General features: G+C 35.7%; 1 protein-coding gene and 1 pseudogene across 1 annotated transcript; one reads left to right on the top strand and one right to left on the bottom strand.

The window, feature by feature from the left end:
* Nucleotides 1-1,888: 1,888 nt before the first annotated feature.
* PIGK (phosphatidylinositol glycan anchor biosynthesis class K) lies at nt 1,889-116,147 on the bottom strand. Its single transcript, NM_001260944.1, has 11 exons — nt 116,038-116,147; nt 107,697-107,750; nt 103,931-104,022; nt 75,377-75,512; nt 72,487-72,598; nt 69,606-69,702; nt 67,378-67,495; nt 67,071-67,181; nt 60,266-60,438; nt 29,235-29,319; nt 1,889-2,622 (listed from the first exon to the last, which is right to left on the bottom strand). The coding sequence occupies exons 1-11, from the start codon at nt 116,128-116,130 to the stop codon at nt 2,506-2,508; spliced, it is 1,188 nt and encodes a 395-aa protein (NP_001247873.1). The 5' UTR covers nt 116,131-116,147; the 3' UTR covers nt 1,889-2,505.
* On the top strand, nt 93,813-94,363 carry LOC114671930 (alanyl-tRNA editing protein Aarsd1 pseudogene; annotated as a pseudogene).
* Nucleotides 116,148-117,158: the final 1,011 nt, after the last annotated feature.

Genomic DNA, 117,158 nt, shown 5'->3' with positions numbered 1-117,158 from the left:
CCCTGAAATGTCAGGACACATCTGCTGGGATTCATTTATCTACATTCCTTTTCTCTCTGAAGGACACCATGGGGAAGGAGAAAAAGAACAGCAAAGAGAACAAGAATCACATTGAGTAGCTTAGAAAGGTACATAAGTGCAACAGAAACAGGGACACTGTCACCATTAACTTCCCCTATGGTATCCTCCTGAGCTGACACAAGAACAATGCCACCATATATTTACAATTTCCAAAGTGTTTAGTCAAAATATTATCTCATCTGATTCTCACCACAACACTGTGAGAAAGGCAAAACCAAAACACCTTTCTGTTGTTCAGCTTTTGTGACTCAAGTAGAATATATTTAAAGATTTGTTTTTATGTTATCGTCTAAAGTGTAGGCCATTTAATTGCAATGACAATATTTCCTAAATATACTCATCTACCACATGCAGAGGATTTAGTTATTATGAAGGCAGAGTATGGTCTATGTAAAAAGATTATGGTTATAAGTGAAACATTTAACATATTTTAAGCTTTTGGCTTTAACTATATTCTGAAGATTCAACAATGAAACAGAGGAATAACTGCCCTTTGAAATTCTGCCGAGGCAAAATTTATCCTGAATATTTTATCCAGTATTACTTTTCCCAGTTTGGTTTTAACTAAGAAGGGCACCTTCTGTAACCTCTGAAGACGAATCCTTTTACTTTCTAGCAGTCTTTATCCATCAGAGTATGTTTCATTATATTCAAACTAAATTACTTTGGCTCAAGAACAATCATAGTTCCTTTACCACCCTAAATAGCTCCGCCTCCCCATGGTGTCCATGACCTTGGATGAGTGTCTGGAGGGTAACATGGTCAATCTGTGTGTGTCTCAGTGCTACTGTGATCAGTCTATTCAATTGCAAGTTTATTTTCCCTTCTTTTCACCTACAGAAAGATCCTTCACATAATCAGACAAAATTTTCCTTCCTCATTTATATAAGATACCAATAAAAAGATCAATTAAAATAAAGATTCAGAACTGGCAAAAAGCCTCAATATCATTTGTTCTAACTAGGGAGATAACACAGTCAATCCTTTGCCTGTGAAAAGTATGACAATCTTGCATGCAATTAAAAGGTAATATTTTAAGTGCAAAAGGAAAAACAAATCTTCAGGAATATTTTAGGAGGTTTTCTTGTGGAGGAAGAGTTGTCTTCTTAATGTTACCTACAATCATAAACAAAATTATAAAACAGATCTTTGCACTGAATAAAGATGGACACATAAGTTCTTGCATAAAACAGGTAAGACACTTGAAGGTATCCCCCCAGACATAAATGCTGAACTTTTAGGCTTTTCCTCTACTCATATGCAAAAGTTTGAAAAGAAAAAACAGTATCAGGGCTTGGTCACAGCACAGCCTCAATATTATTTCCAAGCTAAAATGTCAGTGATGGGGATATGAGCTCTTGCATCTTATCAGAGACCAGAAAAAGGCCTTACTGCCTTATAGGATACATCAGCCAGACATGAAGGCTAGGCCATAAGCATACATTTTCTTCGCAGGTCCATCCACTTTATGGGATTTTTCTCAGGGAAAGTATAGACACAGACAGTGGGCAAGGTTTACCTTAAACAGAATGAAATAAAGTCCTTGTTGGCTCTCTCTTTCAAGGTGGAAAATGAAGAGGAGGTGACCAATTCTAGAAGATCACAGAACGCTTACAAATGAAAAATAATGGGGTATGTTTCTCTTGAGCAGTCAATAAGTGAAATTATCAAAGATCTAAAATTTCCCAAATAAACTGACAACATATAAGGTCCTGGAGACTGTCAGTGCCATAGATCAAAAAACCAATTTTTCATCTTTGCTTTTAATTAAAGTTGCAGGATTCCATGAGTGAACAGCAGTAAAATATTAATACATTAAAGAATAAACCAAAGGAAAATGTTTGGTGCAATGTAAGTGGTCAAACAATAGAAGACTGTGAAATGAATTAAATATTCATACAGTGGATACTATGCAGTTATTCACAATGTATTTTTGAGAGGGAAAAGGTTGATAATATATTGTAAGATGAAAAAGGATATTACAAAATAGTATATTCCATATGATATCCATATTGGGAAAAAAATATGTGCGTAAGTCGAAAGATTGGGAGGATATACAGAAAATAATTAACCGAAGTTACCTCTGTTAGTGAGAATTTAACGTCTTCACAATTTTTTCTTTTCCAAATGAAAAGGGGATAAGGGGAAATTACTATTTTCAAAAACAATCAATGTACTCTGATCTCTTTGTTCCATTTGCTTTTATAAATACAAAATACAAAACCGGAATATATTTTGTGCCATCTCACAATTGCGTTAACAATTATTTTTCTTTAAGTTATAAAATTAATAGTTGATTCAAATTTAGTTTCCTTATACTTATTTCCAATTCACACAAGAGAAACACATTTTTAAAAATATATAATGACATAAATTATTATCCAAGGTTGCAGTCTTCCATGCTTTCTTCACTCATCATCAAATCTAAAAAATGAACTTCATATGCTTAATTCCGTAAGTTTTGAAGAAAACCATGATAATAAGTGCCCATAATCCCAGAATAAAGCCCCCAGGAGGATGCCAGTCTTTCAGCTTTGGTTTCTGCAAAACAAGAATAACATGATAAATTTTATAACAGGTAAATAATTCAGCAATCAATAAAGCAAATATTGATGAAAAAGAGAAATTTCACTGGCTGTGTTTGAAGGGGGACTAGTTTCGTCAAATTAAGTATATTGGGATATCAACAATGGTAAAGACTTCAGACAGGGTAAATATCCCACAGGGTAAACTGGCTCCTAAGAAAGATCAGTTTCAGCTTATATTTTGTTTCATCAAAGAGTCCTTCCCTGATTACCTAATCACACCATCTATCCTCACTCAAGTTATTCAGTAGCCTAACAGTCTTTCTCACTTTGGATTTATATATTCATTAATTTGTTGGTTTTATCCATCTCTGCTAGACTGTAGTTCCATGAGGGTCATCTTATTATATTCCCAGCACCAACCTGCCAAGGTGCTTGCTATTCAAGAGGCATTCACATATCATACTGAGTAAATCAGTGGAAGAACAAACACTACCCAACTCCATCAGATATTCAACACACACTTGTTTGAGGGCCAGTGCCTTGGGTCATGTTTTTCCCTTGAGGTAGAATGCTCCTTAACCTATTCATTGTGCCTATTCAAAACTCACTAAGTCAAATGCCTCCTCCAGACTCTACCATTATTCCCACCTGATATGTTATTTTCTTTGAGTTCCTATAGTACCTGAACTTTAACTCCTTCTACTGTTACTCCTATTCACTATTATATTTACCTTTATCATTTATCTCCCTGTTTACTCCCTAATATCAAAGTCCATCGAAGTCAATTTTTTATCCCCCTTCTCTATTCCCCACCCCCCAAGTGTCACATATGCTTTTCTGTCCAGCAAGAAAAGTCTTCCTCATTTAGTTGTCATTTCAACAGCTACATTACAGCCTTGTAATTGGAAGTTTGTGACAATGACTCTTTTCTACTTACTGAATTACCGGCCAAGACTGTAACAACAGTTATGATATTAGAAGCATATTTTAGACCATCGGGGAGAGAAATGGTAAGCTAAAATTGGCTTTAGTCATCATATAATGTCCATCAACTCAAAATTAACTTTTCAAACTAAAAGGAGAGAAAGCTACCTCAATATTTTAACTTGGATCATAATGCTAGAGTTTTCAGAGCTTTTAATCAGATGCTTAATATAAACTGACCTACCAGTGTTTAAAGTGGTTACCTTCCATCTTCATTCCTATGCTTACCCTCAACCTCTACCAGTCCATCCAGAAAACTCCCCCAAAATTTATCCCAAAATATTAAATCCAATTTTCCTCATGTTATTTTCCACTTAAGAGTCTGCAGTGGCTTCCACTCAACATGTGTGATGATAAACGCAAAAGGTCCTTGCCCTCTAGTATCTTACAAGATGGTAAGTTCGGGGGTTCTCAAACCATTTCTAATGGCAAAGCTCTTTGAAGTTATGGTGCTTTCTGTGCAATACCGTGACAAATCTTAATTCCAGTAGAAAATCTAGAATATTTAATAAAAAGCAAAGCTATATTAAACATAAGCTATATAAATATCACAAGCATGTGTCAATGAAAAAATAAGTGAGGGAACTAAACAAGATCACTGCTCAGTTTTTGTCCTGTTTATTTTCTACTAGTCAAACAATTTGTAATTCACACAAAAGGGTTGAAAGCATTTAAGATCTAAAACTACTTTTCCACATACCGGGAAAAGATTATTGATTATTAGTGGAAGCACACTTTTATACAATCTATAGATAGTCCCTGAAAGCCCAGTTTAAAAGCACTGACCTAGTTTGAGAGATAAGATACTGATTTTCCCTAACAACTAGGAGTCCCTGATTTATATGGCATTTAAAAACACTCACACTTAGGTTACTACTGTAGAAAAGTTAAATACATATTGTCAAAATCTGGCACCAATGTAAACTCTTAACTAAGGAGAACAGGCTATAGACAATTGTTCCATAAATCCAATTAATGAACTTCAGTGCTAAAAGAGTTAAGAAGGAATTTAAACCAACTCATGTTTTTCAAAAAATGGTGAACATCATTTAAGCTCTACATTCATTAGAGATTATAGAAATAATAATCAAGTAGTTAATAGCAAATCTTTTTTTTTTCTTAATTATACTTTAAGTTCTAGGGTGCACAACGTGCAGGTTTGTTATATATGTATACTTGTGCCATGTTGGTGTGCTGCACCCATCAACTCGTCAGCACCCATCAACTCGTCATTTACATCAGGTATAACTCCCAATGCAATCCCTCCCACCTCCCCCCTCCCCATAATAGGCCCTGGTGTGTAATGTTCACCTTCCCGAGTCCAAGTGATCTCATTGTTCAGTTCCCACCTATGACTGAGAACATGCGGTGTTTGGTTTTCTGTTCTTGTGATAGTTTGCTAAGAATGATGGTTTCCAGCTGCATCCATGTCCCTACAAAGGACACAAACTCATCCCTTTTTATGGCTGCATAGTATTCCATGGTGTATATGTGCCACATTTTCTTAATCCAGTCTGTTACTGATGGACATTTGGGTTGATTCCAAGTCTTTGCTATTGTGAGTAGTGCCGCAATGAACATACGTGTGCATGTGTCTTTATAGTAGCATGATTTATAATCCTTTGGGTATATACCCAGTAATAGGATGGCTAGGTCATATGGTACTTCTAGATCCTTGAGGAATCGCCATACTGTTTTCCATAATGGTTGAAATAGTTTACAGTCCCACCAACAGTGTAAAAGTGTTCCTATTTCTCCACATCCTCTCCAGCACCTGTTGTTTCCTGACTTTTTAATGATTGCCATTCTAACTGGTGTGAGATGGTATCTCATTGTGGTTCTGATTTGCATTTCTCTGATGGCCAGAGATGACAAGCATTTTTTCATGTGTCTGTTGGCTGTATGCATGTCTTCTTTTGAGAAATGTCTGTTCATATCCCTTGCCCACTTTTTGATGGGGTTGTTTGTTTTTTTCTTGTAAATTTGTTTGAGTTCTTTATAGGTTCTGCATATTAGCCCTCTGTCAGATGAGTAGACTGCAAAAATTTTCTCCCATTCTGTAGGTTGCCTGTTCACTCTGATGGTAGTTTCTTTTGCTGTGCAGAAGCTCTTTAGTTTAATTAGATCCCATTGGTCAATTTTGGTTTTAATTCTGCAGCTGTAATAACTCCAGTGACTTTCCAGTGAGATGGATTTCTTGAGGTTGTAATTTTACTATTAGATCTGAAACTTAGCAGCCAGAAACAGTTGCCAGAGATAAGACAACTATGGGAAAAATAGCATCTTTGAAAGTATCATTTTTCCAAAGATTCAACAACTAGCCCTGGCAGCTGTTTTGACCCATTATTCCACAGGCTGGCTTGGAGAATTCTGGAGGCACTTCATTCTGGTCTTTCAACCTCCTTGACAGGTATGTGTTTCACATCTAGACCACTGATGGCCAGGGTAGGAACAAAGAGAAAATCAAAGTGCTATTTCTCCAACAGCAAACTTTAAAAGTAATAATGGAGGACTAAGAATTATATGTAATTTCTCCAAAATTATAATGGAACGGTAAACTTATTCACATGATAACACTGCACCAGCTACCAAAAGCAGCAAATCTTGGCCTTTCAAAACTGCTCCTTACAGTTGCTATGTTTTTTTAATGTTTATTCAATACCTTTTTTTGATTAATAAAAATGGAAAATGCATTATGAACTAAATGCACTTTAGACTCAGCTTAAGATGGTATCTGAATAGAATCCCCTAGTGCAGTCTCTCCCACCTTCTCACAACAATCCATACAAAGGCACAGAAAAAGACAACAGCACATCCTACCAAAATTCAGTTAACCTCTGATGAGAAATCTCTAACAGTTTCACTATCTGAAAGTCCCAGAAACCAGCACTAGAAACAAATTAATGGTAGTCTCAGTTTTCTGTTTGGTAGATACCATGCAAAGGCTTGCTTTGCTCTGTGAAACACAATACTTCTGCCAGCTGAGTAAAGGACTTTAGCTCACTCCCTTTTTCCTCCTGCTGTTTAACAGACACAGTGTTTATGCAGTAGAAAGATGGCTTTATGAGGCAGCCAGAGTTGTGTAACTCATTCCCAGTTCCCAGTGGCACACCTCTTTATATGTCCATTTAAATATAATTCCCAGCAAACAATATGACAAAAGGATAGAGGGGCAGTGACAATGGTTCACTGCTTCTTGGAAGGCTTAGTATCACAGGAAAAGCTCTGCAGAGACCAGAAAATGCAGGGAAAACCCTGTTAGTAGTACACGTTTTAAAAATATGTTTTTTTCCATATACTTTAACGTTTTTTAAGTGCCCCCAAAAACAAGCTTAAGTGGCTGGGTAGCAGATGATCCTAGTTTAATTCAGCAAAGCCACATTTAGACTGGTCTAAGTAACGGTCACTTGGAACCATATAACAACCTATTCCTCAGATACAGATTTGAGAAGGCATCTAAACCTAAGTGGATAGTGAAAACCATCCACACACTCTGTTGGCAAATACCAACAGTGTCCAAATAAAAAGGAAAAACCGAGGGTAGGCTCTATGAGGAAAAATACTCCCAAACATGAGAAACAAATTATAACCTGAAGATGCATGCAGAGAAGATCTCTCTGAGGAAAATTTAATAATGAACCACAAATTAATTTTAGACAATTTTTGTCTGGCATAGATTTGAATAAAGATTCACAACCAACCAAAAATGAAAGAACAATATAAAGAGAAAAAGAATACACGACAGAAAGACAACAAGCTGAAATAAAGGGAGCTGGATGACATAATTTTGTAACAGCAAAATTAAAATCCACATTTACAAGGAACATGGTATTCTAAGCACATCTTCAAGTCCTTCATTCATCCAATTGTATGTTAGATTGATGGCAAACATGGCCCTAATTATTCATACTTGGATGTGTTCATACCCTCTGCAATGTGACTTTATAGAAGCTGTCATCAAGAGGTAGAATCTATATCCCTACCCTTTGAATCAGCAGGTCTTACGACTTCTTTTGGCCAACAAAATGCAAAACAAGTAACAGTGTCCCAACTCCGAGTTAGCCTCAAGAGTCTTGGCTTGCTTCTGCTCTCTCTCAGACCTCTTCCACCACCAGGAAAAAAGCCTAAGCTTCTAGAGGATGAAACATCAGCTACAGAAGAGCTGAGCTTCCCTCCAGCTAATAACCGGCCAACTATAAGGGCAAAACCATCTAACTAATCCAGAGTTGACCACACCACAGACTCACCATGGAGCCTGAGAACAGAACTGCCCAACTAAACTCATACTAAATTGCCAGCCTGCAGCATTGTGAGCTAAATAAATGACTGATGTTTTAAATTACTAAGTTTGGAGTGGTTCATAATACATCAAAAGTTATGAAATACATCCACAGTGGTGACAATTAATGTGAAGAAAAGAAAAACCCTGATCCTTTATCACCATAACAAAATAGAAAAAGTTCCCATCTCCATACTTGTAGCTTTAGGTTTTTCTAACAATGGCATAAGAACAGCATGACAGGCAGCAAATCAAGCCCTCAGTTTAGTGGAGATGCAGTGCTACTCTCCTCTAGCTCTCCTTTATAGTTTTCCTGGAAAGAAAGAAACTCCAACTGCCACCATGCCAGGAATTGCTTTCAAGGAAAGACGGTGACACAGGAGAATCTAGAAACTAACTCATCTAGCTTCCTTTTAGCCTTCTTCCAACTGAAGTCTAGATCTGAAGTTTGGTTCCTCTTCTTTTTAAAGTTACCAATTAGAGGTAATCACATATTACCCCCGTGCTGGGAAATGCACACTACCCAAGATCTTTATGTACCTTTTTCCATGATAAATGTGCAAGGCAGTTAATGTAATCTAGAAAATTAAGGATGATTTGTTTTCAACTATGATTTGGGTTTTAACTGAAAGATGACCACAGTTTTTCCTTAATCGTGATTTTTAACTTTCCTGTGATAAGAACACCCACTGTTAACATTATTAGTTAACATTACTCTGGAATTTCTAGCCAATCCAGGCATAACATGCAGGAAGGGAAAGTAAATGTTCATTACTCATAGATATTATCATAAGATATCAAAAAGCTCCATAAAATCAATTCTTACAATTATTGAGAATAAAGGGCTCAGATTTCATATAAATATTTTTAAAAAATATCTTTCAAGTATGTCAGCAAATATGAGTCAGAACATAGAAAAAAAATTCACTCACAATAACAATAAAAAACAAAATAACCATGAATACCCATAACATGAGATGTAAGGTAAACACTCTACACTACTCTACAGAGAGGGGTAAACAGTCAGAAATATTAAAAAAAAAAAAAAAAAAAACGCTAAACAATAATGTGATTCTGATGCAAAAGTAGAAAGATGAATAAAGCAGAATAGAAACTAGCAATCAGTCCAGTATCCCAGGATTTAGTATATAATAAAAGGGCTATCACAAATCAGTGGGAAAGGGAATAGTAGTCCTACTGGCGCTGTAACAATGGATTAGCATTTGGAAACAAAATCAGTTTTGTTCCTAACCCAACACTGTAAACAAAAACACACTTTACATGGTTCAGAATTAAATATAAAAATAGAGGAAAAAAAAAAAGATAAAATGTAGGAGCATCTGTATGATAAAGGTATTAGTAAGCCTAAAAGCAATGAGTGAAAATAAAGAGAAGGTGGAGGAATTTTTTTTTTTTTTTTTTTTTTTGAGACAGGGTTTTTGTCACACAGGCTGGTGTGCAGTGGCATGATCTCAGCTCACTGCAGACTCCTCAACCTCCCAGGTTCAAGTGATCCGCCAGCCTCAGCGCCCCCAAGTAGCTGGGACTACAGGTGTGTGCCACCATGCCTGGCTAATTTTTGTATTTTTGGCAGAGACAGGGTTTTGCCATGTTGACCTGGCTGGTCTCAAACTCCTGAGCTCAAGCAATCCTCCATCCACCTTGGCCTCCAAAAGTATTAGGATTACCGGGGTGAACTACCACGCCTGGTTGTAAAGGGATTTTTAGAAGAGTTTTTTGAAAGATCTGTATTTCAAAATATATAGAAACCAAATTAATAGGCACATAAATGGAAACTATGACAGAAAAGGGGATAAATCCAATACATGAGGGTCTCCCCCAAATCAGTAAGACACAAGGGTATATCAATAAATGGAACAGGGAAATATTTTCACAAAATTACAAATGGCTAACACTTGAAAAAAATCATTTTTCTTCATCATAAACACAATATATTAAGTATTTCCTCCTCTTCTTACAATTAAACTAGTAAATGTTAATAAGGACAGTCAACTTTTCTGGAAAATAACCCGTTAACATGTTTAGAGGTCTTTAAAATTCATTTATTCCAATTCCTAGGATTTATAACACTTCTAGGATCTATATTAAGGAATTCAGAAATGCTCACAAAGGTTTTGCACAAAGGCTTTCTTCTCAGTGGCTACATAATAAAAAACAGGAAGGAATCTATAGTCATATAATACAGGAAACATTGTACATCCACATATTAATCAATAAAAATATTTTCAAATAATTTTAATGATTTGGAGATGCTTATACTAAATTAATAAAATGGAAATGATGCAAATTGAATCTGAAATACGATGTTTTTCTATAACAATATGCAAAGAAGGGAAATATACTAAAGTCTTAGTGTTTTTCTGGGGGAAGCAGGGGTACAGTTGGTTTTAAATCTCTTCTCTATACTTACCTAAGCTTTTGAAAATGTTTTCTATAATGAGTATGTCTGTCTTTAGTTATTTTGGGGAGAAATCGGATTATGCAGCAAAAATTTGTATTGAAGGAATCCACCTAGAAGAATCTTCATATACTCTTTTCCAAATTAGGAGAAGCACTGCAGCAACACTGTTTATTACTGATATCTAACTTTATGAAAAAGTAACCTGAATAGCATAACAGCAACATAATGTAATAAAGTGCCTTTTCAGTATGTGTTTAATGATACTGCTGCCATATGACAACACTGCTATTTTTAAAACAACTATATGTAACCTTTTAGACATTTTATAATAATTTTACTTAAAATCAAGTGACAAAATTGGTATAATTATTGCATTTGGCAGTATAGTTGCATTTGAGGTAAGTTCATATTAAAGTATATCGTGTAATTTCATTTGTGTCCATTAGAGCTTCTTAAAAAAATGACTGATTTTATGTAGTTACTCTAGTGACTGCCATTAAATGCACTCCTCTTTTTTTAAACTTTCACAATAAGTTACAATACAAAGGTAAAAAGCGTACATAAAACACGGCAATATGTTATAAGCAAACACTTAAAAGCTTAAGGGCTACCCTCTTATTGAAACGCCTAATATTTCAAATTTAAAAGAGAGGTAGCTAAGCAACACTGTACTTCCAATTGCAAATAGTATTTTGTTTCCCCCTCCATGTTGCTAGGAGAACATTACCACATAACTTTCAAAATAGTTAAGAGAGCACAGATCTAAGTATTAAAATTATGTAAAAAGAAAAAAAACTTAGGATTTTGAAAACTGTACACACTTATTGGGAAGCAAATGGAAAATTTCCAAGGTTTCAATGAGATTCTTAAAGTATAATGAGCATATCAGTTCAGTTAAATTGTATTTTAAGGAAAGAAAGTATAAAACAATCTACTAAGGTTATAGTTATAATTATTTCAGAAAATAGCTGTGTTCAACTATTAGTGGTAGTTTATTAATATTTCCAGTCTATATCCTTTATATAAAATATAATTTGTATTTTTCAAATTATATTAATAGTATAAGTCAAACTGGTAGGCAGAATGTAAGACAGCTTCTAAGATACCCTCAACCTGGGATACCTGCCCTATATAATACCCGTCCTTTGAGTCTGGACAACACCTGTGAATATGATGGACTATCACTCCTATGATTAGGCTGAATTATATGGCATATGAGGAATTCTGAGGATATAATTAAGGTCCCTAATCAGTTGATTCTCAGTTAATAAAAAAGGAGATTATCCAGAGCATAAGGAGAGAGGTGGGAAATAAGGCACTGAAATAATCAGATGAGCCCTTTAAAAGGAGGTCTAGGTATCAGAGACTGAAGTTGGAAAGACAGATATATTCGAAGTAGCCAAGATGCTCTCCTGTTGGCCTCCCTGAATCAAGCGGCCAGGTTGTACAGTGCAGTACAGACACGGAATGGCAGACAGCCTTTACAACTGACTGACACCCTCAGTCCTACAAACACAAAGAACTGAATTATTTTAATTAGTAGGCTTGGAAGAGAACCCTCAGCCTCAAATAAGATGACAGTCCTGGTTGACACCTTGATTAAAACTTTGTGAGACCCTGAGCAGAGGAACTAGCTAAGCTATGCCTGGACTCCACTCATGGAAAGTGCGAGATAATAATGGTTTTAAATCACTAAGTTTGTTATATACCAATAAAACTAATTCACAAACAAATCTGCCAAACCTGGATGAATAAACAATACATGAACAAGACATGAAACTATTTATTACATCTGATACTAAAAAAGTATTCAAGGAATCTACTTGCATTGTTGGCAGAGTTCCTTGGGTGGAATAACACAGTTATGACATTATGTTTTAAAAAAATAGAAGTAAAGAAAAATAGCTGAATTCTTCCTAGTCTTCCATACCTATTTATTATTCTCTAAGACCTACCTCAAATTTCACCTCCAGATTAAGTCTATTCTCATACCCCAGTAAGAATTAATTTCTTCTTTTCACGGCACTGGTGATATTTGGTTTATTATCTCACACGACAGATTAATGACGGATTAAATTAAATGTTAATATATGGGTGTCAGTCTACTACATTTTGATCTGTTAGTGATACCTATTTTTGAACCTGATCAGGCCCTCACAAGCTCTGGATACAACAGGCCAATTTGTCTTAGTTATGTATTATTTTCCTCTTGAAGAGAAGAAATATAAAATATTCAAATATAAACATCATCTATTTAATGCCAATTCATTAATGTTCTTGATTTTAGGATTTAAGGAAAAATTAAGAATTGTAGTGATCACTTGTATAATCTACTTTAGGATTCCATAGTGAGAAGTCATAAGTTAAAAAATATTCTTTTGGCCAGGTGCGGTGGCTCACACCTGCAATCCCAGCACTTTGGGACACCAAGGCGGGTGAATCACGAGGTCAAGAGATCGAGACCATCCCGGTCAACATGGTAAACCCCATCTCTACTAAAAATACAAAAATTAGCTGGGCATGGTGGCGCACACCTGTAGTCCCAGCTACTCGGGAGGGTGAGTCAGGAGAATCACTTGAACCCAGGAGGCGGAGGCTGCAGTGAGCTGAGATGGTGCCACTGCACTCCAGCCTGGCGACAGAGTGAGAATCCATCTCAAGCACACACAAAAAAATTCTTTTAAAATCATGTAAAAAATAGAATTCCAATGGAGGAGGTTAAAAGACTTTCCAATTGGGCAAAGTAACTACAGTTGGTGAAAACATTCAAAGTTGGCAGCAAGACCTGTTGTGGTATTCCATTCAGTGGATCTCATTTCAATGTATTACTTCATTGTGCAATTAATGAAATCCAAGGATCTCCACAGGAGAGGCATCCACTGAAGAGGCATCCAGGCTTAGTTTCCTAGTAACCACTCCTAATTTTTTGGATTCTATTATATTTCTAGAGGCAACATCCTCCAATATTGTGAGTGGCATGCTTTAAAACTGAAGATTATGGATGAAATTAAATTTGCAAGTCCACTGACCTTAAAATAGTGATATTATACTGGATTATTTAGGTGAACCCAATAGTATCACAAATGTTCTTCAGTGTGGTAGAGGGAGGCAGAATAGGGAGAACAAGAGCAATGACAATATAGCTTTTACATTCAAATGTCCAAGAGCTCTTTCTTATACAAAGAAACTTTTTTGTTTGTTTGTTTTATACCATCCTAGTCTTCTTTAGTATATAAAATAAGGGTCAGATGGCAATGACATTCTACCTTTAATTTACTTTGGAGAAAGTAACTCTCATCCTAGGATTCAACATTGAGGGTGAAAGAGGGAAGGAAGCAAGAAACCAAAGTAAAGTCCAGGTGTTTGTGTAAATGCCCTTCAATTTGGATCTTTCTGATGTTTTCTCATAATTAGATTCAGGTTATGCATTTTGTTTGTTTATCAGAAATACTTTGTAAGTAATACTGAGTCCTAATTGTATCACATTATGATCAGTTTGTTCCATTATTGGTGATGTTGGCTATGGTGGCATCCTTCAAGTTATAATACAATAAAATTACTATTTTTACTCTTTATAATTGGTAAGTAATTTATGGGACAATAAAGATTTTCTTTTCTACTCAAAAAATGTAAAATAATTTGAAGTTCAAAGTAAATGAATATATTTTTTAGTTCTTAACCAAGAAAAATAACCCACAGTCCCCTCAAATAAATAATAAAGCTTCATTTATCAACAGTGTCTATCAGTGTCTGTTTAGGGGTAATCAGAGTTATGCTTCCACCTATGACGGATTAAATGCTAAGGAATTATCTGCCCATCTTGAACAATTAGAACGTCAGACAAAAGGTAATAAACAATGGTTTTCAGACATTGGACAATTTGTACCAGTTTTCTGATCCCTGAGAAAAAGGAAACAAATGAGTCCTTTAATTGCCCCATGCTCATTGCCTGTAGGCAGTTTCCAAACTACAGCACAAGGAAAGAGACCCAAACACAGCCTGGCAGTCTTGCTGAGTGGAAGAGACACAAATTAGAATTCAGGGAGGTTTAGGTGGTTGGAATTTGCAGGATAGAAGAGGAGGGAGCTGCACAGAAAGAAATACATGCAGGAGCTCCAGAGATCTGCAGAGGAATATACTTGAATTTTTGGCAGAGTTCTAATCTATGCATGCATGACAAGAAACTACCTATAGCTGGTAGAAGGGAAAAAATATCAAAAGGCCAAACAATTCCCAAAGCTCCTTCAGAGTTGGGAATTGTTCATGTACACACTTAAAGAAATGGACAGACCTTGTAAGATACAAAAGCATCAGGTCACAGCTTATAGTGAGGCTAAATCAGGATAGTGGGGCTATCTAAAAAAAAAAAAAAAAAAAAAAAAAAAAAAAAAAAAAAAAAAGACTGCTCTGGATCTGTTGGTAACAACTTAAAAGCAATTCTTAAAGTGATCAAACTTACCCTCAAACAAAATTCATCATTCACTATATAAATAAAGCAAAAATCTAAAGTCCAGCAGCTAATAGCAACAAAAAAACTAAAAATATCTAGCATCCAACTTAAAAATCCAGGCATGCAAAGAAGAGATATATGACATACAGCCAGGAGGAAAAACAATTACTAGAAAAAGACTCATAAATAAAAAATGAAAAAGATGATGATTTCAATGGACAGGGATCTGAAAGCAGATATTTTAAATCAAATGTAAAAAAAAAAACATGAACATATGGGGAATATTTAAATAAGACCCATATAAGATCTTGAGATAAAAAAATACAAAATTTCATTTCATATGAAATGAAAAATACATTGGATGGAATTAATATCAGATAATACACTGGAAAAGAAACATCAGAGAACAAATAAAATAGCAATAGAAATTATTCAAAATGAAGCACAGAAGAGAAAGGGCAGGGAAAAAAATAAACAGAGCCTAAATAAGCTATGGCAAATACCAAGCCGGGTAACATTTGCCTAATTGGAGTCCCAAGTAGGAAGGGAGAAAAATATCTAAAACAAATAATGACACAGGATTTTCTCGCCCCTTCACCAGACTCGCAACAGAGGCACCCTGTTTACTCGGCCACCATGCTCAACCCCTTGTGGGAGGGAGCATGTGAGCGAGCAAGTGTGGGATTTGACTGGCCATTCCGGGCACTGGCAGGAGAAAGCTCCATGCAAGGCCCACAGTAGCACCCAGGTGAGGGTGCCCATGACCCTGAAGCCCCAGAGTGGGTGTTATAGTGTTCTCTTAGTTCTCCCTCTGTAGACAGTGGTGTGTTAGCAGCTCAGCTGGCCCCTTGCCTCAGTGCATGGAGCAACGGGGCGACTGCTCTCTACCAGCAAGGGTAAAAGGCTGGTGTCAGAGCCTTTCTAGGCACCCACGCTTGGTGGGTCCTGAGCTCTTGTCTGGTGTCCAAGAAGAATGAGGTCGTGTAGACAACTGAAGGATGGTGAGGTGGAGAATTTTACTGAGCAATGAAAACGGCTCTCAGCGGAGAAGGGAGCTGGAGAGGGGACAGAAAGCGCACGTCACCTTCCCTAAAGTCAGGTTATCTCTTCCTGAAGTTCAGTCGTATCCCTCGAAGTCCAGCCATCTCCCTCCTTATCAACTGAGTCTGGGATCTTTATAAGCAGAGGATGGGGGTGGGACAGGCCGTAGGTAGTTTTGGAAAAGGCAACATTTGATTGGTAAAAGGGCATTATTCAGAAAGAACCAACTGGGAGAGAGTAGGCAAACCTTGGGCCATGGGTTTCAGGCTGTTTGCTTTTTTTGGCCTGAAGGTGGGGTTTCACTGGGCACCCATCCCTGTCTGCCTAGAATTTCTCTATCTCCTGCCTCTATCAATAATAGCTGAATTTTTTCCAAATTTCATGAAAACTAGAAACTATCAGATCCCTAAAGCTCAACACCAAGCAGAAGAAACACAGAGAAAACCACACAAAGGGATAGCATAATCAAAATACTGGCAATGACAGAGAATATCTTTAAAACAGTCAGAGAAAAAGGGATTTGTTCTTACAGAGCAGGGTTCAGTAAACTACAGTACACACGCTGGACATCTGTTTTCATTACTAAAGTTTCAATGGAACACAGTCATACCCTTTCATTTACACATTATCTATTGGGACTTTCACACTATACCAAAAATTGAGTAGCTGTAACAAACACCATTGTGACCGACAAGCCTAAAATATTTACTATTTGACACTTTAAGAAAAAGTTTGTAGTTCCTTGCTACGGAGAAACAAAAATAAGAATGACTGAAGGTCGGCTGTCAGAAACCATGGAGGGCAGAAAACAATAGAAAGACACCTTTAAAGTGCTGAAAGAAAAAACTAAAAATCTGAATCTTGAAGTACAGGGAAAATGTACCACGTTAAAAATCCAAAAAGTACATTAAAACTATATTTTACGTGATATCAAAAGAAAACCACCAACACACCAAAAATGAATAATGCTTGTTTCCAGTTATACAGATATTCCTAAACTGGCAAACAGTTAATGGGAAAAGTTTTAAAATTATTGTAACAGGATTTTGTTACTTTGCTACTTAAAAGGTAAATTCCAACTCCTTGTTTTTAGGCAGAATTTCTTTAACTTCTTTAATATGGATCTCTCAAGAGAATCATCACATTCTTTCAAGTGTAAAAGGAGGACTGGCATCCTCCTTCTGAGATACATAGGCTGAAGAACAAATCATTAAGCCTCCCACTGTGCTTAAATGAAATCACTCTTGGGATAAAATAGTTAATTTCAGTCAAATTAATTTTTTGGAACACTATTTGCTTGTATTAAAAAAGATCATAACATTCCTTATAAAATAAATTATCTAAAGTTTGAAAAAGTATTTTTAACAAAAGTAATCACTTTTAGTCATGGCAGTCATACAAATGTTTAACATATTTGTACAACAAAAGTGAATCTCATAATTACTTTTCCCGTACTCTACTTATAATGATCTTTCCCATGGATAAAGGCCCTCTATGTGGTTTAATCAATGACAATACCCTGAAACAGTCCTTTTCTGCTTCTATATACTAGTTGAAGACAGCATGCTAATGTTTATAGTTTATTATAATAATTACTTGGTAATTTTAGTTATTCTAGATACAGCTATTTAGCATGAGGAAAATGTTTAACTAGCATCTACATATCAATATATAATTTATACATCTCTCTCAGGCAATGTAACAGATTGAATAACACTACTCTTTAAAAGTAGACATTATTTCACAAGACTAAGATATCTATTGGCATATTTTCAACTAGAAACACCTTAATTAATCAAAACTAGGTCACATGGATACTATTCTGTCTTCACTAAGTATTAATAGCCTTGGATATAGAACTGGTAAATAAAAAAGATAAACAAAATCAAATAATTAAATACACTGATTAGGCACTGATAAATATATATGAATGTAGATTAAAGTAAAACAGTCTTTTAAAGGAAAATATGTGTTTAAGAATGATCAGAAATTATAATCTGAGATAACTGACATAATAATACACAAGTTACCCACCAAACATGACTGGTATGACAAAATGAAAGTTAACCCTGAATGTTAAAAATCTACAACTAAAGATATTGATTCTTCTAATATAAAATGTGACTTTTCTGACATGCATATACCAGTTTTAAAGTGAATGATAATCTTAACTCTTATCAGGAAGCACATTAAGGTGATTTCAGGTCAACTTAGATGGCAGATTAGGTAACTCCTAGTTACATTATTTCGATCAGTTGCAAGTCAGTATCTAAACTACTGCCAAGAATATAGCATGAGGCTGAAGGGAACTGTGTTTTAATTTGTCTCTATCCAGTCAGTTTCTGTATCTATATGAGAAGAGATCCCCCAGGGCTTTAATTTCTTTTTTTCCAGTGAGACTTCTGGTAATGTTTTTGGTGGATCCCTGGATTTCAGTGATGTTAAGATAGGCATATAATAACAAATTGATAAAAGTAACAATGTATTTTCCTGTTTTCTTTTATCAATTTGTTATTATATGTCTATCTTTTTCTTTCCTTTAACTAAGATGTTAACTTACCTTATTACATTGTAAGTCAAAACCATCCCACTAGAAAAACAGAATGCGTTGGGCATGAGTAATTTCATTTATTTTCCTCACTGTATAATGCACCATTTTTTCCTTGTATAGTTTCTCTACCTTAAAAGCAGGTACAAATATATAGCTAGCGAACCCACTTTTCCATTTCCTGGAGCTGAAAATGGCCCATTTTCTCACTTACAGTACTGCTTACCTCAACTTCTAGAAAGTCAGTATTTATTAAAAACCAACAATCCTCCAGCAAACCATTCATATGCCCCTAATACTATGGTTTACACTTCATCCTTAAAACAAATACAGTTAGAAAACCTAATAATATATCAGATGCTATGTGATACATTTTGGCATAACGGACAACAGGAAAAGAAGACATTCTTCATATTTGGCACATTTATAAAATTACAATGAATTTTAAAGGATCAAAACTCAATTTAGAATAGTCATTATGCTTCTATCATGTCTTATTAAAGTCAAAATCTATTATAAAGCATATTTAATGTCTTTAATATTTATAAACAAATTTTTAAAGAAAAAGAAAAATTTATTATATATTATTTGTGAAGAAGCACCAAAAACTTTTTTGAAAGCCTCTTTGTTAGTAACTAAGTTGATGAAGATGTAATAGAAAGGGAGTAAAGTTAATTACTACCAAGTATCTTAATATTCAAAGCAATACAAAGGGTCAAATGTCTAATATTCATTAGGGACGTTTGCGTTCTAAATGTGATGAACTCTGAATTACTTTGACTTGTGAAGATGTGTATCTGTCTAGTTGTTTTTAATTACTAATTGTTTTAGCTGTATGTAGCTGATTCTCAAGCATTCAAGGTCCACTCATAAGTTAATGCTTATCAAGGCTCTTTGACACTCACTTTTCTCACCACTTTGGACATTCCACTATGAGCTGCCCACAGTAGTGGGGAAGAGATTAAAAAAACGGTACAGGCAATCTTCAACCAGTGAATGAGTTATATTCTAAACATTCTCCTTATCATCAGTTTTTTGGAAATTAAAAATGATTTTATTGAAAATCATGTTATGAATGGTGGCTAGATTATCCAGATAGTTCACAAATGCCTATTAAATTCTGAAGGCCACTGTACCATTTAAACTACATGGAACCTCGGAATAGGTGACCACATAGCAGAAACTTTCTCTTTTCAAGTGAGCCATCCATAGGTAAAATTTTAAATAAGCAAAGCTAATCTTTAGCACTCTCCCCTATCATTTTTTGAACCCACATCTCTTCATATCTCTACATGTCTTAAACCCTCTTTGGGAAGTCAAGTGCAGCTGGGGTGAAGAAAGCAACTGCAAACAGAATTGAGAAGGTAACTCTCTTTAGGCCAGTATCTAAATAAATGATACTCATTTGCTGAAGAATTCTGAACTAAATCTGTTGATACTTATTCTTCCAAAATACATTTTCAATTAATCAGAACATGAATTACACCTGTTGATATCTCCTTCATCAAAATTTTCTGGAGACAAAGCCTTCGTGAAAAAATGCTCATAAGGAGGAAGTATACCACAGTAGTTAAGAAGATAAATTTTGGAGAAAAAAAGACCTAGAATCAAATTCTGGCTATCCCACTTATGAGATGGAAGACCTTAGGCAAATTATTTAAACTATTCTGAACCTCAGTTAATTCATGTATAAAATGGGAACAATTTCATCAACGGTACTAGTTATTTTCGGATGATCATTATCATTATCAATTGTAAAATAGGTTTTGCACCTATTTACAGTTGTACAACAAAAACAAAAAGAAACAGATGCTTCATCAACTATTCTCAGTTTAAAAATCTTTATAAATTTCGTGAAAACAGGTATCTGTTTCTGCTTGGGAATACTTACCACTAGTGACACAATTTCCATTTCCATCATAGAAATTTCACATATCAGAAAAGGGATGTAATGACAAATTTGTAGGTGGACCAAACATTTTCAAACTTAAAGTTGATGATAATTATTAAAATGTTGATTGTCATTCTCAAACGGCTTTACCCTTGCATTTATCCCTTGAGAAGTGACATTTTTGGAAGTGGCTGTAGTAAGTTATAATATGAAAGTTGATGTTAATTTATATTAATTTAAAAACATATCTGATATTAAGAGATTAGTCCATGACCTTCAAAAAGTTTAGTTTTCATTACTTGCCTCATCACTTGAATAAAAATAAATGAAAAATGTATTATTTTTCACTAGACATCAATTTTAAAGTTGCTATGGTTAGGGAAAGCTCTACATGATTTTAAAGCAATATAAGTCAGTCCTGAGGCAGACAGAGTGCCAGGGATTCAGCATCCTTTTGATGAGTTTCCAGATATTGATAATTCAATAGGCACATTTTTTAAAAGAAGGTGGCAGAGATTTCTACTTGATAGACATTTCAGTCAACCTTTAGTAAAGTTTAGCTGTAATGGGGTAGGTATTACTGTAACGGAAAAACACTAAAATGCCAAAATTGCAACAGTGGAACAACATGAAGAGTAATGACAAACAAAAACAGAAGAACTGAAAAATTACTGCAATCCATGTCACATAATGTAAGGAGCTAGAATTACACAGCCTGGGACAACATTTCAAAATGCAGAAAAGTGAAAAGAGATTCTCAACTATACATATTTTGAAATATCTCAATTACAAGAGTAAGAGGCTAATTATACAAATAAAATGTTTGTCTGTGGGCAGAGACTGCAAATAATTCAAATTACCTGTATTGGTCCTCAACCTGAGGTGGTACTATGTTCCAAAGGTGGGGAAGAGTTCAGAAAAGGTGTGGTCTTTTTTTTTTTTTTTTTTTTTTAAGCATCACAATGACTAAGCAGTGCTACTGGCAACCAGTAGTTAGAAGGACAAGGGATGCCAAACATCCCGCGATGCACAGATCAGTCCTGCACAGTGAAAGAACTGTCCCATCCAAATACCTAGAATACTCCCACAGAGCAACAATGGACACACCAGGATACTGTACGAACTGGTTACATTGGAAAAAATGATCTCTAGGACTAAAAAGGAGTAACAAAGAACAGATGAAACAAGACTCTGCAAGATAATCTATGTTTTAAGCAAGAGCCTGGCAGGAGACCCCAGTACTTCTCTCTAAGAAACTAAATCTGTAATGGATACATAGCTCTAATCTTTTGTGCAGCTTATCTTAAAAAAAGAGAATAGTAAGGTGATACTGTACCACCATCATGTGCAGTGTGCAGAGGGCCATTAAAAATAGAAATCTTGCAATCTACTAATCTTGTCAAAATATTAAAGGATTTGTAGGAGGCCTTATAACTGAAATAGGGGGAACCAGAGAAAGCCTAGAAGATAGTTAAGAACACAGTGGGGAAAACAACAGATATTTCTCCACAATGATAAGGTATTCACTGATATATAACATTTGATTAAGTTAAAGTTTTTTAAAGCGTACACGGGTTTATGGCTTTGTTTACATGGAGCCTCTGCCTTAGTGGAGGGACCTAAATTTATGAAGATAAAATTGACTCATAATGGTGACGCCCAGAATTGAATCTCTCACACATCTTAAACCCCAGGCAAGCATCTACCAAAAGGTTTCTAATCAAGCTGTTTAAATGTGTGTGTGTGCGTGCGTGCGCGCTTGCTTAATATAAGAAGCTGAGATAGTAAAGATAAATTTAGTGTCACAAATAGAAATAATAATCATCAGGACCAAGAACAGAGAGACTCCTGGGAGGTTTAAATTCAGTACTTAGTTTACTGAGTTCACACCATGCCTCTGATGCTTTCATGTAAATATGATTACAGTCGAGTAATCATATTTACAGTCGAGTCATCATACTTACCATCACACATTTTCATTAAATAATTGTTTCATAGTTATAACTATGTAACTTTTGAGACATAAAATATTGATAATATATCTTTTCTTGTATTAACATAACTTTTACCACTGAAACTAATAGTTGCTTCATTACCCTGTTCACTTAATTTTCTATGTCACTCTAACTAAATCTACTCAACTTTAAAACTTCTTTTAACATGGTCAGACACATTAGATAATTTGTCACCATTCCACCGGCTGCAGACACCCATCTTGGAGTCCTTCATTGTCTTGCTCCAATTTGTACTCTTTACTCTTCAAACTTCTACACAATTGTCACCTCAGAACGCACTTCACCATAAACGGGAATTTCACTAGCATCTCACCATGATGGCACAATCTCTTGTGCCTTGGATGATTTTCCCTCAGGATTTTTGGTTTGCTCTTTCATTTAATGGATCATATCTCAAGTAGCTTCTTCACAAAGGATGAATAAGAAAAATTATCTATTGAGACTTGGAATGTCTTTCCTATTTTATGATACTTACACCATAATTTGGAAATGAACAGAACCTTAAGTTGGAAATTATTTTCTCACATAATTTTGAAGACACCACTCCACTGCTTTCTGGTTTGACTGGTATCTTCCGGGAGGAATTCCTCAATCTTCTGCTAATAAAATATAAGCCTAAATTCCAGTGTTCTGAAAGCTAAACAGGAAGAAGACACTTGGGAGGAAGACAAGAGGGTGTTTCTTTTTGGACCCAACCTCTGAGGTGCCTGGTACCTATCTTCCCAGGGTTCTGCAGTACAAACCGCCTAGTTCTTACAGGACTCCAGCGTGATGGAAGTTACGGCTGAGCTTTTCCACTCTGCTAAATGTCAGAGGGTAAAGCATAGAAATGTCTTCAACCTGTCATGCTTACCTAGTTTATAAACATACTCGCAAATGTTGGTACCAATTACCACAGTGTCCTCAATTTATGCCTATTTATACACCCCTCCGTAGTATTACTGCCTCAGGCATCACTGAGTATTACTACTTTTCATATATTTGCTTGAAGTTAAAAAAAAATATGAAACTTTCTGATAAAAATAAACAATTCTAACATCATTAATGAACATCAACATGTTTTATCAGTTTATTATCCTCTACTATTTCAACTTTTGAGGCATGTCTGTGTGAGTTCTTTACGTAAGTTCATTAGACTGTTCAGTTTTTTTCTTGCCATTCTGTAAGAGTTCTTTATAATACAAAGATGTTAATTCCACGAGGAAAATATTTTTCCACTTTGATATCTGCCTTTTCTTTCTTTTTGAGATAGGATCTCACTCTGTTGCCCAGGCTGGAGTACAGTGGCGTGATCACAGCTCACTGTAACCTCGAACTCCTGGGCTCAGGGTAACCTCCTGCCTCATCCTCCTGAGTAGCTACGATTACAGGTGCCCATCACCATGCCTGGTTAGTTTATGTTTTTTTGTAGAGATGGGGTCTCACTCTGTTGCCCAGGCTGGTCTGCCTTTTCATTTCAATGTATAGACATTTTACATTTTTACATCACTTGAACCCAGGAGTTCAAGAACAGCCTCAGCAACATGGCAAAACTCCATCTCTACCAAAAATAAAAAAAAAATTACATGGGTGTGGTAGGATGCACCTGTAGTCCTAGCTACTTAGGAGGCTGAGGTGGGAGGATCACTTGAGCCCGGGAGGATCACTTGATCCCGGGAGGTCGAGGCTTCAGTGAGCCATGATTATGCCACCACACTCCAGCCTGGGCGACAGAGACCCTGCCTCAAAAAAATTTTTAAAAAGTAGATTTTTTTTTTCTACTGAAAAATCATACACACTATATCAACTACGCTGAGGGGCATTCACATTGTTTCCAGTTTGTTGTGGCCACATTAACGCTACTATAAATATTACTGTACTCAGATTCTTATACAGCAGTACTTTTCCTTATATATTAGAAGTACAAGCTAGATTCTCATGAGTGGAACGACTGTGTTAAAGAGTATGTATACAGATACTCCTGTAGGTCCTGATAAACCCATCATAAATTAAAAAATCATAAAGTTGAGAATGCATTTAATACACCTAATCTACCAAACATCATAGCTTAACCTAGCCTACCTTAAACATGTTCAGAACACACACATTAGCCTACAGTTGGGCAAAATAATCTAACACAAACCCTATTTTATAATAATGTCTCATGCAATTTACTGAATACTATATATGACATTAAACTTGTGACAGTTTTGCACCATAGTAAAGTTGAAAAATCCTAACTCAAACCATTCTAAGTCAGGGACTGTCTGTGTATTATATGTGAAGAGATGTTGTCAGTTGGTCATCTCAAGAGGTAGGAATAATCCATATTTCTAACAACAATGTACACAAGTACCTTTTTCCTAGCATCTCTGACAGAAATGGGTGATTTTGATTTTTAAAATATCTTTATTGAGATCCAATCACATACCACAAAATTTACCCTCTTAAAATGTATAATTCAGTGGTCTTAGAATATTCGCAGAGTCATGTAATGATCACCACCAAGTTAGGACATTTTCATCACTCCAAAAAAGAAACCCCGTATCATTAGTCAGTCCCCATCACCTCACCATGTCTCAGACCTAGGCACACATTTATCTGTTTTCTAGATTTGGCTATTCTTGACATTTTATATAAATGGAACCATATAATATGTTTTCTTGTGTGTGACTGGCTTCTTTCATTTAACATATGTTTTCAAGTTTCACTCACGTTTTAGCATGTATCTGTACTTTCTTTCCTTTTATTGCTGAATAATACTCTACTGTATAGATATGCTATATATGATTTATCTATCAGTTGAACATTTGTGTTATTTCTACTTTTTGGCTATTAAAAATAATGCTGCAATGAATATCTATGTAAGTTTTTGTGTAGCTGCATGATTTTATTTCTCTTGGGTATATAACTAGGTTGGAATATTGGGTCATATGGTAACTCTGTGTTTAACCTTTTGAGGAAATGTCAAACTGTTTATCAAAGTATTGTTTTAATTTTGCCAGTTTGATGAGCACTAAATAATTTCACTGAATTTGTAATGTGTACTTCCTCACTGAGTTTGAAGTTCCCTATTCTCATTCATTGGCCATGTCATTTATTTCTAAATAGATTTTCATCAATTTTTTAAATCTTTTTTCTACTGAGTTTTGCTTGCCTTTTATAAACATCCAAGAGTCCTTTGAATATTACAGATATTAAGGAATTTTCTGTTGTCTTCTTTGTAAACATATTTGTCTTGATTGTAACATTTGTCTTTTAACTTTGTGGAACCTGTGTCATATAAAATATTCCATTTTTGTGGAGCTAAATATATCTTCAGAGTTTCAGGGTTCATTAAGAAGTTCTTCTCTACTTCCAGATTATACAAGCGGTTGCCTATATGTTCTTATAAGATTTTTTATTTTTATTTTACATTGTCTTTATGAAAAAAATTTACATTGCATATAGTATGAAATAGAGGCTTACCTGCTTTTCTACTGAAATAAAAATATATTTATCATATATTAAATTATCAAATATAATAAAAAAATTTTCTGGATTCTCTAGGATTCTGGTGTGTTTCAAGCTACAGGTCAGGACTACCTGTTGCTTACAACATCAGTTTAGTAGGCTTTAGCATTTAAAAAAATACAAAATAGAATACGAAAATAGAGTATATCATACGTAATAAGGATACGTGTGTGATAAAACCTTTTATTTCTTTTAACATACACAAACATACACATCAAAAGTCATTATGTATATGAAATATTTCTTATCATGAATTAGAATCCATAAAGTTTGAAATTCACTCCTCCATGTGTTCCACTGATCCTCTTGTCTATTCCTTTGTCCATATAATATTTATCTGATTACAGATGCTTTAGGCTAATATTCTGATATCCAGTAAAACAAGTGCCTCTCTTACATACTGTCTTTGGTTATTCTTGGACATTTGTTCTTCCACATAAATCATGTGGTCATTTTTTCCTAACATTAAAAAAGAAACACTTGTTTCTATTCTAATTAGAATTGCTAAATTGGCAGAATTTACACTTACATATTGTTTATTTGGTATGTCTTTCTGTTTCTGAAACAGTACATTTCTATGATTCTTATTATACAGGTCTATGGTTTACTTGTTAAATCTAATTGTAATTATTTTATAGTTCTCTTCACTGCTGTGACAGAAAAATTTTCCCATTTTCATTTCTGTGTGTTTACTGCAAATACAGAGAAGCTATCAATTTTATTTAAGAAGCCAATTTTATTTGGCTATCTCATCACATTCTCTTATTAATTTTATTGTTCATAACTTGAGTCTCCTGGGTTTCCTAGGTATACAATCATATTTTCGAGGATGGCTAGAAAAATGGTAAATAATTTGACAGTATAAAATGGTAGTAGTGAGAATCCTATCTCCTGATTGTAAAAAGCAGTTTAAATATCACACACAAGAAATGAATTACTCAAATGACTGATACTCATTCCTCTCTCTTCTATTTCTTGTTTCTCCTTGTTTCAGCCTCTGTCCCTGCTTTGAAAGCTTCCATCTCTCCTGCAGCTTCTAAGTTGTGCTACTAGTGAGAGTCCTTGGCTTCTGGTGCCTGGGTAGTAGGGAAAAGAGGTGGTCCTGGCTTTCAGGGTACCATTAAAAATATGTTATCTATCCATTTAGAGATATGTATATGTAGTACAAGGCAAGATGCTAAAAGAAATATCAAGAAACTGAGACTGTCCAGAAAGATGATAAAATAGGATATATAAGACATAAAAATAAGTAATTCTATTTTAAATAGAAATGACATGTGCTCCAAAACAGGTATAGGTAAAGTATAAGATTATTTCTCATGAAAATAGTTATGGGGGAGATTATGCACTACAATAATGCTATAACTCAGATATAGATCAAAAAGCTTTTGTGAAACTAGCTGAACCTAATTATCACATGTATTACTATTAGGAAAAAAGTTGCAAGCATTCATTCATTTATCGAGACGGTCCCACTCTGTCACCCAGACTGGAGTGCAGTGCCACAATCTCAGCCCACTGCAGCCTCAATCTGGATCCCAGGCCCAGGAGATTTTCCCACCTAAGCCTCCCAAGTAGGTGAGACTACAGGCACGCACCACCAAGCCCGGCTAATTTTCTGTATTTCTTGTAGACATAGGGTTTTGTTATGTCACCCAGGCTGGTCTTGAACTCCTGGGCTCAAGTGATCCACCCACCCTGGCCTTCCAAGGGGCTGGGATTATAGGCATGAGCTACCATGTGCCCAGCGAAAATTTGCTTTTAAACAATGGACTTATCAGTTAATTTCTGACAACATAACTCATACGTTTCTAAAAGACCAGTTGGACCGGCTAATGGTAACAGTACTTAAGTTGTAGTACTGTCAAAAAAGGGAAATAACAAAAGGAATAAATGAAGAGTCTGCTATTAACAATGACCTGTCCTGACTACTCTTTTATTGAGAACAGGATTCATTTTATTCAATAAAAATAAAATACATAAATTCCTATCATGTAAAATTTCTTAAAGATAGGTATTAAGTAGAATCAAGTGCTACTGAACTTTAATATAATGTTTGTAATTCAGTGTTAAAATTAACACAGTCTCTTGTACTGCCAAAAAAATCACAATCTAAAATTTTCACCAGGGTCAAAAATTCTTTATCTTGGAATTCACACAGTGTATAATAGCAAAATGCAGCAGTTACATAAACCAGGTAGTTTATTGGTTCATTCATGCTATAAAAATATTACTGACATTTCATCTGGTCAACCATCTTAAAGGTTAATTCTTGTTTCCTCTTTCAGATTTTATTCTAGGTGAACTGTTCTGGGCAGATTCTATTTACCTATTCTGAGCAAACCACAAACTGTTTCATTGCTCACTCTTACTGTTAAGAACATATTGACTTGCTGCCTGCTCTGCTGTTTAATTCATTTATGCTGAGAGTCAGGCACGAAGACAGAATTTTAAATGTGACATTTGCAGACTGTTAGGTCATTTAAGCTCTGACAACACTGGGGAATTCCTGACATATAAACTGGATCTGATTACCAAGCACAGACGAGCTTCCCAAAGGAGCAAATTTCTGATCATTTTTTGTAATTTCTCACAGAATTGCAATACTAAATTTTAATGTCAATGAAAAATATATATAGCCAACATTTTAAAGTAAAAGCCTCTGTTTGTTTCAATAAAGTCCAAACTGGCACTTCTAATCAATACATATCAGCTAAATAAAAATTATTTTGACAGAAAAAGGCATATGGAAAAACTCACAATAACAATCAACATTCATAACAATTCTGAGAAAGTCTGCCATTTAAGGGCTTTTAATATTTACTGTAATATGTAAAGTTCTGAAAATTCTGCTAGGTCTAAAGGCTATAACTCTAGTCAACAGACCATTTAAAATTATTAGATTCTGGCCCAGCAGGGCAGAGGTTATATACTGTCAAATTATAGTACAAAGTCTAAGCTTACATACTTAAAACACTGCCTTCTCAACAATTATAGTTATGTAGAAAGGATGATGAAATCATTATAATTGGAAATGAACAAATTGCCCACATGACATGCAGAATTACACTTCACAAGGGTTGACAATGGGGCGGGGTAAAGGATGTAGGGCAAGACTGTTTTCTCTTTTTAGTGACTCCAAAAAATTACACTCAATGATATTTTTGCAGCTCTTTTTCCTTGTCACTAAGTACTAGACACAATGGGTCAAAATGAAAGTTTTCTGAAATTAAATTTCGTAGTCAAATAATGCACAAAAGATAATCCTTATTTTATCCTATATTTTATGTAAGTAAGAATTCTGGTGTTAAACAGCAAGTAGCCTTTTAATATTGTGCTTCGAATGGGACTTTCAACTGTAATAGGGGTAGTCTAAATAGGGATAGACAGCCCAGAATGCCTTTCAGCTACAACACATTGATTCTGAAAACCCTAACAAAAGCAATTACTTTTCAGAGATTAAAAATCTTGTTTCTTTCAAAAGAATAAAATGAAACGCAAACCTGGTGTATTATCTGAGCTACAGGAAGTTGTTCAGCATATTTCAGAGGTTCCATTAGTTCCTCATCCATCTGGTCTTCCTTATAGCTGGAAAAAGAGAATTTAAAAACACAAAGCTAAGGCAAATACTATTTTGAAATATGGCAAATATTTAAATATGTCAAATATGAAATATAGTAAAATGCATATATTTAAGTTTTTGAAATAATCGGTATTTATCAACAATCTTTGAAACGCTACCACTGAAAAATTTTAAATGACTATAAAGGTATTCAGACTACGTTAAGTAACTATGCAATAAAATTAGCTAACATCACTTAATGTTCTCAGATCCTGTCATTTTCTGAGACAAAAATATTTCAGTACACTCTGTTCAAAAGAGGGTGTTTCTTTCATAGCCCTTAAAGGTATTCAAAACCTGGCTCCAACCAAACTCAAGCCTCATCTCCAGCAACCCTTTCTCTACTTAACAGTCTACTGTTTTAGTTATATTTTACTGGCCAAATCCCACTGGGCCTTGCACCTCCAGGAGAGAGACCTTAGGAGAAATCAATCCTGCTGACATCATCTAGCCTCCAGACTGTGAGGAAATACATTTATGTTGTTTAAGCCATCCAGTCTCTAGTACTTTGGTATGGCAACCCTAGCAAATTAATACCTATTAGCATTAGGTATTTTTACCTCAATTAAAAAATAAACTAGGCCGGGCGCGGTGGCTCAAGCCTGTAATCCCAGCACTTTGGGAGGCCGAGGCGGGTGGATCACGAGGTCAGGAGATCGAGACTATCCTGGCTAACATCGTGAAACCCCGTCTCTACTAAAAATACAAAAAACTAGCCGGGCGTGGTGGCGGGCGCCTGTAGTCTCAGCTACTTGGGAGGCTGAGGCGGGAGAATGGCGTGAACCTGGGAGGCGGAGCTTGCAGTGAGCCGAGATCACGCCACTGCACTCCAGCCTGGGAGACACAGCGAGACTCCGTCTCAAAAAAAATAAAAATAAAAATAAAAAAAAATAAACTAAAGTAAATACTCATTGACCAAAAGAAAACACACACACATACACACACACACACACACACACACACACACACACACACCTTGCTTTAAAGCATTTCACAGTGTATCTTTTAAAAGTTTATTCACTTTATGTATAAAAACACATACAGGCTGGGTGCGGTGGCTAACAGCTGTAATCCCAACACTTTGGGAGGCCGAGGGGGGTGGATCACTTGAGGTCAAGAGTTTAAGACCAGCCTGGCCAACATGGTGAAACCTCGTCTCTACTAAAAATACAAAAATTAGCCAGGCGTGGTGGTACACGCCTGTAGTCCCAGCTGCTTGGGAGGCTGAGGCAGGAGAACTGCTTGAACCCGGGAGATGGAGGTTGCAGTGAGCCGAGATCACGCCACTGCACTCCAGCCTGGGAGACAGAGCAAGAGTCTGTCTCAAAAAACAAACCAACAAAAAAAACCCACAAAACACGCAAACACACACATACACGCACATAGCAACAAAAGAAAAAACAGACAAACTCTATAGACATCATCAAATTTTAAGACTTTTTTGTTTCAAAGGACACAATTAAGAATGTAAAAACAGTCTACAGAATGGGAGAAACTCTTTGCAAATCATATAACCAAAAAGGGACTTATATTAATAAGAATGCATAAACACAACTCAAGAATAAAAAAGCGAACAACTCAGTATTTTTCCTTCCTTATCGAGGACATTCTTAAGTGCAAATGATGTATTTTTGTTTGTTTCTTTTCTACTGTGGTCAGCAGTGGGAAAAATACAGTGACCACTTATGCACTTTGGTTCCATGCCTTGATTCCTGTTAAGGCACCAGCAGTTTTAATAAATATCTTCTGAAAAAATAAAAATTAAATCACCAACATTAATTTTAAGAGTATAAAAGAAATATGACAAAGTCACTCTTCATTGGTTATTCCAAAAATCTAAAATAACAATGTATAAGATGAAATACATTTTTTTTTCTCACAAAATGTCTCTTAGTCAATATAAAAGATATTCTTTGGGTATACAAAAATATTTGAAATCCGGCAATTTGTTTTGAATAACTTTTTATAATGCCATGTAGCTGTTATGAAAAATTCCAAACACATTTCTATATTTTTTATATTACTTTTGCAGGATCATTTAAAAGTGAGCTGCAGATACCATGACAGTTCACATCTAAATCTTTCAGCAAAATATTTATCAACCAAGGATATGTCTGAAATGTTTCTTAATAACTGCAGCACTTTTTCCAAATGCAATTCACAAGTAATCTTGAGTATCACTATGGATATATGAGTATTTTACTTATCCAATGTTTCACAATCAATTAAAATGATTACTCATTTCTATAATTTCTTGAAAACATATTTCCACTGCTTTCTTGCTTTATTTTGATATCAAGAAGTGTGATGCTAAGTTGGTTCGATGTTAATTATTTTCATTTTTAATTATTTTTAATTTTTAAATTACTAATTTTTTGGCTTAGAAGCTCAGACGGCCTTTATTTTCCCTTTTGTTTTAAGGTCTAATACTATAATATATCTTAAAAGTTGATTGTTATAGATCAAGTTTCCCAGGTACACGGGAAACAGGAGTCCTTTCAATATGGAAATTCAGATCTCATTTTATTTCAAAAAATGTTTTATTATAACTTTAAATACCATATCTGTTAATTTTCCACTTATTTCCTAGTTCAAGGTGTTGAACTAAATATATGGAAAATTCTCTCTTTCTGATCATTTTCATTTCTCTTATTTCAGTTTCATTTTCTTGGCTCTTTCTATTCTTTATGTCTTTTATTGAACTTCTGGAATATCTATCTTCCCTTGTCTACCTTGTAATTTACTTTTCATTTCTGAGATGATTTTTTTCTTTTTTCACCATTTACTTTCCTGAGTTCAGTCAACTGCTGTTTCACATATCTTTCTGTTTGTCCATTTCAATTGTGAATTTTTGAATGCCTGATTCATGGTATCCTTTCATAATGCAATTGCTTGTTTAATACAGGTTATTCATGTTCAGATGTTTCATTTCAGTTTTCCTGTTTTGTAATTTTTCTTTGATTTCTTTCCTTCCTTTTTATTTGTGCTTTCATTCTGTGTGTGTGTGTCTAAAATTTACTAAGAAGGTCTGATTTTAATTTTGTTTTATACTTATTGTAACTTTGTAAAGGTGCTGGCTTCTTTTTCTGTTGAGGATTATTTGTATTGGCTTTTTCAGAATCAGCAGTAACAAGTTATCCTGCCATGGAGGGTGAAGGGAGGTAAGCTGACTTACTAGGTTTCTCAGTTCAAGAGCACCCTCTTCTGTGGCTTCACTGAAGTGTAGTTGCTTTAATAAGTGGTGCTTTTTGTGGTGGGAGGGGCAGGATTTGTCTTAAAAAAAATTGTCTTGTTCCCGTAGTGCCCTTATCTTCAGCTGCTTTCTTTCCTTTCACCACCATGACTCCAAGGGACACCGCTGTCCCACACTGTCCTTTGCAAGTAGTCTTCCATTATCCCAGAATTCATGCTTTCCCAAGATTGTCACCTAAGGTCATTCATACATTCTAAGCCCCATCTTGTAAATCATTATTAGTCAGGTCTCTGATAAACCATATATAATTCAGATAGAGAAAACTACAAATATTAATTTCAATTTACATGTGGCAGCCATCCTAAAGTAACCTGGAACTTTTCTCCTGTGAAATGGTAAAGTTCTCTTTTCTTAAAGTCATCCAAGTGTTCCTTTTACTTAACATTTTAAGTCATTTCAGAAGCCCCCCTAAAAGAATGTTTTTTCCATGATCTCTTTCCAAGATCCTTTACTAAGAAAATCTATTTAAATAACTTAATAAGGGAGTAATTCCTACATGGAAAAAGCTGTATATTCCTTATTTTGCTTTACTATTTTTTAAAATAGAGTTTTTGTAGAAGATAACACAAGGTATTTACTTACTTTATAAAAGGATTTTGACTTCAATAGAGTCATACTACCATCTCAAATGAAAAGGCAATTAAAATACTGTCCAAATCCTCTGCATAAATAAAATTCTCCTGGCAAATTATGAAGCCTATGAAGTTAGTCTTTACAATCCCCTGTGCTTTCTAGTGTTTTCTATATCCTTTTTCTCTTTCATATCCAGTGCCCCAAAAATTTTTCTCTTCTGTGCTATTCAAGCACCCTAAAATAACACTGTAAAATTATTTACTGTGTCCATACAGAAGGTTATCTCTAACTCAGAAAGAGTAAAGTTTATATTCTAGAGTGTCACACTGAGATCAGACAATTAAGGTATAAAATAACATACAGCCAGGTATGATGGCATGTTCCTATAGTCCCAGGTACGTGGGAGATTGAGGAGGAAGGATCACTTGAGCCTAGGAATTAGAGACCAGCCCGGGTTATATAGTGAGACCCTATCACAAATAAATAAATAAACATAAAATTACATAGTTTATTTCAGGTTGAAGGCGAAAGCATCTTTCCAAACACTGGAAATAAAGCCAACAAACTGAACAAGAAAGCAGAGACACTGTGCTATGCTAGATACAAACTAAAAATTAAGAGTATCAATAATAATTAAAGACATCTCATCTAGAGTAATCCAAAATCATTAGGAAGAAATTCTCTACACATACCAAAAACAGGAAGGTAGACAAATAGTTAGTATAACCTGTTTTGAAAATATGGCTCAAAGAAGCACTTGAAATTAAAAGGAAATAATAGAGAAATGAAATTAATTTCTTCCTAGAATCTTTGGAAAAAAGGATTGAAAAATTCACACTCCTAAACTGCATTTTTAAATGTTCAAATAGTCATATAATAGATAACGCATATTGTACAAGATATAATTGACAAACCCGAAAATTTAAAGATACTCCAAGCGAAGAAAACTGAAGTTTATTGGTCAATGCAGACAAACACAAAATGCTACTACAAATTCAGACAGGTCCCAAGAGTCACTAAAGCTTATTTTTGTGAAAACAGGCTATACAGCAATGATAAAACAATCTAATACATTATTTCCCTCGAAATGAGGTCCCCTCCAAACTCCCTGCATCACTATTTTTCTAATTATCAAACTAAAAACTTGTGAGAGAAGATATGAAAATAGAACTTCAGTTAAAAGCTACTTTAAAGAAGCACAAGAAAGACGGTAAGCCAGGGAAAAAAGACTTAATATGAGGCAGAGAACAGCAAGTTAAGTCCAAAGAGAACTAAGGTTACACTAATTTATGGCCCAACTGTTGAAATGCATCTTATTTACTGTCAGTTTCCAATGTAGTATAAAAATGCACACACTAGTTAAATAAGAAGACCTGTCAAGCAACTCAGTAAAGCTAATATAATAAAATCCCAGAAAAGCAAACTCTTGTTCTCATTTGAGAGACTTTAAAAGTAACTTCCTGTTTGGTAAAAATTATAGGCAGGCTTTCCAGAAGTTCACACAACCAGCTAACTTGAATGCACAAGGAACTATCTGTGTAGAGTCAAAGGCAATTCTAAAATACTAGTGTAGAGTTCTGGGGGATATCAGAGAAAAAACTTGTCAAAATTATTGAGTACTTACTCTGAACTCTACTAAATCTATCAGGAGTTAATGTACATTGTTCTAGTCATTTTATTTTGCTTTTACCATACATATTTAAGTACGCATGAAAAATACATAGAATATCTACAAATCATTTCATTAATAAATTGTACAGTAAAATTCAGCAACTAGCTTTTTTCATTCAAATGTGAGGTCAAATGTGACCTGTCACCTGTTTCTGTATGTCCTGTGAGCTAAGAATGGCTTTTATGTTTTTGAATGGTTAGGAAAAATAAGTCTAAAGAAGAATAACATTTCGTGACTAGTGAAAATTACACAAAATTTGAATTTCAGTGTTGTACTATAACAGCAGAGTTGCATATTTACAACTGAGACCATGTGACCTATAACCTACAAATGCTTTAAATATTTACTATCTGGCCCTTTACAGAAAAAGTTGCGCAACCCATAAATTAGAATAATTATTAAGAAGTGGACTTGCTGGGTCATAAGTTATGTACATTTTAAATTTTGCTAGAAACAAGTAAATCGCTATCCAAAATGGCCGCATCAACGTATACTGCCACCAGAAATGTGTAAGTTCCCATTTCCTTTCAACATCACCACCTAAATTTCTGTAAGACATAGTATCTCATTGTTTTAATGTCCACTTCCCTTCTAAAATCACCTTTAGGTGATCACTAACATGAGTCTTTTTCTCTTCTTAAACTGTATTTCTTTTTTCTTCTATTTGGTTTGTCTTTTAAAAAATTAATATTTAGAGTTATTTTGATAATCTAGACAGAAATTCTTTGAAATAGATGTTACAAATAATGTCACCACACTTTTTCTTCTCTTTTAACTTTGTTTGCATTGTCTCTTTTTTTTTTTGCTATATATTTCTATTCCATTAGTCTTTGACAATCTTTTTTTATTAGCCGTAATTTGAGTAGTGTGACACCTTTCCCTACTCCTAAGCAAAAAAAAAAAAAAAGTTATTCTGCAATAATTCTGATGTTTCCTTTTTGCATTTTTATCTTTAATCCATTTGTATTTTGTACAGTGTAAAGGGGAAATCTAATTTTGTTTGTTTCTCCATGGCAAACCAATTGCTTCAACATAGAATTTTCTGACTTACCTATCCTCTCCTCCAAGTAAAACCATATCTATCATACATATATTGTTATGCATGGGTCTCTTTGGGGGCTTTATAATATGTTGTATATTTATTTACCTAATCTGAACCAATATCACATTATCTGAATCACCACAACTTTAAAACAGAAAATCCTGGTGTCAGATAGACTAAATGCCTCTCCCACTACTACTGTTCATACTCCGTAGTCATCCAAATGACTTTGGCTTTTTGTTCCTTTACTAGTCCACATGAATTTGATAGCCAGCTTATTAAGTTCCATGAAGAATCCTACAAAGGCAGAATGTAGTAATAGTTAAGAGAGCATACCTGGAGTCAGACAGCTAGCACTTCCACTTATGAGTTGTGTAACCAGATACAAACCTCTCCACATCTGTAGTCATATATAAAATGACTACATACTACACAGCTGTTTTGAGGATTAAACAAGTTAATAAATTCAAAGTGCTTAGAATAGTGCTGGCATTTATTAAATACTGGAAGTTTAAGAGAAATTGAATTGCATTTATTTACAGATAATTTAGATAAAATTATATGATAATTTATTCTCATCCCTAAACATGTTTCACCTCTCCATTTATAGGTGTTCCTTTATGATCTATAATTAATTTTATTTTGTCTCCATAAAGAAGATGTACATCTTTTAAGATGTATAATTGGGTGGCTTATAGCTTTTGTTGCTTATTTTGTATTAATATATCTATAGATACATGCATATATCTATTATATATAAATAATATAGGCATATATACTATTGATTTCCATGTAATGATCTTTTATCTGGCAATCTTACTAAACTCTCTCATTAAATTTAATATTGGTAGATTCACTTAGATTTTTCTATTATACAGCATCTGTGAAAAAAAGGAAGGAAGAGTTCCTGATCCTCACACCTCCTATTTCTTTTCCTTACTCCATTAGTTGAGACTTTTTGTGCAGTAACAAATAGATGGGATTATAGCATGTATTCTTATCTCATCCCTGATTTTCATCGAAATGCTTCTATAATTTCACACTATATAAAGTCTGCTGCTAGTTTAGACACATTCCCTTTATTATCTCCCGTTCATCTGGAGTGTCTAAGTTACATTGCCTTTTTAAAAAACATTATCATTTATGATTAATGATTTTATTCAAATGTTTTTTCTGTATCTACTGAAATAATTACAAACTATTTCTCATTTAATGTATTGATACGATGAAATACACTAATATATTTTCTAATTCTGAATCATTCCTCTCATTTTAAGATAATTTCTATTTGGTCATGAAATGTTTTTATTTATACACTACTGAATTTGAATTTTATTTAAGATTTGTACATCTGTGATAACAAGTGAGGCTGGCTCTCTATTTTTTTCATTCTCTCTTTGTCTAGTTTTGGTTTCAGAATTATATTCGTTCCACTGAACGAGGTAGGAAGCTTTTTTATTCTGTTCATATTATGTCAGCACCTCAAGTGGTTAATAAATGTCAAATGTAAAAACCATCTAAGCCTGCTGTCTTGTTTGCAGTTTGTTGGGAAAGGGAACATGTTTTTTACAGTTAAAAAAGGAGCAGTATCTTTCAGTTGAAGGCTTAATTTATTTCTTTTACTTACTTTTTTTCTAAATCTAAATATTACGTTAGCCACATCCAAAGTGATTTTTATATCCTTATATTGAAAATGTCTCATGTAAATAGCACATTTTTAGGTTATGTTTTTAATTCAGTATGACTACTTTTTTCTTTGAAATAGGGTACTTGGTCCAATTATAATTAATGTAATAATTGATATAGCTGGCTTTACAACTACTATTTTCTATTTCCCATCTGTTTGAATTTCCTTTTTCTTCTTTTGAAACAGCCAAATATTTTATTACATCTTTTTTTCTGCTATGAACTTGATAGGCGTATTTCTACCATTATCGTAGCAATTACATTAGGACATCCAACTTGGACTTGGTAGTCTAATCAAACTGTTCAACATTATCATTTCTTCAATAATAGTAGTACCTTACAACACTTTGATTCCATTTATCCTCCTGCCTTTGGTCTTATTATTGTCATATATTTTAATTCTATGAATACTTTAAACTCAACAAGATTGTGGGGGTTTTTGTCTAATTAAGTCAATTATTTTAATTGATATATTCACTGATTCTGGCTCTCTTCATTCTTTACTGAATTTTGCTGTTTCTCTTTGTAATCATTTCTGGCTGAAGAATTTCATTTAGTTTTATTTTATTTCAAGTGCACTGGCAACAAATTCTCTATCTGAAAAACATCTTGATTTCATCTTCATTTATGTAAGATATTTTTGCTGAGTAGAGAATGTTGGGTTAAAAGTTTTCTTCCTTTCACCACTTTAAACGTGTCTTTCTATTGTTTTATGGCTCTCATTATAATAATATGTCAGTATTAAAGATAATGTCAGCCTTTCCTTCTCTGTCAGGCTTTTAAATTTGTTCTCTATGTTTTTTCAGCATTTTGACTACGATGTGCCAAACTGTGGTTTTCTTTGCATTCATTTTGCTTACAATGAATTAACTGAATATGTGATCCGATGTATTTCATTAGTTTAGGAAAATGTTTATTATCACTTTAAATATTGTCTCTTCTTCCTTATTTTCAATCTGTCATCTAGTTTGGGACATTATTTACATATATGTTGGACCATTTTTCTGTATCTAACATGTCTCGTACTCTTTTCTGTTTGTTTCTTTCTGTACTTCAGTTTCAATATTTTCTATTGTACTGTCTTCAAGTTCACTAATTCTATCATCTTCTGTATCCAATTTGCAGTTAAGTCATCGATTGAGTTCTTAATTCCAGATGCTATATTTTTCAATACTAGAATGTTCATTATTTTAGTTATACTCATATTCTCTGGTGAAACTCCCCACCTCTTCATCTATTTGCCAAGAATATTTTTCCTATTTTCTTGAACATCTTAAACATAGTTATTTCAAAGTTTTTGTCTACTACCTCCAAGTTCTGGATCACTTCTGAGTTTGCTTCTATATTCTGTTTTTTTGTTTTTCTCTTGGTATATGATTACGGTGTACTAGAAATTTTTAATTGATGGGTGTAGGAAACTGCATACTTAAGAAAGGTTATATACAGTGTTATTTTCCACTTGAGAAGGTCCGTGTGTTCTTCTGCTGGGCAGTTAAGAGTGATACTCTGATCACTTTTACTCATTCAGGGACTGAGCTGAATTTAGACCACCTGGAAATTTTGATAAGACTAATTCATTACACCTTAATGTGGCCCTATTCTAATGGTGAGGCCCTTCAAGGTTTTCAGTTGAGAGCCTGGCAGGTTTTGTTTCAACACAGAGAGAGTAAGACTATAGAGATTTCTACTATACCGTTCAAAGGTTTCTGACTTAGATTTTTGGACTATTGTCCTGCACAGCTTAAGGATTTGGTATGCCAGCCTCACTGAACTGCCAAAAACTATACTCATCACTCTGTCCCCATTAGTAACCCTTTAACAGAGGCCAAGCCCAAATTCTCACCTGTAGCGCAGAGGTATGTGACTTTTCTATGCAACTAATCACCTCAATCATAGTATGAAAGCAACCATGATGATATGTAAATCAATGAATAAGGCTGTTTTCCAATAAAACTTTATTTTAAAAAATAGTCAATAACAAGATTTGGCCCATGGGCCATAGTCTGCTGACTTCTGCTTTTGCTACACTGGGAAAAAGCAAGTGTACCCAAGAGAAAAAAGTGGCTAGAAACTGTCAGCATTAGTTCACCACAATCTCCACAGCTGTCAACTCTTACCTGGTATGTTCTTAAGGGGCTCTCATCCTGAAGATGTTTATCTCTTCAGTAATACAAGACTAGTAAATTCATAGCTCTAGTTATCAGATGTTTTTTGCTTAGTAATTTAGCTTCCCTTTAGTTTTAGAATTTGGCAAGTATTTTGAAAGGAAAATTGGTAACATAATTGAGACAAATATCTTGAAAAGGAAAGTTATTTTTTGAGTGAATGACAATTTTGTCACTCTAGCTTAACACAGTCACCAAAAATGTTGCTGGTGAAATTTCTCTATACTCTAGCAGTGGCCCACTGCCAAGCCCAGATTCTCAACCTTTGGTCTACTCCCAGAATTGGCAAATGATCACAGAGAAAAATTGGCTACAGATTCTCAGCTCATCTCTGAGAATTTTCCCCAAATCTGGATTTTTAGATTCTCAGTCCTCATTGCTTCTGCAACTGATATTTTTAAAAATGCAATTTAATCTGTCTTTCCTAATTGTTCTTGGTGAGTCCATAAGCCTACTGCAAAGTATTTCATCCTATTCAGAAGTAGAAATTGTACACTACTACTTTTGATATTTTCATTATCACTTAGTACCAAGTATTTTTTTAAATTTTCATAGGTTTTTAAATATTATTCTAAGAATTATTCAAAGAGTGTTTTTAAATTCCCAAACATACGTGTTTTAAACAATTCTTTTTTACTACTGATTGTAACTATTACACTGTGATCAAAAAAAAAAAATGCTCCTTAAGATTCCAACACTTTACGTTATTAAGACTTACTCTTTTGGCCTAGTATTGGTTAACATTTGTAAATGTTACAGTTGGTCTTAAAGAGAATATTTATTCCCTAATTGTTCAATTTCTTGGCTCAAGTTTATTGATTATGTTGCTTACATTTTCAATTTTAAAACTTTTGGATGGATCTTTTATTGGTTTTGGTACTGTAATACTAAAATATTCCATTACAATGATAAACTTATCAACCTGTTTTTTAAATATGTAAATTTTTGCTTTAAACCTTTTGTGGTTATATTACTAAGTAATTAAGAGTTTAACATGCTTTTCTCTTCCTGATGAGATAAACTTTTACTTAGTTACCTTGCTTATGATTAATAATGTTATATGCTGTATACTCTATGTACTATGTGCATACACATATATGTATATGTACTATGTATATATTACACACTATAAGCTTTCTTTTGGTGAGCTGTTGCCTAGTAATCCTTTCAGTTTCAACTATTTAATATCATTATATTTTCCGTCTGTAGTTATGCCTCTTTTTATCCTAATACAGTATTCTGTTATAAACTATTACTATTCACTTACTTAAATTTATTGTGATTAAAAAATTATCACTATTTCTCTTCACTCCTTTACTGCCTTCTCATTGATTTTTTAATTTCATTTTTTTCTCCTGCAATGTTTCTGATCTTATCTCCTCTATTTCTATTCATTTATTAGTCACTCTAAAAATGTAAACTGCCTACTTTCCTCACTGTCTAAAGCTATTAAAATTTACAACCCTTTTCCCAAAAATTAAACCTTTTTCCCAAAGGAAAAAAAAAATCTGAAACTCCAGAATACTTCAACCAATCACTTCCTCTTCTCCTACATAATGTTGTTATTAAATACATTAATACTTTGTTTTATCTTACTCCCCCAAATAATTATTATCATTGTCATTATCATCATAATTATACAATATATTCAGTTTTTGCTTATATTTACTCACACTTCACCAATTTATTACAGCATGCCTATTTACACTCAGACCTCTCTTCTGTTTCATTTTCCTTTTTCAAAAAGCGCATCCCTTTAGGTATTAAGGTGTATTGATGTCAAATACTCTCAGCTTTTGCATGTTCGAAAATGTCCTTATTTTTCGTTCAGTCTTTAATGGTAGTTAAGCTAGCTTAAATTCTAAGCCAACAGTAATTTTCTCTCAGTAGTTTATTGGTCTTACTCTCTAGTATCTTTCGGTTTCCACTGTTGCTATTAAGATGTTTGCTGTCAACTTAGTTGTTACCCATTGTAGATACCATTTTTCTCTTTGACTGATTTTTAAATCTCTTACGTACTTAGGGGATTCTAAAATGTTCACATAAAGTATGAACTCTGTGTATTGTTCTTTGGATTTGTTGAACCACCTTCAAAATGCAAAAGTATAAGCCATTATCTCTTATACTGCCTTTCGCTCATTCTGTATTTTCTTCTCCCTGGAACTCTAATTAGACATAGCCAACAGTTTCCAATATTATCTTCATGTCTCATAGCCTGTCTTAACACTTTTCATCTCTGTCTATATTTCATACTGAGTTATTTCTTTAGATCTCTTATTTTACTATTTCTCCTTTCAAGTATGAGTTATCTTACAAAAATCATTAAAATCTTTTACTCCTTCCTGTATCTCTTCATACCGTTTTGAGATACGACTTTGTAGCTCCTTCCAAGAAAAGATATAGTCTGTTTTACCAGCCCTTGAATTTTACTTGGATTTGTGATTCCTTCTGCACAATAGGATGCAGCAAGAATAACAGGGCTCCAGTTTAAAATCTTGGCCACAAAAGGTCTTGCACACTTTTGGGACCCATGGATAACCTCCTGGAGGATAAAGGACCACATGGGAGCTGAATCAACATCAAAAGCCCCAGATATGTGAGACAGTATAGCCAAAAATTAGAAGTCACTCACTCAACCCAAAGATGACAAATTCTGAGAAAGCACAATATAAACTAGAAGAACCATGCAGGTTGAGCCCATCCTAAATTGTCAACCCTCAGAATCAAAAGCTAAATATGTGGTTGTTATTTAAAGACATTAAGTTTTGGAATGATTTTTGATACGTCAATACCTCAATAATATGTCTACTATTTAATCTGTTTACTACATTTTTAATTTGAATAACTGTGGTTTACAAACAGGAAAGTCTATCTGGCCTTTTTCAAATATGCCTCATCATTCTTTATCATGTTGTAACCCTTATGTAATCCTTCATTTCCTTCTTTTATTTTTATTTTCCTTTTTATTTGTATTTTATTTTATTTTTTTTGAGACGGAGTCTCACTCTTGTCACCCAGGCTGGAGTGCAATGGCACGATCTTGGCTCACTGCCACCTCTGCCTCCTGGATTCCAGCAATCCTCCTGCCTCAGCCTCCCGAGTAGCTGGGATTACAGGCGCACACCACCACACCCGGCTACTTTTTGTATTTTTGGTAGAGACGGGGTTTCACCATGTTGGCCAGGCTGGTTGGGAACTACTGACCTCAAGTGATTTGTCCACCTCGGCCTCCCAAAGCACTGGGATTACAGGAGTGAGCCACCACGCCCAACCTCTTTTATTTAAAAAAAATAATTTAAATGGTTATTTTGTATTTTGTAATTGATAATTCATATATCTAATGTTCTTGCAGGTCTAATTCTCCTGATTATTCTGTATTGTGTTAAGCAAAATTCTAAGATGACCCTCAAGATTCTGATCCCTTGGTGCTCATATGCCCTGTATTGTCCACTTTCCTGGAGCACAAGCAGGACTATGAATATGATAAACTTCACTCCTATGATAAGGTTATGTTATATGACAAAAGTGAGGGAATTTTGCAAATATAATTAAGGTCTGAAATCAGTTCACATTTAGTTAATCAGAAGAAGTCTGTCCTGAGTGGGCTTGACCTAACCAGGCAAACCATTAACAGAGACCATGCCTTTCCTAAAGTTAGACAGATTCAAAATAGGAGAGACTACTGCAGGCTTTGAAGACACAAACGGCCATACTGTGAACTGCCTTTGGAGGGGCCATGAGGCAAGGACCTAAGACAACTTATAGGAGCTACAGATACTGTTTGGTTAATACTCATAAGAAAATTAGGATTTCAGCCCTGCATATGCAAGGAACTGAATTTTGTCAACAATGAGTGAGCTTGGAAGAGGACGCTAAGCCTAAGATGAGACCATGATATCAGGTGGTCTTTTTCAGCCTGTGAGACTTCAGGCAAAGGACCCAGCTAACCTGTACCCACACTTGCAGCCTACAGATACTGTGAGATAATACATGGGTGTTGTCTTGCACTGCTGAGTTTGTGGTAGCTTCTTATACAGCAATAAAAAACTAATACTCTTATGGGATTAGTTTGCTTTCTCAAATTGTCTGCCATTTAAGTACATGAACACCTTAATCTGTGAGGATCCTGAGGAACCTCAATTGAGAATGATTCCCAAATCGAATTTGAGTTTGCTTCTGTCTTGCTTTGGGTTGCTATCAATCTGGTATCACTTCAACTGAATTGCTCCACTTTAAATTTCTTGGGCCAAGAAGGTTAACCATGTTAAATCACATTAGAGTACGACTGATTACATATTCCCAGGTAAACCTCTTTTACCCCCACATCTCTAGCCAAGGCAAGAGAAATGTCCTCATTTTCTTCCTCTCAGGCTGTTAGATTTTATTCCAGCCCACTCTCTGAGGGTAATGAGAAGTTAACGGTTTTATGCAGAGGTCTTAAGCTCAACTGTCAACAAATGGATCCACAGTGTTTTGTCCTAACCATCACACAAAGCTATTCTAATCAAAACTCTAGGTTTCTATATTAGTACACATCACTTAGGCAGTCCTGCCTTCCACATTCATTCAGCACTTGGGTTTTAGTGTCTATGTGTTTTTTCCCAAGAGATTTCCCTACTGTTGAGCAAAGTGGACCTTCGTCTGTTGCAAGCCACTGTTCAGCAATAGGCTCCTGCAAATACTTTCTGCTCCTAGATAAAAAGGCCAACAGAATAAGGCACACGGTCCCCTGTAAAGGCGTCTTTAGATGAAGGTGCAGCTGGAAACACATGGGTTGGACCAAGAAGGAAATTACAACCCTAAATCACATGAGAGCCCTAAAGCAAGAAAGAGCTCCCATTGATACTCCCTCTTTTAAAGTAAATCTATACCGTCCTTGCAAAAGGAGACAGAGTCTGAGCTTGCTGCCAACTGTTCAGGGAAGCTGCATGTTTAGAATACCAGCTGTTACTATCTAGAAACACTGTAGGAAGTGGAACCCATGTAGTCCTTACCACTGAATGAGGAGGTGCCACCAGCTCTGCTTCAATCTGGAAGAAGCCAGCAATACTATTCATCAAATGTTGTTTTTCTCTACACACTTACTTTCTTGGCAGCTCAGCTAAGTATTTAAAAAGATATTTTTTAAAATATAATTTATAGAGCATCTAGGTATTTTGTAACAGAATTTTCAGAAAAATCCAGTCAGCAACATTACAAAAGTGAATTCAATTGATTATTCTTTATTATTAACTTCAAATCATCTCTCTAAACTCATTTACATTAATTTCTTGTTCTGAGAAAGTGAAATGCTGTATCTCATTCTAATATTACAGGGTGTTCTTTTATTGAGAAATGTTTCCTTCAAATGAAATGTGAAACTATGAATGCCAAGGCTACGGAAGTCAAGCTGTATTTTTATATCTGATATAGTTTAGAAATTTGTCCTTGCTCAAATATCAGGTTGAGCTGTAATCCCCAATGCTGGAGGTAGGGCCTGATGGAAGGTGTTTGGGTCATGGGGGCAGATCCCTCATGGCGTGGTGCTGTCTTCACCACAGTGAGTGAGTTCTCGCAAGATCTGGTCATTTCAAAGTGTGTGGCACCTCCCCTAGTGTGTGCTCACACTCACTCTCTCGCTTTCTCTCTTGCACTCTCTCCCAAACCCTCCCCTTCCTTCCTCCCTCTATCTCTCTTAACTCTCACTCTCCTCCAACCCCCCTGCCCCTGCTCACTTAAATTTGCTCCTGTCCTCGCTCCTGTTCTCACCATATGATGTGCCTGTTCCCCATTTGCCTTCTACCATAATTGGAAGCTTCCTGATGCCTCCCCAAAAGCAGATACCCTTATGCTTCCTGTACAGACTGTAGAACAATAAGCCAATTACCCAGTCTCAGGTATTTCTTTATAGCAGTGCAAGAACGACCTAATACAATACCTAAGGTAAAAGTGGGTTTTTTCAGAGTCAGTGTTAACTCATGGGAACATCATGTATTCTTTTATTAGCAGAAGTTACCTAATTTTTGGATATTCAAGGTTTTACTATATCTAATTTTTAAAGAAACAACAAAAAAACAAAAAACAAACAAACAAAAAACCTATATTTGACACTAAAACCATACAAGATATATTTTAATCATATTCTATGATTTAGAAGATACATATCACAGTATTTTTACATGCAAAAGAGAAACCATTGTGAACATCACTTTTTTTAAAGCGTAAGTTAGATATGTTTTAAATATCTTGCTTATGCACAGCAATTACAGTAGTTACAACTTTATGTCGCACCATATAGTTCATTATCACCTGTTTCAGTACCTTAAAGGAAAAGTACCAAAGATTGCTATAAAACATGCAATCTTAAAATCACCTAAAAGAAATATAAAACACTATTTTCTTGCTCCATCTCTCAATGTACATGCTCTAAATATACATATCTTTGATATAAATAAACATTATAAAAATTAGATATATGAATTTTAATAAAACCCAGTTTAAACTGCTTACCAAGTATCTCTGAATCTCTGGCTGGCAATATAGTTCAGGCCAAACAAAGTCCATTACTACCTGCGGTGTAGTACAATATAATTCTCAGCCAGCATAGTCAGGTATTTTGAGATCATATCCTAAGAACTCTTGTATTTCATTATTTTGTCTGCTCTTTACTTCTTGGGAAATCATACTAGAATATATTAACATTAGAAGCTGATGCCATCAGATAAGGAACAGAGAATGGCTTTTAATATTGAAGTTAAAATGAAGGAACTGAAAAAGGCATTCCATACAATATAAGCTGCACGCTTCCCTTAGTGAAAGTACTTTCAGAATAATAAGTCACAATTTCATCAAATTAAAGAAAGCAACAAGTCTGGAATATCTCTGAGTATAACAAGAACTATGTATATAATGAATGCATTTAAAGCAGAGAAAGATGGAGCATAATACAGCTTGTCAATGTTGGTAAGTCCCCTGATTTTCCTTTATTTTTTGAGAAAAATAATTTCAAAATGAAAATGTTCAATTACTTGATAGTAATTTATCTATAACATCTGTAGAAAAACATGCTTTAAACAATATTTACTATATCAATTTAATAAAAACTCACATAAATAACCTTACTTTGACTTTTTAGGTCCACTTTGGCATTATTCAAAAAAAATTTTTTTTTTTTTTAATTTTTTTTCTTTTTGTGAGACAGAGTCTGGCTCTGTCGCCCAGGCTGGAGTGCAGTGGCCGGATCTCAGCTTACTGCAAGCTCCGCCTCCCGGGTTTGCGCCATTCTCCTGCCTCAGCCTCCCGCGTAGCTGGGACTACAGGCGCCCGCCACCTCGCCCGGCTATTTTTTTGTATTTTTTAGTAGAGACGGGGTTTCACGGTGTTCGCCAGGATGGTCTCGATCTCCTGACCTCGTGATCCGCCCGTCTCGGCCTCCCAAAGTGCTGGGATTACAGGCTTGAGCCACCGCGCTTGGCCTATTCAAAAAATTTTTATCATGAAATTTTGATTTTTCGATTAAGCCCTGAGAAATCAGTTTTCTAATAAAGTTAACAGCTGTGCCCCAAAATGGTATCCAACATAAAGGATATCATGAGCAAAGACCTGAGGTCTGTATCATTTACCAGGTCCATTTTTCCCCCACAATAAAACCCATAAATAGTTCAACACTAATATTGCAATGTCAGAATGAGTATTAAAAAAGACTAATAGGCTATAATACTGAATTAACACTAGTAAGATAAAAACATAAAGAAATAAGCATAAATCCTGAAATTCAGTTGTTTTCTGTTTTGTTTTTTTAAGTCAGCTACACAGGTAAGTATGGGAAAGCCAGGCTAATAATAATTCCTGTCAGAATGGGGTATAGATGGCATGGCTGATAAAAGCACAAATCAAGCTATAGAAACAGAACTATAATACACCAAATAAAGATGGTATTGTATTGCTCATTGTATCTCTTGCACTGGAGGAAGACATCAATATGACTGTGATGAGTTTTAGATGGCACACTTTTAAAAAGGCATTGACAAAGTATGTTCATTTTATATACACTACCCTCAATCTTCAAAATAACTCATAAGGTAGAGAGTAGATCACCCTATGACAGATAAAGTATCTGAGTCTTAGAGAGATTAAGGTATTGTATTAGTCCATTTTCACACTGCTGTAAAGAAATACCCAAGCTGGGTAATTTATAAAGAAAAGAGTTTTAATTGACTCACACTTCCACATGGCTGGGGAGGCCTTAGGAAACTTACGATCATGGCAGAAGGCAAAGGGGAAGCTAGGACCTTCTTCATATGGTGGCAGGAGAGAGAAGTGCAAGCAGAGGAAAGGCCAGACACTTATAAAACCATCAGATCTTATAAGAACCCACTCACTATCACAAGAATAGCATGGGGGAAATCACACTCATGACCCAATCACCTCCCTCCTTCTCTCAACACATGGGGATTACAATTCCAGATGAGATTTGAGTGGGGACACAGAGTTCAAACCATATCTGGTACCCAGAAAAAGCAAAATTTGAATGCAAGTGCATTCAGCTCCATGCTCTTTCTACTAGATCATGTTGCCTTAAAAGTTTCTTCTAGCACGAGGAGGGGGCAATTTGGCCATACTTCACTTGTAGAATATTTGAAACCCAGGTAGCAAGGCACACCATTATTTCAATAAAAATTGACATTTCTGAAATGGGATTACAGATTTATATATTAATATAAATGTCTTTTCCCTCTTGTTTTACCTAACAGCTACATTCCTAAAATGTTATTATATAAATCAGTTTTTAAAATGGAATCCACTTTCCCCAATGATAAGCTAGAAATAAAGATTGCCTTATTACTAATTAGTAATAAATAATCCTCACACACAAACACCCCTTAACTCTTTTTGACCCTTCAATTTCTTGGTCAAATATTTAATAACATGGAAATTAATATCTAAAAATATGTCATAAGTATCTGATAGATTTACCTATTTCATAGATAAAATTCCATATTGTTAGGTTTTTTAAAAGCAAAACAACTTACATATAGAGAGAAATTTTTACCATCCTTTACAAACTGACAATTCAATATCAAAATTATTTTTCTCTACCAGTTGCCTGAAGAAATAACTATCATAATTTATTTGAAGGCACAAGCTACCTTGATCTCCAGCATTTAAAAAAATTAAGACAGTTCCCTATGTACAAATACATGATACTACTGCCATCTTCTGGTACAACACAATTTCCCAATTCTGTATAGTATTTCTATAAATGAGAATCCTCCAAATATGAAATAACTAGTTTATATCACTGAAACCAGAATTGATAATCAGCTAAATGGCTAAAATGCAGTTTAAATAGAATTCTAGCAATCATTAATTTTTATCAGTGTGTGAGGTAAGTGCTCTCAATAATACTTAACACTTAGTGCTTCACTATTTTTGAGGCATAGAATTAAGTGCTTTCTAAGCAAAATAAAAATTACTTTATTAACTATATGAGGTAGAGTTATTATTCTCATTTTACAGATGCAGAAACTGAGAACAGAAGAAGTCCTATAGTTTGCCCAAGGTTGCACAGCTAATAAATGGCAGAGGATCTGAATTTAGGAGCTTATTGATTCCAATGACTTTGCTTTTATTATTATATTGTAATATCCCCTATAATGTCAGATAGCAGACAATAAGTAAGTCTGTTAACTCATTTAGAATGGTAAGATTTAATTTATGGAGTGGAACAATAATATTACAATTAGTGCAAAGATCGGAAGAGTCACATAAATCAAAAAGACATAAATCAAAGAACTAAAAGAAACCTTAAAGGTCACTTAATTTATTTTTCTATACAATACAGAACTTTATCCTCTAAAAATCCAAATGGATTTGCCTCTAATTGTTTTATAAATATCATACGATTTGTAGATTTTAGACAATTAAAAATTTTAGGTGCTATCATGCATTTAGTGTTTAAATTAAAATTAACTTTGCTTTGACATACTTAAAAATATTAATAAACATTAGTTGGAAACTACTACTCCTAGTAAACATATTTGCCAATTTATATTTAGAGATGTTGTATTAACACAAAGGGATACAGTACTATGTTGTGCTATACTATTTATATATACTGATTTGTTAAAAGTCATAAAGCAACTCAATTGATGTTTTTGTTAATTACAGATAGGACAGTGAAATAAACTGCTAAAAAACAAAAACAAAAAACTACCCATGATATGACCAATCTATTTTGAAACTATAACAATAAGAACTTCATATGTATGCAAAATGACAAAATGAGTAATTTAATTATGTTTTGGTCCCTTTATAAATCAAACGAATCACATCTAATTTCTGAAATTTCATTTTAATGAGCTTTTGAATAACTGAAGTGACAAACAGCTGTAAATAACAATATAAAATAAATGACAAAATAAAATGCTAAGATAATGCAGAATTATACTGATGAGCAAATTACTCACTTTGAAAAATATAGTAACGTAGAAAGGGAGAAATCCTGCCAACTGTTACTTGAGCCATTTTGGTGAATTTTTGGTTCATAAAGTTTTATAATCGTAACAATTTACTATGAGAAATTTTAAGCAAATCATGTGATCACAGTTTCATATTCTTCACAATCAATTTTACTCGAATCTCAAAGAGATGTTACTATTGAATATGGAAATTTAACTTTTAATTTCCTAGTAAATATTATAAATAGACTAGAATCCATATGTTCAATAATATAATATATACTATAGTAGGTCCTTTACATTTCCATATAAATTTTGGAATCAGCTTGTCAATCTCTACAGAAAAATAAAAAAATAAAAAGTCTGCTGGGGTTTTGATTGGAATTGGGTTGACCCCAAATCAATAAGATCTCAGAAAAACAGTCAATATAAAATCAACTGTAATATTTCTGCATTTAAGCAACAAACAAATGTAATTTTTTAAAAATAGCATACAAAATATTTAGGAATAAATTTAATAAAATGTGTAGGAAATATCTACAATAAAACAATATGGAGAAATTACATGAGATCTAAATAACTGTAGAGATATGCTCATGGGTGGTTGGGACTCAATATTGTTAAGCTGTGATACAGCCCAATATAAAGTTAATTCAATCCCAATCAAAATCCCAGTAGGCTTTTATTCTTTTTATTTTTTTACTTTAAGAAACCTACAAGCTGATTCATAAACTTATATGAAAATGCAAAGAACCTAGAACACTGAAAACAACCTTGAAAATGAAAAAATAAATCTGGAGGACTTACATAATTTCAGGAGTTTCTATAAAACTACAATCATCAAGAATGTAATACTGGTATAAAGATAGAAATATTTCAATGCAACAAAATAAAGTCTAGAAATAGACCCCAAAAACATGATTTTTTGACAAAGGGATCAACACAATTCAATGAGGAATAAATACAGATGCTGCTCAACTTATGGAGGAGTTATGTCCCAATAAACTCATTGTAAATATAAAATACTGTAAATTGAAAATGAATTTAATACCATGATAAATCCATTATGAAGTAAAAAATGATAAGTCAAACCATTGTAAGTAAGTTGGGGACCATCTGCAATTTTTTCAACAAATGTTACTGGAATATTTGGAAGTCCATATGGAAAAAACCTGAACCTTAACCCCTACCTCACACAATACTCAAAAATTAATTCAAAATGGATCACAGACCTACACATAAAAGCTAAAACTATAAAACTTCTAGAAGAAAACAAGAAAATCCTAATGACCCTGGTTAAGCAAAGACTACTTGCATAATAGGTACTAAGCATAAAGAAAAAATAAGTGAATTTCACCAACATTAAAATTTCTACCCTTCAAAAGACATCACTAAGAAAATGAGGCTTGGCACCATAGCTCATGCCTGTAATTCCAGTGCTTTGGGAGACCCAAGCAGGAGGACTGCCTGAGGCCAGGAGTTTTAGATCAGCCTGGGTAACAAAGCAAGACCCTGTCTCTACAAAAAAATGTAAAAGAGGCCTGGCGAGGTGGCTCACACCTGTAATCCCAGCACTTTGGGAGGTAGAGGCAGGTGGATTGCCTGAGCTCAGGAGTTTGAGGCCAGTCTGGGCAACAAGGTGAAACCCCGACTCTACTAAAATACAAAAAATTAGCCAGGCATGGTAGCATGCACCTGTAGTCCCAGCTACTCAGGAAGCTAAGGCAGGAGAATTGCTAGAACCCGGGAGGCAGAGGTTGCAGTGAGCCAAGATTATGCCACTGCACTCCAGCCTGGGCGACACAGCAAGACTCTGTCTTAAAAAAAAAAAAAAAAAAAGGAAAAGAAATATTAGCCAGGCATGGCAGCATGAGCTTGTAGTCCCAGCTACTTGTGAGGCTGAGGTAGGATGATCACCTAAGCCTGAAAGTTCAAGGGTACAGTGAGCTATGACTCTGCATAGGCAAGAGAGAAAGATCCTGTAAGAGAAGGTGAGGGAAAGAAGGGAAAGACAGGGAGGAAGGGAGGGGAGGTGTATTAGTCTGTTTTCACACTGCGAATAAAGACATACTCGAGACTGGGAAGAAAAATAGGTTTAATGGACTCACAGTTCCACATAGCTGGGGAGGCCTCACAATCATGGCAGAAGGCAAAAGGTGCTTCTTACATGGTGGCAGTAAGACAGAATGAGAGGGGAGTGAAAGCAGAGGCCCCTTATAAAACCATCAGATCTCGTGAGACTTATTCACTACCATGGGAACAGTATGGGGGAAACCACCCTCATGATTCAATTATCTCCCACCGGGTCCCTCCCACAACACATGGGAATTATGGAAGTAAAATTCGAGATTTGGGTGGGGACACAGAACCAAACCATATCAGGAGGGGAAGGGAGGGAAGGGAAGGGGAGGGGAGGGGAGAAAAATTCAGACTAACTAAGTTTCTTCTAACCCATTAAGATAAAAGGTGAGTGTTTAGAGTTCATAATGTCCTAGGTTCTGTTTTTCCTTAGGTAATTCTATAGAATTAAGACTTTTACAAATTTGGTAACACTAAAATGTGCAATATTTTACAGTCACAACCTGGAGGATATCTTCCTAATACAGAAAAGATACAAAACTGGTAACCTGAGTAAAAGGTTTGCTAACACAGAATTACCACCAGATTCTAAAAAACCCAACTCTTTGAATAGGAATACCGTTTATCTGTCTGCATAATTATCCAAAGTCAGCCTATGTATACTACAATGAAGCTGTTTAAAATCAAGTTACCTAAGCAAAGCTTATTACAATCAGTCCTTATTTTACCTCATCTGCTCTTGCAAATAAATTACAACACAATTAGTAAGACATAGGCAGAAACAAGGTGTTGTTACTATATAACTTTATCTTAACATGTCTAAGTTTCAGAAGACATATAAAAACAATTCTTATTGCATATAGGTACTCCCAATCAGTTTTATGTACTAAAGTTCTCCATCATATCTGATTTTAGTCTAGTGTACTATGCAAAATATAAAATATGAATAACTGAACCAATAGACTCCATTGTTTCCCTAATATGTGTAGAAAGTATTTCTGATTGTCAATTTTATTTTATTTTATTTTATTTATTTTTTTTTTTTTTGAGACGGAGTTTCACTCTGTCGCCCAGGCTGGAGTGCAGTGGCGTGATCTCGGCTCACTGCAAGCTCTGCCTTCCGGGTTGACGCCATTCTCCTGCCTCAGCCTCCCGAGTAGCTAGGACTACAGGTGCCCGCCACCACGCCCAGCTAATTTTTTGTATTTTTAGTAGATATGGGGTTTCACCGTGTTAGCCAGGATGGTCTCGATCTCCTGACCTCGTGATTCGCCCGTCTCGGCCTCCCACAGTGCTGGGATTACAGGTGTGAGCCACCGCGCCCAGCTCTAATTGTCAATTTTAATAACACGTATTGATAATTTAACCTAAGATTTTTAAAAATACATCTATACTCCAGACTATAATTTCCTTAATAAAACAGTTTTTTACGATATCTGATCTCTCATTATATACTTAACTCTAAATAAACTTCGGATTGCCATTCATATTTGTATGCAAATAGCACCTACATACAATGAGATAATATCTGTAGCATCTATGTAAAAATTCCTGAACCACTGGGAACCTGATTCTCATAAATTAACTGAATAAAGTACACCAGTAATTATGAAGCCATCTGGTAAATAGCAACATTGTAAATAAAATTTATTTATAAACACTAGAGGGTGCTCTAATTCAACAGTGCTTGGTATCTGGCTGTGATATTTAAAGTAATTTTCTCCTTGATTAAAAACAACAATCTTCAGCAATGACAATTTTTGCTACTGAGCTAATACATACAAATAATTTAAGAGCCAAAATTCCATTCTTCCAGAACATATAACAAAACAATTTGTCAAGATAGGCAGTATAAAAAAATGCACATTGTGACATGAAAAATTCAAAATGTGGGGGGAAAGGGAGTTAATATCTACAGGTTTCAGTTTGTTCCTTATCTCTTTTTTGGTGATTGAAGTCATGTTAGTATCAGTTTTTGGTTTTTTGGTTTTTTTTTTTTGAGATGGAGTCTCACTCTGTCACCAGGCTGGAGTGCAGTGGCGCGATCTTGGCTTACTGCAGCCCCTGCCTCCCGGGTTCAAGCAATTATCCTGCCTCACCCTCTTGAGTAGCTGGGACTCCAGGGGCGCACTGCCATGCCCGGCTAGTTTTTTGTATTTTTAGTAAGGACGGGTTTTACCATGTTGGACATAATGGTCTTCATCTCCTGACCTAGTGATCCGCCCACCTTGGCCTCCCAAAGTGCTGGGATTACAGGCATGTGCCACCACGCCCGGCCATATCAGTTTTAAATAACTTATTAGAACTACAGGATTTTTAATGAACCTAATGGTAACCACAAAGCAAAAACCTATAATAGACACACTAAAAGCAAAAAGCAATGAATTAAAACATACTATCAGGGAAAATCATTTAACCACAAACGAAAATGGAAAAAAAGGAAGAGAGGAGTTACAAAATAACTAGAAAACAAATAACAAAATGGCTACAGTAAGCCCTTACCTATCAATAATAATATCGAATACAAATTGACTAAATTCTATTAAAAGACATCATAATTAAAAGACATGACTAACTGGATTAAAAAACAAAGACCCACCTATATATTGCCTATAAGAAACTCACTTTGCCTATACAGATACAGACAAAAAAATGAACAAATGGAAAAAGATATTTATGTAAATGAAAACCAAAAACGAGCATGAGTAGCAATGCTTATATCAGATAAAACAGACTTTAAGTCAAAAACCATAAAAAGAAACAAAGAAGGTTATCATATAATGACAAAGGAGTCAATTTAGCAAGAGAACATAGTAATAGTAAATATGTATATACCCACTGCAGTATTACCCAAATATAAAGCAAATATGATTAGATCTAAAGGAAGAGGCAAACTGTAATACAATAATAGTATAGCACTTCAACACCCCACTTTCAACAACAGACAGATCATCCAAGCAGAAAATCTACAAAGAGGTATTGGAGTCTATACTCTAAACCAAATGGACCTAATAGACATTTACAGAACATTTCAGTCAACTGCTGCATATTATACATTTTCCTCATCAGCACATGAAACATTATCCTGGATAGACCATATGTTAGGTCACAAAACAAGTCTCAACAAATTCAAAAAAGCTGAAATAATTTCAAGTGTCTTTTTCTGACTATAAAAAAAAACCTGAAAGTCAGTAACAAGAGGACCTTTGGAAAAGTATACAAATACATGGAAATAACATTCTCCTGAATAACAAATGGGTCAATGGAGAAATTAAGAAGAAACTTTAAAAATTTCTGGAAACAAATGAAAATACAAACACAACATATCAGAATATGGGATACAGCAAAAGTAGTATTAAAAGGAAAGTTTATAGTAATAAACGCCTACAGAAGAGAGAAAGATTTCAAATAAACAACCTAACTATGCAACTTAAAGAACTCAAAAATCAAGAGCAAAACAAATCCAAAATTAGTAGAAGAAAGAAATAAGGATCAGACTGGGTGCAGTGGCACACACTTGTAACCCCAGCACTTTGGGAGGCCAAGGTGGGAGGATCGTTTGAGCCCAGGAGTTCGAGACCAGCCTAGGCAACATACGGAGACCCCCATCTCTACAAAAAATAAAAACAAATTAGCCTGGTGTGGTGGTGCATGTCTTCAGTCCCAGTTACGTGGGAGGCTGAGGCAAAATGATCGCTTGAGCCCAGGAGTTCCAGACTAGGCTGAGCAACAGAGCAAGATCCAATCTCAAAAAAAAAAAAAAAAAAAGAAAAGAAAAGAAAAGAAAAGAGAAAAGAAAAGAAAGAAAAAGAAATTGAGACTAAAAAATATATAAAAGATCAACAACGCAAACTGTTGGTTTTTTGAAAAGATAAAATTGACAAACCAGTAGTTAGACTAAGAAAAAAGATTAAGAGCCCAAATAAATAAAATCAGAGATAAAAAAGAAAACATTTCAACTGATACCACAGAAATACAAAATCTCATTTGACAATATTGTGAACAAGCACATGACAAAAAAATTGGAAAATCTAGAAGAAACATATGAAATCCTGGACACATACAACCTACCATCATTGAACCAGAAAGAAATAGAAAATCTAATCAGACCAATAATGAGTAACAAGATCAAAGCAGTAGTAAAGAATCTCCCATCAAAGAAAAGCTCAGGACCTGATGGATTTACTACTGAATTCTGCCAAACATTTAAAGAACTAATACCAAGTCTACTCAAACTATTTCAACAAATTGAAGGAGGGAATACTTCCAAACTCATCTATGAGGCTAGCATTACCCTGATAACAAAACCAGACAAGAACACAACACACACACATAAAAAATCTAAAGGCCAGTATCTCTGATGAACATACATGCAGAAATCCTCCACAAAATACTAGCAAACTGAATTCCACAGCACATTAAAAAAAAAAGACCATTCCATCATGATCAAGTGGGATTCATCCCAGATATGCAATAAGGGTTCAATACATGCAAATCAATAAACAAGATACATGATCAACAGAATCAAGGACAAAATCCATATGATAATTTCAATAGATGCTGAAAAAGCATTCAACAAAATTCAGCATCCCTTCATGATAAAAACTCTCAACAAACTGGATTAGAAGGAACATAAATCAACATGATAAACGCCATACATAACAAACCCACAGCTAATATCATACTTAATGGGGAACAACTGAAAGACTTTCCACTAAGATCTAGAACAAGGTATAAGAATGTGCACTCTCATCACTTCTATCCAACATAGTACTGGAAGTCCGAGCCAGAGCAATTAGGCAAGAGAGAGAAATGAAGGGTGTCCAAATTGGAAAGGAAGAAGTCAAATTATCTTTGTGTGTAGACAACATGATCTTACACTTTAAAAAACCTAGCGTCGGCCGGGCGCGGTGGCTCAAGCCTGTAATCCCAGCACTTTGGGAGGCCGAGGCGGGTGGATCACGAGGTCAGGAGATCGAGACTATCCTGGCTAACATGGTGAAACCCCGTCTCTACTAAAAATACAAAAAACTAGCCGGGCGTGGTGGCAGGCGCCTGTAGTCTCAGCTACTTGGGAGGCTGAGGCGGGAGAATGGCGTGAACCCGGGAGGCGGAGCTTGCAGTGAGCCGAGATCGCGCCACTGCACTCCAGCCTGGGAGACACAGCAAGACTCCGTCTCAAAAAAAAAAAAAAAAAAAAAAAAAAAAACCTAAAGAGTCCACCAAAAAATTCTTAGAACTGATAAACAAATTCAGTAAAGTTTCAGGATATAAAACCAACATACAGAAATCAGTCACATTTTTATCCAACAGTTATCAATCTGAAAAAGCCATCAAGAAAGCAATCCCACTTACAATACCTACCAAAGAAAAAAATAATCTAGGAATAAATTTTACCAAAGTGAAACATCTCTACAGGAAAAACTACACAAAGCTGATGAAATAAATTGAAGAAGACACAAAAAATGGAAAGACATCCCATGCTCATGGACTGTATAAAATAACGTTGTTGAAATGGCCATACTACCCAAAGAAGTATATTTGTTGATCTATACATATGCAATCTCTATCAAAATTCCAATGGCACTTTTCATATAAATAGAAAAATCAACCCTAAAATTTCTATGGAACCACAAGAGACCCAGAATAGCAAAAGCAACCCTGAGCAAGAAGAACAAAGCTGGAAGCATCACACTATTTGATTTCAAATTATACTACATAGCTACAGTAATCAAAACAGCAAGGTACAGGGATTAAAAACAGACACACAGACCAATGGGACAAATAGAAAACTCAGAAATAAATCCAAGCACTTACAGCCAACTCATTTCCAACAAAGGTGCCAAGAATATACACTGGGAAAGGACACTCTTTAATAATCGTGCTGGGAAGAAGAATGAAACTAGATACCCATCTTTCACCATATCCCAAAATCAAATCAAAATGGATTAAAGACTTAAATCTAAGACCTGAAACTGTGAAACTACTAAAAGGAAACACTGGGGAAACATTCCAGGACATTATTCTGGGCAGAAATGTTTTAGGTAAAACCTCAAAAGTCATAGGCAACAAAAGCAAAAATAGATAAATGAAATTACATCATGCTAAAAAGCTTCTGCATAGCAAAGGAAACAATCTTCAAAGTGAAGAGACAACGTACAGAATGAGAGAAAATATTTGCAATTCATCTGACAAGCAATTAATAACCAGAATATATAAGGAATTTGAAGCAACTCAATAGCAAAAAATAATAATAATCATCTAATTATAAAATTGGCAAATGATCTGAATAGACATTTCACAAAAGAAGACAACAGGTATATGAAAAAATGCTCAAAATCACTAATCATCAAAGAAATGCAAATCAAAACTACGAGATATCATCTCACCTCACTTAGCTTATAAACAAGACCAAAAAATAACAAATGCTGGCAAGGATGTGGAGAAAGGGAACACTCATACACTGTTGGTGAGAATGCAAAATAGTACAGTCATTATAGAAAACAGTAGAGGTTGCTCAAAAAATTAAAAATAAAACTACCGTATGATCCAGCAATCCCACATCTAGCTACATATTCAGAAGAAAGGATCAGTATACTGAAGAGTTATCTGCACTCCCATGTCTATTGCAGCAGTATTCACAATAGTCAAGATATGGAATCAAGATGTGTCCATCAACAGATGAATGGAAAAGGAAAATGTATAAAATAACACAATAAAATGTTATTCAGCTATAAAAAAGAGTGAAATCTTGTTACTTGTAACAACATGGATGGAGCTGAAAGTTATTGTTAAGTGAAATATGCCAGGCACAGAAAGACAAACATCACATATTCTCATTCACATGTGGGAGCAAAACGAGTGGATGTCAAGGAGGTAGAGGGTAGACCAGAGGCTGGGTAGGGAAAGTGTTTGGGAGGAGAATGAAGAGAAGGTGGTTAAGGAGCATAAAAACACAGTTAGATAGAAGATACAAGTTATAGTATTTGATAGTATAGTAGGGAAATTATTGTTAACTATTTATTGCATATTTCAAAATATCTAGAAAAAAATACTAATGTACCCAACACAAAGAAAAGACAAATGTCTGAGGTGATGGATATCCCAGTTACCCTGATTTAATCATTAAACACTGTACACATGTATCAAAATATCACATGTACCCCCAAAATATGTACAAATATTATATATCAATAAAAAAGAAACTATTGTAACTAGAATCAAAGAAAAGCATCTTGTCCCAGTGTTTGAATTTATTCCTACAACATTCATAAGCTCAATTACAAATCTTCAAAATTTTCAAAATTGTTATAATTGTATATATTGCCCTTTTTCAATCCAAAAAGTTCCCTGTAGTGTGACTTTCTAATAGATAGCAACAGATAATCACAAATAACAAAGTTTCATGGTTAACAACATATGCCATTATATATTTCAAGAAACTAGCTATTGGCTGACTCATTATTTATTTCTAATAAAGTATTTTACCTTTAAAAATGATTAAAGAGAAAATAAAACAAATTATAAGTATTTCTAAAATTCACATATCCAAAGTGAACCAACGTCTCTCAACTTCCTCTCTCTTACAAATGTCCGTACTCACTCACATACAATTCACTCCCCAAGGCAGTACCTGGTTTACACTTCTCATTCCTTTCCCTAATGTTACCAGGAGGCCTAACAGAAAATTATGGCTCTCGGATAGCCAGTTATGGGAAAAGTTTTAGGCCTTTGTGGCAAGTCTCAAATTGAACTACTAGCAAGATTGTATTTTGGAGTTCCAACATAATCCTAATGATGATCTTAGTTTCCACTAATATTGACAGTTTTTGCCTATAAATCTGAAAAGCATACAGCCTACATAAAGTGAAGACTGGGTGAGCATAAATATGTAATTTTACTTACAAACACCAACTTTTGCCTCTTAATACAACGTTTCAAAAAAATGTACAAATTGTGAGACTAGTCTTCTATTCAAATAATGGTTTAAGATGAATGAATACCTGCTTTCCATGATTTCCGAACCCTGTTGCAAATTAATAGTCTCTGTTGTAATTTCCACTTTCCGTACACTTCCAAAGAAATCAGTTATCAGTACATTTTTAGGATCCCTCTGAAAAAGATCAGTGCGATGTCCGGGAGTAGACACACACAGACTTTTGGGACACACCTGAAACTGAAAAAATATATAATAATAAATTCATGCATCACACATATACAATGTTTATTAAATCCAATGACATAATACACTAAACTATAGTGTATTTTTAAAACTCTCCCAACCTAAAGAAGCTATGCATTCCAAAGAGCTTAAAGATTAAAGTTTCATTCCTATCATAATGCTTGGAATTTTAAGAAAACTATGCAGACATTAGGACAGTAATAAAAAAGTAGCTGGCCACTGTGGGAAAAGGCATACTCACTTTCTTGAATTATATGCTTCAAAGTGTATTGTGAACCCTTAACTCTAAGATCTCACACTTAACATGATGAAAACAGAATTGCTCTTTTTCTTTTTCTGTATCCGTCACAGTGGGATGCTCTACTGGAGTGGTTTACAAACGTTTTGTAATCACGCCCTTTGATTCAAACTTTAAATTCAAATAAAGTAGTACATGGAGGCCCAATATGTAAAAAACATTTAAGTGGAGTTGCTCTGGATTTCAGAAAACTGAAGCACAGCCTCTCTACTGCATACCCTCTTGCTCTCTATTGTACTCCTATGTAGCATTTTATATATCAAAGCACTTTCTTAGTTTATCTATGAAAATAAGCCCAAGCCACCTCCACAAATACTCCAGTGCTCAGTCTGAAAAACCACAACTTCACTGCAAAACAGACATCACAGTAATTTTTCTGTTAATCTTATCACTGATACTCCATGTCAGTGAATTACCAAGGACAGACATATATTCATTCACTCAGCAAAGCATAGAAAGTGTGTATTACATAGAATTCAGACTTACTTTCCACAGAGGATATGAAGATTGCTAAGACATGATCCTGTCCTCAAGGATTTCAGACTAATTAGAGATGAATAAACATAACAAGGTAGAAAAAAATGGAAAGTCTCACTTCAGAAAAGGATAAACTTCTTACAGTTTGAGGATGGGAAAAAAACAGACAGTGAAATTCAAGTCTTTTTTTTTTTTTTGAAGGAAAACGAGGACTTGCTGGTGGGAAATAAGAGCATTCCTAATAAAAGAGCAGTTGCAGAGATGTGCAAAGCAAATGATTTAGTTTGGCTGAAACACAAGATATATGAGGAAAAATATTATAGGCCTGACAGGAAAGGTCCAGGCACACAGCACCTATCCACCTGTGAAGATAAGACTGTCTGCACTGGCAATCACCAATATAAAGGCAGCAAGGTAGAGAAGGGTAAAGCAGCTACAATTTATAAAACACAGTGTTACAAGCACTGTGCTAAGCAGTTTGCGGATATTCTCATTTAGGCCTACCAATAACTCTGAGGTATACAAAAGTTGTATCTCCACTTCAAACTAAGGCTCAAAGAGATTAAATAATTTACCTAATACCACACTGCCAGCAATCCTTGTCGTCCCTATTCAGGAAAGCAGTACAAGGAAACACAAAGAAGAACTCAGGATACAAATTAAAAAGGAAAAAAAAGTAAAATGCCAAACAGGAATAACAGATAGAAGACTGGAGGAAAAAAATGACAGATAAAATAAGCAGAGATAAAACTGAAGTCCCAAGAATTCTGAAGATCTCTTGGGTATTCCTGTATGAGCAACTTGATGGGCTTTCTTAGGTACCAGCAAAAGAAAACATTTAAGAGTATAGTCAAATGGGCAGGGAAACACTGAATAATATTATCTTATTCTTTGCTGCCAAAATAAACATACTTCCCCTTATTATGAAGTCACTTCTTTCTTTAAGAATTTTTATCACATCAATCTGATTTCCTTAGCTCAAGTAACACAATGACCCACAGGTCTCATACTACTCAGTTTAATTTTCAATAATCTTCAATTACGGAATGTCCACACTCTAGCCAGGCCATTATCAAAGGTAAGAATCATCTATTATTCCAACTTCTGTGTATCTGCACATATTCTATTTCCTTAGAGTACGCTATACTTTTCTTCCTTCAAACCATATTTCCTTCAAGCCATTATCAAAGACAAGGATCATCTATTATTCCAACTTCCTCGTGTCTGCGGGTATTTTATTTCCCTAGAGTAGGCTATACTTCCCTTCCTTCAAACCTATACTTACCTTTACCAAGAAAAAGTTATTACTAATCTCACTATATTTAAAGGAACCATACAAATGTGCATTGTTGTCATGTCCTTTCATTCATTTAGTAGATATTCAAATGAGCATCTACAAATAAACCAGGTACTGTAATTAAGTTCTGTGGAGTGTAAGATGAATATAATATGGTCCTTACACCTCGTTATTCAAGAAGCTCAAAGCCTTGAGGAAACATCACAAATATAAACAATTATAGTGCAATACTAAAAGTATAATAAAGGTACATGGCAAGACTTGTATGTTCACAAAGGAAAAAAAATTACGTGGAGGATCCAGACATTTCACATAACAAGTAATACTTTATAAATGTGCTCTTCAACTGTTACCAATGACACTATAAATTTTAAAGGGGCTAACACCAGGTCTTCAAATTTTGCTACTGCTAAAGCAACTAACATGGTACTGTGAATACAACTGATACTCAACAAACATTACTATATACATATACTCTAATAGAAAATAGGTATTATTACACAGTTGAGCTAGAGATAGGTTAAGTCACTGCCCTAGTAAACTGCCAGAAAATGAATCATTCTTATTGAATAAGATTACAATAGTCATCATCAAATTTTCAAAATAAAGGTGGTAGGGTAAGATGAGATATTAGTGAGGAATGTTTATTAAAAACTAAATAGCAATTACGAGCAATAAAAAAATTAGTTTCCTTAATCTTTCCTGCATAATCAACAGAAGTATTTTTTAAACAATCATTAGATATTCAATGTGCAAGGCACATATAAACTTTTGAGACAGCATGTCATGCCTTACACAAAATATACAATGTACAATCCAAAAATGAGAACAAACTTTTAAATTGAATTGGAACTTAAGTGACTGTAATTTTTTTACAGTTAAAGTAGCATTATCACAAGTTTTAATATTCAAATTCATATCAATATTTAATAAGCATCAAAATATATAATCTTCAAAATGAAGTTAGAAAGTAGTTGATATGGTTTGGCTGTGTCCCCACCCAAATCTCATCTTGAATTGCAGCTCCCATAATTCCTACATGTTATGGGACGGACTTGGTGGGAGGTAAGTGAATCATGGGGACAAATCTTTCCCATGCTGTTCTCGTGACTGAGTAAGTCTCACGAGATCTGATGGTTTTATAATGGACAGTTCCCCTGCACAAGCTCTCTTGTCTGCCACCATGTAAGACATGCCCTTACACGTCTTTTGCCTTCCACAAGGATTGTGAAGCCTGCCCAGCCATGTGGAACTATAAGTCCATTAAACCTCTTTTTTTGTTGTTGTTGTTTTGTTTGTTCATATTGAGACAGAGTCTCACTCTGTCACCCAAGCTGGAATGCAGTGGCGCAATTTCAGCTCACTGCAACCTCTGCCTCCCAGGTTGAAGTGATGCTTCTGCCTCAGCCTCCTGAGCAGCTGGGATTACAGGCATGTGCCACTATGCCCAGCTAAGTTTTGTATTTTTAGTAGAGACAGGCTTTCACCATGTTGGCCAGGCTGGTCTTGAACTCCTGACCTCAAGTAATCCGCCCACCTCGGCCTCCCAAAGTGCTGGGATTATAGGCGTGAGCCACTGAGCCCAGCCTAAATCTCTCTCTCTTTTTTTTTTATAATAATTACCCAGTCTCAGGTATTTCTTCATAGCAGTATGAAAATGGATAAATACAGTAAATTGGTACCAGCAGAGTGGGTTACTATTATGAAGATACCTGAAAATGTGGAAGCAACTTTGGTACTGGGTAACAGGCAGATGTTGGAACAGTATGGAGGGCTCAGAAGAAAACAGGAAGATGTGAAAAAGTTTGGAGCTTCTTAAGAGACTTGTTGAATGGTTTTAACCAAAAAGCCCAGGCTGAGGTGGTCTCAGATGGAGATGAGGAACTACTGGGAATTGGAGCAAAGGTGATTCTTGCTATGCTTTAGCAAAGAGACTGGCAGCATTTTGCCCCTGCCCTAGAGATCTGTGGAACTTTGAAATTGAGGGAGATGATTTAGGGTATCTGGTGGAAGAAATTTCTAAGCAGCAAAGTGTTCAAGAGGCGACTTGGGTGCTATTAAAATCATTCAAGTTTATGTATTCACGAAGATATGGTTTGGAATTGGATCTTATATTTAAAAGGGAAGCAGACCATAAAAGTTCAGAAAATGTGTATCTTGACAATGCAACAAAAAATAAAAACCCATTTTCTGAGGAGAAATTCAAGCCCCCTGCAGAAATTTGCGTCAGTAACAAGGAGCCAAATGTTAATTGCCAAGACAATGGGGAAAATGTCTCCAGGGCATGTCAGAGACCTTCACAGCAGCCCCTCCCATCACAAGCCCTGAGGCCTAGAAGGATAAAATGATTGTGTGGACTGGGCCCAGGACCCCCTGCACTGTGCAGTATAGGGACTTGATGTCCCATGTCCCAACCACTCCAGCTGTGGCTAAAATGGGCCAAAGTACATCTTGGCCCATAGCTTCAGAGGTTGTAAGCTCCAAGCCTTGGCAGCTTACACATGGTGTTAAGACTGAAGGTGCACAGAAGTCAAGAACTGAGGTTTAAGAACCTCCACCTAGATTTCAAAGGATGTATGGAAATGCCTGGATGTCCAGGCAGAAGTTTGCTGCAGGGTCAGGGCCCCCATGGGGGGCAGTGCAGAAGGAAAACGTGGGGTTAGAGTCCCCACACAGAGTCCCCAGTGGGGTGCTGCCTAGTGGAGTTGTGAGAAGAGGGCCACCGTCCTCCAGATCCCAGAATGTAGCAACACCAGCCCGTAAAAGCAAACAGGAGGAAGGCCATACCCTGCAAAGCCACAAGGGCAAAGCTGCCCAAGGCCATGGGAGCCCACCTCTTGCATATGTGACCTGGATATGAGACATGGAGTCAAAGGAGATCATTTTGGAACTTTAAGGTTTAATGACTGCCCTATTGGATTTCTGACTTGCACGGGGCCTATAGTGCCTTCATTTTGGCCAATTTCTCCCAAGTAGAACAGGTGTATTTAACCAATGCCTGTACCCCCATTGTATATAGGAAGTAGCTAACTTGCTTTTGATTTTGCAGGCTCATAGGCAGAAGGGACTTGTCTTGTCTCAGATGAGACTTTGGACTGTGGACTTGGAGATAATGATGAAATGAGTTAAGACTTTAGGGGACTATCGGGAAGGCATGATTGGTTTTGAAACATGAGAATATGAGCTTTGGGAGGGGCCAGAGGCAGAATAAGATAATTTGGCTCTGTCCTCACTCAAATCTCATCTTGAATTGTAGCTCCCATAATTCCCATGTGGCATGGGAGGGACCCGGTGGGAGGTAATTTAATCATGCAGGGCAGTTACCATCATGCTATTCTCATGATAGTGAGTGAGTTCTCATGAGATCTGATGGTTTTATAAAGTGCATTTCCCCTGCACATGCTTTCTTGCCTGCCATCATGTAAGATGTGCCTTTGCTCCTCCTTCACCTTCTGCCATGATTATGAAGCCTCCCAGCCATGTGGAACTGTGAGTCCATTAACCCTCTTTTTCTTTAGAAATTACCCAGGCCCGGGTATTTCTTCATAGCAGTATGAAAATGGACTCATATAGTAGTTCTATCAAATTTCACAGCCTATAGCAGTGGGCTTCAGAATCTTTCAGTAAAACCCCCTTAATAAATGAGAACTTACTTAAAAGATTTGTATGTGATTAAAGAGATCAATGCAAAGTTGCTTGGCTGAAGTGCTAGAGGACAGAGCCCTGTCTACTCAGTTTCCCCTTCATTCTAAGTCCCATGAAAGCAGGAACTAAGGAAAGAGGCATCTGCCTCTTTCATTAGGAATAGCCTGTGCTTGGCACTTAGCAAACAAGAAATGTTTGTGAAAGAATAAACAAACTATAAATTAATGGAGAAAAGAATGAAAGTCATTGACACATAGTAAATTATCCAGTCTAGAATTGTTGTTTCAAGCTTTTCATATGCCTACTTTCAACAGCAACTTCAAAGTAGATTTAATTAAAAGAATCAGCACAAAAAAACTCAAGAAAAAAAACCTAAATTAAGTTCAACAAGCCTTGTCAAATGACTATACTATAAATTGTAGGGCCCACAAAAATATGTAAGAAAAGGTCTCTCTTTTCCAGGAGCTTCCCATTCAGTGACAAAGACTTACATTCAATTAGTAAGGTCAATAAAAGACTGTGGTAAATGTTACTAAGGAGAATTAAAGGTCTATGGAGGCTCTGAAGAAAAAACAAGAAATTCCCACAGGGAAGAATTCGGGGAGATTTCCTGAAGGAGATACAATCTGAGGTGGCCCCTGAAGAATACGTAGAATTTCAAAAGGTGAATCTAAAAAAAGTACGTTTCTGGTAAGGAAAAGAAAATGAGTAAAGGAAAACATCAGGCTTCTTGTAGTAGACAGACAGAGAAATGCTAATATACAGGTAAAAGGTAGCTATCAAACAGTTTTAAAAGCTATAATTCAACACAAAAAACAGTATCCTCTAGGAGTACAGGGAATAATACACTTCTTTTCACATTAAGGTTAGCATACCTATATGCTATAATCAAATCAAGTGAATACTTACAAGGTCATTCATATTAGTTTGGCTAGCTGGGTTAATTTCTTCCAAAAATTCCAAGACATAAAATGTGTATCTATCCATAAGATGGACTCCAATTGCAGGATCAGGTTGATGCTATGAAAAGGTGAAAAAAAGTATTTTTAACAGTGTCATTATAACAAAATGTTTTAAATGTAACCAAAATTTCCTTCTAATGTATTAGTCTAAGAAAGAACAGATACATTCATAAAGCATTTAAAGCATTTAATTGGTTTCAGAAATAGGTGCACATTCCAAAGACACAGTTTACAAATGAGGAAAATGCACATACCGAGAGTGAATCTTCTCCCACTTGGCTACTAGCTAGAGCCATTATGTTAGGAGAATAAAATCGCTCATACATGGATGCTCCTTGGCAAGTATCAATAATAAACAGTAGCTCATTGTAGCTGAAAGAAAAGTGATAACATCTTTGACAAGGATCATGCTGTAAATCATAGACTAATATTTCTACAATACTTTCATAAGACGTTTAAATCATATGTTAGTCATTTCATTAGCTAAAAGTGTTCAGCAAAAATCCCAACAGAAATTTGACCTTAGAAAACTTAAAGGTATAAATTTGTCCAAGGAAACCACAGCGAGTATTGCTTGTGCCCAAGGTGGTTCTCCCAGCTCTTTTCCCTCTCCCTTGTCTATGCCATATAATTCAGAATCTAAATGAATATTCCATTCAACAAGCACTTATTTGGCATCCATGCTGTCCTAGAAATTGAGCTAGGTTCAGAAAAAGAAGTATGAATTAGTAACTATACTAAAAGAGCATAAACTCTAAGTGAAAGACAAACACATAACTAAATTGGAATGTGATGAGTACTACAAATATATATTGAGTGCCTACAATGTGCCTGATATTATGCTGGAGATACAACAGTCCCTGCCCTCTTACAGCCTACAGTCTAACAAAATCAAACTGTTGAATGAACACTGAGGAAGGACTAAGGAGAACTGCAAAGAAAAGCAGATCAGAGAAAGGTGATGCCCAATATGGGCAATAAAGGGTGTTATTTTGTATTTCAGAGAAAAGAAGATAACATTCCAGCAGAGGGAAAAGCACATCATGTAAAAAAGTATAAGTGCTTGCGAATAGATCTATGTACCTAGGATTTAAAGTAAATTTGGGAGAATGGAGCGAAATTGGTTTCAAAAAGCTAGAGTAGGAACAATTTGTAAAGGATACCATATGAAGTCTGAATCTTATCCTGAAGAGTGGAGAAACCATGAAAGGTTTTTGTTTTTGTTGTTGTTTTAATGAAAGAATAATATAATAAGGTATCTATTGCACAATAAGTTGCCTAGCTGGCAAAAGTTAAAGTAGAGAGGAGACATGTTTTCTGGGAAGTTTTTTCTCAGACACTGGGTCTAGATAAACAGCTAACAAGGAACCTAGAAAACAAAGCATTGAATCTTGAACTACAATATCATCCAAGAAAGTGATAGGAGGCACAATTAACATGACACATTTGTTCTGTGGCAAAATATGTGGAGGCTCCTATGCATTAGAAACATCCAAAGTTAGGAGAGGTTGTGGAGTAAATAAGAGAGCAAGCTCTAGGACTGAACCATTTGGGCATGAATCCTAGCTGTGTCAAGTTTGGCAAGTTACTACTAGCTGTGTAAAGTTCGGCAAGTTATTGAATCTTTCTGTGCCTAAGTTCACTCACTTGTAAAAAGGGAATAGTAATAGTATCTAGCCCATAGAGTTGTAAAATTAAATGAGACAATAGATGTAAAATACAGTATGCAGCACCCAGTATGCATTCTCTAACTGTAAGCTATGAATAGGACATAATCAGTGCCCAGTAAAAGCTTCCTCTTCAACACTTCCACACATTGCTTATGCTTTTATTTTAACACTACAGTATTTATTTTGTAGCATCATTGTGTACATATTTCTCTTTTCCATTAGATTGTAAACACTTTGAAGGCATCATATTCCACTTTCTGCCACAGGAATAGAAGATAGCCTGTTAGTATTTATTGAAAGTAATCAAGTTAAAAGTTCTTTCACTTACAGTCATATGTATGACAGCTTCCAACTAAAGAGATGCTTAGCAAGGGTTACTAACAATCATCCTTAATGTGAGTTAAGTTACAAATTTTATGCTAACCATAATTTCAGTAATTTTTTTCCATAAAAGAAATATGGCTATCACATTAGGGGCCAAAGAATGAGCTAGAAAGAACAGGTACAAGTTGAAACGTACACAATGTTCATAATCTCCATAATAATAGGTAACTTGGTTGGAGGGGCACTTACTTCCTCTAAAAAAGATGCTAAATAAGAAGAGATGGAATCTTAAAAGGTTAACTATTTCATGTTACAGAATAACTCTGTTTTTCTTTTAAAAACAACCCAGTTCAATGGAAATAACAAATGTAAATTTAAGAGTCAAAGAAATTGTCAAATTAAGTTAAAAATCTTATAAAATAAAAACAACAAACCTACTAACCATGTGAAAATTAGCTATGAATATAGCTTATGAACTTGTTAATTACCGTCTTTTCTGCCACATTTGTTCAAAAGCATCTGCAAGTTCTATGTTGGTAATTTCTTCAGAATCTTGAAATTTTAAGAAACCATTTCCACCATGTCCTTGTATAAAGAGTAAAAAAGATCAATAGATACATTTTTTAATGCAAACTGCATATATCTAGACATATACACTTACTTCATTACTTTTTGACATCACTTATTTTATACTCTAAAATATATACTATGAAAACAAAAAAATTGAATTTTCTACTACGCCAATTAAAAAGAGAATGATAGACTATATAAAATAGCAGATATAATATCTTTAAGAGGGTTTCTAATATTCAATTCCAGAAACCTGTATTTATGCTCTTCCATTGGCTCCATTATTATATCAGAAATGAGTTTCCATTCATAAAAATGTTTCAAATACCAGGCAAACATTTTTGGTGAGAAAGAAGCTGGAGACACTAGCTAGCCCCACATTTTTACTACAAGAGGTGGACCAGAAGATAGTGCTATTTGTATGCAATCTAGAGGCAGGCTGTCTGGATTCAAATGGTAGCTATGCCATGTTAGTTTAGGAAAATAATTTAATCTTTCTATGCCTCAGCTTCCTCAGCCATAAAGTGAGAAATGTATCTGCAACACTATCATTAGCTTACTTATACAGTTCCTTTGTACAGGTTTTTAAAAGGTACCTTCCACTGGGCATGACAGTAGGAAAAAAAAAAAAAACCGTCTCCCCACCTTCCTCCTGGATATATGCAGCCCTGCAAGCTTACAAGTGGTTAGTTGACTATGCCTTTGTGGGAGAAACAAGTATTCCTCCCTGCCATTAGAATACAACCCTGTGGTAGAGCAGATTGCTTAGTGTAAGCACATACTAGATTTCAGTTCCCACTTAACCTCCTGGCCAGATTCTTGGGTGCACTATACAACCCACACAACCACATACAGCAACCTTGAATATCGGCACCTAAGTCGATGCACTGCTGTGAGAATGAAATGAGTTAATAGACACAATGATTTAGAATACTGCCTGATGTATACTATGCCTCCATAAATATTATCATATTATCATAATTATCAACCCTTTTTTTCTCTTACAGACCCTGGTAACCTTCTACAAAAGAGCAGGTAGTAAATATTTTTGGTTTGTGAGTCATATTGTCTCCAGCACAACTACTGAACTCTGCTGTCGTAGTATGGAAGCAGTCATAGAAACTGTGAAAATCAAATGGATGCAACCATGTTTCTATAAAACTTCCAAAACAGGCAGCCAGTTCACAGGCCATAGTTTATCAAATCCTATCTTAAACTACTAGAATTTGTTCTAAGCCTGCAGTTATTCTGAAATTCCTGAAAGAGTACCAACAGAATCAGGAAACAAACAAAAAATAATAATAATAAATCCTTTAGTTTAATACATCAAATAAAACTAACCTACAAAAAAACTGCACTTCATCTTGTTTGCCACAAAAGCTTGAAAATTCCTTGTAATTTTCAGAAAAAGTAAAATAAAATTTTTCCTGGCTTCATTAACTCTATTGAGTTAATTTATAAAGTTTATAAATTAAGTCTTGAATGTTATAAATAAATGCAACATGATAGAGAAAAGCCACTAAGTAGGGGTCATTAACTATCTTGTCATGTGATATCTAAGAATTATTCTATACCTGTTTTATCATCAGTTGAATGGAATGCCCTCCAAAAAATTTATAGAACACCTTTTGATTAACATTCATATTTACCGAATACTACTATAAGACAGGCAACTGGTGATTTAAAAGAAAAAAAAAAAAAAAGCAAATATATAATCAATGACATCTTGGAATTCAAAATACAGTGAACGCAACAGATACCCAAACTATAAAGTAATAATAAGTTAAATGCTATGAAAGAAACTAAAAATTAACATGGAAGTGCATATAGGAAAGTCCAGACCAGCCAGGGAGAAGAGAAATATCTTTGGATAGGAAAAATATAAGCTGTGTTATTTCATACCTCTTCTGAAGGAAAAACCAGAAACTATTAATAATAACACTGGGACAACAGGTATAAACTACAACTGTCCCAGGTAATTGGAAACATCAGTCACCCTAGACTTAGAAAGGAAGTCATGGAAGGAAGTGACTCCTAAGCTAAAACTAAAACGATATGGAATAATCAAGCAGGCAAAGTGGACTGAAAAGGCGTCATAAGCAAATGCAAGAGCTTAAACAAATATCTGAAGGACAGAACAGTCAAGCTTGGAAGAGAATTAGAAAAAAGTATTAAGAACTAAGACAAGTTAAAAAATATAGCTAAATCATTATATATATTATTATGTGTAATACACACGATAACTATATTATATTATGGTACACTTTATCTCCAATATTCCTCAAAGTATAATCAAAAGACTACTGTATCTCATATCTGAGGAGTATATCCACAATACAGTTTCATGAATCCCAGCCCAGATGAAAACTAAATAAGAATTCTAAAATAAGGCCTAAGTATCTAAAGTTGGTAATCTTAATGTACAGCAAAATTTGAGATGGAAAATCATTATAAAGTTTTAAGTAGAAGAGGGATAGATTTGCAATTTCTATTAGACACTTTCACAGGATGATTAACAGGAGAACAAAACTGAAGGATGCTATAGCAGGATACCAAGCAAAAGGTGCTAAAGTTTACCAAGTCAATAGTAAAAAAAAATAGAGATAATAAGCAACGGCACAAAACGTTATACTGTTTTCAGATATCATCTCAAATACTTCTGCATCATGGAAAATATAACTACATGAGAAACCATTTTAACCAAAAATCATTTAATGTGTTTAAATTTCTTTCCACGTGCCTTTCTTTTCAAAGAGTTTCAATATATTCTACTATAAAAACTCTAAATTATGAAATTACCTGTCATATAAATTAGAATATTGCTTCTATCATCAGAAAGAAGACGTTTTGACCGAGGAGTACTAGGTGGGATCCTCCCAGTTAATACCCGTAAAAAATTCTCAACAGTTACCTAAGAGGGGAAAAACAAGAAAAATCAGATGAAATAAAACCTGGGAAATCCTGACAAATTATTTTTTACTTTCAAAAATGTTCCTTCTTCTTTCTCCATATATTACTCAGCATCAACTGAAAATAAAACACCCAAAAATTACATAACTTAATTAAAATACATTCATTTAAACATATACCTCCAAGTAACTTTGTTACTATTTTTAAAAGTACTAAAAACTAACAAAGAAGGCAGGCCATGGTGGCTCATGTCTATAAACTCAGCACTTTGTGAGGCCATGGCAAGAGGACTGCTTGTGGGCAGGAGTTCAAGATCAGCCTAAGCAACATAGTGAGACCCCATTTCTATGCACACACAAAAAATGTTTAGAATAGCCAGGTATGGTAACATGTTGCTGTTGTTCTAGCTACTCAGAAGGCTGAGGCAGAAGGCTCATTTGAGCCCAGGAGTTCACCACTGCACTCCAGCCTAGGCAAGAGAGAAAGATTATGTCTCTTAGGAAAAAACAAAAACAAAAACAAGCAAAGTAAGACTACCTTGGAGAAAAATAAGTTCTGAATTTAAAACTTTAAATGCTATGTGAAGTGCTGCCTTTAAATACTACCAAAAAGCTGCGCAATTATTAATATGGCTAGGCTGATGGCTCACACCTGTAATTCCAACTACTCAGGAGGCTGAAGTAGGAGGATCACTTGAGGCCAAGTCCTCAAAAACAGCCTGGACAACATAGTAAGACCCCATCTCTGGAAAAATAAAATAAATTAGCCAGGCATGGTGGTGCACACCTGTAGTCCCTGCTACTCAGGAGGCTGAAGTAGGAGGATCACTTGAGCCCAGGAGTTCAAGGCTGCAGTGAGCTATGATATGGCCACTATACTCCTGCCTGGGTGACAGAGCAAGACTCCAGCTCTAAAAAAATAAAAAATAAAAATTATTAATCCCTCTGCATAGGCAATTCTGTGGGAAGATATGAAATATAAAAATTTTTAAATAAATTCAACTACACTATGGCAGCTAATTTGTACAACTACTTAGTCAATTATAGATTAACTATCAAATAAAACAGTTCCATGTTCACTACCTGGGTGACAGGCTCAATCATATCCCAAACCTCAGCATCACACAATATACCTTTGTAACAAATCTGCACATGTATCCCCTGAATTTAAAATAAAGTTTGAAAAAGAAAAAAAAAGTTCCATATATATTTCCCCAAAATTACATATCTGTAATTTTTGAATGCACTTTGTTTCTTAGATTTTGTTAGTGGTATCTTTAACATGTAAAAAATTCATAACACTTTAAACTAGATTTCCCAATCTAGAATTTCTATCCCTCTGGGATTCTTTGAAGGCATATTTAAAGTTGTAAAGAGTAAAACACTGATTTAAAGCCAACAGCTGAGTCATATATTATGCATATCTACATTTAAAAAGTAGAAAACCTATCCAGTTTTCTTGTTCATCTATTCCCTAGAACATGAGTGTATAAATTGTATGTATACACATTTGTGTGTGTGTAAACTGTTTGATTTACATTTTTCCTTCAAGACAGCAAAATGCTAATTGTTTTAACAGGAATTCTTGTTGGCCAACAAGGAAGGAGGATGTTTGGCCTATATTTTAAGATGACTACATAAACAAGTAAAAAGTCAAACATACATATTTAATTCAATGAGCCAACATTTTTGAGTGCCTAACACCAGGCTACAGGTACTTGCCAACTATATGATATATAAGATATAGGCCCTCTTAGCTTACAGTCTAGGAGGAGATAGATACGCTTTTAAAATTGCTTCGAAAGTGGTCTGGGAACACACAGGAAATTGTGTCTTACTTTTGGTAGGCTTGGTAAAAGGGGAAGTATTATCTTTTTTTTTTTTTTGAGACGGAGTTTCGCTCTGTCGCCCAGGCTGGAGTGCAGTGGCGCGATCTCGGGTCACCGCAAGCTCCGCCTCCCGGGTTCGCATCATTCTCCTGCCTTAGCCTCCCAAGTAGCTGGGACTACAGGCGCCCGCCGCCACGCCCGGCTAATTTTTTGCATTTTTAGTAGAGACAGGGTTTCACCGTGTTAGCCAGGATGGTCTCGATTTCCTGACCTCGTGATCCGCCCGCCCGATTCGCCCGCCTCGGCCTCCCAAAGTGCTGGGATTACAGGCGTGAGCCACTGCGCCCAGCCAAGGGGAAGTATTATCTAAGAGGACTTCATAAAAGAAGACTTCAAATATTAAGCATATTCACCATCTTTTATATTTAAAATGAAGTTTCAAAGGGAGAAAACACAATGTAATACAATTTTTTTACATTTACATTTTTATTTCTAATCACATAGTCATAAAAAACACTAGAAGCATATTGAAAGTGGTTATTTCTAAGTAGTGGAAATACAGGTGAGTTGTTAGTCACTATAGTTTTTCCACAATTAATACAATTACTGAAACTACTAAGCTTGATAATTTAGGTCAAATAAGAAAAATATATGTTTACTATAAAATATATTTACTGTAAAAGAAAGGTGACACATTAAACCTCTCTATAATACTCTAACATTGAAGCCAATATAAAGTTTTTCTGTCCTAGATAAAAACATAAAATGTTCATGCTTTAATATTTTACTTATATGTCATTGCCTTAATATGACCTCCAGAGACAGTTACATCAAGGCTTCAGTGACAATTAAGTTTAAAGAAAAATAATAAGACAATTTTATTCTGCCATTGTTTTAGAGCTTAAAAGTAACAATGCCATTTCAAAAGTGTGGCTAGATTAAAGAATTTACCTCATAACTTCTATAATCCACTTCCACATCATCTCCATACACATTTAGTTCCATATTCTTGTGACTAAACACTGTAGCTGGTTTGGGATTTCTAGGATTACAGGCCATATCATCTGCAAGCATTAGGACAATGTGACTAGGGAAAAAAACAAAAACAAAAACAAAAATCCCCAGTAAATATATACTTCAGATAAAAGGAAAAAGCTAAACACAAATTTATTTATGTCATGTAGCTATTGTGTTCATTTTTCTCCTCCTTCAAAAAAACTATTTTCAACTACATATGTGAAGGCACCTTAATTATTTTTCATATCTTTATGTACTATATATTTTAAAGTAGAGAAATTAGAACAATCTGGCATAAACTTATGAACAGAATTTCAAGTTACTAATGGTTTTCCGAACGATGCATACTTTATGCCATACAGCAAAGGGAAGCTAAAGAAACTGTTTTTCCTCAAGCATCGAAAATATTTTTTAGTAAAATTTTACATTCTCAAAACTTACAGAGTCCACATTAAACTATGATGCCCAAAAAATTAACTTTCGGAATCCCAAATGCTTGAGTATAAAAACATGCAACTGATCAGCAAGTACAATCAGTTTAGCACAAGAGCACACCTCCAAGCCAATCACTTCTGACAAGATCCACAAATCTACTCCATTTCCCTAACACCAGCAACCACCACCTTCTGGCTAGATGTTGGAATAGCTCCCTATCTGGCATCCTGCTTCTTCTCTCACCCTCTTTCAGTTCATTCTTCTAACAGCCCCCAGAGTGATCTTCCTTAAATAAGTCAAATCATTAAATGTTCCCACTTAAAAGTTTCCAAGGACTCCCCATTATATCTGTATTTAATTTTTTTTTGTTCCCCTGCAGTTCCATGCATCCCTATTACATTTAGAGAGAAACTGCAACTCCTTGCATCATCTAAAAGGCTTATTTAATCTGGTCTCTGTCTCTCCAACTTCAGCCTCTAACACCCACATTCTCTATGCTACCTCCACAGTGGCCTTTCTGTTCTTAGAATATGCCAAGCCTTTCCCACTTAAGTGGCTATTGACCAAATTTAGACTTCACTCCTCCCAGATCTTCATATAATTTCAGCCTCAGCTATGGTACTCTATCTTATTATGTTTTATTTTCTTCAGGACATCTATGAATCTGAAATCCCCATCATCTCCTATCACCACCCCCCACCACCACCATTAGAATATAAGCTCTCTGAGGGCAAGGGCTATATCTGTCCTGTTCACCACTGTATCACACTACATACTAGGGCTTGGCATATAGCATGTACTCGGTAAATAATTTTAAGTGAATGAAATATTTTAATTTTTGCTTATAATTTCTTTACAAGGATATAACATCTCTCTTTGATACTTCTCATCTTCACTCTACCATTAAAACTGGTGAATAACAATCAGGAAATTCTCCATTCTACCATATCTTGAGTTTCCCAAGCATAAGGGAAAAATTAATGTGGCAATACATAACTAGTTTGGCAGGAGACAGCAAGAAGAAAATGTTCTGCTACATATGTTCCAAATACATTAAAGTTCAAAACTGAAACATTATGATTTTTCTTGAAAATTGGCTAGATTTCTACTCTGAAAGCGTTCCAACCCTGCCACGTTCAAAGATCAGATCTTCAGCTGTTACTGATTCATTTTCACAGCATAGTGAAAGTCATTCCTCTGAAAACAGAAAATGTATCTTCTCTTTTTTAAAACTTAAGGAGATCATTAATATATATTAAATAAATACCAATCATATATTCCTTTGTTAAACAAGACTGAATTGACCTCCAAATGTCAATATAAAAATGAGTATTTCTTTAGGCTATGTTTTCTGTTTAGGGTTAATTTCACTCTAGGAAATGAAATAATTATTCAATAGCTATACAGTGTCAATATCAATCAGAAAGAAGTACTAACTTCAACTTAAAATCATAAATTTAATCAACATTTCTCTTAGAGATAATTTTAAGCCTCAATATAAGTACTATGACCTGTTAACATAATGAATATATTATAAAACACTGTACTTGAAATAATATAGAAAAAGAGAAGTTGGGAAACAGAATGGATTTCAAACGTTTTGAAGTCCAACCACATATTCTAATTCGCTGTTTCTAAAACTCAAGAAGTGTACAGAACTCTTTTCTAGAAAAAAAAAATAATTTTCACTTGGTCGAAGTGTTATTTATACAACAGTATTTAAGTATACACATGCAAACAAACTACTTAGGCTTATAGTTCTTACAAAACTGTAAAATCAAGAGAAAAGTATAAAATTCTAACAAAACGAGCAAACTAATAATACTATAAAAACATTAATCTCATTGAAAGATGACATTATTTTCCAAAAACTAAACACCTGCTGCTTTAACAGAAGAGCTTCAAGTCTGGTTCTACATTTAACTTTTTTTGTGTGCGTGTGTGTGTTTTGACATCCATAATTGTTAAAGCGAACTAAAATGGCCTGAGAAGGACTCCGTACTTCTATATTTGAGTCCTTGTGGACAAGCTGCAACCTAACTTAAGAGGTAGACAAGATGGAAAACCCAATTTAGGAGTATGCACCTGTAACAATGGCTGAGTCTTGGCCAATGCCAGCAGCCATACTTCAGCCACTCATACATTGCCAAGTGCTCAAACTGTGTTCAAATAAGTAAAATGCCAACCTGTAACCAATCCAGTTGTTTGTGTACCTCACTTTCCAATTTCTGTACCTCACTTCCCTTTGTCTCTAATCTTCTTCTGCCATGTGCTGCACTGGAGTCTCTCTGAATCTGCTGTGATTCTGGGGGCTGGCCAATTAGTGAATCGACAGAAACTGGACCGGGTCCAGGATCAGATCTGTTCCAGTAATTAACTGGCTTGAATCCAGTTAGAGGCTTCTTACATCTGAGTGGGTGAGAAAGAAACTGGTAGTAAGTGGTAATATTGCAGGGGCTATAAAATTTGGCTTTTAAAAATTCGCAGGGGATGGGCACGGCGGCTCACACCTGTAACCCCAGCACTTTGGGAGGCCGAGACGGGCAGATCACGAGGTCAGGAGATCGAGACCATCCTGGCTAACATGGTGAAACCCCATCTCTACTAAAAATACAAAAAATTTGCCAGGCGTGTTGACAGGCGCCTGTAGTCCCAGCTACTCAGGAGGCTGAGGCAGGAGAATGGCATGAACCCATGTGGTGGAGCTTGCAGTAAGCCAAGATCGCACCAAAGCACTCCAGCCTGGGGGACAGAGCGAGACTCCATCTCAAAAATATGTGTATATATTCGCAGGGATTTTTGTGTTCTACCTCTGTTTCATTTTTCTTGTGCGCTTAGGTAGGAAAAAAAAATTACTGGCTAAGTTAAGGGAACCCGAGAGCAAAGTCAGTATTTTGGGTAAAAATGGTATCCTTAATTTCTGAAGAACTGAGTTCCTTCCGGCTTATACATGCATCAATGTTAGGGCCCAGAAGCAGTGAAGTCTCACAGAAATGGTGAGATCTCACTAAGGATAACTTACAATAGAACACTCCAAATGAACAACGCACTGAAGTGCATTTAAAACAATGAGGCTCCCAAATTAATCTCATCTACAGATGCCTACTGATCTGCAGAAGCTTCTAAAAAGATTTCAATATTTTTATTTAAAGCACACATATTTTACTCTGGCCAGAATGGAAAATATTAGAATTTGGGTCCCCCATACAACTGGTTGGGCAGCAACTTGCAAAATTGAGATAATTTTGCCTGTGGTTCCATTATTTTCCTTTGTGATGCAGTCTGGCCCCCAGAACTATGGTGTGGTAAGCAGGGTCACTGGGGCTACTCAGGGAAGGAGAACCCAGAAATCTGACTAGCCAGCAAAAGGGCAAGAATTTCTTACCAGGCTTCTGGCCTCAATCTGTGCAAACTGGTTAAATGAATGGTAAAAATCACGATTATCTCCTCTGTAAAGTTTTAATTAATGCAAAAAAATGATTCTGAGTCTATTCTTAAGCTGTACCAAATCTGGTGTCCTTGTCTTTCTGTATGGTTCTGTCATAAAGAGTACCTCTGGATAGCACACAGGCTTAGGACCCCATAAGCTCACTATTCAAGACAGCGCAGCAAGCTGGTCAATAACAAACTTTGCTGTGGTTCCCTGAAACAAACAAAAAAACTGCCTGAGGTCTTGATCTTGTTTTGCCTTGGAAGCTTAACCCTGTAACCATGTGGTGGTACTTTCTCTTCATCTCCGCCTTCCAGGGAAAAAGATTTTTGGGATTCATGTCATAGCTAGCTCCAAAAATGGGATTCATGTCATAGCTAGCTCCAAAAATTATCTTCAGCAGTTAAAAGCCTTTGCAAACTCAAAACTGACTGCTCTAGACTTCTGGGAAGAGCAATGGAAGTTATACAATGTAGCTCAGTAGCTAAGGTGCCTTTTTACAATGGTGGCCCGAGTTCAATTCCTGGCTTAGGGAATGAGTCCCTTCTGGTTTGATATCTATATGATATTTACTATTTGTTGATTGTCTTCCTCATTTTCTTTCTCTGAGCCAGAAATATTGGCTGTTTGGCCTGGCTAAAGTCATGTAACAAGAAATTTAAAAGGACTTTTATAAAGAGGGCTGTGGCTAAAAGTCAGTTTAATTAAAAGTGGATATTCAGCTCTAACAGCCTGGGACTCCTTGGGAAAAGCAGAGGAGGCACCACAGACCGTGTTTTGGGAAAAACCTGTTTTCCTCAAGAAACCTTAGAAATTAAAAATTAAATCCCTCTCAAAATCTAAGGCTCTGTTCTGTTTTGTATTGCCTTATCTGATTTTTTTGCCTTTGGGGAGTATCAGAAATTACTTTGCATTATGAGAGAGCTTTGGTGTGTAAAAACTAGGTAGGAAATACACTTTTAGGGATAGCTAATGGCAGTTACAGGGAGATACTCAGCTCTGCACACTTGGATCAGAGAAGCATGCTCTTGGCCACCTAGAAGTTATGGAAATGTTCCCACCCACCACTAAGAGATAAGACACCCATGGGAGCTAGGTTGATTCATTCTTTATGGGATCCAGGATCTGATATAAAAATGAGAATAGGATCCTTAATTTCTAGAGATCTGTTTTGCCTTCCAGCTATGCCTGCTTATTATATTAGGCTGTAGAAAATGCATGTTCCTGGCCTTGTTCCTCCAAGGACTCCACCCTAAAGCCAGTAATCCGATTAAAAACCTTAAAAACTGACAAATAAAAAATCTTGCAACTACTGGATCTTCTTCTATCTGTATACTTATATATGTGTTCCGTGTGTGATTTTTTTTAAAAGGGCTCTAATTAATTGGCTTAAAGAAAAATAGGCACTTAAATCAAATATTTGAAAGAAGAAACTGTAATGCTTTTTAGTTCACGTAACTTCAGTAATCTTTGGGAAATAAAAAGTTTTAAAGATTATTGGTAAAATAAAGACATTTATTCTAAATCAGGCAGGTCAGAGACTAGGTTTGCTAAATGCTTTAAGGTCATAAACTGCTTTGACTTTTGAAAATTGTTCAATTTACCTACCTTGGAAACAACAGATTCTAGATAAGGCCTGGGGACATGTGGAATTAGCTACGCCCTCTAGCTACACAAAGAAGGTTATAAAGAAAAGAGATTTTATACAAGAAAGGATCCTGTATGGTAAATTCTTGTCCTAAAGTAAAAGAACTGTTTGGTTAAAAACAGGGATGCTTAGAACAAGTCAGAAAGTCCAAGCATGACGTAGGTGGTCTGTGTAAGCCATGAAAGCATTCGTGAAAGGAAATTTATGCACCAAAGGTAAATGCTGCTAAGAGTTACTGTTACAAGATATAATTGAGACTACTGAAATAACAGTTTACATGCAAGGTGTGTATGGAAAGTAAAATTTGTTTTTGGTAAAAAAAAGAATTATAAGAAAGCATGAGTATGTAAATTTTTGCCTAGTGTAGAGGGCTAACGGATTGTTTTAAATTAGATAAGACAAAGCTAAAGGTTGAGCTAGTTGTAGAAGGTTTGTAAAAATTACTTGTAAAAGAGATTCTGTGTGTAAATATATTAGCTACAGTTAAAGGGGTATTATTCAGTTTTTACGTAAAATGAACATTAAAAAAAAGCACAACAGGTTTTTCTTAGAGCACTTATCTGCTCTTTAACAAAAATTCTACAGGGTTATAAAAGGTTTATAAGAATCTCACCTTATGGACAAACTGATTAAGATCGATAAATTTGTCTATAAGTTTTTATTAAAAATTGGGGTTGACATTAATAGTAGACTTATGAAAGGGTGAAATTTGGCTCTCCCATGAACAAGATTTTCATGTAATATTAAAGGATAATAAAAGATTTTTGTTTGCCTTTTGAATAAACTAGGAAAAAAAGAAGGGAAAGACAAAAGACAGACTGTTTGGAAAGCTAAGTCTTCCCTCTATCAATGAGTGAAAAGTTTTTGCCTTTTTAAAACTTCTTTATCATTTTGGCTAAATGAATGACTATGGTGACCTGTAATTCTATTTCATAATATCAAGTGTTTAAACCTCTAATGTATTTGATAGGCTTCCCAAAATCAAATTTCAGCTTCCAAATTATCTTTTCTGACCTCTAACTTTGGGATGCTACAGAGGGCCCCTGAAGAATCCAAAAGACAGGTAAACAGGATTATTTGACATGTTATTTGGAAAGCACTGTAAAAATAAAAAATAATGCTTAACTTTCTTTAAGTTATATTTTAGTGCATGTCATCAATATGTTCCAATATCACATAGGATTTCTAAAATTCTAATATGTCTAAGTAATGCTATCAATCATAATTATGGTTATTATGTTAAGCTATTATAGACCACAGAAATTATCCTTGTCAGCTGTGTTTTTAACTATGACTAATGTCATTTCTAGTTAATTGCTTAATGCTGGTGCAGTTTCTGAAAACTTCGCAAGCACACAAAATCCTAGAATATGGTGTCTTTTAGGAGGTTCATGAAAGGATGGAAAGAACCCTGAAAAGTACTCTAGAATACAGGTTTCTGATAACATACGTCAAATTACCTATGATAACCCATCAGTTAGCTATCAGTGCTATGCACCTAAATTGGAAAAAACAACTGGTATTCAAGATGACAAAAGTCCAGTGTTAAGCATTGACTCTTGGAGAACCAGAATAGCCACCCTGTCCTTCCTGAGTCCTTAAAGCTTTTGTTATTAAAAGTTATGCATTCCAAAACATCACAGAAAAGAGAAAATAATTCAAATTAAATATTGGTGCAATAACTTATAAATTGCCAAAATAGTTTATAACCAATGTTTGGTTTGTCAAACCCATATTCATGGGAAAACAATCAAAGCTTCAGCTACATTTGGTTACTAGATGGTAACCAGATGCCTGGGCCACATACACATTTTACAAAGGGATTTCATTCAACTGTCATTTTCAATGCATGTATTCTGGTTGTATAAAAGCTCTCCCATGCAAGTGGGCTGATATTATAATGTAGATTATTATGCTACAGTGTATTTTCACCAGGTAAAGAAAGCTTTTTATGGTTCACTGAGGACAGTCAACCCCTTCTGTTGGGAATAGGCCCCCAAATCTGGCCATAAACTGGCCCCAAAACTGGCCATAAACAAAATCTCTGCAGCACTCACTGTGACATGTCTGAGATGGCCATGACGCCCACGTTGGAAGGTTGTGGGTTTACCGGAATGAAGGCATGGAACATCAGGCCTATCCAGGGCGGAAAACCAATTAAAAGTGTTCCTAAACCACAAACAACAGCATAAGCGATCTGTGCCTTAAGGACATGCTCCTGCTGCAGATAACTAGCCAGAGCCCATCCCTTCACTTCGGCCCATCCCTTTGTTTCCTGTAAGGAATACTTTTAGTTCATCTATAATCTATAGAAACAATGCTTATCACTGGCTTGCTGTCAATAAATATGTGGGTAAATCTCTGTTTGAGGCTCTCAGCTCTGATGGCTGTAAGACCCCTGATTTCCCACTCCACACCTCTATATTTCTGTGTGTGTGCCTTTAATTCCTCTAGCACCACTAGGTTAGGGTCTCCCTGACTGAGCTGGTCATGGCACCCTTCAGCCTAAAACCCAAAGACTGGATCTTCTGAAAACATCAGAGAAAGACTGACCACATCATCCACACTGCAACAAAACTTTGGGTTCATAATCTCACAACTGGGAAAGATTCCTCCACACTCTTGGAACTGTACACCCACTTGCATCCTTAAGGTAAAGCTAACCAGGAAAGTTTCTTCCCAGAAGAAGATGGCATCTTTTCCCAAGATGACAGCTTTTCCCAAGTTCACGAATCAAGACTTCTCTACTATAATAACACTCTTATCTTTGAATGTTTTTTCTTTGTTTATGCCTCTATGAACAATAGAAATAAAAAAGGTGTCTCCTGTGTGCACTCTTGGGTATACTTTTATTTATGAAGGATTTTGCAGCCAGTCTTATATATAGATAACTTTGTGCCTTGACAGATAAAAAAATGAAGGCCCAATGTACATGAGAAACTTTGATGGTATATATGTTGCCTCATAATCAGCCAGAAACAGAACATTGGTTCACTCCTCTTAACCCACATCACAGGTTAAAGAGAACATTGCCAGGAGGCCTTCACACTTCTAGAAGGGCATCATTTGTTAGGTCCTTTTTCCATGGTTTGGGGTAAAAACGGCAATGATTAGAAGTGTATCCTTAATGATAGGCTCTATAGCAGATTATACTGTAATGTATATAGTTACACAACAGACTTTAAATTCTCCTATGAAAGTTATGCTAAATAACACAATTGGCTACACAGAAAAACATCTCTGTAGCTGCTGGCATTTGTGGCCTATGGAGAAATACATCAAATGTAGATTACAGAGATTCAGTTTTAGGGGATTAACAAAGAGACTGCTTCGTTAAGTGAGTAGACTCTTTATCTAACTCATTCTTTAATCTATTTGATTTTAGGTGATTTGGTTTATGGGGACCCTGGGTAAAGAGCATACTCCAAACTCCTCATATTATCCTCCTGACAGTTACAATAATAGTCTCCCTGGTGCGCTATATTCTCTCAAAGGTTTTAAATGTTTACAAGTCAGCCATCTCTAAAATGTCAAATGGTCTCTCTTCAACTGGAATGATAAGAGCTGAAAGAAATGTGTGACCATGAGGACACCGTAACCTATGAATGACATGCTGAGACCAGAAACCCAAAATGATGGTAACTGAGAGTGGAACTAACACCCTAAGTTTTGGGTCACACTCTCACCTAAGTAAGAACCTGACTAAAAAGGGGAAATTTTTTAAAACAAAGTTATAGGTGGTTTGTTTTGGACTAAGCTCATGTGCTAGGCCCCAACAGACTACAAAAAATGGAGTTGCTTGTGCTAAATGGGACAATAAAACTAAGACTTTAAGGAAACACACAAATCCTAGAACAGACCAGGTTTTGTTTTTCTCCTATCAACAAGACGTTCCAACATCAGAGGTACCCTCTACTCAGTCCTTGTTCCTGCCTTTGCAAAACTCACTGTTCTACTGTTTCCCAGTGGGTTTCAAGACCAAATAAGTACATTTACAATAGTGACGGTGACATTAATGACTGAAGTTTTTGTCAATCTCTCAAAATTGAGAAAATAACCAAAAGCGGGGAATTGGTAAAGTGAACTAAATGTGGTCTGAGAAGGACTCTGCTATATTTGAGTCCTTGTGGACAAACTGCAACCTAACTTAATAGGTAGACAACATTGAAAACCTAATTTAGGAGTATGCACTTGAACAACAGCTGAGTCTTGACCAATCCCAGTGGCCATACTTCACTCCTACACTGCTGAGTGCTCAAACTGTGTTCAAATAAGGCAAATGCTGAGCTGTAACCAATCCAGTTGTTCCTGTTCCCATTTCCAATTTCTGTACTTCCCTTCCCTTTTTTTGTCTATAAATATTCTTCTACCACGTGGCTGCACTGGAGTCTCTCTGAATCTACTGTGATTCTGGGGGCTGCCTGATTCATGAATAGTTCATTGCTCAATTAAATCCTTTAAATTTAATTTGGCTTAAGTTTTTCTTTTACTACACTACAAATATAATTTGATGATATAGATAATGTCTGTTCATAAAAGTATGCTGTACACTATGTAATTCATAATTTCCAGGTTCTGTTTACTGTTCAGGACAATCAGATCTTATATTTATGTAAGCGTTTGCCAATAAACATTCTTTGAATGCCATTTATCATAAGGTCTCATTTGATAACTCAAAGTGTCTTTTTCACTTACCAGGTCAGCATCACAGTAGTTACTTAAATCTGCACTGAATAAGTATCAAGTCAATCACTGCAGAAATCAAGACTCAAAAAAAAAGCTACACTGAAGACATACTACTACATTCCTATAAATAACAATAACAAGTTGTTTTGTATGTTATTAAAATGAAGACAAAATTCCCAAAATATCCCCAATAGATACAAGAATATGTTGTTTTTACAGTTTGGCAAGCCTATTCTACCACGTGTGATGATTCAACTCACGCTTTATTCTTTTCAAGCCCCTGCAAAACCTACTTCACAAAACACAGCATATGTAATATTACGTTCTCTCAACACAAAACCAAAGGAAAAAGTGGGCACTGGAATTTTATAGCAAGTGTAGTTACACAGTAGTTATTTATGTAAATAGATTCCACATTTTCAAAATCAGGCATTCCTAGTAATTAGTTAAAAAACATGGGAGGGCATATACATATATATTTACTTATTTATAAGTCATACATATTTACTACTTTAAGTATATATAATAAATATTAGTGAAATGTGAACCCCAAAATACGAGACAGGTCTCAGTCAGTTTAGGAAGTTTATTTTGCCAAAGTTAAGGACGCGCACCCAGGACATAGCCTCATGCGCTGCCAACACGTGCCCAACGTGGTCAGAGCACAACTTGATTTTTATGTATTTTAGGGAAACATAAGACATCAATCAACATATGTAAGATGAACACTGGTTCAGTCTGGAAAGGCAGGACAACTGCGGGGGGAGGATTCCAGGTCATAGGTAGGTAAGAGACAAATGGTTGCATTCTTTTGAATTTCTGATTAGCCTTTCCAAAGAAGGCAATCAGATATACATTTATCTCAGTGAGGGGGGGAGGGGGCGACTTTGAATTGAATGGGAGGCAGGTTTGCCCTAAGCAGTTCCCAGCTTGACTTTTCTCCTTTAGCTTAAGTGATTTTGGGGCCCCGAAGATTTATTTTCCTTTCACAGAAGCATAATTTCTTTCTTATTTCCTAGATAAAAACAAAGAAAACTGCTAATATTTTCTTCCCTTACCACTTTTTGGTTATTTCATCTAAAGAGAATATCTGGATCATGCCTATATAGATTTTTTTAAGATCATCAATATAAAAGTGAAATTTTAAAACTTCTTAAAAAAGTAGTCATGAAGACCAATTTAATAAACATATATGAAGGAAAAAATGGGCTAAAATAATAATTTCCCATTATTATGTTTCCCAAAAACTGAAAAACCAGGTAAGCCCTGCATCAGGGATGCTAGGCCATTCTTTACCTGCCTCCCTGAAATTCTTCTGCAGCCCAATCAGGAACTAGTGACCAGTAGATTAAAAATATATATATTTCAAATAGATGAACAATCTTTCACACTCCTGGACCATTAGAGTGTGAAATTTCAAAAAACACAACTTTTCATTTGTAATAGACTGGTATTACCTTAATAAAAAAATTTCCACTGAATGAAATTTAAATAAATCGTATTGGTCAAAATGTTTTTAAACTGTTCTCTTAAAAATGTCATATATAATAATATAATAATATATCATGTATTCCACAGCCATGCCTAATCACATACTACCTTAGAGCATTATTTAGATACTAGAGCTAAAACCTCCAGGCTTATCTTCCAGAGAAGCATCGTCCCAAGCTAGAATAGTAACTGAAATTAACACAGCAGGAGATATGAGGATCACAGGAATCTTTGATGCCCTCTTACATTTCTGGGTTTCTGCCCTGTAGGTGTTGCTTTTCCCCTGACATAAATTATTCAGGATACTCTGTAGATTATTGGTTCTACAGCAATGTAATTAGGCCAAGCAAATTCAACAAATCAAGCTTATCAGTAGCTTAATGCCACAGTAATTTACCTTTTGGTTTTTCTTCCTCCTCCCCTCCCACTTCTTGAGGAATCTTCAAGTTAATAACTCTAGCCACCAATGCACTGTGAAATTCATCGTAATAAATCTACTAACCACAGACGCTTGACCATCAAGATTTTCTGAATTACTTTCAATTTGCCAAATGTTGACCAATTAGCATTCTTTGATATATGATTCTAGGTATTTTATACTCGTATTATCAGAAATAAAAACTGAGAAAATTGCACTGCAGACAGTAAGACTCATCAGTAAGCAGACATGTTATCATAGAGACAAATTACATGAGGGTAGAGCTAGCTAGCTATAGGCTCACATATTTAAAGTTACATGTGGTTGAGTGTAACAAAGATAATAGCTAACATTTATTGAGCACTCCTGTGATGGTTACAACTGAGTGTCAACTTGACTGGATTGTGCGAGGGCAGGAAGCATCCAGCAGGTGAGACAGATGTAGTATTGGAGGCTAGGACAGTCTAGTCTTTTCACATTTTTCTGCCTTCTTTATATTCTAGCCATACTGGCAGCTGCTTAGATGGTGCCCACCCAGATTAAGGGTAGGTCTGCCTTTCGCAATCTCAAATGTTAACTCAAATGTTAAACGAAAGGGTTAATCTCCTTTGGAAACAACCTCACAGACACACCCAGGATCTATCTATCCATCTATCTATCTATCTATCTATCTATCTATCTATCTATCTATACACACACACATACACATATATATGTGAGTTTATTAAGTGTTATATATATTTGCAGACAATTAGTTCTATCCCTCTAGAGAACCTTGACTAGTACAGATTTTAGTACCAGGAGTGATCCTAGAGGAACAGAATATTAAGGATGGAGTTCTTTCATTGGTTTTGGGGTTTCTGGAGTTGGCTGCTTAATATGATTAGTAACCAAAATGCTAAGGACTCTACTTCTAATAGTATGGAGAACACTGATAGTCCTTGACATAAACTGTTGTGATGGTTATGCAAAATAAATGCATTTGACACACCTGATTCCCTGCTCATGTGAGGCAAGGAGTTTAGTAACAATCTATACATAATACCTTTCACCTTATATGGAGAACCAAGGAACATAATGAAGCTGGATGGTTGCTCCTAAGCTTGGTGGATAAGTGATGAAAAAAGGTGAACTCAGGGATTCTGTCTCCCGGCTTCAGAAGCAGATACTGAGCCTCCAATCTGCTAAGATTGCCCTGACTGAGAGTCTTACCTCCTGTAGAGAAAGAGCTGAAATTGTGGAAAAACAGACACAGCTCTTATCAGCAAGTGGCTGACCTGTAATGAAAAATGCATGCACAGCCTCGCCAGGTGTCTATTGTTAAAGTGAGGGCATTGATTGGAAAAGAATGAGACCCAGCAACTTGGAATGGGGATGTTTGGAGGACCCTGATGAAGCTGGGGGCATGGAGTCTGTAAACTCTGATGAACCTTTTTAGCCAGAAGAAACAGCTTCCCCATCCTCAGGAGTGGCAACATCCCCTCCCTGACCCATGCTGCCATCAGCCTTTCCACCTTTGTCTGAGGAGATAAATCCTGCACTGCCTGAGGCAACAGTAATGGCCTCCCCCGAGGCAGTTGTCAGACAAAATAATGTTGATTCTCCTCAAGAGCCACCCCCTACACCCCTGTTTGCTTTTAGACCTATAACAAAAGTCCTGGCAGGCCCCTACAGGTGAGGTTGAGAGTGTGACCCATGAGGAGGTGTGCTACACTAGAAGTGCTTGAGTTTTCTCATTTTTATAAACAGAAATCTGGAGAACAGGCATGGGAACGGACATTAAGGGTATGGGATAATAGCTGAAGCAACACAGAGTTAGATCCAGCTGAATTTATTGATTTGGGCCCACTAAGCAGGGTCTCTGCATTTAATGTTGCAGCTCAAGGAGAGTTCTAATTATTTATTTGCTTGATTAGCTGAAATATGGATTAAAAGACGGCCCACTGTGAGAGTTGGAAATGCCTGATCTCCCTTGGTTTAATGTAGAGGAAGGGACCCAAAGGTTTAGGGAGATTGGGATAGTGGAGTGGATTAGTCACTTTAGACCTATTCATCCCAGTGGGCAGGATCCAGAAAACATATCCTTGACCAATGCCTTGTGAAACAGATTTGTGAGGGCAGCAACTGCATTGTTGAAGAGCCCTGTAATTGTTCTTCTCTGTATGTCAGATCTAACAGTGGGAACCGCAGTCACTCAACCACAAAATTTAAATACAGTGGAAATAATTGGATCCCAAGGTGGCAGGGGCCAAGTAGCATCACTCAACTGTCAAAGGCAAGGTAGGCATAGCTACTCTAATGACAGCAAAGGTAAAGTGGCAATCAGAATATTCTAACTTGTGTAGAGCTCTGGCACTGGCTAATTAATCACAGTGTTCCTAGAAGTGAAACTGACAGGAAGCCTACTGCATTCTTACTTAATTCATACAAGCAGAAAACTTCAAGGTCAAATGGACAGAAAACTAATTTGAACTATAAAAACAGAGAATCACTGCCCCTCAATCAATTTGCAGACTTGAGCCAGTTTACAGATCCAGAATCCCTGGGATTAAGGGGAGGCTGGGTCCCCTTGAGGAAGGATGCCACTACATAACCAACAGTTTAGGCAGTGAATCTTTCTCCCATCCTTCCCCCAAGGAAACCTCCAGTCCTTTACCAGGGTAACTGTGCATTGCAGAAAGGGAAATGATCAGACATTTCAGGAACTACCGGACACTGGCTCTGAGCTGACATTGATTCCAAGGGACCCAAAATGTCACTGTGGTCCTCCAGTTAAAGTAGGGGCTCATGGAGGACAGGTAATTAATAAGGTTTCAGCTCAGGTCCAACTTACAATGTGTCCAGTGGATCCCCAGACTCATCTTGTCATTTCCCCAGTGCCAGAATGCATAATTGGCATAGACATACTTAGGAGCTGGCAGAACTCCCACATTGGCTCCTTGACTGGTAGGGTGAGGGCCATTATGGTGGGAAAGACCAAATGGAAGCCATTAGAGCTGACTCTACCTATAAAAATAGTAAATCAAAAACAGTATCACATCCCTGGAGGGATTGTGGAGATTAGTGCCACCATCAAGGACTTGAAAGATGCAGGGGTGGTGAGTCCTACCACATCTCTGTTCAACCCTCCCACCTGGCCTGGGCAGAAGACAGACGGATCTTGGAGAATGACAGTGGATTATCATAAACTTAACCAAGTGGTGACTCCAACTGCAGCTGCTGTACCAGATGTGGCTTCACTGCCTGAGCAAATGAACACATCTCCTGGTACCGGGTATGTAGCCATTGATTTATCAAATTCCTTTTACTCCATTCCTGTCCATAAGGCCCACCAGAAGCAATTCACTTTGACTTCGGGGTATATCAACTCTCTAGCTTTGTGTCATAATCTTATTCAGAGAGACCTTGATCACGTTTCATTTCTACAAGATATCACACTGGTCCATTACATTGATGACATCATGCTGATTGGATCCAGTGAGCAAGAATTAGCAAACACACTAGACTTATCGGTGAGAAATTTGCATGCCAGAGGTTGGGAAATAAATTCAACTAAAATTCAAGGACCTTCTACCTCAGTAAAATTTCTAGGGATCCATTGGTGTGGGGACTGTTGAAATATTCCATCTAAGGTGAAGGATAAGTTGCTGCATTTGGCCCCTCCTACAACCAAGAAAGAGGCACAATACCTAGTGGGCCTACTCGGATTTTGGAGGCAACACATTCCTCACTGGGGTGTGTTACTCTGGCCCATTTATCGAGTGACCCGAAAGGCTGCCAGTTTTGCGTGGGGTCTAGAACAGGAGAAGGCTCCGCAACAGGTCCAGGCTGCTGTGCAAGCTGCTCTGCCACTTGGGCCATCTGATCTAGCAGATCCAATGGTGCCTGAGGTGTCAATGGCAAACAGGGATGCTGTCTGGAGACTTTGGCAGGCCCTCATAGGTGAACCACAGCGGAGGCCTCTAGGATTTTGGAGCAAGGCCGTGCCATCTTCTGCAGATAACTACTCTCCTTTTGAGAGACAGCTCTTGGCCTGTTACCGGGCTTTGGTGAAAACAGAACATTTGACTATGCGTTATCAAGTCACCATGCGACCTGAACTGCCTATCATGAACTGGGTGCTTTATGACCCCTCCAGCCATAAAATGGGTCGTGCACAGCAGCATTCTATTATCAAATGGAAATGGTATATACGTGATCGGGCTCGAGCAGGTACTGAAGGCACAAGTTAGTTATGTGAGGAAGTGGCTCAAATGCCCACGGTCTTCACTCTTGCCACCCTGCCTTCTCTCCCCCAGCCTCCATGGATGGCCTCACAGGGAGGTCCCTATGATCAGCTGATGGGAGGAAGAGAAGACGAGGGGCTGATTCACAGATGGTTCTGCACAATACGTGGGCACCACCTGAAAGTGGACAGCTGCAGCACTAACGCCTGTCTAGGACATCCTTGAAGGACAGCAGTAAAGGGAATATAAAACTCTGTGAAATATCTTTCCTCCAAAGAAAGCAAATTCTTTTCACAGATGTTAATTTCACTTATCCTTTTAATTTCTTTTAAACAGTTAGATATAACATGACAGAGTAAGAACAGTTTCCATCAGACTGTTAGCTGACAGTGTGGTATGAGTGTGTGTGTGTGTGTGTGTGTGTGTGTGTGTGTGTGTGTGTGTGTGTGTTTCTCCTAAGCTTTGTTCTTTCCAGTGACAACTCAGGTAGGAGGAAATGAGAATTACAATGGCTGAGCAGAACATCCACCTTTGCATAGAAGCCTCACGCCACACTGGACTTTGTGCCTTATGTAGCAACTCCATAAATATAGTTTTCAGGATGTCTAAAAGGAACAGGCTCAATTATAAGAATCACTGCACTCAGGAAAGCCCAAAGATACATCTTTCTCCTCAGGCATTCATCATTTATTCATCCCAGTCCAGTTGTAGTCATCTAATGAATAAAGGAACATTTTTACTATAAGCAACATTGCCTGCCTTTATCGTATTTACAAGGGAACAAAGTTAGAAAGTGAACACAAGTCAAATTCTTACACAGAAGGAACGGACTTTGTTAACCCTTTACTATATTTTAATATTTATTCTAGTTATTATTTTTAATTGCAAGGAATCACTAAAGCTGTATCAATAAAGAAGGAAATACTATTCTGGACACAGGCCCTGGCAAACATTTTATGATGCAGACACCAAAAGCAAGTGCAACAAAAACAAAAATTGATAAATGGGACCTAATTAAAATAAAGAGCTTCTGCACAGGAAAAGAAACCATCAGCACAGTAAACAATCTACAGACTGGGGGAAAATGTCTGCAAACTATGCATCTGACAAAGGTCTAATATACAGAATCTACAAGGAGCTTAAAAAAGTTAACGAGTAAAAAATAAACAACCTTATTAAAAACTGGTCAAAGGACATGAACAGACACTTCTCAAAAGAAGACAAATAACCAACAAACATAGGAAAAAATGCTCAACATCACTAATCATTAGAGAAATGCAAATCAAAACCACAGTCAGATACCATCTCATGCCAGTCAGAATGACTGTTACGAAAGTCAAAAAATAATATATGCTGGCAAGGTTGTGGAGAAAAGGGAATGTTTACACACTGCTGGTGAGAATGTAAATTAATTCAGCCACTGTGGAAAGCAGTTTGGGGATTTCTCAAAGAACTTAAACTACCATTCAACCTAGCAATCCCACTGGGTACATATCCAAAGGAATATAAGTCATTCTACTTTGCTGTTATATAAGGGATATATAATAGCAACCTAGGTGGCCATAAACAGTGGATTGGATAAAGAAAATATACACCATGAAATACTACACAGCCATTAAAAAAAAGCACACAACTATGCCCTTTGCAGCAACATGGATGAAGCTAGAGGCCATTATCCTAAGTGAATTAACGCAGGAACAGAAAATCAAATGCCACATGTTCTCACTTATAAGTAGGAGCTAAACATTGGGTAAACATGGACACAAAGAAGCAAACAACAGACACCAGAACCTATTTGTGGGTGGAGGGTGAGGGGAGAGTGGTGATCAAATAACTACCTATTGGGTACTATATTTATCATCTGGGTGACAAAACAATTTGTACACCAAACCCTGTGACACCCAACTTACCCATATAACAAATCTGCATATGTACCTCCAGAACCTGAAATAAAAGTTGAAAAGAAAAAAAAAAAAAGACTCGGTGACTTTCAGGTCATCAAGAAAGGGAAAAAGAAAGGGAAAAAGGCACTGAGAAAGGGAAAAAGAACAAAACCAACCCTATATTTCTGGCTGGGAACCAGGTGCTGAAGTGGATGGAGAGAAGTCATGGAACTGAAAAAGCACTGGCTACTGTGCTTAAGTGTGGAGTGGAGGATCACGTGGAAGCAGTAAAAAAGCTCCAGAACTCCACCAAGCTCCTGCAGAAGAATAACCTGAATCTGCTCAGAGACCTGGCTGTGCACATTGCCCACAGCCTCAGGAACAATCCAGACTGGCGAGGTGTGGTCATATTACACAGGAAGGAGGGTGATTCAGAGTTCATGAATATGATTACCAATGAGATTGGGTCAGAGGAGACGCTCCTGTTCTTAACCGTGGGTGATGAGAAAGATGCTGGACTTGCCTTACTGGCAGGGCAACCTGCAGCTGTGGAGACCCTGGGGCCCAGGGTGGCTGAGGTCCTGAAAGGCAAAGGAGCAAGGAAGAAAGGCTGTTTTCAGGGCAAGGCCACCAAGAAGAGCCAGAGGGCAGAGGCACAGGCACTTCTCCAGGACTACGTCAGCAAGCAGAATGCTAAGGAGTGAGAGCTTAGGGTGCTCACTTCCTGTTTTCACAGGAACCTTTTTGTCAATAAAATAGTTTGACTCAAAAAAAAAAAAAAAGAATGACTATTAAAATGGCACACAGTTTTATGGAAATTCAAGAATAAGGACTTACAGAGATTAGAGCTCAAAAGTAGTTATAGATATATCAACATTAACAATTGGTGGAAATACATGGGCTCCAGTATTTTGCCACTAATGTGCTAATATGACTAGTTATTCTGCAAACATCTGCTTCTTTCTCCTTTCCCTGCTAATAGGCTTATTATTCCTGTGACGTTTGTACACAAGTCATCATTAAAAATGTCTCAACTTACAAACATCTACGTTTTTATGACCTTTCATAGATATATATATACACGGAATAGAAAGAATCTAGATATTTACATATCTATATATTTAAATTATATATATATATATGTATTTGACTTTTATTTTGCATTCGGGGGTACATATGCAGGTTTGCTACATGGGTATGTTGTGTAATGCTGAGGTTTGGGGTACTAATGATCCTGCTACCCAGGTACTAAGCACAGTATTCAATAGGTAGTTTTTCATTTTTTCAGCCTCTGCCATTCCCCACAACTCCAGAGGTCCCCAGTGTTTATTATTCCCATCTTTATGTGCATGTGTACTCAATGTTTAGCTCTCACACTTATAAGTAAGAATATGTAGCATTTGGTTTTCTGTTCCTGCATTAATTCACTTAGTAAAATGGCCTCCAGCTGTGTGCATGTTACTGCAAAGGACACGATCTTTGTTCTTTTTATGGCTGCGTAGTATTCTACGGTGCATATGCACCACATTTTCTTTATCCAATCCACCATTGATGGGCATGTAGGTTTATTCCATGTCTTTGCTATTGTAAATAGTGCTGCAATGAAAATATGAGTGCATGTGTCTTTATGGCAGAACAATTTATATTCCTTTGGGTAGGTACCCAATAATGGGATTGCTGGGTCAAACAGTAGTTTATTTGAAGCTATTTGACAAATCTCCAGACTGCTTTCCACAGTAACTGAACTAATTTATATTCCTACCAACAGTGTAAAGGTGTTGCCTTTTCTTTGCAGCCTTGCAACATCTATTATTTTTTGACTTTTTAAGTCATTCTGACTGGTGTGAGATGGTATCTCACTGTGGTTTTGATTTGCATTTCTCTAATGATTAGTGATGTTCAGCATTTTTTCATGTTTTTTGGCTGTTTGTATGTCTTCTTTTGAGAAGTGTCTGTTTATATCCTTTGCCCAGTTTTTAATGGGGTTATTTGGTTTTTGCCTGTTGTTTATGTTCCTTATAGATTCCAGATATTAGACCTTTATCAGATGCACAGTTTGCAAATATTGTCTCTCACTCTGCAGGTTGTCTGTTTATTCTGTTGATAGTTTCTTTTCCTGTGCAAAAGCTCTTTATTTTAATTAGGTACCACCTGTCAACTTTTATTTTTTGTTGCAAATGCTTTTGAGGACTTAGCCATGAATTATTTGCTAAGGCCAGCATCCAGAATGGTATTTCCTAAGTTTTCTTCTAGAATTTTTAGTTGGAGATCTTACATTAAAATCTGTAATCCATCTTGAGTTAAGTTTTGTATATGCCTTTTTATGATCTTTCTTAACGATAATTAACACTCTCATAGTAATGATAAAACTAGTATTTGGCATCATTAAATTAATGCCAAGTCAGTTAATGCTAAACCAATGCAATCAATGTAATTAGAAAACATGATAGGCTGATTCGGGAGATTATATAACAAAGCAAAGGAGAACAAAGCTGGGAATTACAGCTGGGCCAGCCAACCAAAAATATTCACCCCTTTTAAGTATTGTTTCCCCTCTAAGCATTGTTACAGATGAAAAAACTCAGGCCAACATAGATTAATTTTTCCAAGATCAAAAAATGAATAGTGACATTCTCAGGCTATTTCCAGGTTTATTGAAGGCCTGGTGATACAGGAAGAAGCAAGACATGTAAACATGAACCTCAGGCACAGTGAAGAATTGTCTTATGTAACAATAGGTAGAATTTTAAGTGACAAAGCAGTTGTTCTACAGACTATTCTGAATTCCTCTGGCCTGTCTGATTTCTTACTCTCTGCAGGCTGTGCCAACTGCTAAACTTCACAATCACCACAGTGAGAAACAAGGGAAGTAGAAAGGCACTGCAGCCACTCATATTCTCATCACGTATATGCTCTGTATTACTTCTGTATTCCTTTGAAAGGAAGAAAACTCATTGAAGATTTTATAGCTATCAAAAATAAAAATTTCTAGTCAATTATTAGAATTAATAGGAGTTTAGCAAGTTGCTAGAACAATATATAAAAATCAACTGCATACACAGCAACAGAAGTTAGAAAATGTATTTTTGGAAAGGTACCATTTACAATAATAACAAAAAATAAGGTAACTTTTAAAATGCTACCAAAGATGTTTATGCAGAAAAATTAAAAAAATATAACTTGAATGCTATTAAACCCATAATTAAATAGATAAACTTTATTCATAAATTGAAAGACCTAATATCAAAAAGAAGCCCCTTCTCTCTAAATTAATCTATAAACTCACTGCAGTGCCAATGAGAATCGTAACAGGGATTAAGAACTTGACAAAACAATTCCAAAATTAATATGGAAGAACAAGACCTAAGAACAGGCAAGACCATTCTAAAAAAGAATGAAGTCAAGGAAATCAACTTAACAGATACAAAGACAGTGACAGTAGTAAAGACATTGTGCTATTGTTGAAGGAATAAGCATCTTTCTCTTCAGTATCAAAATCTTCCTCTCTATTTACAAATCGATAAAGAAATTTCCCCTATGCTTCATAAACCCCATTCATGGTCTTGTTAGACTTGCAAATTGGTCCTACGTATGATCTAAACATAAGAGTATCAAGGTAGTGGCCAAACTTCTCCTTTTACCTTGTCACTGTTCTCAGAACACATTTCAGCTTCCTAACTATTCTAAATGTTTCTCTATTCAAGATATTATAAACTTCTCCACAAGGAACACCATGTAGAGCAGCAGATCAGCTGCCAATATGCGAATAAAATGACAGATTGTTCAGAATACATAAGCATCCTTATTCAAACACGATTATTTATATTTTCAAGAAGTATTTTAGAAAAAACTGTTGAGGCTGGGCGCGGTGGCTCAAGCCTGTAATCCCAGCACTTTGGGAGGCCGAGACGGGCAGATCACGAGGTCGGGAGATCGAGACCATCCTGGCTAACCTGGTGAAACCCCGTCTCTACTAAAAAACAAAAAAAAAAAAAAAATAGCCGGGCGTGGTGGCGGGCGCCTGTAGTCCCAGCTACTCGGGAGGCTGAGGCAAGAAAATGGCATAAACCCGGGAGGCGGAGCTTGCAGTGAGCTGAGATCCGGCCACTGTACTCCAGCCATGGCACAGAGCAAGACTCTGTTTCAAAAAAAAAAAAAGAAAAAGAAAAAACTGTTGAGAAGTGACAGGAGACAAGAGGAGAACATTCAAAGGCATGAGTTAAAATTATCTTCACAGTAACTATGAATGTACATTGCAAATTATTTATAAAACTTATTACAGGACTGAAAAATCCTTTTGTTCATTAAAAACAAGACAAAATCATCACATATGTTTATCAATATATTAAAATAACATAAAATAGTAATATAATAAATGTAAAATATATATATTTAGAAATTTTAATAAATTGTAATGGCTTAAAAATAAAATCAGTGACCTCCCTAGACAGAGAAATCTATGAAGTTCTACACACAGGGAAACAAAGGAACAAAAGATATTTAGATAAAAAAGACCACAAGGTATTCTAGATGTTCTAGGTTCTACAGCATTTACTTATATCACAGCTATCTTCTCCCCAAGAATTACAACAGTTAATATTCATGTAACATTTACAATTAGAAAATTATTTTAATATACATTATCTCATTTTATTCTTATGGCACTATACAGATTGGTATAATTATGTGCACTCATTCATCACTGAAATACCTTATTAAATGCTAAGTGTGCTAAATCACCAAAACTACAAATGAAAGTAACCATGTAGTAGTTGTCACAATGAATCAGCAAACGAAAATACTGAGCTGGAATTAATAAAGTAGTAGTTAAGGCCTGAAGGTTGGATGAAAATTTTGGATTTGTTAGAAAGGCAACACAGTTACCACAGGTTCTTAATTGTGGGAGTGAAAAGATGAAAGCAGTGTCTGAGAAATAATTCTAACAGTTATGTGTAGGATGAGTTGGAGGGGGAAAGGGACCAGAAGCAGGGAATAAACAGCTAAAAAGGGGTGAAAGTATAGAAGCATGTACCATAGCTACAATGTATATTGAAGTACATGAATACTGAAGAAGCATGAAGTACAAGAAGCATGAAATAATAAAGTCTTAGACAAAAGTAAAAATAAAAATATGAAAAAAGTAAGAAAATGATAAAATCAGAGAGGCATTTCTTATATTTATTTAATATTAACTATTTTCACACACCCCCTAGTCCCACATTCAACATATATACATTTTAGAATTTAATAAGGTATTTAATAAGTATGCATAATAATACTAATATCTATAGATTGTCATAAGAATAAAATGAAACAATGTATATTATATACATTTTGAAATTTAATAAGGTATTTAATGAGTGTGCATAATTGTACTAATATCTATAGATTGTCATAAAAATAAAATCAGACAATGTATATTAAAAGAATTCATTAGTTATAAATGTTACATAAATATTAATTGTTGTAATTTCTTGGGGAGAAGACAGCTGTGCTAAAATAGTAATGCTCTGGCCATTAAGTCAGAAGACCTGAATTCAAATTGTGGTCCTATTTTTATTAATATTTAATTGACCTTAGACAAGTCATTTAACCACTGTGAGCAACCACTTTTAGTATGTAAAATGGGAAAAAGCAATCTCTCATAAAGGTCTCTAGGAATAAAATAATTCATTATAAAATTCCTAACACAGTCTCTGAATTATGATGGATAGTGAATGTGTGTTACAGGAGAGGAAGAAGAATCCATATTGGCTGCTGTTACTGAATAGAAAGCCACAAGCATTTTTAAAGAAACATTTTAAGGAATTACCATACAGTAAGATTGCTAAACAGTTTATTAACGCTCCACTTCAGACAATGCCCTCTTACTTATAAGGCCAAATCCACAGCAGCATAAAGAGCAATAGTCAAAAGCTATACGATCAACATGATTTAAAAAACAACAATAACAACAATTAGTGACTTTTTCTACTTACAGAAACATTACCAGAATTTACATAACTGACCAAATAGCTCCTACTTCTAATTCTAATAGCTATTAACTGGGAAAGAAGTTAAAAGGGACAAAAGACAAAAAGGAAACAAATGCATCCTGAAGGAACTTAAATGGTAATATGTAAGGTTGAGGGTAACTTGTTTTGGGCAAGTAGTGCCCTGGTAAGATTGCCCCAGCCATAGATCCCTCAAGAATAAGTTAGAAGATAGTTCATAAAAATCAACTATAGCCAGGCACAATGGCTCACGCCTGTAATCCCAATAGTTTGAGAGGCCAAGGTGGGTGGATCACTCGAGGCCAGGAGTGTGAGACCAGCCTGGCCAACATGGCGAAACCCCGTCTCTATTAAAAATACAAAAACACACCTGTAATCCCAGCTACTCAGGAGGCTGAGGCACAAGAATCCTTTGAACCTGGGAGGCGGAAGCTTCAATGAGCCAAGATTGCTCCACTACACTCCAGCCTGGGCTACAGAGCAAGGCTCTGTCTCAAAGATAAAACACAAGAAAAAAAAATCCACTATAGCTGGGCACAGTGGCTCATGCTTGTAATCCCAGCACTTTGGGAGGCCAAGGTGGGAGGATCACTTGAGTTCAGGAGTTCAAGAACAGCCTGGGCAACATTGTGAGATACCAACTCTACAAAAAAATTTAAAAATTAACCAGGCATGGTGGTGCGCACCTGTAGTTCCAGCTACTTGGGAGGCTGAGACGGGAAGATCACTTGAGCCCAGGAGGTTGAGGCTGCAGTGAGCAGTGTTTACATCACTGTACCCCACCTGGGCAATGGAGTGAGACACACACACACACACAAAAATACCTGACTAAAAAAACCTGACTATACAGCACTGTTAGCTCTGTGGGGGTTGAGATACAAGATTAAGAGAATATAAGTAAATGGTATTCATAAAAGTTTCCTTTCTCATCTAGACTAATGAAGTTCTACTTAGCTACAGGTCTTTATCACACTATTCATTCACTCATTTACTGCAACAATATACCAAAGAACGCACTGTGAGAAATACATAGTATAACACCCAGCCTTGAAGACATAAGATCAACACATGTAACAAAGTGCCAAAAGAGAGGTACGAATACAGCATTTATGCAAGAAAGACCAAGAAAGCTTCAGGGAATTCATGGATTGAATCTGGACGTCAGAAAACTAGAGGGGAAGGAGAAAGGAAAGAACTGTAGGTGAGCGACCAGTGCAAGGTAATGAAGGACAATACAGTGACTAGGAAGAAAATGGCTGGAGCATAAGAGATAGAAACTAAAAAGATCAGAATGTCAGATTTGGAATCAGACTGCAAAAAGTCTTGAGTACCAGAATAAGGGATTTGAACTTTTTTCTAAATACTCTAAAAAGCTTTGAGTAAGGGGAAATAAAGAATAAAAGCTTTAAATTAGGAAGATTAATCTCACATACGATTGAAATACAGAATAAGAAAAAAATAGTGTTAGATGGACTCAGAAAAGCTATTGGATTTTATAGAAACAATGCATCAGACAGAGATCACTACATGAACTCACATCCATCCAACCTGTAGTAGAGCTAAATGGTATTTAAAAAAAAAATTATATAGACATTTTACTCTGTGACCTAAATCTCATGCACTGAGCCCAAAGAGAGTGACAGAGACAGATCATGTCTATCAACCTAATACTAAATGCATTTATTCCCTAGAATAAACATAAGATGGGAGCTATGATTCTACATTCCCTAAGTTGGCCTCAATTCCCATGCGCTTTGCACAGCATGCGGAACACAATTCCAGGTTAAAGATATGTGTATTTTTTCATAAACATGGCCCTAATCATAAGTAAACCACTTTAGCCAGTGTGCAAACGAAGAAAATAGTAATAGCACTGGAGGAAAAACTAGCTGTGGTAGACCTGATGAAAGAAAATACTAAACTGTAATTTATGTGCTATTTGAGAATCTTTCAGGAGTAATTGTGGCTCAATGTTTGCTTCACATACTAACCTTAGAACCTAAACCCTACTTAATGCCTTTTCTTCATCTTAATCATACTAAACATACTGAAGTTAGCTAAACAGGGATTTAGTACAAAACAATTATTTGAGGGCAGAAATTTATCTAAAAATAATGAAACATTTTAAGAAGTTAAAACCAGGCAAATAAAAACAGAATCTCCATAAGGTTGGAGAAAAAGTGTGGGCACAAAGTACAAAAACCTCACCTGCATGGAACTTAGATAAGAAACTGGTCATACTCGAGCTAGAGAGCACTTACAAGGGTCTTATGAGTGTATCTTTGTATTTTCTCCCAGAACCATTAATAACCCTTTTCCCTGAGTCAATATTTTGAAATATTACAAAATTCTGGCAACCTATTTATTAAAATGTCTTTAATATCACACTAACATTTTCTAACACTAGACTAACACAATTTAGGGGATATAAGTATTTTTACTTTTAAAATACAAACTGTGCTTGCTTTGTACAACTGATAAAATATTTCCAAATCATATATTTATTTACCCAACAGAAGCTGAGCAGAATCTTTTCTATTGATTTCTATTTATTAAATAACAAATGGCTTAAATCACCAACTGTTTAAATCCTTAATTACCCCACAACAAAGACTTCATAAACACAACTATAGATAAGCAATCATTTGAAAGAGAAATAAGCTTTTAAATAACATTCTTCAGAAACCTAAGGACAAACCCATTAAACATAATGTACAAAATACATCCTGTTGCTATTGTCTATTCCTAAAAACTCCCTCCAAATCTAACTTAAATCATTTAAACGTATCTTAATGATTGACTCATAGAATAAAGATTAACTTACCAAAAAAAAAAAACCTATTGCCAAGCCATGCGTAGTGATTCTCTAGAAGAGTATATCCAGCATAGACGCAAGAGCAGTTAAAGACCAAAAGGTAACTACATAGGCCTATTTGAGAAAAACCAATTGACAAATGACAAGAATTATATCTATACACTTGATATAACAAATCAATCTCCTTCTCAGACTTAATGTAATTTTAAAATAGTAATATTATCTAGTTGCCATGATTTCCAGATGAAATATGGAAATTATAGTTTTGTCAGTTACTCAGACTGAAATGATCTATTGACAAAGACTGTAATATAACCTTGTTTCCTGAGTCATTCACTGCTTCCTTTCTGTTTCTGCAGCACTTTATGCATATCTCTATTTGTTTTTACCGCAAGTGCTGAATCCTGAAAGAAGGAACTATTATTACCATGTAACAAATGAGAAACAAGCTTAGTATGGTAAAGTGACTTTAAGAAAATTCATCACTAAAGCCAGATTTCAAAGTCATATCTAACTATATAGCTCTTTCCACACTGACTCACTGGTACTAAATAAATCAAACCTAAATAACTGAATTGACTGCAGTTTCTTGCAATAGCTGCTCTGGTAGTAGGAAAAATAAACCTATCATGGACAAAACAATGTAGAAGACGTGCTCTGAGTGAAGGTGTGGGTATATTGCCTATTACCTGAACTCCATGCCCTACAAGTAGGAAAATTCCCACTTTATGAGTCTTCATATAAGGCAAAGCCCACCTTCCTATATAGAGGCTAACAATGCCATATACTTGCTCTTCCAGTCACCCTGCAGCACAGACATGGGTGCTGAACCTGGACTTTACCAATACAACATTTCCACCAAGACCACTATAAGACAGACAGTAAGAAGTTGGAACAGCAAAATTCGAATTTTGGCAGCAGGAGGCAATAGCAACATTAAGTGTAGCAGCTATGCAGTGGCTGAGTCTAGGCTTCAGCAATTTGCAGCTCCATTATTGTCACCAGACTGTTTTAAGTTATGATTTTTAGCTATGCCTCTTCTGATATCTAGGCTTCCTTGTTCCTGGCTATTAAAGGATACAACCTTCTCACTAATTTGGCAAGGTAAACAATATGCTTTCAATGAATCCCTTTTCTGCTTGAATCAATCAGAATTGCCCTCCGTTATCTGCAATTAGAAACCCTGACTGAGTCATTTACTAATTAAATACATTACACTAAATAATTATATTTTATCCAATCTTTTTACCTTAGCATTTGTTCTTTTATACAATTTGTCATTATGGTCGTAAGTAACATCTAATTTATACTTGGTAGTATGTTCTAACGACAACAACAAAAAAACTTCAAATCAGATTTTTTTTTACCTTTTTCAAAAGTAACACAAAATACAAATATAATAACAATTACCTAAGGGTTATTTTCACTGAAGTTCAAAGTTAAGCTTTATTGAGGATTCTTACCTGTCAGGAATACCTAGCCTCTTGACACTTCTATAAACGGAAAGAGTATTTGCAACATGTCGATAATTAAACCAGAATCGGGACGTACACACCTAAAGTATTAAAACAAAAATACAATTTTTATGCATCAAAGCTAACCATGGAGCTGCAGAGTATTTTTCTTTAAGTAGGATACAGAGATCTCTAAAGAAAGAGGATGCCATAATTCAGGCTTTAAAACAGCAAACATAAAGAATTGTCGGTAAAGGCCAGGCACAGTGGCTCACACCTGTAATACCAACACTTTGGGAAGCCAAGGTGGGCAGATCACTTGGGCCCACAGGAGTTTGAAACCAGCCTGGCCAACATGGCAAAACTCCACCTCCACTAAAAATACAAAAATTACCCGGGTGTGGTGGCGTGCACCTTTGTTCTAGCTACTTGCGAGGCTGAGGCATGAGAATAGCTTGAACCTGGGAGGTGGAGGTTGCAGTGAGCAGAGATGGCACCACTGCACTCCAGCCTTGGTGACAGAGCAAGACTCTGTCTCAAAAAAAGAAAAAAAAAAAGAAAAAAAAGAATTTTCAGTAAAACTAATCTCTCCAAAGAGAAGTCTTTCATAACTGGTATTAGATTTTAAAAGACCACTCAGCTTAAGTGAAAGCATATCTTTGGGAAATTTAATCAAATACTGAACCAACTTAGTTATCACAATTTCTGTGACTCAATAGCATTTCTATTTCTAAAAAGTTAAATTATTTAGAATCAAAGACAATACCCATAATTTCTTTACAGAATAGAAAATTAGCTACATAGGGTTATACAATATTTGTTTCATTCCAGATTGCTTCCTTCGTTGTGAGAAATGTAGGACACAGGATAAAACATAACATATAAAACAGTTATAAATGCATATAAGAGAGTGCATTATAAAGAAGCTATTGAACTAAAGAGAAAATTAGAAACAATCCAACCAAGTTTTATAGTTTAAAAAAATTCCTAAGAATTATATTAAAGGTGCTGGGAAAATGTAATTCCATGCCTCAAAAGTTAGTGTTGCTGAGAACCCATTCTAAGGTAGGTAAATATAGATCAGGGTCACTTGGTAATACATCTACCAAGCACAATCCTGGTTTCTATCACATGCCTGTGCCTTTAGTAGGTATAATGACAATTTTGAGAATAGCGTAAGTGTTCTTGCCCCTGCCAAACAGAAAGGAATTACATGGTTTTTTAAATTAAATTTTCAATTTAGAATCCAATCAGGAAAAGACTAAATTTTTGACTACATAAAAATGTAAAATTCCATATGTCAAAAATATAAAATTCTGGCTGGACACAGTAGCTCACACCTATAATCCTAGCAGTCTGGGAGGCCAGGGTGGAAGGATCACTTGAGGTTAGAAGTTAAAGAACGGCCTGGGCAACACAACGAGTCCCCTATCTCTACAAAAAAATGTAAAATTTAGCAAGGAGTGGTGGTTTGTGGTTGTAGTTCTAACTACTTGGGAGGCTGACGTGGGAGGATCACTCGAGCCCAGGAGTTCAGGGCTACAGTGAGCTATGATCACACCACCGCACTCCAGCCTGGGAGGCAGCGCAAGACCTCATCTCCAAAAACTCCCTTTTTAATTTTAAAAAATAAAGAATAATTTATTCAAGTTTCACTATACTAATATGTAAAATACTGGACAAAAAAAGAAAACTGCAGTTGTAATACAAAGGTCAGTAATGTTTTTTTTTTCATCTTTTATTTTTTACTTGAATCCCAGGTTACTGAAATTGAAGAGAGGTTTGGTTAGAGGATTCCCAGAGCAAGGAAGGCTTTCATGTGTGTGTCAGTATAAGCTAACAGTCTTTTAGTTCCAAAAGATAAGCCCTTTGGCAATTGCTGGTCTGCACATAGGCAGTTATCCCCTTTTGAACACTGAGGGAATCCTAGTCTCCTGTAGAGAAAGTTTATCCTGTCAAATTGGTAGATGATGGTCTGGCTCCTGATGGTTCTCCTTACTTTTAAGTAGGCATTGAAATCCTCTCTCCTTATCTTTAGCAGGCTTTCCTCAGTAACTTCAGAAAAATTTCTTGTGAAAGGTAGCATATATAAGAGATTTTTTCTTGAAGAACAAGAAAATGAGCCATGAACCCATGTTACACTGTCCTATTTAATCACAATGCTATTATATTTAAAACAAACAAGTATAGAATCTGTAATCACCCTATTTACTTCTAGGAACCTATGGATAATTCATTTATGTTTTTATCAAATGATTCTCAATAAATTTACAAAGCCTCAAACATTCATTTGGCGTCAATAGTTAATTATAGTCTTGCATGTTTATTCTGCACTTTAAGTTGAATTCCTCTACCCATCTCCTTTATATTCCCACTATATTCTTACCATTTATAATCCCCAGTTTTCTTCCTTTTCCAACATGCATTACTAGCTTTGAGATGCTGTACATTCTCTGCTCCCTTTTTCACAAAATCAGCTTCCTTTCCTGCCTCTTTGAACCTAATCTTCCAGTCCAACCCTTGTACATGTTTTTTCATTAAGTCAAACATTATATTTCCTAATCCTATAAATGCCATTAAATGAAACTCCAGTAGTGAAACTATTATCCAAATATTTTCCAACCATAGGAAAAACAAATTTGATTATGTGAATTCTATTTGGGGAATTAAAACTACAAATTTATGAATCCAGAAAAATTAAAGATGGTAATTCACACTAAGGTTGGGCAAAAGGCAGAAGAAAAAAAAAAAAGGCCAATAAGCAGGCCTTACTAAAAATCGAAACAATGCAAATTAAAACAAAATTTAATTTGCTGACCAGCAGTCAAAAAGTTAAGATAAAAATTAAGAATATATAGCTAACTTGGATTTAGAAAAGGAGCCACAGCCTTTCTGGAGGCAATCATGCTCCATGACTTCACATCCTTATACTTAGGAATTTATTCTAAAGAGAAAATCAGTCAAGTCACAGAGTTATGTGTATAAGACCGTTCAACACAGTCCTATTTACAATAATGAAAAATTTAGACTCTAAATGCCCATAAACTGGAGGTTACAGTACATTCATAAAATGGAAGAAAATACAGCTTTTGGAAAAGATTATCTCCATACCTACTGGCAGGAAAAGATCCCTAAGATATGCTAAAGGGTTGCAAAATAGCAGGTATAATATGATCCTAATTATATAAAATCATATATCTATACATCTTTATGCTTATATATGAAGAGGGAAAGGGCCTGAACAATGCTCACCAAAATATTAACTCTGGGATGTGGGACTTGAAGCCATTTTCCCTGTCTTCTTTAATTGAGGTGAAATTCACATAACAAAATTAATCTGCCTTCTTTAAACTTTTCTGTGTAATTTGAACTTCTACAGTGGTCATTTACTATTTTTAGAAGCAGAAAAAACAACTGAAAAAATTTTAAAAAACATAAGTAGAGAGTATCTATAAACTAATACTATAGATAAGAGATGCAATTAGTAGTTTCCAGCATTAAAATATTTCTACCTTTTATAAAATGCTTCCTTTAACAATAGCATTCCTAATTTATTCTTAAATTTATTTTCAGATCACCACTTGACAGAGGACAAAGAATATTACTAGAATATTATAGTTGATGTGGTCAATTTAAAATACAGCCAAATCAAAATAAAGAATTTCTGATATAAAATGTACAAAAATAAATTGTATTTTCAAAAATACGATTCGCACAAATTTCTCAGATACATATCTAATGTGAACAGAGAGGTATACTTTTACAGTATACTTACCAGAACAGCCCAGTTGTTTGTATGGCCACTTCTAAAGAATTGTTCTGCTTGATCCTAAATAAAGCAAAACAAATAGAAGAAAAAGCCACAATTTCTCAGAATAAAGACTGATAATGGACAGTTAAGACTCCTGTAGTTTTTATAGTTGTAATAACAATCATCTTACGTAAGTTTATGAAGATTCCAGTATTTGACATTATGGACTACATAAAGAATCAAAAGAGCTTACAGCTTAAGATACTGTAAGGGCAAATGTCCTGAACTGGAAATCTGGAGAAATGGGTTTCAGTCTTGGCTTAGACACCAATTAAACAGAGTAACCTTGATTAAGATACTTAACCTTCCTGAAGACTCAGTTTCCTCATGTGCAAAATGAAAGCAATGCCAATCCTACATCACAGCACTCTTTTAGAGAACTGTAAGATTTATGTGCAAGAGTTTCTGCTTTAAAATATTATTTAGCATTACTCAAATGAAAGTATACTATATAACTCATATCTTTCTATTTCCCATACCCTGAGAATTATTAAGAAAGTGAAATATATGCTCAATTAAGAATATACAATTTGCTTGTTCAACATTTAACAAGGCTATTATTTAAAACTGCAACTTCACCCCACCATTTTTCTTACTATGATTTATTTTTTCCACTGTGTTTATCATCTTCTTACATTATATATATAATTAACTTATTTATTATGTATATTATTAATCATCTGTCTTTCCCCAAAACAATGTAAGCCTCAGTAGGGCAGGGGTTTTCATCAGTTATATTCAATGATGTATTCCAAGTAAGCTTGGCATATAGTAGGTTTTTAATAAATATTTTGTGAATGAATGAATCCATGGTCCAAATGCCTTTACTATCGTTGAACAAATCCAGAGTCTCCTATGGAAAACTGAAATCACATGGTTCATAGGTTCAGAATATGGTAAGAAGGTATTACATAAAGGTTGTACTATAAAGTTATAACTTTCAAAATCTTCTTTTAGGCTGTACTCTGATAATTCCTCTATTAAAGTGATCACTCTCTACAGTGAGAAGGCAAGGTAAAAATGCACATGCCAGAAATTTAACCGAAAATTAATATTTCACTTTTAGTAATGCCATACAATTTTTATCCTCATGAATTGCTTGTGCAATATAATCTCCTTACATCCTCAACAAAAACAAAATTTTCACTCTTTGAACTTCTCACAGACATCTTTTTAATCCTTTAATCATTTAATAGTCATCTCAGTTGATTCTCTAAAATCTCTGCAATTATGTCAACTAATTCTTTAATATTGGTCACAATATTAAAAATTAAAGATCAGACAAATGTGCTACAACACCCATAAAGATTGCTGAGGTTTCTTTTTTCTTTTTTTTTTTCTGGGAGATATAATTGAAAGAGGGGCCTGATTGCTTTTAAACATTTTATCTCCATATGCTTCTAATTTCCCATTCAGTCTTATAATTGTGAATGACTTATTTCATGTCTTCATTCTACAGATAAGTTAATACGCTTCCTGTTAAAATTTCATTCAGTATCCATTCTTACTATGTTCTAGGGACTTTATCTGAACTCATCAATACAGCTGATTGAGTACATCCTCTAGCATTCTGCCAGGGACCATTTCACCAATCTATTAAAGTAAGAATTATATCTGCCATCTCAAGACCCTAAAATTTTCTAACACCACATCCTGACACCTAATGAATATATTTTGATTATATATTAAAATAATAGTGGATATAAGCCATACTGACCTCAGATCAGCTCCCAAACATTAATTACTAGACCTGTCAGAATGCCTAGGTTCAAATCTGGGCTCTATTACTTACTAGGTGTATAAACAGGAAAGTTCCTTAACTTTTCTGTGCCTCCAAATCTCCATCTATTAAACAGTAATAATATTATCTGATGCAGAGAATGTAGGAATAGTGACTGGAACATACCAATAGCCTGAAAAACATTAACAGCTTTAATTTTGAGCTAACAAGAAAATTTCAGGGAGAATAAATTTAAACTTCCACTTGTACACACATCTGTACCTGTGTGCACAAGTGCACACACCAAGTGTAAAGACCCAAGTATTATATATGCTGCCTACAAGAAACTCACTTCACCTATAAACATGCATAGACAAAGTGAATGAATGAAAAAGGACATTCCACACAAATGGAAAACAAAAGGGAGCTGGAGTAGCTGTACTTAGATCAGATAAAACAGACTTTAGGTCAAAAACTATAAAAAAGAGACAAAGGTCAATACAATGATAAAGGAATCGATTCAGCAAGAGAGCATACAATTTTAAATATGTATGCACCCAACACTGTAGCACCCAGATGTATAAAGCAAATATTATTAGATCTAAAGTGAGAGAAGAGATCACAATACAATACTAGGTGGGGACTTCAGCACTCCATTCTCCATTGGACAGATCATCTGGACAGAAAATCAACAAAGAAACACTGAATTTATTTTATTTTTGAGATGGAGTCTCACTCTGTCACCCAGGCTGGAGTGCAGTAGCGCAATCTTGCCTCACAGCAACTTCCACCTCCTAAATTCAAATGATTCTCCTGCCTCAGCCTCCCGAGGAGCTGGGACTACAGGTGTGCATCACCACACCCGGCTAATTTTTGTATTTTTGGTAGAGACAGGGTTTCACCATGTTGGCCAGGCTGGTCTCAAACTCCTGACCTCAAGTGATCTGCCCACCTCAGCCTCCCAAAGTGCTGGGATTACAGGCAAACAGAACTAACAGACATTTATAGAACATTTCTTCCAACAATGGCAGATTACACATTCTTCTCATTAGCACGTGGAACATTCTCCAGGATAGACTGACCACATGGTAGGCCGCAAAACAAGCCTCAGTGAATTTTAGAAATCAAAATTATATCAAAAATATCTTCTGACTACAATAGAAAAGCACTAGAAATCAAAATACACAACAAATTTTAGAAGATGTTCAAATATATGGAAATTAAACAACATGCTCCTGAACAACCAATGGGTCAAGGAAGAAATTTAATAAGGAAATTAAAAATTTCCTTTAATATATGAAAATAGAAACACAACACACCAAAACCTAAGAGATATGGCAAAACAGTACTAAAAGGTAGGTTTATTGCAATAATCGCCCACATCAAAAAGTACAAAGATTTAACCTAATAACACATCTCAAGTTACTAGAGAAGAACAGACCAAACACAAAATAAGAAAAGAAATAATACAGATCAGAGCAGAAATAAACAAAAGAGATCTGAAAAATACAAAAGAAGTCAATGAAGCAAAAAGCTGGCTTTTTAAAAAAACAATATCAACAAACCTTTAGCCAAACTAAGAAAAAAAGAGAGAAGACCCAAATAAATATATTCAGAAACAAAAAAGGAGATATTACAAATGGGTAGTACAAAGAATCACTAGAGACTGAAGTACAAAGAATCACTAGAGACTATTATAAACAACTATACACAATACATTGGAAAACCCAGAAGAAATGGATAAATTCCTGAACACATACAAGCTACCAAGACTGAACCAGGAAGAAAGAGAAACCTGAACGGACTGAGACTAAGTAACGAGCTTGAAGCAGTAATAGAAGTCCCTCAACGAAGAAAAGCCCAGAACGGGATGGTTTCACTGCCGAATTCTACCAAACTTTTAAAGAACTAACACCAATTCTTCTCAAACTATCCCAAAAAAATTAAAGAAGTAATTCTTCCCAATTCGTTTTATGAGGCCAGCATTACCCTGATAACAAAACCAGAAAACAAGCATACAATAAAAAAAGGAAACTACAGGCCAATACCTGTGATGAACATAGATGCGAAAATCTTCAACAAAATACAGTCAAACTGAATCCAACAGCACAACAAAAACATAATATACCACGATCGAGTAGTATTAATTGCAGATCAATAAACATGATGTATCACATCAACAAAACGAAGGACAAAAAACATATGACTGTCTCAGTAGACACAGAAAGAGCATTTGATGAAATTCAACATCCCCTCACAATAAAAACTCTCAACAAAGTGGATATAGAAGGAACACACCTAAACACAAAAAGGCCATCTATCAGCCAATACCACACTGAACAGGGAAAAGTTGAAATCTTTCCCTGTAAGAACTAGAACAAGACAAGGATACCCACTCTCATCACTCTTATTCAACATATCGCTGGAAGTTCTAGCCAGAGCAACTAAACAAGAGACAGAAATAAAAGACATCCCAATTGAAAAGGAGGAAGTCAAACTGTCCTTGTTTGCAAACAACATGATCTTATATATAGAAAAACCTAAACACTCCACAAAAGAATCTCTTAGAACTGATAGACTAATTCAGTAAATTTGCAGGATACAAAATCAACAGACAAAAATCAGTGGCATTTCTATATACCAATAATGAACTAGTTGAAGAAAAATCAGGAAGGCAATCCCATTTACAATAACTACAGAAAAATTAAACACCTAGGAATAAATTTAACCAAGAAGTGAAAAATCTCTACAATGAAATCTACAACATATTGATGAGAGAAAATGAAGAGAACACAAAAAGATAAAAATGCTTCCATGCTCATGAATTGGAAGAATAAATATTGTATTGTTAAAATGATCATATCACCTAAAGTGATCTACAGTTCAATGCAATCTCTATCAAAATACCAATGATATTCTTCACAGAAATAGAAAAGCAATCCTGAAATATTTGCAAACTATTCATCCAATAAGGGATTAACATCCAAAATATGCAAGGAACTCAAACCTATGTTAACAGCAAAAAATAATAACAATAATAATCATCCAATTAAAAATAAGCAAAGGATCTGAATAGATATTTCTCAAAAGACATACAAATGGCCCACAAGTATATGAAAAAATGCTCAATATCACTAATCACCAAGGAAATGCAAACCAAAACCACGATGAGATATCATCTTAGGGGCTATCATCAAAAAGACACAAAATAACAAATGCTAGTTATGATGTAGACAAAAAGGAATTCTTATACACTGCTGGTGGGAATGTAAATTAGTACAGCCACTATGGTGAACAGTATGGAGGCTCCTCAAAACAATAAAAATAGAACTACCATATGATCCAGCAATTCCACTACTGGGCATATATTCAAAGGAAAGGAAACCAGTAGGCCAGAGATATCTACACTCCATATTTATTGCAACACTATTCACAATATCCAAGATATAGCATCAACCTGAGTATCTATCAATAGACGAATGGATAAAGCAAATGTATGTGTGTGTGTGCGCGCACACATGTGCACTCGTGTATATATAAAATGGAATATTATCCATCCATAAAAAGAATAAAATCCTATCATAAATAGGTACATGGATGAGCCTGGAGGAAATTACATTAAGTGAAATAAGTCAGGCACAGAAATTTAAATTTTTAAATTTCCGTATCACCCAGATATGGAAATTTTTAAAAACTTGATCTCATGGAAATAGAGAATAGTGGTTAAATCATGTCAGTTAAATTACTGACATGATAAATATAGAATAATAACCTGAACAAAAAGAGTGTGTATGGCATGTCTGTGTGTGTGTGTGTGTGTGTGTGTGTGTGTGTGTGTGTGTGTATTTTTCCACCTCTAAACTCAACAGCTGCCTGGATGTTAAAGAAAGCAATGCGCTACAGTGGTTAAGCATTGATTTGGGAATTCAAAGACCTAAGCTAAAATGCAGGTCCTATCTCGCAACTGGCTGTGAAATTGGGGTAAGTCATTTAGCTCCTTAGACTTGACTATCCTCATGTCTCTAATGTGCCTTCCACCCCCAAAGTTCTTACTTCTTTCAGACCTTAGTGAAAAAATTTAGATGGCAAAACTTTTTTGTGGTTGTCTAGACAATACAGTCATTATAAAGTTATTCATTCTACATACAGTAAATGGAGCACCTATTATGTGCCACATAAGTCAGGCACAGAAATTTAAATTTTTAAATTTCCGTATCACCCAGATATCAAGAGTACCATTAATATATAGTGATACAAAAATCACTAAAAAACATGCTGCTTTCTCTCAAGAATCCAGAGTTCAATAAAGAGGAGCATGCAAACACTTACACTACAATGTAACATTCATTAATTCATCACACTCATTGGGTAACATGCCAGTCACTGCCCTGAGTGCTCCAAATAGAATGCTGGGCAAAAATAGCCATAGTACTGCCTTCAAATAGGTTACTATCTATCTGGATATTGGATATTGGATAGATATACATTTAACAGATAAGGAAAGACATACAATATAAGAAGAGTACAACGGAGGGACCTGACCTGGTCAGCAAAGTTTTCCTAAAGAAGTGACTGTTGGGTTAAAATCCAAAAGATGAAGAAAAGAGGAAACACAATTCCAGACAGAGGGGAGACAGCTCTAATGTGAGAAGAAGCTTAAAGGTTTTGAGAAACTAAAAGAAAACCTAACTAGAAGTTTGAAAGAGAAAGAGAAAAAATTGGAAGTGTAGTCAGGGCCCAAAAAATATGCAGGGTTTTGTTTGTGGGTCATGGTGAAGAATTTAGAGCAACATTAAGGTGATCTTTTGAGCAACATTAAGGTGCCTGGGTGACATGATCGGAATTGCATTTTTAAAAGTTACTCTGCTTCAATTTAGAGAACAGATTGAAAGGAAAAAACAATGACTCAAACAAAAACATTTAGGGAACTGTTGCTCCTATATCTAAGTGAGAGATGATGGAATAATAGTACAAAGTATACAAGGGTTATAGTAAATGAGTGCTGTATCAAGTGTACGAATTACAAAAGTAAAGGCAAAGGTAAGAGATACGGAAAGTTTCTACAGAGGTTATGACTTCACTGTATCCTAGCAAATGAACAGAGGAAACAGGATGTATAAAATACCATAATGTGAAAAAGCACAGCAATTATGTAACTACAAAAAACAGTAATAGTATCCAAGATGAAGCAGTCAAAATCAGAATAAAGGAAGGAAATAGAACTTCTATTTACTCATATTTATGTTCTCTAAAAAATATGCTATATAAATATCGAATATATAAATTAACAGTAATTCATAAATATATACAAAGTTCATGCTCAATATCTTTTTTTTAACTGATAGGGTGTGTATTCAAAAAGTTTGGAGTCCACTGGTCTAAACTCAAGGTGCCCAGGTGGTGGGGAGAAGAGGTTCCAAAACGGAACACTGGAAAAGTAGGCAAGAACCAGGTCATAACGTTTAGACTTTATTCTGTATGCAACGGAGAAATATTTAAAAGACTTCATCAGAAGAATAACCTTATCAGACTTACATTTCGTGGAGACGAATCTAGCACTAAAGTGAGGGAGTATGGAGGCCTATGGAAAACAAGATAAAGTAATCGCAAGAGTTTAGACAAGAAGTGATCACAGCCTGAATTAAGTCAGTGGAACTGGAGAGGTGAGGGCAATTTTAAGAATTCAGATCATAGAATTTAGTGATAATTAAAATATGGGATAAAGAGATTAAGACTCTCAGGTTTCTAGCTTAGGAGCAGCATATCTGGGTGGAGAAACGAAGGAGAAAAGAGGTGCTTAGTTTTTCAGTGTCTTCTTAAGAGTAGGTAGGCTAAGCAGAAGACAAAACTTTGGACACAGATTTTCAAATGTCTCCTGACTATCCCGGCTTCTTAGTCAGCTGGATATGCAGGCCTGAAAAAGATACCAGACATCTAGATTGTAGACCTGGACTGAGGAATCATAAGACTACGGTGGATAGTAAAACATTACAGAGCACCAGAATGTCTTGTGTCCACGTTTAAAAATGGGACGCTGGGAAAGCCCATGATAAAACTGAGCACCCGTTTTCTCCTCCATTTCTTAACCCAGACATGTTGCTCCTAAGCCAGAAACTTGAGAATCTTAATAAACACTTCTCTTTATCCCATGTTCTAATTATCACTAAATTCTACGATCTGAATTCTTAAAATTGCTCTCACCTCTCCAGTTCCGTCTGATTCCTATCAAAACAGAGGGCTGCAGTTGCGTAGCAGGAAAGTAGTTGCTGCACACTGACATTTCACCAGCCTCTTGCTCGTATTTCACCTGCTAAGAACTGCACACATGTAGGAGCAAAGGATCAGGTCCTCCTCTGTCTCCAAGCGTTTGATTCTTTTAATTCATCCTTTTAAAACGCTGAAACAGACCAACACTGTCCTAACCCGTGCCCAGTGACACCCTCCTCAAACCCAGCCAGGGTCAGGGGCTGATTGACTCCAGGAGGCTTCCCTCAGCTGCTGTGTATCGGACATCTGCTGGAGAGCGCACAGTCACGACACAGCCGGCCTCCCGGGGCTCTGTGGTCAAATAAGCCTGACTCCTACCTCGATATGCCTAGCGGCCACGCTGCCGAAAGACAAGAGCAACACCGCTACCAAGGCAGCCGCAGGCCGGCTGAGAGAGTAGGTGACGGCCATGTTTGCCGGCTTCAGACTTCCCGCACCTGAAGGGGCGGAGGCAGTGCCGTAAAGAAGCCCAGCGGGTTTTTGCGACGCCATCCGCGCCTCTTCGAGGCGGCCTCTGGACCGGCTTTAGGACTCCGCGCTTTTGCGGAGCTCGAGAGTCCGGAGCGGCTGGGACAAGGTAGACCCAGGATATCGACCTTAACTGCGTTTTCAGTTTGGAGGTTGTAAAATAGGTATAACGTTTAAGAAAAAAATTTGAAAGGTGAGCGGAGGAAAAACCCATGACTCCTTAAGCTTTAAAAGTTATTTCTCTATTCCCTTATTTCTTTTTTTTTTTTTTTTTTTTTTGGCAGAGTGCTGCCAATTCTTTGAAAATATGAAGCTGGATGTGGTAGGAAGAACAAGGATTCTGGCACAAAAAGATGATAAATGGGATAAACTATAAATGGAAAATGTGGGTGGGCGCTGCAATTCAGAGGCTTGGGGTCTCTTACATGGTGAAAGGATGAACATGGGAAACTAGTTAAGTTTTTGTTTCTTGAGTATCTTCCGTAATTATAGAACTAAAGCCTATCTGGAAGAGACAGCTTGTGTATATGTATGGTCCACCATTCTCTTTGTTATGTGCATTCAGTTTTAAGTTCTGCATTTCATCGAGTATGACAAACGTTTCGATGCTGCTTCATAATCCTCACAATTTTAACTTTTAATGGTGAGATAAAATTCCATCCATTATTGATGCCTCAGCCAAAGTAATTGTCCCTCTACTGCACAATGCGAAGTTTTTAAGTTTTACTATGAAAATAATATTGTAAAGAGTATCTTTTGTGCTTTGGCTTTTTAAATCTGCTGAATTACTTTGTTCGTATAATTTTCCTGAAATAGGAATCTGGGGTCAAAATATTCAAAAACATTTTAATAACTATAAATGATGTTGCTTTCCAAAATGAACAAACTTACAGCGCTATCAGAATATGCAACCTAACACCAAATCATACCATTTTTTTCCTTTAAATTCTTTGGTATGAAATGTTACCCCT

This window comes from Macaca mulatta, chromosome 1 (assembly GCF_049350105.2).
Source record: "Macaca mulatta isolate MMU2019108-1 chromosome 1, T2T-MMU8v2.0, whole genome shotgun sequence".
NCBI classification, from domain to species: domain Eukaryota; kingdom Metazoa; phylum Chordata; class Mammalia; order Primates; family Cercopithecidae; genus Macaca; species Macaca mulatta.
The sequence above is the reverse complement of the archived record's forward strand: the minus strand, read 5'-3'. Positions and strand labels throughout refer to the sequence as shown.

Coding starts and splice junctions, on each gene's coding strand:
- PIGK (NM_001260944.1), bottom strand. CDS start 116,130: ATGGCCGTCACCTACTCTCTCAGCCGGCCTGCGGCTGCCTTGGTAGCG. Junction 104,023..107,696: donor CAAACAACTGGGCTGTTCTG/GTAAGTATACTG, acceptor TTAATACTTTAG/GTGTGTACGTCCCGATTCTG. Junction 2,623..29,234: donor TAGCTCAGATAATACACCAG/GTTTGCGTTTCA, acceptor CTTGTTTTGCAG/AAACCAAAGCTGAAAGACTG.